The sequence below is a fragment of the Halichoerus grypus genome, chromosome X, assembly GCF_964656455.1.
Source record: "Halichoerus grypus chromosome X, mHalGry1.hap1.1, whole genome shotgun sequence".
Lineage (NCBI taxonomy): Eukaryota > Metazoa > Chordata > Mammalia > Carnivora > Phocidae > Halichoerus > Halichoerus grypus.
In genome coordinates this window covers 21,738,788-21,882,966 of record NC_135727.1, presented here as the reverse complement: position 1 = coordinate 21,882,966, position 144,179 = coordinate 21,738,788, and the positions used below count along the sequence as shown (strand labels likewise).

The window sequence follows — 144,179 nt, the reverse complement described above, 5'->3', positions numbered from 1 at the left end:
GAGCATGAACGTGGGAAAGGCAAAGGGAGAGGGACAAGCAGACTCCCCGCTGAGCACAGAGACTGACCAGGGTTCAATTCCAGGGCCCTGAGATCACGACCTGAGCTGAAGTCAGACACTTAACTGACTGAGCCACCCAGGCACCCCTAAAGATTTTACTTCTTAAGTAATCTCTACACCCAATGTGAGTCTTGCACTTACACAACCCCAAGATCAAGAGTCACATGCTCTACCAACTGAGTCAACCAGGCACCCCTAATTTTTCCTTTTGTGGCTTGTACTTTTGATGTCATATCCAAAAAATCATTGACAAGACCAGTGTCAAGGAGCTTTTCACCTATGTTTTCTTCTAGTCGTTTTATAGTTTCAGATCTTACATTTAAGTTTTTAATCAGTTTCAAGTTAAGTTTTGTGAGTGGTATAAGATAGGGACCCAATTTCATTCTTTTGCATGTGAATATCCAGTTATCCCAATACCATTTATTGAAGAGACTATTCTTTCTTTGTTGAGTATTCTTGGCTCTCTTGTCAAATACTAGTTGCCAATACATTTATAGCTTTATTTCTGGGCTCTCAATTCTGTTCCATTTGTCTATGTGTCTGTTTTAATGTCAGTATCATATTGTTTTAATTACTATAGCTTTGTAACAAAGTGTAAAATCAAGAACTGTGATGCCTCCAGCTCTATCTTCTCAGGATGGTTTTGATTATTCAGGGTCTTTTAAATAAATTGAATTAGTTATCATAAGAACTTCCTACAGAGAAAAACCCAGGTCCAGATAGCTTCACTGGCGAATTCTACCAAACATTTTAAAAAGAATTATTACCAATGTTTTAAATTTTTTCCATGATGGGTATTAAGGAGGGCACGTATTGCATGGAGCACTGGGTGTTATATACAAACAATGAATCATGGAACACTACATCAAAAACTAATGATGTACCATATGGTGACTAACATAACATAATAAAAAAAAATTTTTAATTAAAAAAAAGTATATGTAAAAAAATTTTTTTTCCAAAAAAAGGGATGAAAGCAATTCTCAACTCATTGTATGAGGTCAGTATTACCCACATATCAAAACCCAGATAAATACATCACAAGAAAAGAAAATTACAACTAATATCCCTATAAATACACATGTAAAAGTCCTCAAAAAAATACTAGCAAATTAAGGCCAGAAACATATAAAAATGATTATACACCATGACCAAGAGTGATTTATCTCAGAAATGTGAGGTTGATTCAAAATATTAAAAGAAATCAATATAATACATGATATTAATAGAATGAAGGACAAAAAAACCATAATCATCTCAGTAGATGCAAGAAAAACATTTGATAAATTCCAATAGCTTTTCACACATAACAAAATACTCAACAAACTAGATACAGAAACTTTCTTAAGATGATAAATAGCATCCCTGATAAACACATAACTAATGTCATACTTAATGGTAAAAGACTGAAGGCATTATCCCTAAGATCAGGAAGAAAATAAGGATATCTGCTCTTGCCTCTTCTACTCAACATTGTACTGGAGGTACAATGGTAAACAAGGGAAAAAAGGGCATCCAGATTGGGAAAGAAGAACTAAACTAACCTTTATTTTACAAATGACATGCTCTTGTATAGAGAAAATACTAAGGAATTCACTAAAAAGACAATTAGAACTAATAAACAATTCCATTGAGGTTTTAAGATACAAGATCAATATAAAAATCAATATATAGAAATGAATATTGTTATATACTACCAATACAAAATAAAATTAAGAAAATAATTTCATTTACACTGGCATCAAAAAATGCTTAGGGATAGCTAACAAAATAACTGTAAGTCTTATATGCTAAAAACTACAAAGCATTATTGAAAGAAGTTAAAGAAGACCTAAATAAATGGAAATATATCCCATCTTCATGGGATATTGCTAAGATGACAATACTCCCCAAACTGATCAATAGATTCAACATGATCCCTAGCAAATCCCAGCTAATTTCTTTGCAGGAATTGACAAGATGTTTATAAAATTCATTTGGCAATGTAATGGATTTTGTGTAGCCAGAACAATCTTTAAAAAGAACAAAGTTAGGGCCCCTAGGAGGCTCAGTCTGTTAAGGGGCCAACTCTTGATTTTGGCTCAGGTCATGATCTCAGGGTCCTGGGATTGAGCTCCGCATTGAGCTCCGTGCTCAGCATGGAGTCCGCTTGAGGTTTCTCTCTCTCCCTCCCACTCTCCCCCTGCTCATGTTCTCCCTTTCTCTGACATAAATAAATAAATCTTTTAAAAAAAGAACAAAGTTAGGGGTGCCTGGGTGGCTCAGTTGGTTAAGCCTCCAACTCTTGATTTTGGCTCAGGGCATGATCTCAGTGTCATGAGATGGAGCCCTGCATCACACTCCCTTCTGGGTGTGAAGCCTGCTTAAGATTCTCTCTCTCCCTCCCCTTCTGCTCCTTCCCCACCATGCTCTCTCTCTTAAAAAAAAAAGGTTTAAATAAAAAATTTTTTAAAAAAAACAGAAAAAGTTAGATTCATACTTCCTGGTTTCAAAATATATTACCAAGCTACAGAAATCCAGGTAGTATGGTACTGATATAAGGATAGACATATAAATCAATGCAATAGAGTAGAAAGTCTAGAAAAATAACATACATTATAATCAATTCATTTTCAACAATTGTACCAAGACAATTCAATAAGTTAAGGACAGTCTTGAACAAATGGTCTCTGGACAACTGGATATCCACTTACAAAAATATAAAATTATTCCCCTTTGAAACACTGTATACAAATAGTTACTCAAAATGTAACAAATACATAAATACAAGATCTAAAACTATAAAATTCTTATGAGAAACATAGGACAAAATCATCATGACCTTGGACTAGGCAATTACTTCTTAGATATGACACTAAAAGCACATATAGTCAAATAAAAACACATAAATTTGATTTCATCAAAATGTAAAACTTTTGTTTTAAAGTGCATTGTCAAGAAAATGAAAAGACAACCCACAAAATGGGAAAAAATATTTGCAAATCATATATCTGAGAATATATTTGCAAATGATATGTGTTAGAGTGAGCCATTAGTTACATTCTAACAGGATGCCTGGGAGCCAGCAAAGAGGAAGTCATGGCCAACTAGGAGGAAGTCAGAGGCCTGTCTTGGCAGCACTCTAAAACAAAATCCACAAGAAACTGGATCAAACCAGACAGGCTCAAGATGGCTGACAAAGTAGGTCAAAGTTCACATTATTCCTTCATTATACAACATTACCATACTTAATCTCCTCCCTAAGGGTGTCATGACAGGAAACCCCTAACCAAATAAGGAGGAAAAAGCACATAACCCACATTCCTGGAAGAGACCATCCTGCTTCTAAGAACTCCCCACCTCAAGTAATAAATATTCCACCCCCTTTTTTTAAACAATTGTCAATAAAAGATAGAAACCCAAACCCCAGTCACTGCAGCTCTCCCTTGAACTCGCCCACTCTCATATCTCAAGTGTGTACTCTCACTTTAATAAACTTTCCTACTTGTACTGCTCATTCACTGTGTTGTGTCTGTCCTTCAATTCTTGTGGCAAGACCAAGAGCCTCTGGTGACATCTTTTGGATGGCTGGGTTGAGGCCTCAGGGCTCAAGTACTCCCCAGTCCACCCAGCAACAATATGTATCTAGAATATATAAGGTCTCTTTAAACTTAATACAAAAAGGCAAAAAAATTTTAATGTTTCAATGATCTGAGGGAATTTCTCCAAAGAAGTTATACAAATGGACATTAAGCACATAAAAAGGATGCTCAGCAGCATTGGCTGTTAAAGAAATGCAAATCAAAGCCACAATGGCTAATATAAAAAAGACAGTAACAAGTGTTAGCAAGAATGTGAAGTAATCGGGACCCTTATAAATTGCTCTTTGGAATGTAAAATGATACTACTACTTTGGAAAACAGTTTGACATTTCCTCAAAATGTTAAATATAGACTTACTATATGACCTAGCTATTCTACTCCTGGGTATATACTCAAGAGAATTGAAAACATATGAATGTTTGTAGCATCAGTGTTCATAATGGTCAAGAAATGGAAACAACCAAAATGACCATCAACTGATGATTGCATAAACAAAATGTGGTATATCCTTACAATGCACTAATATTTGGCAGTACAAAGGAATGAAATACTATTAAGTGCTACAACATGGATGAACCTTGAAAATATGCTAAGTTAAAAAAGCTAGTCATGAAAAGAAACATATTGTATGATTCCATTCATAAGAAACTTCTAGAGTAAGCAATTCCATAGAGACCGAAAGTAGGTAAGTGTTTGCCTGGAGCTGAAAAGGCAAATGGGAGTGACTGATGATGATATAGTATTTCTTATTCAGTGACTAAAGGGTTCTGGGTTTAGACAGTGGTGGTAGTTATACAACTCTATTAATATATTAAAAGTTACTGAATCATACACCTTACAAGGATGAATTTTATGGTTGTGAAGTATGTGTCATAAAACTGTTATTTAACAAACTATGAGTTTTCTCAATTGCCAAAAAAAAAGCATTCAATAAAAGTCTGCACCATTCCATGACACAAAAACAAACCTCTAGACAATCTAGAAATAGAAGGGAACTTCCTTAATTCAAAGATTATTTGTCAAAAACCAACAGTAAATATCATACTAAATGTTAAAACACTATAGGAATGCCCATCAAAGATCAGGATGTCCATTAAAGTCCTTATTGTTCTAATTGTTCTGAAAGTCTAATTTAACACAATAAGACAAGGAAAAATATGAGGTTGAAATGTTGAAAATGAAATTTAATTTATCATTATTTGCAGATGATATAGCCATGCAATACAAGATATATACCCACGTAATACAAGAGACAACTATAAAACTATAAGAACTAAGTAGGAACTTCATTGTGATGGTCAGATACAAATGAAATATGCAAAATTCAAAACATTCCTATTTCAAAAATGAATATACAATAAAAATAAATGAGAAAATGTGATGGCAAAAAGACACCATTCACATACATATACACACACTTTAAATACAGAGTAATAAATTTAACTATAATTATGCAAGATCCATATGTAGAAAGCTTGAAACTTTACCAAAGGACACAAAAGAATACCTAAATAATTGGAGAGATATACCTTGTTTCTGGATGGGATGTAAAACAAGAGAACTTTCATGCCCTACTAGTGGGAATCTAAATTACTATAACTTCTTTGGAAAACTGACAGTATATGCTAAATTTTAACATATGCATATTCTTATCACTCAGAAATTCCACTCTTAGGTGTATATACAACAGAAACAAAATATATGTACAAGAATGCTCCTAGAACCATGAAATGTTAATGCCCCCAAACTGGAAACAATCCAAATGTCCCTCAGCAAAACTACAGATAAACTGTGAAATACTATACAGTGATGAAGATGAACAAATGCCTGCTCCATGAAAAACCATGGCTGAATCTCACAAACATGACATTGAATGAGAAAAGCCAGACCCAAAAGAGTACATACAGTAGGATTCCAGTGAAAAAGCAAGGCAAATTAATTAATAATTCTAGAAGCCAGAATAATATTTACTCTGGGGAGGTAGGAAAGAGTAGTGGTAGAGAGGAATACATGAGGGGGCTTTTGGTGTGCTGTGATGTTCTATTTCTTGAACAAGTGGGTGGTGGTATCATGATGTTTTTACTTTGTTATAACTCACTGAACTATATGCCTATGACTTGTTCTATTTTCTGTATGTATATTATACTATTTTACATATTAATTTTACTTTTTTAAGATTTTACTTATTTACTTGAGAGAAGAGAGCACAAGTGGGGGGAAGTGGGAAAATGATCATTCCTCAGACTCCCCACTGAGCAGGGAGCCCCACATGGGGCTCGATGCCAGGACTCTGAGATCATGACCTGAACTGAAGGTAGACATTTAACCGCTTAACCAACCGAGCCACCCAGAGGCCCCAAATGTCTATTTTTTTAAAGTTACTTTTGAAATGGTTATCCATGGGGAAGAGAGAGAACACAGTGGAAGGAATAGGGAAGAAGTTAGACTTTTTAAAAAATACACCTTGTTGGGGCGCCTGGGTGGCTCAGTCGTTAAGCGTCTGCCTTCGGCTCAGGTCATGGTCCCAGGGTCCTGGGATCAAGCCCCGCATCGGGCTCCCTGCTCTGCGGGAAGCCTGCTTCTCCCTCTCCCACTCCCCCTGCTTGTGTTCCCTCTCTCTCTGTGTCTCACTCTGTCAAATAAATAAAATCTTTAAAAAAAAAAATACACCTTGTTTTTTAGATTTGTAACTCTGGATCTTTGTAATATCATACATAATTATAAAATTAAATTAAAATTTAAGAAGTGATCACTACAAAATGAAATAAAATTGAAATAACCCTGCATATAGAGTTGATGCCATAACAATCCATAAAAGAACTATTTCTAGTGATTTTAAAACAGTAATTTGATTCTCCATTCCTAGACAGATATATCTTAAGGACTGAGTTAATTTTTAAAAACCTTAAAATGTGTTTTGTAATCTTACTATACACCAAAGTATCATTAAGAGATAACTGAAATAAGTGTTTTATTAGTGTTGTTAAGAAGCAGGATTTCTGGCATAGACAAAAGGAGATATAGACCTAAGATTGATGATGCCAAGTAAAAACCTTGCAGTCCTGACTCTGATCTAGAAATATCCTGCAAGCCCATGATGTATTTTACATTTTTAAAAAATTATTTTCTAGTTCTGTTCACTGAAAAAGCCTAGACACAGTGACCAACCCAATAGCAATGAGCAGCCTTAGCACTCAGCTTGTCATGTCTAAATACCATTTTCCACTAAAAAGAACCAAGGCTCACAAACTCCCAGTTACAAAATAAATAAGTCATAGGGATAAAAAGTATAGCTTATGGAATATAATTAATAATATTGTAATAACTTTGTATAGTGACAGATGATAACTATATTTATTATACTGAGGACTTAATATATTTAGTTGTCAAGTCACTATATTGTACACCTGAAACTAATATAATATGTATGTCAATTATACTTCAATTAATTAATTAATTACTAACCATATTCTAGAAGAAAGGGGAAAAAAAGGAATGAAGGCTCCTTGGAGAAATTACAGATTCCAGGTCTGGGACAGGAAATGTTCAAATTGAGACTGGATCATCTTGTCATACCAGATAGCAAGGAAACTACCAAAAATAAATAGGTCATGTCAAAGGACTCAGGAGTCAATGTGAAGAGTTTGAACAATTTCATAATCAATATAATTGATAACTGCAAAAAAAGATCACTGCAATGGATTGAAATGCAAAGTTTAATAAAAATATGAGTTCATAATGATAATAAAACAACTCATTGCTGGTGAATGTTAGTGAACCAACTCATTATTTTGAAAACTGGTAAATAAAAAGAAAGAATGAAGAATTTACCTTACCCTTCTTATAGATGTATACCTCATTGAAACTGAATAGTTGGTGAGGGGAAGTTTGTCTTTATGGAGGTATTCAAACTAATAAATGAGGAAGGAATATTAATAGTAACAGGATATCACCATTTCATAACCCCTACAGATGTAGGCAATGAGTGTCAGTGGTTACTGACATCACAAAAAGAGACAAACATTATATGCTTCCTGATGGAAGTATATAAGCCCACCAATAGGATATTCTTATGAAAAGATCAAACCTGAATTTGATCAAATATTTAACTTTAACTACAATTTATAGGAAATAGAGGACAGAGAAATATTTTAAGAGACACTAGGATGTAATGAGCAAGATCCAGACTAAGAAACTCTACAGAACAAGCGATCTGGTTTATTAAATAAAGGAATTATAAGTGAAAGAGAGGGAGAGAAAGAGACCTAAAGATTAAATGAGATTTAAGAAACATATCAAATAACTGCAATGTATGGGTCTTACTTGGATCTTTATTCAAACAAACTGTTGAAAGAAAATTTTATAAGAAAATCAAGAAAACTGATGCACTGGCTATATTATTTGATGACAACTGTTAAATTTTTAGATATGATAATGGTACTGAGAATATGATTTTTATAAAGAGCTTATATCTTTTAGAAATATACACTGAAATATTTAAGATGGAATGAGATGATGTCTTGGACTTGTTTCAAAATAATCCTGGGTAGGAGAGTGGAATTATACAGATGAAACAAGATTGACCATGAACTGATATTTGTTGAACCTGGGTGATGAGTTCATGGGAGTTCATTTGTTTTCTATCTTGGTAAATGTTTGAAGTTTTTCATAATGAAAGACATTTTTAATGGTACAAGAAAAATAAAGCTTATTAAAATTGCCCCATCTCCCCAATTAATCTATAAACCTCAGAATGCCTAGATACTTAAAGATATAATTAATTACAGTTATAATAAGTGTTTTTTGGAAAAGGGAGTTTAATGAGAGCTTATGCCAAGGGGGCTCTGCACTTAGTTATTCATAATATGATTGTTAGTGGATCCATATTTTTCATCTGTTCCATTTCAGTTGGTAATTTTACTAACATCAATTTATTCATTATGGAAAAAATGAATCAACTTTCTCAATAAAGGTAGACAAACAACAAAGAGAAATAAGTAAAATATATAGTTCATTAATTTTACCTGTAGGGAATTGAATAATAGTTTGAAAGCATCATTTTAAAAAGAGTTCTAAGTGAAGTTCAATTTCTTTAGAGCTCATCGAGAGATCTGTGTTTTGTCTTGAATGTTACATTTTAAGAAAGATATCAACAACTGTGGTACAGCTAGAGGAGAATGACCACAATTGTAAGGTGATCTAGAAATCCCATCAAATGAAAAGGAATTGAAGGTACTAGGAAAATTTAACCTGGACAAAAAAAATCTTAGATGTCCATTCAAACAGCATTCAAATATATAAAAGGACTGACAAGCAGTTGGTGGATAGATTTACAATGTGTCACTCAAGAAAGCCAAAATGGATTAAAGTTGCAGAATAGTAGGTTTTGTCTCCAATGTAGAGAACCTTCCATGACAGCTCTCTAGCAGTAGACTCTGTGCCCTAGATGATATAAAGCTGTCCCCACAAGTCGGCAAACAGACAGGACAACACAACATCCCAGATCTCTCCCAACCCTAAGGTTCTGAGTCTAAGCTGTTCAAAAAAGTCTACTTGAAACCAAGTGGGAAGCTTCCTTAGCTTAAAAAAGTTTTCTTTAACCATACAGGTATGTATTTATTCAATAAACACAAATACAGAGGAGATATGGGGGGGAATCAATACTTTTAAAGATAAAACCCATCAATGTTACTTGTGTCAAATGCCTAGAGTAAATTAAGTTTACAACTTCAGCAGACTGTCATGTGAAAGTGTGGCAGCGACTAACAAATTGAATTACCATAGTACTACATCACTCACAAAAGTATTATTGATAGTGACAGAGGGATATTGAATTTAAATTATTCATTTTTATTGATTGGACAGCACATCTTAACTAGGAAACAAGAAGAAAACAGCTGAGATGTTAGACTTGAATTTTGCCTTCCACTGAGAATGACCCCCAAAAAGAATATGTGTATATGGAGTTGAGCCCTGTAAAAATTAACTGAGGTTTCCTCAGGATACCCTTGTACAGCCGACTTCTCTGTCCATGCCCACAGAGCTAAATACCCAGAGCTCTGTGCTTCAATGTCCCCTCCTTCTTGTGTTCCCACCTTACCCTGTTCCCCTGGTACCCCAGTGGCCTGGTTTCATTCCTTATTTCAAAACCACATATTGAATACTTTTTCTGTGCTAAACGCCATGCTGGGCATCAGGGATGCATGGATGAGTATGGCTTTCCCTCCCAAAGGAAGACACAGTCTAATGAAGGAAAAGAGATACATAAAACAAAACAAAATAAAATAAGCTGCAATAAAGTGTTGCACATTTCTCCCTTACCATTCAAAATCCACCGTCCTAAGTTCTGTCATCTTCATATCTAAGGAGATTCTTACCCTTTGGGGAATTGTGGGATCCATCTGAGAATTCTATATAAGCTATGGACTCTCTCTCTAGAAAAAAATTCACAAATAATATATAATATATACATATATACATATAATATATACTATATATATATATATATATATATATATTCTACATAAGAATTCTATGAGCTGGGTGCCTGGGTGGCTCAGTTGGTTAAGCGACTGCCTTCGGCTCAGGTCATGATCCTGGAGTCCTGGGATCAAGTCCCACATCAGGCTCCCTGCTTGGCGGGGAGTCTTCTTCTCCCTCTGACCCTCCCCCCCTCATGCTCTCTCTCTCTCATTCTCTCTCTCTCTCAAATAAATAAATAAAATCTTAAAAAAAAAAAAAAGAATTCTATGAGCTATGGACTCTCTCTCTAGAAAAAGATTCACAAACAATATACTATACATATATACATATAATATATACAATATATACATAAAGTATACGTATGTGTACCTACATAAATATTTGATTAAATTTGGAGGAGTTCAGAGATCCTCAGAAGCCTAAATAAGAAACCCTAGAGTTAAAAGCCCTTGCCCTAAGATGTTCAGGATCATTAAGTACTGTTTTCCTAATTGTGGAGCACTTCAATTATCATGGGGAATTTCTGGAATCTAAATGCATCAAGGCAAAAGGATTAAATGACAACAGGAACTTTAGGATTCCTAAAAGGTCAGGAAAGGTGAGGAAACCAATATTCTCCTGACCAAATTGTTCCATGCAGGTGGACTAAATTCAGAGATGTACTGGGCCTAAGTCTTGTTCGCTGTTATGAACTGAATGTTTGTGTTCCCTCCAAATTCATATGTTGAAGCCCTTAATCCCCAGTATGACTATATTTGGATATGAGGCCTTTAAGAAAGTAAGGCTAAATGAGGTCTTAAAGATGGGGCCCTGATCAGACAGGATTAGTGTCCTTATAAAAAGAAATACCAGAGGCTGATATTGTAGGAAAGATGGCAGAGGAGTAGGGGACCCTATTTCAACTGGTCCCCGGAATTGAGCTGGATATCTACCAGATCACTCTGAGCACCCATGAAACCAGCATGAGATGTAAGAAGATCTGGATCTCTACAAACAGAATATCGCAGGCAGTTGGTTTTGAGGTACGAAGCGGGGAGCCGTGATTCCGCGGGCAGATATCGGAGGATAAACAGCAGCGGGAGGGTGCCTGGACGTGGGGATCCTACACCGCCGGTGAGCGACAGCCTTGCGTGCTGCCTACGGGGCACAGACTCGCAGACCGGTAGCGGCGGGGAAAGGACTTTTGGGCGGCCCCCAGGACGGAAACATGGAGCAGCGGTGTGGCCTGTGCGAACTGCAGCCCCCGGGGCGGAAACCCGGAGCGGCGGGGTCATGCGTGTGGAAACCAGGAGCAGCTGGCAGTTTTAGAAGCACAAAGGGCAGAGACGTGCCCCGAACTGGAGGCAGGACTGGGAGCGCTGCGGAGGGGCACACAACCCAGACCGCTGCAGTTTATAGAAGCACGGACAGAAACGGAGACGGTGTGGCCTGGAGACCTCACTGAAGAACAGACTGCGATCTCTCTACTCTGAGGCAGAGGGTTGGAAATGGTCTCTTCTGCTCTGACTCTCGGAAGAGACGCGGAAAGCCTCCAGGGAAAGCCGCCAGAGAACAAAAGCCCCAAAGACTGATTCCTGCTGAGCCCATCCCCCGCCACAGTGCTGCAGGGCAACTCCGCCCGAACAGGGTTGCCTGAGTAACAGAGCGGCAGGCCCCTCCCCCAGAAGACAGGCTGGGAAAACAAGAGGCCAGCAACCCTAAGGTCCCAAGAAAACAGGTGCATCTTGCTTGGGTTCTGGTCAATAATTTGGACTCTATACATTCCCTCAAACACCCATCAACAGAATGACTAGGAGGAGGAGCCCCCAAAATAGAAGACTCAGAGATTATGACTTCTGCTGCAGATTTACAAATGGATGCAGATATAACCAAGATGTCGGAGATGGAATTCAGGCTAGCAATTGTGAAGACAATGGCTAGAATGGAGAAATCAATTAATGGCAACATAGAGTCTCTAAGGGCAGAAATGAAAGCTGAATTGGCAGAACTTAAAAATGCTATCAATGAGATCCAATCCAATCTAGATAATCTAACAGCTAGGGTAAATGAAGCCAAAGAGCAAATAAGTGACCTGGAAGACAATATAATAGATAAAAAGGGAAAAGAGGAGGCCAGGGAAAAACAACTCAGAATCCATGAAAATAGAATCAGAGAAGTAAGTGACACCATGAAGTGTTCCAATGTCAGAATCATTGGAATCCCGGAGGGAGTGGAGAGAGAGAGAGGACTAGAAGATGTATTTGAGCAAATTGTAGCTGAGAACTTCCCTAATCTGGGGAATGAAACAAACATTCGAGTCCTAGAGGCAGAGAGGACCCCTCCTAAGATCAAGGAAAACAGGCCAACACCCCGGCATGTAATAGTAAAACTTGCAAATCTTAGAACCAAGGAAACCATCTTAAGGGCAGTTAGGGGGAAGAGATTCCTTACGTACAGAGGGAGGAACATCAGAATAATGTCAGACCTATCCACAGAGACCTGGCAAACCAGAAAGGCCTGGCAAGACATATTCAGGGTACTAAATGAGAAGAACATGCAGCCAAGAATACTTTATCTGGCAAGGCTTTCATTTAGAATGGATGGAGAGATGCAGAGCTTCCAAGACCGGCAGAAACTGAAAGAATATGTGACCACTAAGCCGGCCCTGCAAGAAATATGAAGGGGGGTTCTATAAAAGGAGAAAGACCCCAAGAGTGACATACAACAGAAATTTACAGGGACAATCTATAAGAACAACGTCTTCACAGGCAACATGATGACAATTAATTCATATCTTTCAATAATCATTCTCAACGTGAATGGCCTAAACGCTCCCAAAAAATGGCACAGGGTTGCAGATTGGATAAAAAGACAGGACCCATCCATCTGCTGTCTACAAGAGACTCATTTTGAACCTAAAGATACATCCAGACTGAAAGTGAAGGGATGGAGATCCATCTTCCATGCCAGCGGACCTCAAAAGAAAGCTGGGGTAGCAATTCTTATATCAGACAAATTAGATTTTAAACTAAAGTCTGTAATTAGAGACACAGAAGGACACTATATCATTCTTAAAGGGTCTATCCAACAAGAAGATCTAACAATTGTAAATATCCTTGCCCTTAACATGGGAGCAGCCATCTACATAAGCCATTGTTAACCAAAATAAAATCATATTGATAACAATACGTTAATTGTAGGAGACCTCAATACTCCACTCTCAGCAATGCACAGATCATCTAAGCAGAAAATCAACAAGGAAACAAGAGCTTTGAATGATACATTGGACCAGATGGATCTTATAGATATTTACAGAACATTCCACCCTAAAACAACAGAATACTCATTCTTCTTCAGCGCACATGGAACTTTCTCCAGAATAGACCACATACTGGGTCACAAATCAGGTCTCAACCGATACCAAAAGATTGAGATTATTCCCTGCATATTCTCAGACCACAGTGCTCTAAAACTGGAACTCAATCACAAGAAAAAATTTGGCAGAAATTCAAACACTTGGAAGCTAAAGACCACTCTGCTCAAGAATGTTTGGGTCAACCAGGAAATCAAAGAAGAACTTAAACAATTCATGGAAATCAATGAGAACGAAAACACATCAATCTAAAACCTATGGGATACTGCAAAGGCGGTCCTAAGGGGGAAATACATAGCCATCCAAGCCTCACTCAAAAAAATAGAAAAATCCTGAATTCACCAACTAACTCTACACCTTAAAGAACTAGAGAAAAAGCAACAAACGATGCCTATGCCATGCATTAGAAGAGAAATAATTAAAATTAGAGCAGAAATCAATGAATTAGAAACCAGAAACACAGTAGATCAGATCAATGAAACTAGATGTTGGTTCTTTGAAAGAATTATAAAACTCGATTAACCACTGGCCAGACTTATCCAAAAGAAAAGAGAAAGGACCCAAATTAATAAAATTATGAATGAAAGGGGAGAGATCACGATTAACACCAAGGAAATAGAAACAATTATTAGAAATTATTATCAACAACTATATGCCAATAAACTGAGCAATCTGGATGAAATGGAGACCTCCCTGGAAACCTATAAGCTGCCAAGACTGAAACAGGAAGAAATTGACAACCTGAATAGACCAAAAACCAGTAACGAGATTGACGCAGTGATCAAAAACCAAGAATCCAGGGCCTGATGGATTCCCTGGGGAATTCTACCAAACATTCAAAGAAGAAATAATACCTATTCTACTGAAGCTGTTTCAAAAAATAGAAACAGAAGGAAAACTTCCAAACTCATTCTATGAGGCCAGCATTACCTTAATTCCCAAACCAGGCAAAGACCCCATCAAAAAGGAGAATTTCAGACTGATATCCCTGATGAATATGGATTCCAAAATCCTCAACAAAATCCTAGCTAATAGGATCCAACAATACATTAAAAGGATCATCCACCACGACCAAGTGGGATTTATCCCCGGGATGCAAGGGTGGTTCAACATTTGCAAATCAATCAGTGTGATAAAACACATCAATAAGAGGAGGGAGAAGAACCATATGGTCCTCTCAATTGATGCAGAAAAAGCATTTGACAAAATACAACATCCTTTCCTGATTAAAACTCTTCAGAGTATAGGGATAAAGGGAACATTCCTCAAGTTCATAAAACCCATCTATGAAAAACCCACAGCTAATATCATCCTCAATGGGGAAAAGCTGAGAGCCTTTCCCTTAAGATCAGGAACACGTCAAGGATGCCCAGTCTCGCCACTATCGTTCAACATAGTACTAGAAGTCCTAGCAACAGCAATTAGACAAGAAAAAGAAATAAAAGGTATTCAAATTGGCAAAGAAGAATTCAAATTCTCTCTTTTCGCAGACGACATGATACTTTATGTGGAAAACCCGAAAGACTCCACCCCCAAATTCCTAGAACTCATACAGGAATTCAGTAATGTGGCAGGATACAAAATCAATGCACAGAAATCAGTTGCTTTCTCATACACTAACAACGCAACTGTAGAAAGAGAAATTAGAGAAACGATTCCATTTACAATAGCACCAAAAACCATAAGATACCTCGGAATAAACCTAACCAAACAGATAAAGGATCTATACTCTAGGAACTACAAAACACTCATGAAAGAAATTGAAGAAGACACAAAAAGATGGAAAAATATTCCATGCTCATGGATCGGAAGAATAAACATTGTGAAAATGTCTATGTTACCCAGAGCAATCTATACCTTCAATGCCATCCCGATCAAAATTCCAATGACATTTTTCAAAGTGCTGGAACAAACAATCCTAAAATTTGTATGGAATCAGAAAAGACCCCAAATCACCAAGGAAATGTTGAAAAAGAAAAACAAAGCTGGGGGCATCACGTTGCCCAATTTCAAGCTCTATTACAAAGCTGTGATCACCGAGACAGCATGGTACTGGCACAAAAACAGACATATAGACCAATGGAACAGAATAGAGAACCCAGATATGGACCCTCAACTCTATGGTCAAATAATCTTCGACAAAGCAGGAAAAAACATGCAATGGAAAAAAGACAGGCTCTTCAATAAATGGTGCTGGGAAAATTGGACAGCCACATGCAGAAGAATGAAACTCGACCATTCTCTAACACCATTCACAAAGATAAACTCAAAGTGGATGAAAGACCTCAATGTGAGACAGGAATCCATCAAAATCCTAGAGGAGAACATAGGCAGTAACCTCTTTGACATCGCCCACAGTAACTTCTTTCAAGATACATCTCCAAAAGCTAGTGAAACAAAAGCAAAAATGAACTTTTGGGACTTCATCAAGATAAAAAGCTTCTGCACAGAAAGGAAACAGTCAACAAAACAAAGAGGCAACCCACAGAATGGAAGAAGATATTTGCAAATGACACTACAGATAAACGGCTGGTATCCAAGATCTATAAAGAACTTCTCAAACTCAACACCCAAAAAACAAATAATCAAGTCAAAAAGTGAGCAGAAGATATGAAAAGACACTTCTCTGAAGAGGACATACAAATGGCTAACAGACACATGAAAAAATGTTCATCATCATTAGCCATCAGGGAAATCCAAATCAAAACCACATTGAGATACCACCTTACACCAGTTGGAATGGCAAAAATGGACAGGGAAAGAAACAAATGTTGGAGAGGTTGTGGAGAAAGGGGAACCCTCTTACACTGTTGGTGGGAATGCAAGTTGGTACAGCCACTTTGGAAAACAGTGTGGAGGTTCCTCAAAAATTTAAAAATAGATCTACCCTATGACCCAGCAATTGCACTACTGGGTATTTACCCCAAAGACACAGATGTAGTGAAAAGAAGGGCCATATGCACCCCAATGTTCATAGCAGCAATGTCCACAATAGCCAAACTGTGGAAAGAGCCGAGATGCCCTTCAACAGATGAATGGATAAAGAAGATGTGATCTATATATACAATGGAATATTACTCAGCCATCATAAAGGAGGAATACCCAACTTTTACATCAACATGGATGGGACTGGAGGAGATTATGCTAAATGAAATAAGTCAAGCAGAGAAAGTCAATTATCATATGGTTTCACTTATTTGTGGAACATAAGGAATAGCATGTAGGACATTAGGAGAAGGAAGGGGAAAATGGGGGGTGGGAATTGGAGGGAGAGCTGAACCATGAGAGACTATGGACTCTGAGAAACAAACAGGGTTTTAGAGGGGAGGGGGAAGGGGGGGTTGGTTAGTCTGGTGATGGGTATTAAGGAGGGCACGTACTGCATGGAGCACTGGGTGTTATACAAAAACAATGGATCGTAGATCACCGTATCAAAAACCAATGATGTATTGTATGGTGACTAACATAACATAATAAAATTTAAAAAAATAAAAAATAAAAACAAACAAAAAAGAAATACCAGAGGCTTTGGGCATTCTCTCTTCCTGCCCCCTCCCAAACTCACACAAGGAAGAGGTCATGTGAGCACAAAGCAAGAAGGCTAGCCTACAAGCCAAGAGAAGAGACCTCAGAATGAAACCTACCTTGCTGACACCTTGATCTTGGACTTCCCAGAATCCGGAACTGTGAGAAATAAATGTCTGTTGATTAAACCACCCAGTCTGTGGTAGACTAGGAGACTAATACATTTACCAAAGAAAAATTCTTTCATCTAAGTTCTTTGTATCACTTTCAAGCATCTCTCTGTCACCTCCAAAATCTCCCTTGTTTCATTTTTTAATTAAACAAAGACAGGAACATTATTCCATCCCCTCAGAAAACAACAACACAGTTTACAGACATGATTTTTATAGTTGCAGAGATGTCTATCTTAATTGATTTGGGGTCTTTTTAAATTAAAACATGTATGGTTTTTGGTAGAGCTTGAAAATTAAGCAGCTACCATTGGGGCCTCAGGGAAGGAAATTTCTCTACAACAGCAGGACAAGTAGCCCCAAGTAAACAGCAATCACCTGGCTAGCTATACCCACTACCCTTTTTTAGCTTAAAGCCTTGCTACTCAAAGTGAGGTTGATGGACTAGGAGTACCAGCATCACCTGAGAGTTTATAAGAAATATGGAATCCCTGGCCCATCCCAAACCCACTAAATCAGAATTTGCATTTTAACAAGATACCCAGGTGATTCGTGACCATTAAAGTTTGAGAAGCACTGTCTTAAATAACAGCTTAGCCCTTATTGTAATAGCAGAGTGGACTCTCAGGCCTAAGGGATTTGGACTGTTGGGCAAATGGGTTTAAGGACTGAGATGCTTCCACTGAGGTAGTCTCAGCATCTAGCAGAGTGCCTCAAGCCTAAGAAACTGCAATAAATATTTGTTCATTGATCCATCAAAAAAGTATTTTTTGAGCTCTACTATGTGTGAGGCACTATGCAAGGCATGGTAGATACATCACTGAGAAAGTCCTCATGGAGCTTAGAGTCTAGTGCAGTGTTTCTCAAAGAGGTGTCATCTTACTATCCATATCAAAATTACAGGGGTCGGTATATGTTTAAAATAAGCAAATTCCTGGAACCCACCCCAGATCAGCTGAATCACGAGCTGAATGGACATTGCCCCAGGAGTCAGCATTTAACAGGCGCTTCAGGTGACTCTTATGCACACTGAAGTCTGAGAACAATTGACTTAGTAAATTGTGGAGGATTAATGAATAAGCTCATTCATTCAACAACTTATTGAGTCCCTACTATGTGCAAGGCACTGTTTTATGCACTAGAGATATAGCAGTGAATGAAATCCCCTGTTCTTTGGGTGCCTGGGTGGCTCAGTCAGTTGAGAGGCCAACTCTTTTTTTTTTTTTTATGTTAGTCACCATACAGTACATCATCAGTTTTTGATGTAGTGTTCCATGATTCATTGTTTGCATATAACACCCAGTGCTCCATGCAATATGTGCCCTCCTTAATACCCATCACCGGGCTAACCCATCCCCCCACCCCCCTCCCCTCTGAAACCCTCAGTTTGTTTCCTGTAGCCCATAGTCTTTCATGGTTTGTCTCCCCCTCTGATTACCCCCCTTCATTTTTCCCTTCCTTCTCCTAATGTCCTCCATGCTATTCCTTATGTTCCACATATAAGTGAAACCATATGATAATTGTCTTTCTCTGCTTGACATATTTCACTTAGCATAATCCCCTCCAGTTCCATTCATGTCAATGTAAATGGTGGGTATTCATCCTTTCTGATGGCTGAGTAATATTCCATTATATATATGGACCACATCTTCTTTATCCATTCATCTGTTGAAGGACATCTCAGCTCCTTCCACAGTTTGGCTATTGTGGACATTGCTGCTATGAACATTGGGGTGCATGTGGCCCTTCTTTTCACCCTCATCTGTATCTTTGGGGTAAATACCCAGTAGCGCAATTGCTGGGTCATAGGGTAGCTCTATTTTTAACTTTCGACATCGGCCACAGCAACTTCTTTCAAGACACATCTCCAAAGGCAAGGGAAACAAAAGCGAAAATGAACTTTTGGGACTTCATCAAGATAAAAAGTTTCTTTACAGCAAAGGAAACAGTCAACAAAACAAAGAGGCATAGAATGGGAGAAGATACTTGCAAATGACTCTACAGATAAAGGGCTGGTATCCAAGATCTATAAAGAAATTCTCAAACTCAACACCCAAAAAACAAATAATCAAGTCAAAAAGTGGGCAGAAAACATGAACAGACACTTCTCCAAAGAAGACATAGAAATGGCTAACAGACACATGAAAAAATGTTCAACATCATTAGCCATCAGGGAAATTCAAACCAAAACCACATTGAGATACCATCTTACACCAGTTAGAATGGCAAAAATTGACAAGGCAAGAAACAACAAATGTTGGTGAGGATGTGGAGAAAGGGGAACCCTCTTACACTGTTGGTGGGAATGCAAGTTGGTACAGCCACTTTGGAAAACAGTGTGGAGGTTCCTCAAAAAGTTAAAAGTTAAAAATTGAGCGTCCAACTCTTGATTTCAGCTTAGGTCATGATCTCAGGGTCATGAGACCGAGCCCTGGGTCAGGCTTCCCACTCAGTGGGAGTCTGCTTCTCTTCCTTTCCCTCTCTCTCTCTCTCTGCCCCTCCCCTCACCTGTACTCTCTTTCTCTCTCTCTCTCTCAAATAAATCTTTTTTAAAAAAGAAATCCCTTGTTCTCATGGAGTGCACACTCTAAATGGAGGAGGCAGATAATAAACAAGCACATGTGTCAACTAGTGATAAGTGCTATGAAGAAAACTAAAGCTAGGACTAGTTAGTGATGGGGGTGCTATTTCATATAGGATGGTCCAGGAAATTCTCTTTGTAAAGGCAATACTTGAGCCAAGACCTTAATGAAGTGAGCAAATGAGCCATGCAGGTATCTGGGAAAGAATTTTCTGGGTAGAAGGAAAAATATGGGTAAAGACCCTGTGGTAGGAGTGTGCCTGACATGTTCAAAAATAGAAGATAGCACGGAGAAGAGTATGTTCTCTCACCACAGTGCAGAAACTAAATGAGCATGCTGTATGGAGTTGTTGGACTATTAGAAATATTTCTCTTAGACCCCGGCTTGTAAGTATCAGCCATAGTTTCTCCCTATCTCTGGTATACAGGATGCTGACATCTTCCATCTACTAGTGTCAGAGAGTAATATAAATGATCTTCATTCAAACCATATGTTGCTGCAGTTTCATTAACCAGTCATAATGCCTGCACCTTTTGAAGGAACAAAGCATCCAATGGAAGCTAAACTCAAGCCAGTCTACATGAGTGTCTGCATTTGACAGGATAAAGAGACTTGCATAAACCAGACAGAAAAAGGAGAGCTGTAAGCGCCACTATTCTCCTCGTCCTCCCTGGTCCTCAGGGTCAGTCATTGAATTTAAGAAAGAAAATATATTTCTGATCAAGAAATGAGATTTCTATTATGACACATCTGTTATAATCTGTATATCTATGTATCATCCTACACAGTTTGCAAAACTCACACACATTGATAATTTCAACAATTCTACAAGTTATTAACTCCCTTTTACAGATGAAAAAACTAAGAGTTAAGACATAAATAACTTGCCCCCATCCACACAGCTAGCAAGCAATTTAATTCATTTATTATAAGGTAGGGAGCTGCTACAGCTTGGATTTAAGATCTTTACAGTGAAATTCTAAATTTGCATCATCATACTTGTGTTTTCCCACAATCAACAAGGTTTCCTAGTATAAGTGCCCAACCCAAACTAGAATCTGTGAATCCTGAGCGTCCCCTCCTCATCTTAGTGAGACTTAACAGCATTTGAGTTCGTTAGCTTATTCAGGTTTTTTCCACACATAACTAGAAGCTGGGCTATACCTGAGCAAAATGTTTCAGAAGGCAATGTTTGTTCCATACCCACTGACCAGATTGTTTCCCATGGTTGTACTTGCCTTCTACTTGATTTGAATTAGAACCCTGAGTTCACTTCTTCTATCTGAGAAACACTGTGCAAATTACTCTTTTCTCCTGAGGCTCAGTTTCCTCAACTGCAAAATTGAGATAATAGTGGTATCCACTTCACAGGACTACTGTAGGAAATGAAGTAATGTCTGTAAAATACCAGGTACATACTAGTCATCCAATAAATGATAATGGTGTGACGGGGGTAGTAGTGATTGCTATGGTAGTACTAATTATAATTATGGTTTCCAGATCATTCCCTTGCCACTTCCCATGAAAACATTTATCCCAGTTCTCCTCAAAGCCCTATGTGCTTGCCTAACCTGTTGAATCACCTCCTAACCTGCTGATAATTTAATGTGTTACTTCCACTAGATAATATATATGCATTTTAACAAGATGCTTAAAAAATACTTGTCCCAAAAAATAACCAAACCAAAACTGCTGTACCCCAAAGAAAGAGTTGGGAGCTAGTTTTAGTTTGGCTATACCAACCTTCTGCAGGCAGACCCTTATTCCATCTGGTATAGATCCAGGCCTGACTGGTTGTGTTTGGCTCCACAAGTAAAAGAAAAATAAAGGAAGAATAGGTTTTGCCAGGTATTCCAGAAACTGACTTCCAAGCCAAGCTATTTGAAAATGTTATTTTGAAAAAAACAAACAAACAGAATAAAACCAAATAAGCCCTTGTCATTCCAACCTCCCTAGTTCCCTGCCTCCCTGCATCCTAGCCCTCTACCCCCCAACAGAAACATGCACACACATAAAACAAATATATATGGACCCACGTAAGCTGTGTAAAAGATCATAATGTTCTGTCACAGTGGGGCCAAGGGTAAATGTTCTGCTGTGCTGTAGTCAAATGCATTTAATAAGAAACAGTGCATGAAAAGGGGAACACAGGTGTTGTCAGAAATGTGCAAAAATACCTCTATGCTTCTCAGAATTGATAAACATAAAAAGGCTGAACACAGAACAAAATCAGTCAGAAACCTTCTTTTTCTGAGAATATTTGATTTTCCATAGTTATTTCTGAACACCCTTATGGTACACAAAGAGTGATAAAATCTTTTAGATGTAAGTTGATCTTTTCCAGAGGAGCAGAATATCCTGGCTAGGGTATCTAGCTGCTGTGGACTTTTACATTTTAATCAGACACTGGTAAAGCTTTTTTGTATAAGACAAAAGGGCTGTGTCATATATTCATCCAAGTGAAATTAACAATACAGAATGCCACCCTATTCCTCAATTTATAATCTCTTTCGGGAGGGCTGTCATCCTTGGTAACTTTCCAATGAACCCAAATCTGAAGCCTCTTGGCTATGGGACTGTAAGCTTTCTAAACAAGAAATGGTTTTATCCAAGAAAATGGAATTTTCCATGGATCCTGGCTGAAGTCCGCTTTTGAAATCAAAGGTACTACATCAGGCAATAGGACAATTAATTCAGAAAATTTTAAGTACAAACCAGGGCCAGCCTCACTAGGAGTGGCTGCCTATGTTTATAATTCCCCATCAACTTGTCATATAGTATTAAAATTCATTCCTTTGGAATAAAACACAGAAGTGCTGGTTAACAGGTATTGCCCCAAAAGAGGAGTATACATATATTGGTTTATCAGGAAAGGGTCTGATCTTGATAGAGCCAGAGCATTTGAATATTACCAATGGATATAGGTCTGACAGAGGTCCTGACTTCTGGAGTTTAGGGGTTGGGGAGGTGGAACAGGTGCTGAAAAGATTTGAGGTAGGACATAAAATTACATCATCAATTAAACAATTTTGCCATGAATCAGACCTTTTGGCCTTCCCCATCTCTAAGCATCTTCTTATTTTACACTAGCCCCTGGAGGACCCTGAATGATAACCACACATTATCACCTTCGTAGGATTTTAATCAGCCTTATCTGATAACTATGAAAAGCAGAGAACACATTTCTTCACTTCTGGTGTTGCTTTCCATGACTCCCCCCTCACTTCTTCCCAGGAAGATGGAACTCAGGTACCTAAGTGGTCGGGAAAATCCTGTTGCATTTGTCCCAGCCCCTTTGTCTACTCTTGGTCTTGGGAGTGAAGCTGTATACACAGAATGTGTATTCTGTTCTGCCCTTCCATGCAGAAAGTGTTATAGGAACATAAATATCCATGGGGAGGGGAAGGGATATGTGATGGTCTAGTGCTACCTCTGGGAAAATAAGTCTGGGATGCAGTATTAAGAAGCTCACTTATCCACAGATATAATACATTTTTAAATAACAGCTTAATTGGGAATAAAGGGGTTATTTTCATTTCCCATCCTCCTTTCTCTTTTTTCTTAAATATCTATTGGTTCAGAATTCAAAGTGTTATTCATTGGACTTCCTTCAGTCCAAACACCTGAAGCATTGGACCAAGAACATGGAGAAATAGACTAGGACTAGAATTAGCAGACTAAAATAACATGAGGAGGATTTCTGGGTGGAGCCAGGTCACATGGTTATAGGCCTTGGACTCCAGTATATAGACAAGATATTTTAAACTTGACAGTCTGTAGAGGCTTACATTAGGCCAAGAGACTAGTTTTTATAATTATGCAGTTGGATTTTAAATACACAAGGCCAAAATTAACTACTTAGTGAGAAATTTCTCCAAATTGGATTGAAGTTTACAGATCATGGACTCCAGATATTTGAGCAGACTGGCATCCCTATCAAGGCTAAAACCAAGGTATCTTCCATCTATTATTTTTTCTTCAGGTAATATTGAGTTTCCACCACAATCTTTAGCATTTCTGAGTACTAGGCATAGTATAATTTTGTCCAGAACAACTTCTTTGGCTATAGGTCAGTGTATTAGTTGTCTGTCACTGCATAACAAATTATCCCAAAATTTAGTGGCTTAAAACAAAAACATTTATTATGTCACAATTTCTGTAGGTCAGGAATCGGGTGCAGCTTAGCTGGACCTTCTATGTCAGGGTCGTTCACAAGCCACAGTCAAATATTTTCCAAGGTTGCAATCACCTCAAGCCTCAACTGGAGGAGGATCCACTTCCAAGTTCACTCACATGGCTGTTGTCAGAATTCAGTTCTTCAGACTGTTGGACTGAGGGCCTCATTATTTGCCACATGGGCCTTCGTAGGGCAGCTCATAACATGGCAGCTGACATCAATTCATACAAGTGAAAAGAGCCAGAGAGGAAGAAAGTACTAAGATGATGTCAGTCTTTTGTAACCTAATTATTAAAGTGACACCCCATCATTATGACATATTCTATTTGTTAGAAGCAAGATGCTAAGTCCAACCCACACACAAGGGAAAAGGATTCCAAAAGGGGTGAATTGTAGGAAGCAGAGATCAATATGAGCCACAAGGTGACTATAATAGCTTGTTAGTTTGTTAACTAAAAATTATGAGGCCAGTGATATGATTATCTTGTAGGTTCTATTAATTCTTTGAACTCTATGTAACATCAGAGACTTGGCATTGAACCAATATAAACTCTGGGGCCCTGAAATGACCATACCCATTCCAATAAGTAATATCACAGGCTAAACCTGCTAAAGAACCCCATTTGGACACAGGCCTTGAGAACCTTTCTAGTTAAGATTGAGCAGAATGAGAAGAGAGGGAGGATATATTTTGGTCCTTAATTTCTTTGAACTTTTACTCACAAGGGCAAGAAAGCTTTGTTTTGAACTTTAAGTTCCTCAGATTTTAAGAAATTTGGACTTTTCTCTGGACTTACAGTGAAAAGTGCAAAGGAATTTAATATTTGGGTTTTAATGTCCCCTAGAATTATGATAAGGACAGACTGTACTCAAATGAGTGGCATCTTCTGTATATCCTCTGATAGATGACTTAAGACAATGTAGCTGGACATCATTTGAAAAGGTTAATGGAATAGAGAATGAGGGGCACCTGAGTGGCTCAGTCAATTAAGCGTCTGCCTTTGGCTCAGGTCATGATCTCAAGGTCCTGTGATCGAGCCCGGTGTCAGGGTCCCTGCTCAGCAGGGAGCCTGCTTCTCCCTCTCCTCCCCATTCATGCCCTCTCAGGCTACCTCTGTCTCTCTCTCTCAAATAAATAAAATCTTTAAAAAAAAAAAGAACAGAAAATGAATTTTCATAGTTGGGTGTGGCATGATCCTGATGTTTAATTAATATAGTCTTCAGACACATTTCAGAGCCTTCTGGGTGCACTACCACCTACATTGTCCATCAGCAGTCCCAGTGATTGCTATTGGGGAAGTAGCTTCATCAAGGAGAGAGCAGGACTGTCATAAACTGCTGATCTTCCGGCTCTATGGAGATTGTTAACAGGTAAACTCAGTGAGTTAAGAGAAAAATAAACAGGAGAATATTAGGGGAGACTCTTCTTCCCACTCCAGATGTTTCTTTCCATGTGTTGTGATATACCTGTAGGGAGTAGAGGACTGAGAAATAATTTAGCTAGTTGTCAAACTTGGGACAAGGAAATGTGCTTGCATAGTTCCGTCCATACATCTTCTTAGGACATGGCAGACTACAGAGGACCTGTGTTCTGCTCTGATTTCTGCCAAACAGTGAGAGGGGCCTGACCTTGTAAGAGGGTCCTGCAATGGTATGGCACAGGCTGTGACTGAGGGGGTAAGTCTCTCTAACACAGGGGCACAGTATTGGAAAGCCCACTTGCTTATAGATCTATATAGGGTGTCCTTCACCCTAGACTTTATCCATATTAAAGGTGATATTTTAGATTATCTTTAGATTCCTTTGAATTTCTCAATTGTTCAGAACTCCAGGTAAGTAAAATACTATGCTACTGATTGGCTTCCCACTTGCTCACAAAATTATGTGATCTGTTTATGAAGGGCAATTTGCTTCTCAAGATGACATGAAATAGAGAATTCCTATGGAGAATGGGTGGGGGGACCCTCCATAGACAACATGAAAATCTTGGGAGGTTGTCACCCAAAGCAAGGAGTAGGACTCTCAAAAGGGAAATGAGTTTTAACCACTTGGCTAAGGGCCAGCTGAGAATAACAGAACTATTCTCAGAACTTTACTTTTGAACTCAAAAATCCCTTTAAGCCACACAAATGCTCATTTTTAAAAATTCTCCTGATTCAACAAGGTCTGAAGGCTGAAGCAGAATTGAGCAACTGTGATAAATAGCAATACGATCAGTGGCTTATTTGCTCTTACAAATACCTATTGCCTCTGGGGATTTTCCTGATACTGGGGGACATGAATTTGCAAATAACATCTTTCTCTAGATCTAGAAGAGTTTCTGTCATTTTCTTCATTTTTGTTGACATTTCCCCAATAATTTATGAGCTTCCCTTGATATGTGGAAAGATCAATAGCTATGTGTGTCTTTGGGAACTAAGTGACAAAATAACACTAACATGCTCCAGTAAAAAGCACCACATTTCTCTTGTCATTGGTCAATATTTGAAGTTGGTAAAACATAGAGGTGACTCTTCGTGCATATCTATGTCTCCTCAGATATTCTGAAGCATGGATTCTTTTCTAAACGCCAAGGGGGCAGTAGTTTTTCAAAAGAGCTAAGAAACAGATTTAGGGGTGTCAAGGAGCCCTCTCAGGGGCTGCCATGGAAATGAAGAGTGAAAAGGTAGGCTCCATCTCTTTCCCAACTATAGCTGAGGCATCTTTGTTTTAATCTGTTTTATACATTGAGCTTTCCTGAAATATTTCACTTGAACACAGAGTCCTAAAATTTTTAAAAGTTTGAAAATCCGGGGTGCCCGGGTGGCTCAGTCGTTAAGCATCTGCCTTCGGCTCAGGTCATGATCCCAGAATCCTGGGATCGAGCCCCGCATCCAGCTCCCTGCTCTGCGGGGAGCCACTTCTCCCTTTCTCAGTTCCCCTGCTTGTGTTCTCTCTCTCACTGTGTCTCTCTCTGTCAAATAAATAAATAAAATCTTTAAAAAAAAAAAAAAAAGGTTTGAAAATCCAACAGCAAAAATATAAACCACCCAATTAAAAAATGGGAAAAGGACTTGAATAGACTTTTCTCCAAAGAAGGCATATAGATGGCCAATAAGTACATGAAAAGATGCTGATCTTCACTAATTATTAGGGAAATGCAAGTCAAAACCATAGTGAGATACTACAACACACCCATGGGAACACTTGTGTATTACTGGAGGGAATATAAATGTTGCTCCTGAAAACTTAAACATAGAATTACCATATGATTCAGCAATTCCACTCCTGGATATATACCCACAAAAATTGGAAGTAGGGGCTCAAACAGATATTTGTACAACCATATTCATAGCAACATTCTTAATAATAGCCAATGATAAATGGATAGACAAATGTAATATATCCATACAATTGACTATTATCCAGCCTTTAAAAGGATGGAAATTCTGACACAAGCTACAACATGGATGAAACTTGAAGACATTATGCTAAATAAAATAAGTCAGACACAAAAGGGAAAATACTGTATAATTTTACTTATATGAGATAACAATAATAGTCAAATTCATAAAGACAGAAAGTAGAGTAGTAGTTTCCAGAGGCTGGTGGGAGAGTGGAATGGGGAAATACGGTTTAATGGGTACAGAATTTTAGTTTGGGAAGATGAAAACATTCTGGAAATGGATAGTTGGTGATGGTTGCACATCAGTGTGAATATACTTCATGAAACCAAATGGTACACTTAAATTAGTTCAAATAGAAATTTTTATCACAATTTTTAAAAGTTTAAAAATCAATGTTCGGGGCGCCTGGGTGGCTCAGTTGGTTAAGCGACTGCCTTCGGCTCAGGTCATGATCCTGGAGTCCCTGGATCGAGTCCCGCATCGGGCTCCCTGCTCGGCGAGGAGCCTGCTTCTCCCTCTAACCCTCCCCCCTCTCATGTACTCTCTCTCTCTCTCATTCTCACTCTCTCAAATAAATAAATAAATCTTTAAAAAAATAAAAAAAATAAAAAAATAAAAATCAATGTTCTATGACACTTTATCACTTTGTTGATAATGAGAAGAAATCTTTTGAAGTGTATGAGGTAGCCTACCTTTCATCAAATGGTACCAATGTGTCCTTTAGGATGAAAAAATTCATGGATATTCTATTTTCTAAATGTAAACACTGCCTGGCATGAACTAAATACAAACACATTGGGATCTCAGCAAAGATTCAAGGATGAAATCCACCCTAGAGAAGAGCTCAGGAAATGGGACACAAAATATGTATGCGTGTAGAGAAAGGCCTAGAGCTTCAAGGGTTGGTTGATGCCTAGCCCCACCCACTGGGGTCAAAATTATGGACCTGTGTTATCAGTAGCTTCCATAATGGTTTACTAAAGGTATACATCAACAGACAAGGTTCTAAGACCAAGTTAGTAGAGAAGAAAAGTTGAAATTTAGGGAGTAAAGTGGATTCAGTTGGATGCAGTTAAACCCAGATGCCTTTTCTTTGGACTGAAAAGACCCAAAAACTAGAGCACACAAAGAAGATAGTCAACACAGAGAGCAAAGAAGGATTGAAATGTAGGTCTAAGTGTAGTGTGACAAAGTTGGGCTGGTAGGAACAGTAGTCCTGAACCATCATTGACTCTCAGGACACAGCACTCCAAACACTATACCACTTGTGAAGCTAACCTAACCTCTCCCAAAAATTCTGAACCAGGTAAGGTGAGACAGTGACAGGAGAAACTATTTTGAATTCCTTAAAAATACTACCCCCCAATGTTGGAGAGAAATACTTGAGGCCTAGAAGACCACTGGAGAAGAGGGGGAGGTACCATTTTCAAAACAGTCAATTCACATATGGATGATTAAGCATGAAACACAACACTAAGCTGAATCACCCGTGGGATTTCCACTGTCATCAAGAACTAAGTAGTTCTTGCCCCCATGGTGTCCACTTTAAAGAAAGTAAGTGGGGTCCCTGGGTGACTCAATCAGGCATCTACCTTCGGCTCAGGTCATGATCCCAGGGTCCTGGGATCAAGCCCCTCATGGGGTTCCCTTCTTCGCCCCTCTCTCTGTACCCCACCCCCACTTGTGCTCTCTCTCAAATAAATAAATAAAACCTTAAAATAAAAGAAAGTGCTTCCAGACACACCAGGAGATTTCTATGTCAACAATAACTAAATCTTTTTAAAAGTCATTTATATAGGGGCGCCTGGGTGGCTTAGTCGTTAAGCGTCTGCCTTCGGCTCAGGTCATGATCCCAGGTCCTGGGATCGAGCCCCACATCAGGCTCCCTGCTCCGCGGGAAGCCTGCTTCTCCCCCTCACACTCCCCTTGCTTGTGTTCCCTCTCTCGCTGTGTCTTTCTCTGTCAAATAAATAAATAAATCTTAAAAGTCATTTATATATTATCTTCAAATCTTAGTATCATCCTTGACTTTTCTCTTTCTCTCATACCCCACATCCAGTCTGTCAGCAAACTACCTTCAGAATAAATGCAGAATCTGTCTCCTTTTCATCTCCTCTACCAAACCACCATTATTTCTTGCCATGTCTACTCCAACAGCTTCCTAACTGGTCTCCCTGCCTCTACTTCTGCCATCCTGTGGTCTGCTCTAAACAAAGCAGCCAAAGGGAGCCATTTAAAATATAAATCAGATCATTTACATGACGTACAAAAAGGCAGTATAATGCAGACTAGGAGTGCAAGTCTGGAGGTAGACTGCCATAGTTCAAATTCTAGATCCATCACTTCCTAGCTGTATGAACTTAGCCAAGAAACTTAATCTCTGTGTAACTTTCTCTCATCCTTACAACAAAGATATTAGTAGCTATATTATAGATATGCTTGAAGATTACATGAGTTGATACACCCAGCACACCTAGAATAGTTCCTGGAACCATAAATATTAGCTATTGTTATGTCATATAACTGCTCAAAACCCTCCAAAGGATTCTCATGATGCTTAGAATAAAAATCCCAAGTCTGTACCACAGCTTAAAAGATCCTACATGAACTGGCCTTTACATTCTTCCCTGATTTCACTTTCTTTCATTCTTTTCCTTGTTAAACTAATTGTATTTACGTTGGCCTCCTTGCTGTTAATAAAACGTTTGTAATTTCACTTGTTCATTCAACAAATATTTGTTGAGTAACTACTATGTAACAGGAACAGCTCTAGTTATCTAAAATACATGAATGAACAAAGCAGATAAAAACTCATACCCTTTATAAACAAATCTATTCCCACCCCCTCCCATCTTTGTCTCCTAAATCCTATTTCCCTAGACAAATCAAAGATAAGTGAAAGTTGACCAGGAGGAATGTGGGGCCAGGTAAGGGCAAAGGAGACAAGTGAGAGGGAAATGGGAGTCCTAGCTTCTCACATGAGTGTCAAGTTTCCAAAAGTTGGGTGGTTTATTAAGGAGTCCTGAGACCTCAGGGCTACTTACCTAATGATATCTCTCAGTCCCAAGCCATACCAATTTGCCCAATCAGCCAGTCCCATCCTCACTGGGCAAGGCCCATGCACGTAAAATTAATTGCACTCATGTCCCCAGCTGAAACATTAAAGGACTTCAAGCCTACATTGTGAGAAAATGACTTATTTTGCTAACACAATAAATGTGACATGATCTAATAGGTCACTGCTGAGGGAGCTCTTTAGGAGATTATTTTAAAACTTATGACTAAATTGGAGTGCCTGGGTGGCTCAGTCGGTTAAGCGTCTGCCTTGGGCTCAGGTCATGATTCCAGGGTCCTGGGATTGAGCCCCACATTGGGCTCCCTGCTCAATGGGGAGCCTGCTTCTCCCTCTCCTACCCCCCTGCTTGTGCTCTCTCTCTCTGTCAAATAAATCTTTAAAAAAAAACATGACTAAATTATTGAGACATGGATAGTGAATTCTTTTAATTCATACTGAGGGGAAGAAAATCCACAATATTTTTAGTTCATTACTAAACTAACTTCTGAGTTTCAAGACTTTTTTGTTTCCTATAAGGCAAGCAAGAACACAAATCACTAAGCCAGTCCAACAGGAGCCTAGGACACTACTGGCCCAGGCCCCAGGATGGCCCCTCCTGCACAAGGCCCAGGCTTCTCATTCAAGCTCCTTTGCACAGAGCTTAACCAAGGAGCAGAGGGATAAGGCAAAGTAAGGACACCTCCTGAAGACCCCAGGTTTCCAGGGTCTCTACATGCTACAGGATACAGACTGCAGGAACTAACTATTTGAGGGCTCTGGGGCTAAAATAAAAGGTTGGAGAGCCAACCCAACAATAACAAACCTGGTTAAAAAAAAACCCTAAGGGGGCGCCTGGGTGGCTCAGTCGTTAAGCGTCTGCCTTCGGCTCAGGTCATGATCCCAGGGTCCTGGGATCGAGCCCCGCATCGGGCTCCCTGCTCCATGGGAAGCCTGCTTCTCCCCTCTCCCACTCCCCCTGCTTGTGTTCCTGCTCTCACTATCTCTCTCTGTCAAATAAATAAATAAAATCTTAAAAAAAAAAAAAACCCTAAGGGTCATATACCTAATCACTCCTCTATCCTTATTTAGCATTGGGCCTAGCTGGCTGCAACAAATGTTTGTGAGTCAAGGTTGCTATTTACAGCAATCTGGTAGTAAATCTTTCTTTGAAGCAAAAATGACCCCAAAATTCTTCTGCATATCTGCACTATGTCTATGGATTTTCTGTTTTCCCACTGTGTATATTTTTAATTATACAAGTACTACATGGATACATTCTTGTAAAAACACAATCGGTACACATAAAGTAAAAGGGCCTCTTAACCACTGACTCCCTATTGTATTCCCCTACCTAGAATCACTATGATCAACTTGCTCTATATCCCTCAAAGCCTTTTCCTATTCATCTTCGTTCTTGTATATATCTGAATTTACAAAGTTGTTTTGAGGGATTTTTCTTTTAAAGAAATAGTGTCAAACTGTTATAGTGTATTTTCTGCTTGCTTTTTCTCCTTGACAATATGCCTTAGAGATTTTAGTAGATACAGAGTTATTCTTTTTAACTGTTACATAATATTCCATAATAAGGTTGTACCTATGTTTATTTAATCAGTTACCTTTGAGGGGGCTCCCATGTTCTCTTCACTTGGGCTACTCTTAAAATTTCTAAGAGATGCCTGCTACAGACCAAATGTTCATTTCCCCCCTACAATCCATATGTTGAAATCCTAACCCCCAATGTGATGGTATTAGCAGGTGGGGCCTTTGCAAGATGATTAGGTCATGAGGGTGGAGCCCACATGAATGGGATTAGTATCTTTATAAAAGAGACCCCAGAGAGCTCCCTTGCGTCTTCCACCATGTGAGGACACAGTGAGAAGACAGCTGTCTACGAACAGGAAGTGGGCCCTAACCAGACATTGAATCTGCCAGCACCTTGATCTTGGACTTCCCAGCCTTCAGAACTGTGAGAAATATATTGCTGTTGTTTATAAGCCACCCAGTCTATGGTATTCTTTTATAGCAGCCTGGACGGACTAAGACAATGTCTCATTACAGAAAATAACCTATTTTTCTTTGTCCTGTAACTACTTTGTTTTATTCTACTTTTCACTTTTCCCCCACTAATTCTCTATTTGGGGAACTGTTGCCTTGACTTAGACTGAGGGACTATGGAATAGATAGCTCTGATTTTCCCTCTTTCACCAGAATGGTAAACTTTTTCTATCCCTACCAGAATAGTATGATTTATTCACAGCCACTCCCTGTTCCATCTCCTGTTTACTCCCCAAAGCCAAAGTCAGTCTATTCCCCCTTCCTGTGGTTTCTAAGACAACTTATTTCCAGAAGCAATTACCTATAATTTCTAAAAAAATACCACCTTCCAGGGATGTTATTCAAAATATTTAGCAATCATATGAACCAGGCACAGACCAATCTTACTAGATGCCTGAACAGGGCAAACACTGTCATGCTGATACCAATTGGCTAAGTGCCAGGCTTTCTCACAACTCCTTTATAAGATTGTCTGCCAAACATGTGTCTGCCACAAAATCACATTTTTGTTCCCCAAACTTCATTCATCCATTCAATACACATTTATCAAGAGGCTACCATGTTCCTTGTATTTAGGCATTGCATTAGAGCAGGGTTTCTCAACCCCAGAACTATTGACATTTCAGGCAAGATAAATGTTTGTTGTGGGGGACTGTTTAACAGCATTCCTGGCCTCTACCCACTAGATTCCAGTAGCAACTGCCTCCTCCCCAGTGATGAGAACCAAAAATGACTCCAGACATTGCCAAATGTCCCCTGGGGGGACAAAATCTCCCATGGATGAGAACCACTATATTAGATGTTGATGAGATATAAGACAAAAAGACAAAATTTCTGCCCTTGGTTAGATTACAGTCTCATTTAACATTTCATTTAATTTTGGGCCAACCTAAAATATGTTTCTGTTGTTACAGTTATATAACCTCAATATTCAATCTTTACCCAAAGTTATATAGAAGCATCTTCACATTGGCAGCCTTGGCCCTAAGGGTAAGAGCAGTAGTTAATGAAGGAAATGGGTCAATGCTTATAACCTTCATAAATGGAAACTGTAATCACAACTCTACCTTTTTTATGCAATAGCTGAGTCCTGAAGAATTATGGATAAATGCAACTACATTTTCCCACAGACAGAATTTAATAGCTCAGCATCACTTTTTTATCTCCACTTGATCCTAAATGGATATAGTCTCCTTAACTTGAGGTATTGATTAAGAACATGTGTGTAAATCAACTAGCCCAGTTCTAAGTGCTTGTCATGGATTATCTCATTCATCACAACAAGCCTATAAGGTAGGTGCTGTTATAATCTCAATTTTAAAGATGAGGAATGGAAGTGCAGAGAAGTTAAGTAAGTGGCCTAAGGTCATACAACCATTACATGGTGCCCAAATCTTCAACTACTACATGGCACTGCCTCAATAAACATGAAGAAGAGAAAGAATAATGAGCAAAAGGAAGAAAAAGAGTGAAGAATTAAACTTAGCCCTGTCTCCTCCCATGGATTTGAATGTGGCCCAAGTAGCAAGAGAAGGAGGTTCTTTTACTTTTTTAAGATTTATTTATTTATTTATTTATTTATTTATTTGACACAGAGAGAGAGAGTACAAGCACAAGCAGGGGGAGCAGCAGGCAGAGGGAGAGGGAGAAGCAGGCTCCCCGCTGAACAAGGAGCCCAGCGTGGGGCTTGATCCCAGGACCCTAGGATCATGACCAAGCCGAAGGCAGACACTTAACCAATTGAGCCACCCAGGCACCCTGAGAAGGAGGTTCTGTATTCCAAATACCCCAGACCACTTTGGAACTTGATTACAACCATCTCAGCATCAGGTGTCACAGATCCAAAGTCAAGAGTCCCTGGCAGGACTTAAAGATGTGTCTCAGAGAGGATATGAAATTGGCAGGAACTACTAGCCTTGCTCAAGGTCAGAGAAGCAAGAGCACAAAGTCCAAATTCTTTGACAATGTCTCACTAACCTATTCAAAGCACTACACTCCAAAGAAACAGAACTGCTTACTGTGGAAGAGAATGCTCAAGGTCAGAAGAACAGGAGACCCAGAAGCCAGAATACCAAATAACTGTTAGTGAGGAAATCCACCAAAGGAGTCTTTAGATAGAGGCTCTGAATGGTCCACCACCAAAGATAAGCATCGCCACTGTACTTGAATGTTTCTCTTCTTTTTCTTTTTGCCTCTGCAACACAGAATCTTCACTGACTTGATTTTCCTTGTTTGCTAAGTCCACCCAAATACACTGTCCTAGGTAAGTTAAAAAGTATATATATAGTCATTTCTGTTATAACATGACATATGTATTCTTTAAAAATTACTGCACTATGCAAAATTGCACAATGAAAACCACAGAGCTTATGGGGAAAATGGGGTTAGAAGAACAATAATAAAAAATATCAGCAGCATGTTAAAAACCAGATAGGAAAGGCAGCACAGTTTTACACATGTCAGTGGTTAAGAAATACATAAATACTACAATAAATATGGCACTTTATCTTGAAAAGACCTAGTTTGTAGATGTAGGCATACCAGGTTATGAGCTATTGTGAAGTAGTGGAAGGAGTGTTATCTGAAATCGGATGGAAAGTTGTAACAGTAAATGTGAATGGTTGTGGCTAGTAGATGTTTGAGGTATGTGTTTTGTGTATTACCACATTGTTCAGTTCAGCAGCGTGTTTCTTGCTGATGGAATCATGCTCAAGCAAACACGAAATTCATGACATGCTCAAATTGTTCCCTAATATATCAATCACATTGGAACAAACTCGAGTTTTCAAAACAGACATCATACCAGAACTGACTTACAATGATTTAGCTAGTAAGAAGATGGAAGACAGTGGCAGAATGGAGTATTATCAAGGACAATAAGCCTCCAATTAAAGTTCCAGGCTACCTTCCCACGCTACTGTAAAGACATACACCTATAACTAAAAGAAAGTATCTTTTTATATTTTCCCTTTTATTCCAAGATCCTAAAACAAAATACTACAGGGGCTGCAGGTCCTATTTATCTCCTAGTGTGAAAGCACTGACCTGGACCTGCTGCCTTCCCCAAACAGGACAGGTAAGTAGAAGTCTTTGGAGGATTATCTGACATTCAGAGAACCTTCACATCAACCAATACTTAATAAGTCCAACTTAACTAGAGACAGAAACAGCCCCCAGTGTCCATTTTTAATTCTTTCCCTCAATTTTTTGATTTTGCATATCTGATTCCCTCCTCCTAGAATAATCTTTGCCCTTGTGGTGGTTTTAAAAATATGTCCACAAATTTTTTGATACTTCCCCATTTCAAGATGTGAAGTTTAATCCCTCTCCCCTTAAGTATGGCCTGGACTTAATGACTCACTTCCAACAAATAGAAGTGATAGTATATCACTTCTGAGATTAGGTTATAAAAAAGACTGTGGCTTCCATCTTGGCTTTCTGTCTCTCCCATTGGGATCATTTGCCATGACAGAAGCCAGCTGCCATGCTTTAAGTTTCCATAGAGAGAGGACCATATGGCAAGGAAAAGAGGCCTTCAGTCCAACAGCCCACAAGAAACTGAGGACTGCCAACAATCATGTGAGTAAACTTGGAAGCAGATTCTCCAATTCCAGCTGGGACTTGATATGACTACACCCCTGCTGACAGTTTAATTGCAGCCTCCTGACAGACTGAGCCAGACCCAATCACTTAAGTCACTCTCAGATTCTTGACTCTGAAATACTGTGTGAGATAATAATATTTGTTGTTTTGAACTGCTATGTTTGGGGGTAACTAGTTAATGATAGTTATGTATCTACTAGCAACAGATAACTAATACAACTCTTCCCCACTTGGTTTATTTCCATTTGTTCTTCAAGCAGCAACTGAAGTGTAACCTAGTTCATGAAATCATGCTGACCACATTCTGCTACAAGGCCCACTAAGTAATCTTCTTCTAGTCTTAGTTATATATTTTCAGTCCTTAAACATTCATTTGGTGATTGTTTATATTTTTTGTTTCTTTGCTGAGGCTATTTTTCCATTTCTTTCAAGGATTTTGCCCTTACTTGCTGGTGTATTTTTATAATAGCTGCTTTAAAATTTTTTCATATAATTCCAACATCTGTCATCTAGGATGGCATCTGTTGATTGTCTTTTCTAATGTGAGTTAAGATTCTTCTAATTCTTTATATGCCTAATAACTTTGAATTATACCCTGGATAATTTAGATGTATCCTGGATAATTTTTTTTGTTTTAATTTTTTTTGTTTGTTTTATTTATTTATTCATGAGAGTCAGAGAGAGAGATAGAGAGAGGCAGCGGCAGAGGGAGAAGCAGGCTCCCTGCCTAGCAGGGAGCCCGATGCGGGACTCGATCCCAGGATCCTGGGATCGTGACCTGAGCCAAAGGCAGACGCTTAACCATCTGAGCCACCCAGGTGTCCCTATCCTGGATAATTTAGATGCTGCCTTATCAGATCTTGGAAATCGCTTAAATCCTATGAAGAATGTTGATACTGATGGTTTTGTTTTAGCAAGCAGTCAACCTGGTTTTGTTTAAGTGAAAGTTCTGATCCAGCTTCTGTGGATTGTGGTTCCAAAGTCCATTCCATTTTCAAAGCCTTTACAGCACTATCCAGGTATTAATGTGTCCACCATTCAGTGAATAGTCTGGGATCTGGGTGGTGGTCTATCTGTTTAGTTCTTGAAGACTTCTGTCTATTAAATAGGGTCTAATCCACACATACTCACACAGTGTTGAGCTCCAGAGTTCATAAACAACTTTATAAGGTCAGTTTCCCAAGCTTCTCCCTTTCTGTGATCTCCTCAGCACTTTCTGGTTCCCTGAGGCTATTTTTGTTCAGTCCTCTGGCCTGAAAGCTGAGGCTTCAGTTACCCTACTCCGCTATGCACTTTTTTTATTTTACATTTTTTTAATTTTGTTATGTTAATCACCATACATTACATCATTAGTTTTTGATGTAGTGTTCCATGATTCATTGTTTGCATATAACACCCAGTGCTCCATTCAGTACGTGCCTTCTTTAATACCCATCACCAAGCTAAACTATCCCCCCACCCCCCTCCCCTCTAGAACCCTCAGTTTGTTTCTCAGAGTCCATAGTCTCTCATGGTTTGTCTCCCCCTCCGATTTCTCCCACTTCATTTTTCCCTTCCTGCTATCTTCTTTTTTTTTTTTAACATATACTGCATTATTTGTTTCAGAGGTACAGGTCTGTGATTCAACAGTCTTACACAATTCACAGCGCTCACCATAGCACATACCCTCCCCGATGTTTATCACCCAGCCACCCCATCCCTCCCACCCCCCACCACTCCAGCAACCCTCAGTTTGTTTCCTGAGATTCAGAATTCCTCATATCAGTGAGATCATATGATACATGTCTTTCTCTGATTGACTTATTTCACTCAGCATAATACCCTCCAGTTCCATCCACGTCGTTGCAAATGGCAAGATCTCATTCCTTTTGATGGCTGCATAATATTCCATTGTATATATATACCACTTCTTCTTTATCCATTCATCTGTCGATGGACATCTTGGCTCTTTCCATAGTTTGGTTATTGTGGACATTGCTGCTATAAACATCAGGGTGCACGTACCCCTTCAGATCACTACATTTGTATCTTTGGGGTAAACACCCAGTAGTGCAATTGCTGGATCATATGGTAGCTCTATTTTCAACTTTTTGAGGAACCTCCATACTGTTTTCCAGAGTGGCTGCACCAGCTTGCATTCCCACCCAACAGTGTAGGAGGGTTCCCCTTTCTCTGCATCCCCGCCAATCTGTCCTTTCCTGACTTGCTAATTTTAGCCATTCTGACTGGTGTGAGGTGGTATCTCATTGAGGTTTTGATTTGGATTTCCCTGATGCCGAGCAATGTTGAGCACTTTTTCATGTGTCTGTTGGCCATTTGGATGTTTCTTTGGAAAAATGTCTGTTCATGTCTTTTGCTTATTTCTTGATTGGATCATTTGTTCTTTGGGTGTTGAGTTTGATAAGTTCTTTATAGATTTTGGATACTAGCCCTTTATCTGATATGTCATTTGCAAATATCTTCTCCCATTCTGTGGGTTGTCTTTTGGTTTTGTTGACTGTTTCTTTTGCTGTGCAAAAGCTTTTTATCTTGTTGAAGTCCCAATAGTTCATTTTTGCCCTTGCTTCCCTTGCTTTTGGCGATGTTTCTAGGAAGAAGTTGCTGTGGCTGAGGTCGAAGAGGTTGCTGCCTGTGTTCTCCTTTAGGATGTTGATGGACTCCTGTCTCACATTTAGGTCTTTCAACCATTTGGAGTCTATTTTTGTGTGTGGTGTAAGGAAATGGTCCAGTTTCATTCTTCTGCATGTGGCTGTCCAATTTTCCCAACACCATTTGTTGAAGAGACTGCCTTTTTTCCATTGGACATTCTTTCCTGCTTTGTCAAAGATTAGTTGACCATAGAGTTGAGGGTCTATTTAGGGGCTCTTTAGTCTGTTCCATTGATCTATGTGTCTGTTTTTGTGCCAGTACCATACTGTCTTGATGATGACAGCTTTGTAATAGAGCTGGAAGTCCGGAATTGTGATGCCACCGGCTTTGCTTTTCTTTTTCAACATTCCTCTGGCTATTCGGGGGTCTTTTCTGGTTCCATACAAATTTTAGGATTATTTGTTCCATTTCTTTAAAAAAAGTTGATGGTATTTTGATGGGGATTGCATTGAATGTGTAGATTGCTCTAGGTAGGATTGACATCTTCACAATATTTGTTCTTCCAATCCATGAGCATGGAAGGTTTTCCATTTCTTTGTGTCTTCCTCAATTTCTTTCATGAGTATTCTATAGTTTTCTGAGTACAGATTCTTTGCCTCTTTGGTTAGATTTATTCCTAGGTATCTTATGGTTTTGGGTGCAATTGTAAATGGGATCAACTCCTTAATTTCTCTTTCTTCTGTCTTGTTGCTGGTGTATAGGAATGCCACTGATTTCTGTGCATTGATTTTATATCCTGCCACTTTACTGAATTCCTGTATCAGTTCTAGCAGTTTGGGGTGGAGTCTGCTATGCACTTTTGCAATGTGTCCTTGTTTATGTCCAAGTGATAGGGGATGGAGAGAGAAAAAAAAAAGCAATGGAAATTGGCTCAACCCTCTCTGAACCACAGATCCACCAAAAAGAAAGGAGAATTCCCTGTCCTCAAAGTTTTAGCCCCCGCAGTCTCCAATTGTCAACTGCTGCCACTATTGCCACAGAATTTCTTGGGAGCCAGAGCACAAGAAAACAGAAAGGAGTAGAAAAAGTGGAAGATTTCCACACTAAGTGTTAGTAGTTCCCTTTTTCATTCTTGAGACAGAATTAGATTGCTTCTCCTAGAGCTCTGTCTGCTCACTGATGGCCACTTAAGAGGATTCTGGTGTGCTGAATTCAGGCCAGGATATAGCAAAATTTTTAAGTAGCATACTCACCATCAGTTCAGTGATCTGTGATTTCTGGGGCTTTTTCCCCCAATCTGCTACTATTTACTTTTCAGACTGCTCAATGTTCCATTCATTATGTTCAGGTTTTATAGCTATATACAACAGTGGAGAAAGGGTAGAGTATGATTATATTATCTAATCCAGAACTGGAACCCTGTGATGTTATAATTATCTAATTTTGTTTTTGTTTCTCCCTGCAGACTCCTTAGAACTGAGATTTTGTGTATCACCCATAACTAGAACAGAGCTTAGAATAACATTGGTGACTAATAAATTATTCTGTAATGAGTGAGTGATTAAAGGTCCTAACCAGGAAACCTACCCATTCCTAGAGTCCAAAAGCAAGGAAACCAGCTTGGCAACATGAGCATGGAGCAGAGCCTGTACCAGTATGAAAGAGTGGCAGTGCCCTCTTCAGTAGTGTCAGTTATTTCCACTGAGGCCCTCTGATGGCAATGCTCCCATCTTTGCCATCTAATCCATTATTACTTGCAGGACGGAGATTTCACACATAGTAGTAAAGGGATGGATATATTAAAAAATGACCATCAATCAGTAAATTTCAATGAACAAGCCCATATAATATTCTCAACTCTATGCTAGGCACAGGAAGAATAAAAAGGGAAGAGGCATTGCCCCTACTTCTCAAGGAATTTACAGTTACAATTTATAATCCTAACTCATTGAAAAACAGAAAAATTCAAGACATGACATCAGGAAATATGTAATTGTGAAGAGTACTGTAGTAGTTCAAGGGAGGTTCAGATCAGTGTGGGCTGGTGCAGCTACAACAGAGTAAGAGGCAGGACTGAGATGAGTCTTGAACTATGGGTTAAAGTGTAGTAAGTGGAGGTCTTTTTAGAAAGATTAAGCAATACAAGCAAAGATGTGAATATGGGGAAGGATGTGAAAAACAGATGGGCCTGACTAGAGAAAAGATTATATTTGATGAGGGTCTATATTTATTGCTGCACTCTGGCCTTGGTGTCAATATTAAAATCTCAGGACTGAGAGGGATCTTCACTTATTCACCTATCCAGTGCCAAGACTCTTACTGTTTTGTGTATCCAGTTCCCCTGCCCTCCTCCCAATACACACACACACACACACACACACACACACACACACACACACACACACCACCCGCTTTCTGACTACATTTGTCCATTTAGAATCAGTGTTTCTCTTTTGAGAAGTATCAGAAAATATTTTCTCTCTACTGGGGTTGCCAGGACACCACATGGAGGGAGCCTGAATGCAGAATAAAAGGAAGCAAAGACAAACAGGGCCCAAAATAAATGGCAAGAAAGAGCCTGATATCAATTGATCCCTTGAATCAGCCCTCCCTGAAGTCACTTCCCTGTTATATGATACAATTGACTCTATTTTTAAGCTTTTTGAATTGGGCTTCTGTTATGTGCCACAAAAAGAGTCCTGAATAACACAAGCTTTCTCCACACTCTCCTCACCAACTGGTTAAGCAGTCAAAGGGTTTGGAGTCCCCAAATTATAGGGCAATCATTTCTTCCCGAGGGAGCCTATTCCATCTTTAGACAGCCCTCCTAGAATATTATTCCTTTCATTGAATTAAAATTTGCCTCCATTTTACTTCATCTTCTTGGTTCTAGTTCTCATCTCTGGAGCTAAATAGAATAAGGGTAATTCCTCTGGCACACTTATTTGAGGACATCTTTTATGTCTTCCCTGAGATTGCTCACAGTTCCTTCAACAGTTCCTCATGGCATAGTTTGTATGACTGCAGGACCCCTTACCATCTTGGTCACACATTGTCCAAGACTAAGTGAAACATTCTAGTTAGAGCAATACACATTACAATCATATTATCAATTCTCTCACATTCTATTATCACACTGGCTCTCAACTTTGGTTTCCCATTGGAATAACATACTTATTTCTAGGCCCTACCCCAACAGATTTCTATGCAGTTGATCTGGGTTGCAGCCTGGGAATTCAAGTGTGTGAACCACCATATCAGTGTCACAAAAAATGCACAGACACAGGCAAAAATATGTGAAGGGGGTCAAAAGGTACAAACTTCTAGTTATAAAATAAATTAGTCACAGGGATAAAAAGTACAACATAGGGAATATAGTAAAAAATATTATAATAACTTTGTATGGTGACAGATGATAACTATGCTTATTGTGGTGAACATTGAGTAATTTATAGAATTCTAATTCTACATATAATAGTTATAGAATGTACTATCATTTATATATTAATATTAGTATAATATTCTATATATAGAATTGTTGAATCACTATGTTGTACACTTGAAACTAATATAACACTGTATATCAACTATGCTTTAATAAAAAAAGAATAAGACATTTAAAACAAACAAACACACAGACACATCTCATAACTAATGTACATTTGAGTTCATTGAACATTAAAGCCCCTAAATCTTCTTTATATGAACTCTGCTAAGCCACACTCCATATTTGGGTAATCAGTTTCTTGGACTTTCCCCACAGTCTTTTATGCTACATTTATTAAATTTTATCTTGCAGATTCAGCCCATCTACCAAATCTGTCAAAATTTGCAGAATCATAATTCTGGCTTCCATTGTATATACTATCCCTTTATAAATTTAATGAGCCTGTTTTTTATAACTTCAACCAAGTCATGAATAAAAATGTTTAACAGAACAAGGTTGAGGACAGAACCCTATAGCTTGTTACTAGAAATCATCATATTAACAGTGTCCAAATATGTTCCCATACATTCTCGTTCTATCACTTCAACAAACTACTAATTGACGTAATTGTATGAGTGAGGCCACAGATCTTCATACTTTCCACAAATATAGCATGGAAAATCTTGCTAAAGGCCTAGATGATAGCCACATATATATTGTATGCTACATTCCCCAGAACCATCACTCAACTAGTTAAATAAGCAAATGAAATTTGTATTACATGACTTCTCAGCAAACCCATGTTGATTCCTACTAATCAGAGCCAACTCTTCTTAGGATTATAAACTATCTTTTAATAGCATTTCTAGAGTCGTTGTCTAGGATTAACATCAAATTTGCCAGTCTATGTTTTATACAATCAATCCATCATTACTTCCTTTCTAAAAACTAGAAATTCATTTGGCCATTTCATGTCTTCCTGAAAATGGGTAGAACCCAGGGTCCAACTTTTCTTCAATTTTTATTATTTGCAGAAGAACCTAGAAATTAATGTCTATGATTATATATGTGTGACTTTCACATCTAAGATAGCTGTGTCCTATTGAGAACTGAGGCACTGAGGTAACTAGCCTCTCCTTCCACTCCAACTTTCTGCTGCAAAATTGAGCACTATAGACATTAGCAATCATCAAAACACCCCATTAGGAAACCAAAGAAAGGCTCCCTACCCCATCTTAGCTCAAAAGTCTTTTCCTTCTTTGTTCATTATATTCACTATCATTGTGCTTCTCCAGTAGGGGTTGCCAACGTGTGTGTGTGTTGGGGGGTGGGGCTCATTTCCATGTCATCAACTTTTATCTGTGGCTGTACTGTACTTTTGAGTGTTTTGCTGCTTTATCATTCTCTTTGAGCTGGGAGCAAAGAGAGAGCCCACATTATTATTTAGTAGAAGCTGCAACTGAAGAGTCTGGGCAGCAAGCAGAATAAGGAGTAGCAGAGTATTCCTTTGTTCTCACACAGCTGCTTGCTTTTTACCTCTATATTTTATATGTTTAGATCTTAGCTGTCAAAAGCTTTCATGTCTCTCTCCCTCCCTCTCTCATGTTCCCTCTTTCCTTTCCTCCACCTTCTGTTTCTCAAATACATTGCTATATTATGTCCTCATGGCAAAGCTGGGCCTTTCAAGTTGATCTGAATTCATTATTTTTGTCAGTTTTATTACAATTAGATGGAATTTCTTGAACATACATGGAAAGGCAGCTGAGATGAAAAGAGGCACTCTCATGAGCATGGCTGGTCCTAACAGAACTGGTCAACAAGCAAAATCTTAGATGCCACTGTCCACAGCTCATACTACCAGGCGTGTGCTGCTTGCATACAACAGCTCCCCTTTTTCCCTGAATCTGGTCTTGTAGGTCTAGTGCTGACCTAGGATTTATGCCTCCTTTGATATCTTTTCTGCAGTTCTTGAGAAGGAGGCTCTGATATAGAAGTATGAGCACTGGCCTTGGTCAGCTCAGGTCCCTCACTGATTTACATGTGTCTTGGTCCACCCATTCAACTTTCCTAAACCTATTATTTTATCTGTGTTTTGGGATAATAATAATAACAACAACAACAATAATAATAACAATGTTGATCCCTGTGAGATTGTTATGTGGATTTGAGGGACATTAAAGAATTCTATAAACTTTGATCAGTGAACTAAGAGTGGGCTACTGAGTCTCAAGGCCCTCATATGCACTATGTGTATATAAAATATTATCAATTATAATAATGATAGTTATTATGATGATAGTTAAGATATAATAGTTATTATATATAATAATGATAGTTAAAATGCATGAGGGTATCTGACAGCCCCTCTTCTAAGCACTACACACACACATACACACACATCGTGTGTGTACATATGTAACCACATACATAAAAACCAGGGATCTTCTAGACACCATGCCACCTACATGTGCTGTCTTAGCTCACAGAACAGAGACACTGTGGTATACAAGAAAAAGCAGAAAGTAGGACATCAGGAGCTTTGAGTTATAGCCCTCACTAAGCCAGGAATTTGATCTGCAGCCTTAGGCAAGTCAGCCCACCCAGTGATAAACTAGACAATGCCTACAAACCGTTCCTCTTATACGCAGAGACTAATAGTAAAAGGGGACACAGCACTTTGGCAATGCAGGAAGAGTCCCTGTTTTAGTGCCTCACTGTGAATACTGATGGGGAAGGATTAGCTCTCATGCCAATTACCAGGGCTGGTCCAACCTTTATGTTCAGCCAGTACAGTATGCTTGTGTCTCTCCTGATGAGGATGAACAGGATGATGAAGATGAGTATCAGTTATTTTGTAATGTCTGGAGTCCTACTGCCTTCAAAGGAATGGCAGAAGATGCCTCTGGCCTTGATTCTAACAGGATCCCTCTTGCTGGTTTTATCCAGATTCAAACCCATCTCAATCCTTATCCCATTAAATACTCTATAAAAGGTCTCAAATGCCAACCTCCAACCCCAGAACCCAAGCAGTCCAGGCCCCATCACTAAGAACTATAGCAACTTCTACTTCAGCGCCCCCCCCCCACTGCTGCAAAAGGCTAACAAGCAAAGGCCATACCTCATTGTAATCCTAAGAAGATTCCCTATCTTTCTCTTAGAAGGCTCCAAAGGATAGATATTTTCCAAGTGGCCATCCAGGTAGTGTGAGAAAGCTACCTACTCAAATTTCTCTCTTCCATAACCTAATGCCTTCATGCATAAAATTCCACTGCATATCATTTCTTTGAGGGAAGCATCCTGCTAATATGCAGATGATATATGGGAAAGGTAATACATTAGAGCATTAACACATTAACCTATAGTCTACATTACCAGGTAAATTTGACATACAACATGTCCCAAAAGAAATGGGACACAAGACAAGGAATTTTTTACAATAATGATTATGAAGAAGGTAAAGAGCTATCCAGAGATAGAGGACACTCCTTGAATTGCAAGTTTGGCCTGGGAACTGTGAGAATATGTGGAGTATGGGAAAGAGGGGCATACTAGAAGAAATACACACTTTTCTAATCACAAATAAAATCTCATTTTCTACTTATAAATCTTAGGCCTGGTAAATAGAAGGGTAGAGATCCTTGCCAGTTTCAAACAGATAAAGCAAGACCAAGAAACATGAAATTGACCACGGTAACTGACTTTATCCGGAGGTGCAACTGAAGCAGTAGAGGATAACACAAATTCAAGTCCCTCTCCTCTTCTCTGAACCTCAGTTTCACCATATACAAAGTGAGGAGTTTGGATGAACCAAGCCTAAGATCTCATCTAGCTTTAACATCCTACAACTAAATTCTCAAGAACTTGCTGATGTCCTATTAAAGCAAACAGAAGAGATCTGGGCTCCAATGATACTTTTACTTTGAGACAGATTATTTTTTCAGTTAATATTTATTGAATGTTTAATCTATATCAGGACTATGCTAGACACTACACAAGGCCCTTCACATGTATCCTCTCATTTAATCTCCCCAATGCCCTATGAGAGAAACGCTATATTAGTCCCATAAGAAAACGGGGACTCAGGGCGCCTGGGTGGCTCAGTCGTTAAGTGTCTGCCTTCAGCTCAGGTCATGATCTCAGGGTCCTGGGATCGAGCCCCACATCGGGCTCCCTGCTCCGCGGGAAGCCTGCTTCTCCCTCTCCCCTCCCCCTGCTTGTGTCTCTCTCTGTCAAATAAATAAATAAAATCTTTAAAAAAAAAAAAAGAAAAAAAGAAAACGGGGACTCAGAGAGATTAAATGAATTTTCTAAGATCATACAGTTGATAAATTATAGAATTCAAACCTAGGGTTGTCTCATTCCATATCCTGGCTCTAGCCACTGTTGATCAAAATGACGGTAGAACACATATTACCATACCCTTAGAATGACCAAGCACAAGCAAAATGTAAACAACGGCTGTGTGATGTCATGGGAAACATAAGCTCTGGATTCAGACAGATGTGGGTGTAACTTCTGACTCTGTTAATTTACTTACCCTAAGCCTAGGTTTCCTGATCTGTAAAATGAGAATAAAAGGGCTGATGTCAGAACTAAATCTGAATGAATGATATAAAGAATGTAAAGCACTTGACACATAGTAATAATAATAGAATTCTCTCCCAATGTAAAGTCCTACCAATTACTCTTATGAACCAAAGGATAGATGCAATCATAAGTATTACTCTTTTCTAGGCTCCACAGGTTGTATGGTTCTAAAAGACCACTAAGAATGAAATAGAAAAGCTGCCTTATTTTTGCAAAACATCTTTAAGGCCCATGCATCTGATAGAAAGCAGCTAGGCTAGACATCTTTTCTTTAATCTCTAGGCCATATACTCTGCATTTGATAAGCTACTGGGGACAACTCTAAGAAGCCTAGAGCAATGAGAGCAGCCTTCCACTGCTTCGGCTCCTCAAAGCTAACACACTTGGATACCTAAATTTCTGTTGTCAAGGAAATAGGATTCTCTAAGTCCTAGGCAGATGGTGAGTGTGGTTAGGATGTTCCTACCCGGGTGGTGGAAAAAAAGGTACAGAGGAGAAAGTGAGATTGCTGAGCCCAGGCTGTGTCAGGAGCCAGAGGTAGTGAAATGGACTTGCCATGCCACAGCTTCCTGAAAACTCCCTCTCCTAAGGCATATAAAGGAAAGAACCCTGGTGGTGACTACTACTAGCTCCTAGCTTGCTGAACATATTCATGGTAAATAACAAGAATCATAAGATCTCTTTAACCTTTACTGAGCTCCTGAAGTTCAGAACAATGCCATGAGGGAGGCTGGGCAGAGATTATAAACCCACTTCACATATGAGGAATCTGAAGCTCAGAGACAGTATGTAGCTTACCCACAGTCCTGCAGACATTAAAGGATAGAAGTATTATTCAAGCCCAAGTCTGTTTAGATCCCATTCTAGAGTTTACCACATGGGAAGAAACAGTCATGAGGAATGCACCAGCATACAACCCTATGATCTGTGGCTTTTTGTCAGCAGGACCCATGCAGGAAGACCTATAGGGATGCTGACGCTGCATTTACAAAGGGGACCAAGAATAACAAATCCAGTTTAAGGAAGTAGGAACTTTGATGCTTCACACCACAAGTCTCCACCATGCTCTGAAGCCCCCCAAAAAAATGAGCAGAATTTGGCAGAACTAGCAGAGCTGGCAATAAAAAGAAAATCCCATTCCTTAGTAAGAACTCTTCTAGGAGGAAAACAGGCCTGGAAATAGTAAGCAGTGAAGAAAGCAGAGATTACAATATCCCTAGGCTTTATAATTTAAATAAAAATCACGTGTTCATTTAAATTTCATGTGGAAACATAAGATGTCCTCAACCAAATATTTATATGGTCATAATTAGTCTGTCATTTGCCACAATAATGCTGCGTAGTAACCACCCCCAAACTCAGAAACCTGAAACAATCATTTATTTTTACTCGCATGTCATTTACCTAGGTTAGGCCTATGTGGGCTTGGCACCAAGCTGTGGGATGGGTCCAGGTACGTTCCATATGTCTCTCATTTTTCTTGGAACAGCAGGATCTCTGGGACATGTTCCTTTCATGGCAGTAGAAGAAAGGCAAAGGATAAGCCTAACCACAAAACACATTCCACGCCTCTGCTCTTGTCATGTCTCTTTAGTCAGATGGCTAAGCCCAAAGTCAAGGGGTTGGGGTCATACTCCAACCACCACTAGACCAAAGCAAATCATATGACCAAGCTCAATATTAAAAGGGTAGGGAAGTATACTCCTCCTATAGGGATTGAGGAGGAAAGTCAAGGGAGTGAACAACAAATGTAACACATTCAGTAAAAATTCTAGATGTGGGGCAGCATTTATTTAACTTTAAAAGGCAGCATAGTATAATGGTGAAAAGCTTAGGCTATGATATTAGACATACTTGAGTTGAAATCCCACTTTGCCACTTAGTATAGTAGCTTTTTACACCTGATCACCATCTTTTACGTGCCAATCTGGGGCACAGAGGAAGAGGAGGTAATGAAAATGAGCAGTATGTTTGTTGCACTTAAGATATCACCCCAATAAAATCTTAAAATTGCTGTATCAAGAAGAAACAACATGTTTATGTACTCAAGAGTTCCAGTTAATTAAGGGGTGCCTGGCTGGCTCAGTCAGTGGAGCGTGTGACTCTTGATCTCAAGGTTGTACACACACATTTGGTGTAGAGATTACTTAAAAATAAAATTTAAAAAAACCTGTATTTTTAAAAAGAGTTCCAGTTAATTAAGTCTTAACTGTTTTTTTTAATTTGCTTTGATTTCAAAAAGAAAATGAATCATTTCCCGCAACAAACCAAAATTACTCTAAAGAATGGAATTGAGATTTGGCCCCAGATAAGTTGGAATAAGTGACTTTTCTCTCACTGAAATTAATCACAAAACTCAGGCAGAATACATGGAGCATCTGTTTGAAAGGTAAATATCAGGGATAGAAAGAACACCAGAATTTGAGGCATCACCAACCTAGCAGTGAGTTTACTGTATTCCCTCCGCCCAAATCACCTGGCCAGTAATCAAAGCGTCAGAAACCCAAAAGTGAGCACTATGGTACAGATAGAGAAAGCCCCCTAAAAAATCTCTCTACTTCTGGCTGGAGGAGCAGGAAAAGGAACTAGTAATGCTCATAAAGTAGAAGAAAACCCTGGTTTCTTTTCCTTCTTTCTCACTTTCATAGTACCTCAGTCTCTAGGTGATCCTACAGCTATAGCAATGGCAGCAGCAGACACTGGAAAAAAACCCTGAAGGAGAGAACTTTTCTCTCCCTCTGGTTGAGGTATAGCTCCAAGAAAAAGCCCATTACTTTTTTATTTTCTCTCTGTCTTCTTGATGCTTGGCCCTGGCACTGGGCCAATCATGAAAGTAGGTGGTTTCTAGTCAAAAGATAAAAAAATAGAGCCCCCAGGGAACCAGAAAATATTGGGGAGATTGAAGAGAGGGAGGAGCTCATGAATGCAACTCCATAAAGTTGCTTATGAACTCCTACTCTCATTCCCCAAGCATGCATGTGTAGATCTGGTTTGAAACAGAATACCAAGTTCAGTTTCAAGAACTGAACTAAAAAACAGACCACTACCTAGATCCCAGTCTGGCCACTGGGTAGCACATAGGCAGGACAGATTCAAATAACACTGCAAAAGTTTTAAAAACTAAACTGACATAGGAACTTCAGCCCACAAAAGAAGTGTTGGAACTTGTGGTCTGAACTAAACCAGATGGATTACCTGATCAAAAACAAAATATCAACATGCTCAACAGGATTTAAACAAGTCCTAGGTCTCAAAATGTAATATTCAGGGGTGCCTGGGTGGCTCAGTTGCTTAAGCGTCCAACTCTTGGTTTCCGCTCAGGTCACGATCTCAGGGTCATGAGATTGAACCCCGCATTGGGCTCCACACTCAGTGGGGAGTCTGCTTGAGATTCTCTCTCTCTCTCCCTCTCTCTCCTCCTTTACCCCTCCCCTCGCTTGCACATGTGCATGCTCTGTCTCTCTAAAATAAAAAAATGTAATATTCAAAATGTCCATGATACAATCCAAAATTACTAGACATATGAACGACCGCAAAAATCTCAGCTGACATAAGATACTCAAGAGGTCAGTCATGAAATGACACAGATGTTGGGATTATCTGATACTTTAATGCAGCTATTATAAAAATGCTCAAATGAACAATAATGAACACTCTTGAAGCAAACAGTAAAATACAAAATTATCTATAAAGAAAAAAGATATATAAAAGAATCAAGTGAAAATGTTAGAATTAAAAATGTAACTGAAATTAAAAACTCATTAGATAGAATCATTAGCAAAGTGGACAGGACAGAGGAAAATGTGAATCTGAAATAGAATCAAAAGACATTACTTACTCTGAAATGTAGAAACAAAAATGGTTTTAAAATAATGAACAGACTATGGACTCCAAGAAACAAGCTGAGGGTTTTAGAGGGGAAGTGGGTGGGGGGATGGGTTAGCCCAGTGATGGGTATTAAGGAGGGCACATACTGCATGGAGCACTGGGTGTTATATGAAAACAATGAATCATGGATCACTACATCAAAAACGAATGATGTATTGTATGGTGACTAACATAACATAATAAAATAAAATTTTTTAAATAAAATAAAATTTAAAAAAAATAATGAACAGAGCCTCAGAGAACTTTGGAGTAGTAACAAAAGGTTTAACAACAGTGTCCTCAGAGTCTTAGAAGGAGAAGAAAAATAATGGAGTGCTGAAAAAAAAATTTGAAGAAATAATAGCTGAAAACATCTCAAGCTTAGCAAAAGAAAAAAAAAACCCTACAATTCAAGAAGTTGAGGGAATCTCAAACTGGATAAACCCAATGAAACACATGTCAAGATAATACATCATGGTTGAACTTCTGAAAAATAAAGACAAAGAAAAAAATCCTGAAAGCAACCAGAGGGAAATGGGGTATGGGGTATGTTACAAAGGACTGTAGATTTCTCATTAGAGATCATGGAGAACAAGGAAGTTACATGATACTTTAAAAGTGCTGAAAGAAAAGAATTGTCACCCCAGAATTCTGTGTCCAGTGAAAACATCCTTCAGGAGTGAAGGTAAAATAAAAACATTCTCAAACAAAGGAAACTAAATTCATAAACAGTTTACCCGTTCTTAATTGCTAAAGGAATTTCTTTGGATAAAAGGGAAATAATACCAGAAGAAAACTTGGAACTTCAGGAATACAGGAAGAGGAAAAAATGTAAATATCTCAATAAGTATAATAGAAAGGAACATAAGAAATATTTGAAGTAATGGGCTGACATTTTCCCAAAATGAATGCTTGACCCTAAACCATAGATACAAGAAGCTCAGAAATTACCAAGTATAAAAAAATTCCATAAAATCTACAACTCTGTATATCATATTCAAACTGAAGAAAACCTAAGACTAGAGGAAATTCTTGAAGAAAATCAGAGGGGGAAACCCACCTTACCTACAGAAGAACAAGGATAAGAATTACAATGGACTTCTCAGAAACCATGCAAACAAGAAGAGAGTGGACTAAAATATTTAGAGTGTTGAAAGAAAGAAAAACATCACCTAGAGTTCTATATTCAACAAAATTATCCTTCAAAAGACCCTCAGACAAAAACTGAAGGTATGTGTTGCCAGTAGACCTGCCTTGCAAGAAATGTTAAACAAGCTCTTCAGAGAGGGGGAAAATTATATATGTCAGAAACTCAGATCTACATAAAAAGAGGAAGAGCATCAGAGAAGGAATAAATGAAAGTAAAACAAAATCTTGTATGTTTTATTAGGCTTAACTGATCTAACAGATAACTCTTTGAAGTAATGATAGCAACAGTGTATTAGGAGACTGTAGCATATGGACAAGTGAAATAATGACAGCAATATTATAAGGGATAGGAAAGAGGATTTGGGAATACTCTGTTATAAGGTTGTTATGAGGTACCTGCACTACCCATGAAATGGCATAGTGTTATTAGTGGAAGTGGACTTAGATTCTTTGTAAATGCATATTGGAGACTCTAGTAGAATTCTCAAAGAAGTATAATTGATATGCTAAGAGAAAAGACAAAATTGAGTTATATAAAATGCTCAATTAAAACCAAAGAAGGCAGAAAAATAGGAAAAGATTAAAAAAAAGAGCACATACAATGAATAGAAAACAGTTGCAAATATGGTAGATATTAATCTATCATATGATATAAATAATCATTTTAAAGGTGAACAACCTAAAATATACCAATTAAAACACAGAGACTGTCAGAGTAAATAAAACAATAAGGACCAACTACATGTTGTCTATAAGAAACTCACTTTAAATATAAAGAGACAGATATATTAAAGGATGGAGAAAGATATACCATGCTAACACTAATAAAAAGAAAGTTGAAATAGCTGTGTTAATTTCAGACAAAGCAGACTTCAGAAAAAAATAGAAATTATCAGAGATGAGATAGATGAAACATAATGATAAAGGGATCAATTCTCTAAGAAATTATACTGATTCTTGACATGTATGCACCTAACGAGAGAACATCAAAATATGTAAGGCAAAAACTGATAAAACTGTGAGGAGAAATGAACAAATCCTCTCCTCTATCAGTAATTGACAGATCCAGTGAACAGTAAATCAATAAGGATATAGTTGACCTGAAAGGCATCATCAATCATGTCCAATTGACATTATAGAATAATTCACCCAACAACAACAGAATACACATACTTCTCAAGCTGACATGAACATTCACTAACATAGACCACATCATATCCCATAAAATATACTAACACATTTAAAAGATTAAAAATCATTAAGGGTATGCTCTCAGAACACAATGGAATTGATCTAGAAATCAACGACAGAAAGATAGCTGGAAAAATGCCAAAATATTTGGAGATTAAACAATAGACTTCTATGGGGAGCCTGGGTGGCTCAGTCGGTTAAGCATCTGCCTTCAACCCAGATCATGATCCCAGGGTCCCAGGATTGAGCCCCGCATTGGGCTCCCTGCTCAGCAGGCAGTCTGCTTCTCCCTCTGCCCCTCACCCTGCTCATGCTCTTTCTCTCACTCTCTCTCAAACAAATAAATAAAACCTTTAAAAAAAGACTTCTAAATAATATATAGATCAAAGAAGTCTCAAGAGAAATTTAAAAATGTTGTGAACTAAATTAATATGAATATACAACTTAGAAAATTTTGTGAAGTGCAGCAAGAGCAATGCTTAGAGGAAAATTTATACCATCAAATGCATATGTTAGAAAAGAAGAAAGATGTAAAATCAATAATCTAAACTTACGTATTAGGAAACTATAGAAAGAAGAGCAATATAAGCCTAAAGCAAGCAGAAGAAAATAAATAATTAAAAAATAGAGAGGATATCAATGAACTTAAAAACAGAAAACCAGTAGAGAATATCAATGAATCAAAAGCTGATTCTTTGAAAAGAACAATAAAATTGATAATCATCTGTCAGTCTAACCAAGAAAGAGCTAAGAGAGAAGACACAAATTACTCATCAGAAATGAAAAAGAGGACACCACTACTTTTCCCATGGTCATTAAAAGGAAAATAAAGGGTATTATGAACAACTCTATGCTTACAAATTTGATAACTTAGATGAAACAGACCCATTCCTTGAAAGACACAACTACCAAAAGTCACATAAGAAGAAAAAGACTATCTGAATAGGTCTATATCTATTAAAAGTATTAAGTCAAAATTAATAATCTTCCAAAAAAGAAAGCACAAGGCCCAGATGTTTTCACTGCTGAATCCTATCAAACATTTAAAGAAGGAATAATGTCAATTTTCTACCAGAAAATAGAAGCAGAGTACACTTCCTAATTCTTTCTATGAGACCAGCATTACCCCAATATCAAAACCAGAAAAAGGTATTACATGAAAGGAAAACTATAGACCAATATCTCTCATGAACTTACATGCAAAAATACTCAAAAAATATTAGTAAATTGAATCCAATAATTTTATAATTTATAAATTTATAAAATAAATTATGCACCATCAACAACTGGAATTTATTCCAGTTATGTTCTAATTCAAAAATCAATTAATGTGATCAATCACATAACAGGCTAAAGGAGAAAAATCATACAATCATAATCAATAGATTCAATAAGAAATTGACAAAATCCAAATTTCACTTGTGATTTTAAAAAAAACTCAGCAAGGGGCACCTGGATGGCTCGGTTGTTAAGCGTCTGCCTTCGGCTCAGGTCATGATCCCAGAGTCCTGGGATCGAGCCCCGCATTGGGCTCCCTGCTCAGCGGAAAGCCTGCTTCTCCCTCTCCCACTCCCCCTGCTTGTGTTCCCTCTCTCACTGTGTCTCTCTCTGTCAAATAAATAAATAAAATCTTTAAATAAAAAAAAACCTCAGCAAACTAGGAATACAGGAAAATTCCTTAACTTATTAAAGAACATCTATCAAAAAAAATATCTATGGGACAAATGCGTGGCTCCATCAGTTAAGCATCCCAATCTTGATTTCAGCTCAGGTCATGATCTCAGGGTTGTGAGATCAAGCCCCCCACCAGGCTCTGCCCTGAGCATGGAGCCTGCTTAAGATTCCCTCTCCTTTTGTCCCTCCCTCCCACCTCTCAAAAAAAAATCTATGGCTAACATCATACTTAATGGTGAGAAACTAGGTGTTTTCCCACTAAGACTGAGAACAAGACAAGATTGACCCTTTTTACCACTCCGATTCAACATTATACTGAAATATACTGGAAGTCCTAACTAATGCAGTAAGAGAAGAAAGGAAACAAAAGGTATACAGATTGGGAAGGAAGAAATAAAACTATCTTCATTCACAGATGACATGATTTCCGATATAGAAAATCCCAGAGAATGGACAAAATAACTCCTGGAACTAACAAGCGATTATAGCGAGGTTGCTGGCTATGTAATTAATATACAAAAGTCAAGTGCTTTCCTATATACCAGCACTGACAGTTTGGAATATGAAATAAAAAAACACAATGCTATTTACATTACCATCCAAAAAAATTAAATCTTCAGTTACAGTTCTAACAAAATGGGTCTATATGAGGAAAACTACAAATCTCAGGGAAGAATTCAGTTATTTAAATAAATGAAGAGATATTCCATGTTATGGATAGGAAGACAATATTTTTAAGATGGTCATTCTTCCTAACTGGATCTATAGATTCAAGACAATCCCAATCAAAATCCCATCAAGTTATTTTGTGGATATCAACAAATTGATTCTAGAGTAAATATGGAAAGGCAGAAGATCCAGAATAGCCAACACAATACTGAAGAAAGAGAACAAAGTTGGATGACTGACAGTGTCTGATTTCATGACTTACTATAAAGCTACAGTAATCAAGACAGTGTGGTATTGGTGAAAAAAACAGACAAATAGATCAATAGAACCAAATGAATAACCTAGAAATAGACCCACACAAATATAGTTAACTGATCTTTGACTAAAGAGCAAATACAATTCAAAGGAGAAAAGACAGTCTTTGCAACAAATGGTGATGTAACAATTGGACATTCAAATGCAAAAAAAAAAAAGTGAATCTAGACATAGACCTTACATTTTTCACAAAAATTAACTCAAAATGGATCTATTGTAAAATGAAAAATTATAACAATTCTAAAAGATAACAGAGGAAAATCTAGGTGACCTTGAGTTTGGTTATGACTTTTTAGATACAAGAACCAAAAACACAATGTATGAAAAAAATTGAAAAGTTGAGCTTTGTTAAAATTAAAAATGTGTTCTCTGCAAAAGGCACTGTTAAGATAATGAAAAGACAAGCCACAGACTGGGATAAAACATTCACAAAACACATATCTGGTAAAGATATTCATATCCAAAATATAAAAAAAACTTTTAAAACTCAACAATAAGAAAACAAACCAGTTTTCAAAATGGACAAAAGATCTAAAGAGCTACCTCATCAAAAAAGATATACAGGTGGCAAACAAGCATATGAAAAGATGCTCAACATGATATGTCATAAGGGAATTACAAATTACAACAACAATGAGATACCACTACACACTTATTAGAATATCTAAAATCCAAAAACCCAATATTACATCCTGGCAAGGATTCAGAACATGGGAAACTCTCACTTATTGTTAATGGCAATGAAAAATGGTACTTCCACTTTGGAGGACAGTTTAACGGTTTCTTACACAGTTAAACATACTTTTACCATATGATCCAGCAATTGTGTTATGTCCAGAAAAAAAAAACAAACAGCACACAAATATCTATAGCAGCTTTATTCTTGATCACCAAAGGTGGAAGGAACCAAGATGTCCTTCAATAGGCGAATGGATAAACAAACATCTTTGGTACATCCATACAATGGAATGTTACTTAAGCAATGAAAACAAATGAGCTATCAAGCCACAAAAAGACATGGAAGAACTTTAAATACATATTGCTAAGTGAAAGAATCCAGTCTGAAAGGCCATATATTGTAAGATTCCAACTATATGATATTATGGAAAAGGCAAAACTATAGAGATAGTAAAAAGATCAGTGGTTGCCAGGGGTTTGTGTGGGGGTATGGAGGGATGACTGGATGGATCATAAGAAATTTTTAGGGTGGTGAAACTATTCTGTATGATACTGTAATGGTGAATACATGACATTATGCATTTGTCAAAACCCACAGGACTATGCAACACAAAGAATAAACCTTAATGTAAACTATGGACTTTAGTTAATAATAATGTATCAATATTGGCTTGTTAATTGTAACAAATGTACCATACTAAAAGAAGATGTTAATAATAGGGGTAACTGTGTGGGAGTAGAGGGTGGTAATATGAGAACACTCTATACTGTTTGATTTTTCTGTAAATCTAAGACTGTTCTTTAAAAAGTTTATTAATTATCAGAAATGTTACTGTTTGATTTTCCTGTAAACCTAAGACTGTTCTTTAAAAAGTTTATTATCAGAAATGTTAAAATTTAAAGATGGATTTTGTAACACAGAGAAATCACTAAAAAATATTGTACACAATAATAGATGAAAACAGAATAGTAAAAATGTTTATCCCAAAATAAGGCAGGATGAGAGAAATAAAGGAATGAAACATAGAAGAAAAAAACAAACAAACATGGCAGACCTAAATCCAAACACATCAACAATTACGTTAAATATAAATCGTCTAAACATACCAGTTAAAAAACAGAACAACAGATACTAGGGAAAAAACAGACAGCCTGGCCCCTGCATCCTAGTCCTCAATATTCACAGTCTAATTGAGAAATATAACCCAGAACCAGAGAAACTGATAAGTGAACCTCATACTCATGGTGCTCCAACCGTCCTGAAAACATCTTTCAGTTTTTCGAGCACACTAAAATCATTTCTGCCTCAGGGACTCTGTACTTGCTGTTTTCTCCTCCTGGAACATTATTTGCATGACTGATTCCTCATCTTTTAGGGCTGAGTTAAAATGTCACCTCCTCAGAGAAGCCTTCTCAGGCCACCCTATGTAGTTAGCTTGTCTCTCCTTCAATCTCTATCTCCTTGTCTTGCTTTTCTTTGTATCCTTTATCACTATCTGAAATTATCTTGCTTGCTTGATTGTTTATTTCTTTGTTATCTCTCTCACTAGGATGTCAGGTTCATGAAGGCAGAGAATCATGTCTGTTTTGTCCACTGCAATATCCCCAGCATGTAGTAAGTGTTCATAAATATCTACTGAGTGAGGGAGCAAGGAACTTTTAAAATGTATTGAAAATATATATCAACATAAAATTGGAGCATGGAATGTGGAGCATAGAAAGTTTTTTTTAATCAGTTGTGGTTAACTGGGGAAGTCTTCTTAGAAAAGGTAAACTTTGTTAAAGGTTTTGAAAATGGTCAGATAGGAATTGCAGAGAGGGGGACAAGACATTCCAGGTCATGACAATTTCACAAGCATGCAGCTTAGAGATGTAAACATAGTTTAACAGCATGGTCCCAATTGGGCCATATCTAGGATTCAATTACATCTGGCAGGTGGAGTTAGGTTATGCTTTCTTTACCACTCTCCACCCATAAACCAATAACAATGATTAATTTGTACTGGTACAAAATCTTCTGATAAAGGACATCAGCCATATCTCCTCTTGGATTTCTGATGAATGTATGGAGAACCCAGCTGAAGATATGTTTCTGAACAGATTGTAGGGCCCCTGGGAAAGAATCCACCAATGAGCAAAAAGAAGTCAGGCATGATGAGTCAGATTTAGCGAGAGGGGCTGAGAACGAGGGGCAGGCAGAGTTTACATTTATAGCATAGTTGTTGTTGCCTAAATCCATCTCAACCCAATAACTCTGACTGGGCAAATATGTGCTCTGGTGTATTAAGACTGTGAGTAAAAGGCAAGTGAGTTAAACTTTGTAACATCTCAGGACCCAAATAACCATGCTATGAGATTCTCCTAAGGGAACATAATGCAGGAAGGAGAAAGCTTTGCCCCTTCTGACTTTGCAGTTGATTGACAAGGTCTCATTGTTCTATGAGGATTGAGAGCATCGATAGCCAGAATAATCAACAGGATACAACAGGCTGGCAAGGCAGCACAGTATCAGCAGCAGTGATGGTGGTCTGGCTAATTCAGAACTCATGTAAGATAACCCCTGGAGACTCCCATAAATACTTTGGCAGTGTCTTTTTGAGAGGGACAGGTTTAAAATTACTGTGTGAGCAGATAGGGGCCAGAGCCAGGGTCGGTTGGTTACAGCCATAAATCAGACAGGCTAGCACAATGAAACATGATACAAAAATAACCTTCACACTAGAATGACTATACATTATTTACTCTCTGACAAGAGCAGTTGTTTTCTTAGTGCCGTTAACTGATTTGATGGTATTAAAAACCTAATAATTAAAATGACAAACTCACATGGACAAGTCAATTAAAATCTGCTTTGGTTAATCAATTTCTTTCTCAAAGCATGTTACTGCACTTCTAGAAAACCTGTTTATACTTGGGCATATTTAGTGAATGTGTTCATCATCAGTTCCAGGACAGAAATGACACATTTTAAAATAGGAATCCTAGAACCACATACAAACCCACAGAAAGGAACATTAAAAATGGGATAAATACAAGTCCTAGCTACAGCAATCAGACAACAAAAAGAAATAAAAGGCATCCAAATAGGTAAGGAAGAAGTAAAACTATTTGCAGATGACATGATACTATATATAGAAAACCTGAAAGACTCCACCAAAAAACTGCTACAACTGATAAATGAATTCAGTACAGTTGCAGGATACAAAATCAGTGTATAGAAATACAACATATTTCTATAATGAAGCAGCAGAAAGAGAAATTAAGAAAAAAATCCCATTTACCATTGCACCAAAAACCGTAAGATACCTAAGATTAAACCTAACCAAAGAGGTAAGACCTGTACTCTGAAAACTATAAAATACTGATGAAACAATTGAAGATGACACAAAGAAATGGAAAGACATTCCATGCTCATGGATTGGAAGAATATTGTTAAAATGTCTATACTATCCAAAGCAATCTACACAGTTAATGCAATCCCTAACAAAATACCAACAGCATTTTTTACAGAGCTAGAACAAACAATCCTAATATTTGTATGGAGCCACAAAAGACACCGAATAACTAAAGCAATCTTGGGGGAAAAAAAGCTGGAGGCATCACAATTCCAGACATTAAGTTATATTACAAAGCTGGAGTAATCATAACAGCATGGTACTGGCACAAAAATAGACTCATACATCAATGGAACAGAATAGAAAACCCAGAAATAAGCTCACAACTATATGGTCAATTAATCTTCAACAAAGCAGGAAAGAATATCCAGTGGGAAAAAGTCTCTGTAACAAATGGTGCTGGGAAAACTGGACAGCCACATGCAAAAGAAAGAAACTGGACCACTTTCTTATACCATATACAAAAATAAATTCAAAGTGGATTAAAGACCTAAATGTGAGATCTGAAACCATTAAAATCCTAGAAGAGAACACAGGCAGTAACTTCTTTGACATCAGCCATAGCAACTCTTTTCTCGATATGTCTCCTGAGGCAAGGGAAACAAAAGCAAAAATAAACTATTGGGACTACATCAAAGTAAAAACTTTTTACACAGCAAAGAAAACAATCAATAAAACTAAAAGGCAACCTATGGAATGGGAGAAGATATTTGCAAATGACATAGCCAATAAAAAGTTCATATCCAAAATCTATAAAGAACTGATACAACTCAACACCAAAAAACGAATAATCCAATTTAAAAGTGTGCAGAAGACATGAACAGATATTTCTCCAAAGAAGACATACAAATGGCTAACAGACACATGAAAAGATGCTCAACATCTCTCATCATCAGGAAATGCAAATCAAAACTGCAATGAGATATCACCTCACACCTGTCAGAATGGCTAAGATCAACTCCAGAAACAACAGGTGCTGGTGAGGATGTGGAGAAAAAGAAACCCTCATGCACTCTTGGCAGGAATGCAGCCACTCTGAAAAACAGTGTGGAGGTTCCTCAAAAAGTTAAAAATAGAACTACCCTATGATCTAGCTATTGCACTACTGGATATTTACCCAAAGAATACAAAAACCCTAATTCAAAGGAATACATGCACCTGTATGTTTATGGCAGTATTATTTAAAATGGCCATGATATGGAAGCAGCCAAGTGTCCATCGATAAAGTCATGTATAAAGAAGATGTGGTATATATATACAGTGGAATATTATTTGGTCATAAAAAGAATGAAATCTTGTCATTTGCAATGGCATGGATGGAGCTAGAGGGTATAACACTAAGTGAAATAAGCCAGTCAGAGAAAGACAAATACCATATGATTTCATACATATGTGGAATTTAAGAAACAAAACAAGCAAGCAAAGGTGGGGGGGAAGAGACTAATCAAGAAACAGACTCTTAATTATAGAGAACAAACAGATGGTTACCAGCGGGGAGGAGGGTAAAGGGATGGTCTAAATAGGTGAGGGGGACTAAGGAGTGCACATGTGATTAACACCAGGTGATGTATGGAATTGTTGAATCACTACATTAAAAAAAAAGAAGGGATGTTTGTCTTTAAAAAATGTATTTTAAATGGGATAAATATAACTCAATTGGAATGTCACGGGAAATGTCATCTCATTGGTTGTGTTCTTGGAGATAGGCAAACACTTCCCAGAATGCTTTTCTACAGAACCATATATTCCACTTTGGGCCAGCTCTTGAAATATTAGGAATAGGGGCACCTGGGAGGCTCATTCGGTTAAGTGTCTGCCTTTGGCTCAGGTCATGATCTCGGGGTCCTGGGATGGAGTCCCGCATCAGGCTCCCGCTCAATGGGGAGTCTGCTTCTCCCTCTCCCTCTGATCCTCCCCCCTGCTCACTCTCTCTCTCTCAAATAAATAAATAAAATCTTTTAAAAAAAAGAAATAATAGGAATAATAGCCAACACTTACTTGTTGGTCTTACTATGAGCCAGATATAACTCTAAGTATTTACATGTAAAAACATACCCAATCCTCCCAAAATTCCTATTAGTGAAGCACGTATTATCTCTACTTTTCAGTTGAGCAAAACAAGGCTCAGGAAGTTTACATAGTGAGTGGCAGAGAGAGTATTCTAACAGTCTGGTATCAGAAATAAAGCTCTTATCTTTGAGTGCTTTCTGTGCATTACATCCCACCTCCATCACAGCCTACCCTTCTGAGCAGTCCTCATACAACATGGAAAATAGGCTAAACAAAAATGTGCCTGCTCATGAACTTGTCTGTTCAGCCCACTCTCTCCATGGGCAAGTAAGCATGCTCTTTAATTAGAAACCTATGCTCTTTCACTCTAAGCAAACGGGTTGGTAGCAAAATAATTCTCCCAGCACTAGTTAAAGCTACTTAGTTTACCTCCTAAGACAAAACTGTTCTATTCCACATCTGGATATGATCCCCATGACTAGCTATTAGTAGGACATTCGTTTTAAGTTGGTTCTCCAGCATTGAGATGACTCTTATCCAGTCATCTGTTTTCTCTACTCTGGTTCAAGGTTCAGTTTCACAAGGAAATAGGCCATAAGGGTAAATAAATCTTGCACATAAATTTTAACCAATTTTTCAAAACTGTTTCTTCTATCTCCCCTGCTTTGTATTATTTTATATCACACGCCTGATGACCTAACCATTTTCCATTTTCTGTTTTGGTACAGATAAACCTAATTTACAATCCCAGCTCTGCCACTTCCTAGCTCCATGTTTAATCTAGGGCAAGCTACTTAACCTTCCTTTGATTTAATTTTCTCAGCTCTAAAATGGGCACACAGATCTCTCCTCACAAGGGATTTAGTGAGGAGAAAGTGAGCATATGTGTGAAAACATTTGGCAAAAAAGATACAAAATAATATATTATCATTTTGCTTTAAATTGCATAAATTCTCGGGGTGCACGTGGAAAGAGCCAAGATGTCCATCAACAGATGAATGGATAAAGAAGATGTGGTATATATATACAATGGAACATTATGCAGCCATCAAAAGGAATGAGATCCTGCCATTTGCAACGACGTGGATGGAACTGGAGGGTATTATGCTGAGCGAAATAAGTCAAACAGAGAAAGACATGTATCATATGACCTCATTGATATGAGGAATTCTTAATCTCAGGAAACAAACTGAGGGTTGCTGGAGTGGGGGGTGGGGTGGGAGGGATGGGGTGACTGGGTGATGGACACTGGGGAGGGTATGTGCTCTGGTAAGCGCTGTGAATTGTGCAAGACTGTTGAATCTCAGATCTGTACCTCTGAAACAAATAATGCAATATATATTAAGAAAGAAAAAAAGAAGAAGAAGAATGTAGCAGGAGGGGAAGAATGAAGGGGGGGAAATCGGAGGGGGAGAAGAACCATGAGAGACGATGGACTCTGAAAAACAAACTGAGGGTTCTGGAGGGGAGGGGGGTGGGAGGATGGGTTAGCCTGGTGATGGGTATTGAGGAGGGCACGTTCTGCATGGAGCACTGGGTGTTATGCACAAACAATGAATCATGGAATACTATATCTAAAACTAATGATGTAATGTATGGGGATTAACATAACAATTAAAAAATTTTTTTTAAAAATTGCATAAATTCTCAGGACAAATAGTTGAAATCAAAAGTGACAATAAAATAATCTTATAAATCCAATGAGACAGGATTTTGATGGATTACCGTTTCCAGTTGTCTATCTATGAACCTCCACTGCTCAGTATTAATGATCTTTATAGATTGTCATTTTCTTGGCATTCAAAAATGGCCAGAGCTCAACCAATGCAAGCACAGTCTCTAGTAAATACACAATTTCAGTCCTCATAAATTCAGTTCCTAGTATCCATCATTTTAACCAATACCTAAACTAAATGCTCAAGTTCTTCAAGAACAATGTCTAAAGCTAAGTTATCAGCCCAAATTTCCAGAGAGTGGGTTCAATTTTTAATTAAAATAGACCATGAGGAATCGTTAGCTACTCCAGAACACCTCCAAACTATTAGTCTTTCTCTAACCCTCAGGCATTCTGGAATACCAGAGTCCAGACCAGCATAAAGAAGTATGTTTTCAAAAAAAGGGAAATTCAAAATGAGAAATTACAGAAGGAAACTGAATCCACCAGACAAATTTTCAGCAAGAAATTAACATATGCCACATTTGCAAAAAGGATAAAACAACCCACTCTCCCAAATATCCATATTTTAAATTAAACCTTTATTAAATATTGAGATCAGTTGAGTTCCCATCAATATTACACATGTCCTGCAATATTGTAATCATACATATTTCATTAACTACATATCCACAGCTTTCTAATAAGATTTCCATTTGGGCTTCCTGTCACTGGAGCTTATATTAGCATATAGGCACTTGGAGTCCATGAGGAAGGGAAGGAAAAACATAACAACCAAAATGTGCTTTCATTCTCACTGTCAGCAGGAACTGTAGCCTGAGACACATAACTGAAAAGCAATACTGGCTTGAAATACTGCATTAGACAAGGAAAAAATACAGCGGCAGATTCAGAACAGAGAAAAGAAAGTGTAACATTGTTTATCACAGGTAATTGCAGGCTTTCAATATTTTTTAATTTATTAGATATCATTTCACCAAATTTCCTGTCTTCATTTGCATGAAAGAAAGAACTCTGACATTTGCCTCTGCAAAATACTCATTATCAGGTAGAATTTTGAAATCTAGAGCACACAGTAAGAGGCACAGACAGGCAGCCCTCAAGTTACAAGCCAATGACTCACAGTGTTCTGTTATTACTTGCTTAATTTCTGACACTTGCCTTTCAAGCCATCTCTTCAATTTGAATGAATGCTGCATGCACTTAACCTTCACCTTTATTTTTTCTCTACCATTTTTCAGGTCATGCTTGTCTTAACTTGACCAAGTAGAGCAGGACAGGGTCACCATGAAATGTCAGTGCCAAAATAGATTTGCAAAAGCAAAATCAGGGATAGCCTGGGATTTGTTTGCCTGGAGAACAGGGGCAGGCTGCCACAATCTGGCCTTTGAGCCAAAGAGAATTGGGAGCAGAGTTAGGATCAAATATAGGGTCATCCCAGCAGGGAATGACAGATCCAAGCAGATGAAGGTGAGAGTTTACATCCATGGGCAAAACTGAGGCCAAAGCTATAAAAGGCCTGACAACTAGGGTGGATACAGAAAAATCCTCTGTATAGCATTTCCTTGTTTTCAGGTACTTTTTGAAGGCATAGGACCCCAATCCCTTAGATATGCCTCTATCAGTATGAAGAGCACAAATCTCTTCACATTAAACTCCTATGATACCTAGCATGCAGTAAATGTTTAGAAATTATCTAAATAGTGTGCTATAAAATACAAGTCCTTGATCCTTTATATGCAATTCTAAAATACAAAGCTCTCTGAAATGGAAAGATATTTATAACTCATTTGGCATCAAAATCTGACATGAACAATTGTGAGGTTATTTATAGTCTACATTTATCTTTCTTAGAGTGAATATACATTTTGCTGCAGAAATATTACTGTTTGATTATGAAGCACTGCCCCACACTCCACTATGGACATCATAAAATGTTTGGTACACACATTGGATTACCTTACTAAAATCTGAAAAATTCTTCACAAACTAATGATGTAATGTGTGGTGATTAACATAACAATAAAAAATTTAAAAAAAATAAAATCTGAAAAATTCTGAATTTCAAATCACAGTTGGTCCTAAGAATCAGATAAGGGATGTGGACCTGTATTAAAAGCAGTTGTCAGGGTGCCTGGGTGGCTCAGTCTGTTAAGCAGCCAACTCTTGGTTTCAGCTCAGGTCATGATCTCAGTTTCCTGGGATCGAGTACCACATTGGGCTCTGCTTGAGATTCTCTCTCTCCCTCTCCCTCTGCCCCTCCCCTGCTCACATTTCTCTAAATAAATAAAGAAGTCTTTAAAAAATAAATAAAAGCAGTTGTCTCTAAATACTGGAATTGTATACTTTGTTTTTTAAACTTTTCTGTATTTTTAATATTTTCTATAGTACACATATTCTTTTTATAATTATAAAGATATCTTAATAAAACACCTATTCATCACAGATATTGCAGGACATCTCTCTACTCATATCCTTTTAATAGTTAATTCATTACATACACTTAAAACAGTTCTCTAAACATTATACTATAAATCAGGCTTTTTATCAATAGAAACTTTCACTTCATTCCAAATGAGGATGAGAGGTATTGCACCTTAACTTTTCTTCCCCAACCATTCATTTTTTAAAATGAATAACCTCAGACCTACATGCATGTTTTAGAGGGAATTTATGTATTGAGTGACATTGTTTTTCAAACTCTTCTGCCAAGGCAGAAGAGAATGAACAGTTACTCCTGGGGGCCTGAGGGCATATAAAGTCTGTCTGCTTGGTTCTCCATTGTAACCTAGGTGCCCAACTCAGGTCCAGGTGTGAGTGAAATGAGTAAAAAAAAAATAAATAAGCTAATAAAGGGTCTGGGAACCTGTCAGGGAGGGTAGGAGTGTAAGAAAGGGAGGAAATGCAGGCCCATCAAGGGAAAAAAAAAGAATTAATGCAGCAGCTAAGGGCAAAAAAACACCAAGAACAAACTGCTAGCTTTAACAGTTTTGCTAAAGATTGACTTTTCAATAGATACCAGAGCCAGGATATGGATTGGGGAAGTGGGGCACCTCAGCAAAGGAGCAGAGGAGACAGACAAGTATGTGGAGGAAACTGTAAGCCAGATGCATCTGCTCAGGATTCACACAGTTGTTCCTACTTTTCTTTATGGTAAATGTAATTCAGACCACTGAGAGATCTAAGTCTTTCCTCCCTGTCCCACTCCCCTATACTCCTGGACAGGTTCCCAGACTCACCAAGATCTTGTTTCTAGTCTGAAGACTGCTTGAGTATGTGATTATAAAACAGGAAGTCACACAGGGCCCTTTAATGAAATCAAGGCCACAAATACTGTCTATGAAAGGCTTCCTGCACAAAATTAGGGTAAGACATAAAGTGTCACTTGTCATAAATCTGTGCAATTATAGAAGAGATAAATCCACATTTGGAGCATGATGTTGATGGATCAAATTCCCAATCTCTTGATCTCTCTCTCTCTCTCTCTCTCTCTCTCTCACACACACACCTCTCATACATTCTCCATTGTCATTCTCATAAATACATACCTAAAAACACCAATATATCAACTACATCTTTGAGAATCTTGCATTCTGAAGCATCTAAAATGTCCTTTGACAAATAATTAGAAAATATTTCCACCAAAGGCCAATTATTTTTAAATTTAAAAAAATCTCTAGATTCCAGCTTTAGTCTGCACCCTGACTCTGGACACAAACTCGACATCTAATTTTAATTATCCATCTTACAAATGTGTAATGAAACAGGTAAGGGGATATCAATGTGAAAGTATGGGTGACAGAACAAACACATCCCCAATGATGGAAAAACTCCAGAAAGCTCCTCTTCTTCCCAGAAGATCATCTTCATATTACAGAGGATAATGCATTTTGCTTTCTTCAGTGAAAGGAACACACCTGACAGGCCAGTTTTAGAGTATGCCAGTGACTTCAATGAAGGCCTCCTCCTTAGAAGACACTTGTCATCAAGTTTTCCATGCCACTCAGCCACAATGAAAAAGCTTAAGGCAAAATCCAACAAGTTCAATCAGTTTCAACTTCACAAAGGCAGAAAAATACCCAGCTAGATTTGCCTTCATGAGAAAGTACCTTTAAATATGCTTAGAGTGTCTTTTTTTTTTTACAAGATCCCTCTGTTTGCATATGATCTGCTCACTGCAATATAACACACGCATAAAACAGTGCAACTGTGTTTGTTTTAATAATCCCATTTTGAGCAGCTGTTTAATGATCCATGGTGTTAAATGAAAACTACAGGTGTTCCAAATGCAAACCTTATGGCCCAGGGCCCCCCTTATTACTGCTTCACAATTAGCAGCCAACTGCTCTTAGGCTGCGCAAAGAATTGCCACCATCATCATTACATTATTTCTTAATTTCATTCTCTACCTAAGTGTCTTCCCCCAAAGGAAAAACCTGCTTGGCATGGGAAAGCATAACAGTGACAAAACTAAAAGGGAAGGCAAACACAAACCATTCCCTGCCCAACCACAGGCAGGCCTCAGTTAAGGGGGAAAAGCTGGCTGAAAGGCTCAGACACTTGAGGAATACTCGAGTGGCTTGATGGTCAAACTGAGCAAAGCCTTCTTGAAACTATCAGTGTTCATGAAGATTCCATTGACTCTTTCCTCCCCATGATTTTCCAAGCTTTATTACTCTCCTAAACCAAATTACCAGAAGCCACATAACTGGACCCTATCACTCTGGCTTCTGCTTTTACACAACTATCATTTTAACCTCACAACTTCAGCTTTCACTGAGGGTATATATAATAAGCAGTAAAGGAGAAAAGCTTCCTTATCATGTGAAATTGCTAATCTATAGCATCATTCATTACATAGCTCAATACCCCTTACATAAACATGCCTGAGACAAAATTAATCAGAGCTCAGCAACAAGTTTATCTTTCCATATCAATGGGTATTCTTTCTTCTATAAAAGTAGTAGTTCTCAATTCTGGCTGCACATTAGAATCATCTAATAGTCAGCATATTCACATGCCATCTCCATCCTAGACCAGTTAAATTTGGATTTCTAGAAGTGGGTGCTGGACAGGGCTGTTGAGTTGTGCAGCATCAGGGGTCGCCATTTACAATGTGCTTGGCTAAGCTCCAGGATTATACTCTGCAGCCAAGATTGAGAACCACTGCCCCAGAAAATGAGAGTTTTATAACTCACTGCCTTTGCCTCCTCATTTTGGTTACTAAGAAGCTCAAAACTAATTGTGTTGAATTGCAGTAGTTTTCCTCTGCCAGACTTTTTCAATATAATTTTCCCTCTGAATCCCCTTGCATTAAGGGTTTTACCAGTACTTTAATGTAAGCTACCAAATATTCTTTTTGTAGATAAAGCAAAATAAAACAAGCAAATAAATAAAGTAAGAATTTGTTGGGAGGCAAAGGTAGATCAATATATATCTTTAATAATCACTTCAAACATAAGATGGCCAAAAATGAACCCCTGGTTCCCCTCATACTAGCTCTTCCCTAATTCTTCCCCATTGCAGTAAAGGATGCCCCATTTGCTCAGTTGCTCAAAAGCGATCCTTGACTCTTTTTCTCTTTCATCCCACATCTTGGAAACATCAGCAAGTCTTTTTAGTTATACCTTCAAAACATGTAAACTTAACCACTTCTCGCCATTTCCACTGTTACCAGTTTTTTTGAGGGGAGTTCGTTTTGTTCATTTTTGGGTTTGGGTTTGTGGTTTTGTTTTTGTTATTGCTTTTGGTAGCTTCCAACAATCCCAGAATCTCTGGGGCTTCTGGAAATATTTATTTCTTGCTCAAGTTACATGAGGGCTGCAACTCAACTGAATTCTGCTGGGTTCCACTGGGATGAACTTAGTTTCATGTGTCCACAAAGGACCCTGAAGGCCATGATATTCTCATAGTGGAGAACAGAAGTTCATGGGCAGCAGAGCCAAACCATAAGTGCATTTGCAGCTCTGCTCTGATAGGATATAGGTTACATCTTCTCAAATTTAATTGAGAAGTTAAAGCCCAAAGTTAAGAGGGAGGGAAAATATATTTAGCCTACAGGAAATCATGGCAAGAAAGGAACAAATACTTTCGAACAAATATACAATTACCACAGTCTCCTAATGGCTATCCCAGTTTCCACCTTTGATGCCTTTGTTTTTTTTCTCAACATAGCAGCCAGAAGATTCTTATTAAAATTCAAAACTGATAACGTAACGCCCTTGCTTAAAACCCTCCAATGGCTTCCCATCACATTTAGATTCAAATATAAATAATTTGTTTGTTTGTTTGTTTGTTTAAAATTCCCTTCATGATCTGGCCCCTGCCTACCTCTATGGTCTTCTCTAAGTACTCCCCTCTTTACAAAATCTGTTCTGGCTATATTGATCCTCAAATATATCTTCCCCCACTCAGGGCCTTTTCATTGGCTATATCCTCTACCTGGAATGTTCTTCCACTTGGTCTTTGTAGTCTGGCTCCTTCTTTCATTAAAAACTAAGTATTTCCTCCTCAGAGAACCCTTCCCTGACAACATAATCTAAGGTTGCTCCCCCCACTCACTCTATCACATACGCCTATTTTAATTACCTGCACGCCATGTATCATTATCAGAAATCATTTATATTATTTTATTTACATGTTATATAAGCCCTCCTTACTCAAGTTTAAACTTTTTTTAAGATTTTATTTATTTATTTGAGAGAGAGCATAGGAGCAGGGAGAGGGGCAGAGGGAGAAGCAGACTCCCCGCTGAGCAGGGAGCCCGACACAGGGCTCGATCCCAGGACCCCAGGACCATGACCTGAGCTGCAACTGAGCTACCCAGGCACCCCAAGTTTAAGCTCTTTGGGGGCAGAGGCTTCATCTGTTTTATTAACTGTTTTATCTTATAGCACTTAGAACAGCATCTGAAAAATAATAGGTGCTCAATAAATATTCATTGAATGACTCAATCACTCCCCAAGTAATGCTTATACTTGTAAATATTTAAGTAAATATAGTGCTATAGTTTCTTCAAGCATAGGACAGGGAATTGGACAGATTACATTTTAAGTCTCATCAAATCTTAAGATTCTATGGTTTTCTAGCCAAGTCCCTACATTTGTACAGCAATTTTCCACCTGCAAAGACATTCACAATCATTACCACTTTTGATTCTCACAAGAACCCTGTGGGATTTCCAGGGTAAGGTATTAATACAAGTGAAGAAACTGCTTTATACATTGGGTCAGGATAAGGGAGAGGCAACAACTCAGAAGAACACTGTTACTGACTGACCCTTTAGTACATGGACAGATGTAAGCAGTAGGATCTAAGCTCTTCAGGTTTTACACTTTCCCCCTCTGATCCCCTTAAGACATTCAGACACTGATACTAGTGTTGTACACTAGCCCCAACCATCTCTTTTTCCTTCAGAATCCAGACTTCCCTACCCTATACTCCTCCACTCAATTGGATCTCGTCAGAGAAATCCATAACTAGATTGTGATCTTTTCCCAAAGCAGTTTGTTCTCCTCCAGGAGAAAGAAACAATCTCCAGAAGTAAATGAGGTGAGATTCTCTGGCTGGTGTAATGCTTTGAAAAGAGTCCGGACCATGGTGAGGAGTACGTCTCATATTCCCCTGTTTACAAGTAAGCAGAAAGAGAAACAGATGGGCCAATTTTACCATCTTACAAAAAACAGTGTTTTCAATATGGTTTCCAATATGGAATTTTGTTGGGGGACTGGATAGCCAAAGAAATTATTTCAGGAAGACAACAATAAACCTAGTTATGGGCAAGCAGCATGTTTTTTGATTGATAGCATTAATTAAAGTGTGGACCAACAAATAAGCCAGACTTCTGCAGTATGTAACTGTCCTTAGAACAAAGTTCAGGTACAGACTGAGCCTGTTGAAGCATGCCCAAATCCTCTACCTCCCACCTGCCAGTGCTTGGAAGTCTTCACAGAGAGCCTTGCCTCTGTTGGTTCTGCTAACAGAGTTGGTGCCTGCCTCTGGCTTCTGAAGAACCCTGCTTTACTCTAGGTAAGATCACCCACACTGGCTTTATCTATTCTCACTGAGAAGCAGGTTAAATCAGAGCAGAGGAAAATAATCCTGCCCAGTGAGACAGCAATACATCAGTGGGGTTCAGAAAACACTTTACTTTTTTTCCTGCAAATTTATTTAAATTCTAGTTAGTTAACATACAGTGTAATATTGGAGAAACTGCTTTTAATCTTAACTTTGGGGAACACTACGCTTAATGAAAGGTAAAGAGGAATGCAGATGATCACCATATGGCCATGTTTAGAAAATAGGAAATGCATAATGATGGTGGAGTTTAACGATGCTTAACTTAATTCCTGATTTCTGATCCCCAACTACCACCACCCCTTAGGTAGATCCTAGTATAATTCCCTCATTTCCAAATGAGAACTCCCATTTAAGGTTATTTTAGCAAGCATAATTTGTTAGGTCAAAGGTATAAGACAAGCAAAAAAAAAAAAAAAAAAAGCACAAGGCAAGCATAACTGGAACATAAAATTGTATATGGATGCAGGGGAGTCAAAGTTTGGAAAAATAAAGAAGAATCTGATCATGCCAGATGTTGCATGGAAGGCTGAAGAGTTTAGACATTCATTTAATTGTAACTCCTGACTTGGCTGGGGAAAGTTGGTGGGCAATAGTGAATACAACAAAGAAGGAACTACTTGTGAAGCCTAGCTCTGACATTACTCACAGATAAAAATAAGCTGTTTAACTACAGGAATTTGAGCAGCACCAACAAGTCCCCATGCTTTGTCCATACCCTCTTCCCACTGACCCAGCCACTACCACCACACCCAAAATCCCAATAATAATGTAATAACAATAACAACAACATTAGTCACTAACCTTTACTAAGTACTTACTATATTCCAGAATCTATTCTAAGCACAACACATAGATTATTACTCATTCCTCTAGTTCAAGACATTAAAACTTCCTGACAAAATGCATAAGTTTCTGGAAATAATACATTAACCCATTATCAATGACTAACATCTAAATATTCACTAGATCATATTAATGAAGGGTGGTATGCAGAGAAATAACATGATGAAAAAAGTTTCTGGAAGATTCATTTGACAGCTGTATAGAGAATCAATTAGGACTAGAAAGAACATAAAACCCTGCAAATGAGTTAAAGGCTGTTCTATAGGAAATCCTGTTGTCAATCCTGTCAATTAAGTTTTAATTGATACATAAGTTTTATAAATTTAGATATATATGTGTGTATATGTATGCATGTATACACACACGTACATACACACACACTCATTTATGTATATACTAGAAAACAAACCCAATCAGATGGGCCCTTTTAAGCAGTAAATGTACAACTGAGAGTATGCAAAGGGAGGCCCAGAATTAAGTATTGGAGTTAGCACTAGAGAGCCTAATTGCTTTGCATAAGAAAATTTGTAATACCTTTAGATTCCTCCTGAGAGGACAGGTGCAAAAAGTAAAGAAAAGGGAAGAGGCCATGAGGAAAGATCAAGGAGGCTAAGCAACATGGTGGGAGGCTGGAGATTGGGTTAAGAGACTTTGAAGGACAAGAATAGCTACTACTCCATTTAAAGTTGTTTGCATGCCTGTGGTAAAAATCCCCCCATATCCCCCAAGCTTCATTAAAATCGGCCACATCCACTTTCCTTGTGTGAGTGGGTTTTTGGAAAATTAAGGCTAAGTTCTGAGTTTGCGACAACATACTATAGAACAGAAACTGCACATACAGCAGAGTGAGAAGACCCTGACATGGCAAGTGCTCAGAGCTACGAGTGACTGCAATGGCTCATGGAGGGCTTTGGACTTTCCACAATCACTGGGATAGAGGTTCCAGCCAATCTTATTTAGATTCTAAGGATGATGAGGGTGACTCTAGCTGACATTATATTGCATGTGTATAGGATTTTCTTAAAATGAAATGCAAAAGCAACAGGAACTAGGAAGTTTTCCAACACAATTTGGTTGCCATAGGCCCCTAAGCTGAGCTATTTTTTTCTTTTTCTTCTCATTTACTTGTGTGTGTGTGTGTGTGTGTGTGTTTTCCCCTTTCAAAGCTGGAAATGGTAAATTACAAAAAAAGGTCCAGTAATTCCAATCGCAGGTATATCATGCCTGCATTCTGCAATCTGTAAGTGAACTTTATGAAGAAAGAAAATTGATCAAGGTAGAAGAAGATTGCAAGCCATATGCCAGTGTCAGGCAGGAAAGCTGCAGCTGCGCTATCAATTAGAACATTCTAATACCCGGTTATGAAGACTGACACTTTGAAAGTAATTAAGTATTAGATATTTTTAGGTAATTGCTGCTGCAGGAACATACAACCTGTGCATTTGGGAGATCGAAGACTTGATAGTGGCATCTTCCTTGGAGGCTGCACTATCTTAATTGTCTCTAATCATTTTCAACACCTATGGTGTTTTGTGATTGCCTCAAGCATAGCAATTGGTCAGATGTGAACCAAGGGAGAACCGCCGCCTCTTCTTTTTTGCTAAGTATCACGGAAATCAGCAGGGGCATATTGGAATATCAAACTAAACCACAATGACAGAAATAGCCCATTGACATGCTAGATTCCCATTAAAAGCATACACTGCTACAGCTAATTTCCTATGGCTAGTAGGGGATTCTAGGAGGCAATAATCATTCTGTCAAGATGCTGAGATCGTCAGAGATGTCTCTTTCTCACTGGGGTAAAAAGAGAGGAAAATCTTAGCCAATCATTATTTTAGTTAACATATTGGCATTGTGCGTCCCTACCATGTGATCAAGCCCTAGGCCACACATTGTGGGAGAGACAGAAGGGCCCTCAATAACAACAAAGAATTCACAGCAGCACCTTTGCATAAAATCATAGAATTGTAAAGAGCTTCCAAGAACTACCATACCTGAGACTCACCCTTTACCAATCAAATCAGAATTTTGGGGTGGGGGTAGGGGAGAGGGGGTGGGCATTGGACATTGATATATTTTATATGTATTTTAGAGCTCCCAGATGATTCTAATGTCAGCCTGGGTGGAGAACCACTTGTTCATCCAACCCCCTTATTTTACAGGGGAGAGAACTGAAATCCACAAGGTCACACATTTGTGACAAATCTACACCTAGACTCAAGCCTCTGAACTCCCAGTGAGAGCTCTTTTCTCTGTCACATAATGCTGCTTCCTGTCAAAGGAAGGTAATAGAAGGTAAGGAACTTACTCAAGGTCACACATCTCGTAAGTGGCAGAACAGATATTTGAACCCAGACAGTCTGATTTCACAGTCTGTGCATTTAGCCACTATGCTGTTTACATCCCAAAACAAAGCCAATCAACAGGATCAGGCCAGATGATAATGACACTAACAGTGCTGTAGGAATGTAGAGAAAGGAGCAGTGCATAGAGGAAGGTCATGTTTGAACTGGACCTGGAAATCTGGTAAGATTTGGAGAAGCTGACTTGCCAGGTTAAGGAGAATTGTTGTGGGAATGGTATCAGTGAGGGAATGGAGATGGGAATCCACAAGGTATACTCATAAGGGAAACAGTTGCCATCATTCTTTGAAAATGATTTCAAACTTAAAAGTTACAAGAATAGTACAGAGAATGCCTGTTTACTTTTTACCCAGGTTTATCTCATTCTCTTCCTGCCACACACACACACGTTGATCAGCTTTGTTTTCGGATGCAGATAGCAGAGTAGCCAAATGCATAGACTATATATATACACATACATACATGTGTGTATGTATAATTTATTAAATAGGACTAATTTCTATATCTTATATAGAATTTTATATATATTTAATGTATGTATATATATAATTTGTTTTCAGAACCATTTGAAGGTAGATGACATACATCAATCCCCCTTGCCCCCTAATACTCCAGTTTGTACTTCTCCTAAGGACAAAGATATTCTCTTAGCTAACCACAGTATAGTTACCAAATTCAGGAAATTTAACATTGTTACAATACTTTTACCTACTGCCCATATTCTTATTTCATCAATTGTCCCAATAATGTCCTTTATGGCATTTTGGTTCGTCCAGCATAGGAAGCAACCCAGCATCATGACTGCATTTAGTTGTCATATCCCTTTAGCTTCTCTTAATCTCAAACAGTTCCTCAGCCTTTCTTTGTCTTTTATGACACTGACATTTTTGAAGAGTAGAGGCCCAGTATTTTATAGACCGTTCCTCAGTTTTGGTTTGTCTGATGTTTCCATATGATTAGATTCAGGTTATGCATTCCCAGCCAGAAAACTACATAAGCAATGTGTCCTACTCAGAGCACCACATTTTGAGGACAAAATGTCTGCCTATGATATTGGTTTTGATCATCTGGTCAAGGCATTGTCCAGTTCTTCCACTGTATAGTTATTCTTTTTCACTTCATAACTAAAAGCCATCTATGATGAGACACTTTGGGACTATGCATATATCTAGCTCTTCATCAAAATCCCCCCGCCAAAGTTAGCACCAGTTAATGATTCTTGCCTGAACCCTACTATATTATGATGGCAGCAAAATGATGATTTCCCAGCTCTACCACTCCCTCCACATAAATCAGTTGGCGTTCTACTATAAGGAATCCTTTCTCCCCAATTTATTTGTTTATTTATTACTGGTGCACAATTTAATGGTTCCTACACCTGGCTCTGCTATTCACAATAGGGGGTGGCTAAAATATTATGGTAGAATGGGGTGCCTGGGTGGCTCAGTTGGTTAAGCATTGGACTCTTGGTTTTGGCTCAGGTTATGATCTCAGGGTCACTAGATCAAGCCCCACATAGGGCTCCACGCTCAGCACAGAGTCTGCTTGAGATTCTCACCACCCCCCCGCTCCTCCTTTGCTCTCTGTCAAATAAATAAATAAAATTTTTAAAATATTATGATAGAAGCCAGTGGAGGTTCCAAATATATGCAAAAGGGTTTTGACACTTTACGAGAGAAACAAGGCATGCACATCTGGAGATAAAAGGAAAAAACTAGTAAACCTATAGGAAGTCCTGGTGGTGGGTTAAATCAGATATAATGCCCATTAAAAATGCAGCCAACTATTCATAGTAATAAACCTGAAATCCAAACAAAAATACTTTGCTGTTTGCTTGAAAGCACTGTACCTATTTACATGTAGCATCTCAATTTTCAACCACCAGCCCAGCAAGGATTATTTCAAGAACCTAGTTTTGTCCAAAAAAAAAAAAAAAAAAAATGCATTCAGCTAAATGCATCTTGACAGTTAGATTATTCACAGCTCCAGAAATAGATAGGCTTTCTTGAGGTGGGTTTGCAGAGAATGAGGGATTGGACTACAGGAGGTGGTAATTAATCTGATAAAAATTGCTCAAACTGTGAAAAAATTAATCCTGCTGAGATTTCAGGGTATGTTAGCAGTTCAGTTAGGGTTTGTGCAAACCATACCAGCAACACTGAAATACTTTAACAATCAAGAGCTGCTGAGGCCCAGGGGAGACTTTATTATCAATAAATTTAAAAATCAGGACTGCAAATCCAAAGAGTGCTTTACACATCAGCGGATTTAGATTCGGGTTGAAATAAGTCATGTGAGGAATATGCATCAAATTTCTTCATTAAAGCACACAGAGAAGGCCATCTCTTTTCCCAAGTGCTTTTTTTTCCCTCCTATTTTACCCCCTCCCCAAAAGCATATTCAAATGTGAGTCTGCTTTGGTCACAGCTAGGTCTGGACAGACCAAGTAAGTTTGGGGTTACCTTCTCTCTGCTGCCCCCTCACATAAAGAGGCTCCAAAAAATGATTTCCTTATATTTTCTGAAACTGAAAATCCCGATTATGGTAAACAAGGCTGATACCAGCTTTGCCTCATGCTGTCTTACAAAGATTTTTGTGCTGCCTCAGAATGTAAAAAGTTATAAGGGAGATACGCTTTGCATGAGAAAATGTTGGAGTATTTTGGGAGTGTCAATAGTTAAGGGGTCTAAGAGGACAGTTTTTAAAAAGATCTCATTCCAGAAAATTCAGAACACAGGGCTGATGTACAAATATAAAACAACAGGGATTTCTTGGCACTCATTTTATTAAAGTTTGATTAAGTTTTTAAGCCTTTTTGGAAAAAGGACAGATGCTTTTAAGGTAATAACTGTAACTGGTTTACATAAAGGATTCAGGTTCTAAAAGATACAAGTGAATTCCCTAATTTCAAACCATATGATGGGTCCATTGTTCCATCAAAATGACTCTTTTGCACCAACAAAGCCTGACTTCCCGAGTTCATCCACCATGAGAACCTCAAACAATTTGTCGGTAACCAACTAGTTAATCAAGTCCCTTCTTGGGAGAATTTAAGTTTCAGTTCCTGGAAGGTCCAAAGCAGAGGAATACTGGCTGTTGTGCACAAACCACCCACAGGATGCTTTAAAGGACTCTTGACATGTTGGAGACATTAGATTCAAATTTGCTATTAAGCTGCTGTAATATTGTTCAATTTCTGAAATGATTTTGTGATCTTTAGAACGATGGGATTTCTCATAGAGCTCTTTGGCCTTGAAACATACTTATTCACAACATTTGTCATATGCAGCGACATTCAGCTACAGCAGAGTAAATAGGTTTAAAACAGTGCGTTCTGCCTGCTGGAATGCTTTATCATTATACTTTGGCATCCTCAAATGCAATAAATGTGGAAATTTGGAATTGAAGGGCTTGATTTCCAGTCTCATTGGCCTCTCTCCCTTTGAATTAATGTGGTGCCATTGGGTTCAGCAATAAAGCATCTCATGCTAACAGAGAGAAAATATCAACTTTCTTCCTGTGCATATGTGAATTTGGCAAAATATCAGTAAGAAGGCAATATAAAAGTAAAAATTATTTAGCCATCATGAATATTAGAAGGTGAATTTGATGCATAACTAACACCCTGCAGAATTTGTGGTTCTGGCATATTGGGGGAGGTAAGACATTAATTGAGTTAAGCTTTGGAAGAAAACCCTTTTTCTAGTGATAAAAGCAAAGTAGTATTCTGGATGTTTTTCTCTAAGTAATATTACATTTAAATCACCTTATCATCATCATCATCATCAACAAAGAATTGCTGCTTAAAATTTCCTGTTTCTAGGCATGCATAGTATAGAGAAGGGATTATACATATTCTCCCATTCTTAGCTCTAGTGTCTTGCCTGGTTCCTCTCCTCTCTCGTTGTGCCACTCCCTTGGCTAAAGCCATTTGCAAAATGAGCCACAAGCTTGGGACCAACATGTTCCTTATCCCTGCTCCAACCATGCAGGGCAAAAAATGCTAATTATCCCCAACTTTCATTTCCCCTTCTTCCAGTTTTAAAGCCACCCGATCCAGATGCCACCAGGCTTCCACCTCACCAAATATCTTGTGTTTGTGCATTCTTTCTGCTTCTAAACTCTGCAGTGCTCTTCTCCTCTGTTTCAGGAAAATTATGCCCTTAACAGATCTCCTGATGCTGGCCATCTACCTGAACTGCTTCCTGTTGCCTGTACTAGATTTTTCTGCACATGAAGCTGAATCCATTACTGAGTTGGGATCTCCCAGACATGTTGGTTTAGTTTCCAGTTCCAGATCTTTCTTGCCCTGGCCCATCTTGCTGCCTTCTAAAACATCTAACACTGTTTCACACATTTACCACTTAACCATACCCTGACTTGTTCATGACCAACTATTTACTTCATGTATTCTGGAATAAAGTCAGTTCCTTACTTTTCCTCTAACACCACCTTCTGATGGGCAGAAAGAACCATTTATATACAAAAGGTCATGAGAGACTATAGACTCTGAGAAACAAACTGAGGGTTCTAGAGGGGAGGGGGGTGGGGGGATGGGTTAGCCTGGTGATGGGTATTAAAGAGGGCATGTACTGAATGGAGCACTGGGTGTTAAATGCAAACAATGCATCATGGAACACTACATCAAAAACTAATGATGTAATGTATGGTGATTAACATAACATAATAAAATTTAAAAATATATACAAAAGGTCAGACTGGGTAGCTCAAGAAAGCCTGTATTTCAGGAAAATTATACTTGTATAAAGTACATTAAAATGTATTTCTAAAATCCCTGAAGGTTATCAAAGCCCAGGACAAGTGAGGCACTGCCCTTGGATGCAAAATGTAAGGAGGTAGCAAAAGACTCAGAATCAAGATAAATAATATTTTAATGCAACCTTTTTTTAAATAAAAAATAAGACAAAATACATGATGAACAAAATATCAAAATTTTAAATAAAGACAGGATCAGTAAATGGCAGTATCTAGCCATATTGGAGCCTGAAGGTAAAAGAAAAAAATCAGCAATATTGATTGTCATAAGTAATGTTTCCTGCCTTCTAAAGATGAAGATCCCAAACAAAATGGAAGCCTGAGTTGTTACACGAGGATGTAAACTGAAGAAGCTCAGAGAAAAGTTAATTGCTCTCTGTAAGAAAGGAGACAGGTGCCTGGCTGGCTCAGTCGGTAGAGCATGTGACTCTTAATCTCAGGGTCATGAGTTCAAGTCCCACATTGGGCATGGAGCCTACTTAAAATAATAATAAACAAAATTAAATAAAAATAAAAATTTAGGGGTGCCTGGGTGGTTCAGTTGGTTAAGCGAACGCCTTTGGCTCAGGTCATGATCTCAGGTTCCTGGGATCGAGCCCCACATCAGGCTCCCTGCTTGGCGGGAGTCCTGCTTCTCCCTCTCCCACTCCCCCTGCTTGTGTTCCCTCTCTCTCTGTCTCTCTCTCTGGCAAATAAATAAATAAATAAAATCTTTAAAAAATAATAATAAAATAAAAATTAAAAAAAAACAACAAGGAGGGCGGAGCAAGATGGCGGAGGAGTAGGAGACCTGGATTTCGTCTGGTCTCAGGAATTCAGCTGGATAGGGATCAAACCATTCTGAACACCTACAAACTCAACAGGAGATCAAAGAAAAGAATAGCAACAACTCTGAACAGAAAAGCGACCACTTTCTGGAAGGTAGGACGTGCGGAGGAGTGAATCCGAGCCGATATTCCAGAGGATAGATGGCGGGGGAGGGGCCCCCGTCGGCCGCTTCTGGCAAGTGATAGAGCGGCGGAGCACAAAATCGGAACTTTTAGAAGTTGGCTCCGCTGAGGGACATCACTCCAGTGGCTAAGCAGAGGGTGGAACCCTCGCGGGACAGTGTGGTCTCAGGACCCTCGGGGTCACAGAAAGACCGGGGGTGCCTGAGTGCGGCAGAGCTCCCAGGTATCGGAGCAGGGAAGCCAGCTGCAGAGACGGAGCCGAGGAGCAGGCTCTCAGCTCGGGGTTGCCATAAACCGTGATCCGCGGCACAGTCGGGCCACTGCTCCTCCAGCAGGGACCCAACAAGCGGCAGATCCGGGGAGACTCCCCTTCCTTCCCCGGGAGGAGCAGTGCGGGAGCGCACCGCAGGGATCTGCTGGGTTTGGAGACTCCACACGGGGTCGGGTGCCAGAGATAGAAACACGCGGTCACAGGCCGGGTGAGCATGGAGTGCGGCCGGAGACCGGGGAGACGGGAGTGACTGACTGCTTTTCTCTGGGGGCTCACTGAGGAGCGGGGCCCCGAGTTCTTGGCTCCTCCAGGGCAGAGATTGGGAGGCCGCCATTTTCACTCTCTGCCTCCAAGGCTGTACGGAAAGCTTGCAGGGAACAAAAGCTCCGGAGAGCAAACCCGAGCAGATGACTTAGCCCGGACCGGGCAAGGGCGGGGCAATTCCACCTCCGGCAAAGACATTTGGGAACCACGGCAACAGGCCCCTCCCCCAGAAGATCAGCGAGAACAGCCAGACAAGACCAAGTTTACCGATCAATGAGAACGGCAGAACTCCAGCGCTAGGGGAATACTGCACATAGAATCCATGGCTTTTTTACCATGATTCTGTAGTCTTTCAAAGTTAATTTTTTTTTAACTGTCTTTTTTTTTTTGAATTTTTCTTTTTCCCTTTTTCAACCAACATCTTATCAATCCCTTTTTTAAAAAACATTTTTATTTTTCATTTTTAGAGTCATATTCTATCCCTTCGTAGTAGTTACCCTTATTTTTGGCATATATATATAACTTGTTCTCTCTTTAAAATTTTGAGATAGTTTCTTCTAACAGATCAAAATATTCCCTAAATCTCTAGTGTATGGTTTTTTCCTACTCCCCTGCCTGATCACATTCTCTCCCTTTTTTTCTTTTTTTTTAAATCCTCTTCTTTCTTTTTTCAAACAACTTCTTATCAATTCCTCTTATAAAATTTTTTATAATTTCCGTCTTTACAGTCATATTCCATCCCTTCATCATATCAACCCTTATTTTTGTACATATATAAGTTTTTCTTTCTTTAAAATTTTGGGAGGCACTTTCTTCTAACAGACCAAAATACACCCAAAATCTAGTGTGTGGCACTGATCTATATACCAGCCTGATCATATTTGATCATATTCTGTTTTTTTTGTTTTGTTCTGTTTTTGTTTGTTTCTATCTTTATCTTTTTCTTTTCTTTTTTTTTTTGTTTTCTTTTTTCTCTCTTTCCCTTTCTGTTCCCACTGCTTCAGGTCTTTTCTGATTTGTTTAGAGTATATTTTCTGGGGACATTGTTACCCTGTTAGCATTTTGTTCTCTCATTAATCTATTATCCTCTGGACAAAATGACAAGACAGAAAAAATCACCTCAACAAAAAGAACAAGAGGTAGTAACAACTGCCAGGGACCTACTCAATACGGACATTAGTACGATGTCAAATCTAGAGTTCAGAATCATCACTTTAAAGATACTAGCTAGGCTTGAAAAAAGCATGGAAGTTATTAGAGAAACCCTTTCTGGAGAAGTAAAAGAACTAAAATCTAACCAAGTTGAAATCAAAAAGGCTATTAATGAGGTGCAATTAAATATGGAGGCGCTAACTGCTAGGATAAATGAGGCAGAAGAGTGAATCCGTGATATAGAAGACCAAATGATGGAAAATAAAGAAGCTGAGAAAAAGAGAGATAAACAACTACTGGATCACGAGGGCAGAACTCGAGAGATAAGCGATACCATAAGACGAAACAACATTAGAATAATTGGGATCCCAGAAGAAGAAGAAAGAGAGAAAGGGGCAGAAGGTATATTGGAGCAAATTATAGAAGAGAACTTCCCTAATTTGGGGAAGGAAACAGGCATCAAAATCCAGGAGGCACAGAGAACCCCTCTCAAAATCAATAAAACTAGGTCAACACCCCAACATCTAATAGTAAAACTTACGAGTCTCAGAGACAAAGAGAAAATCCTGAAAGCAGCTCGGGAGAAGAGATCTGTAACCTACCATGGTAGAAACATTAGATTGGCAACAGACCTATCCACAGAGACCTGGCAGGCCAGAAAGGACTGACAGGATATATTCAGAGCACTAAATGAGAAAAATATGCAGCCAAGAATACTATATCCAGCTAGGCTGTCATTGAAAATAGAAGGAGAGATAAAAAGCTTCCAGGACAAACAAAAACTAAAGGAATTTGCAAACACGAAACCAGCCCTACAAGAAATCTTGAAAGGGGTCCTCTAAGCAAAGAGAGAGCCTAAAAGCAACATAGACCATAAAGGAACACAGACAATATACAGTAACAGTCACCTTATAGGCAATACAATGGCACTAAACTCATATCTTTCGATAGTTACCCTGAATGTAAATGGGCTAAATGCCCCAATCAAAAGACACAGGCTATCAGATTGGATTAAAAAACAAGACCCATCGATATGCTGTCTGCAAGAGACTCATTTTAGAACCAAAGACACCCACAGATTTAAAGTGAGGGGGTGGAAAACCATTTACCATGCTAATGAACACCAAAAGAAAGCTGGTGTGGCAATCCTTATATCAGACAAATTAGATTTTAAACCAAAGACTATAATAAGAGATGAGGAAGGACACTATATCCTACTTAAAGGGTCTATCCAACAAGAAGATCTAACAATTGTAAATATCTATGCCCCTAACATGGGAGCAGCCAATTATATAAGGCAATTAATAACAAAAGCAAAGAAACACATCGACAACAATACAATAATAGTGGGGGACTTTAACACCCCCCTCACTGAAATGGACAGATCGTCTAAGCAAAAGATCAACAAGGAAATAAAGACTTTAAATGACACACTGGACCAAATGAACTTCACAGACATATTCAGAACATTCCATCCCAAAGCAACGGAATACACATTCTTCTCTAGTGCCCATGGAACATTCTCCAGAATCGATCACATCCTAGGTCATAAATCAGGTCTCAACCGGTACCAAAAGATTGGGATCATTCCCTGCCTATTTTCAGACCACAATGCTTTGAAACTAGAACTCAATCACAAGAGGAAAGTCGGAAAGAACTCAAATACATGGAGGCTAAAGAGCATCCTACTAAAGAATGAATGGGTCAACCAGGAAATTAAGAAGAATTTAAAAAATTCATGGAAATCAATGAAAATGAAAACACAACTATTCAAAATCTTTGGGATGCAGCAAAGGCAGTCCTAAGAGGAAAGTATATAGCAATACAAGCCTTTCTCAAGAAACAAGAAAGTCTTAAGTACACAACCTAACCCTACACCTAAAGGAGCTGGAGAAAGAACAGCAAATAAAGCCTAAACCCAGCAGGAGAAGAGAAATAGTAAAGATCAGAGCAGAAATCAATGAAATAGAAACCAAAAGAACAGTAGAACAGATCAACGAAACTAGAAGCTGGTTCTTTGAAAGAATTAACAAGATTGATACACCCCTGGCCAGACTTATCAAAAAGAAAAGAGAAATGACCCAAATCAACAAAATCATGAATGAAAGAGGAGAGATCACAACCAACGCCAAAGAAATACAATTATAAGAACATATTATGAGCAACTCTATGCCAGCAAATTAGATAACCTGGAAGAAATGGATGCATTCCTAGAGATGTATCAACTACCAAAACTGAACCAGGAAGAAACAGAAAACCTGAACAGACCTATAACGACTACGGAAATTGAAGCAGTCATCAAAAATCTCCCAAAAAACAAAAGCCCAGGGCCAGATGGCTTCCCAGGGCAATTCTACCAAACATTTCAAGAAGAATTAATACCTATTCTTCCGAAACTGTTCCAAAAAATAGAAATGGAAGGAAAACCTCCAAACTCATTTTATGAGGCCATCATTACCTTGATCCCAAAACCAGACAAAGACCCCATTAAAAGGAGAATTACAGACCAATATCCCTGATGAACATGGATGCAAAAATTCTCACCAAAATACTAGCCAATAGGATCCAACAGTACATTAAAAGGATTATTCACCACGACCAAGTGGGATTTATCCCTGGGCTGCAAGGTTGTTTCAACATCCGCAAATCAATCAACATGATACAATACATTAATAAAAGAAAGAACAAGAATCATATGACCCTCTCAATAGATGCAGAAAAAGCATTTGACAAAGTACAGCATCCTTTCTTGATCAAAACTCTTCAGAGTATAGGCATAGAGGGTACATACCTCAATATCATAAAACCCATCTATGAAAAACCCACAGCGAATATCATTCTCATGGGGAAAAAGTGAGAGCTTTCCCCCTAAGGTCAGGAACGCAGCAGGGATGTCCACTATCACCACTGCTATTCAACATAGTATTAGAAGTCCTAGCCACAGCAATCAGACAACAAAAAGAAATCAAAGGCATCCAAATTGGCAAAGAAGAAGTCAAACTCTCACTCTTTGCAGATGATATGATACTTTATGTGGAAAACCCAAAAGACTCCACCCCAAAACTGCTAGAACTCATACAGGAATTCAGTAAAGTGGCAGGATATAAACTCAATGCACAGAAGTCAGTGGCATTCCTATACACCAACAAGACAGAAGAAAGAGAAATTAAGGAGTCGATCCCATTTACAACTGCACTGCAAACCATAAGATACCTAGGAATAAATCTAACCAAAGAGGCAAAGGATCTGTACTCAGAAAACTATGAAATACTCATTAAAGAAACTGAGGAAGACACAAAGAAATGGAAAAACGTTCCATGCTCATGGATTGGAAGAACAAATATTGTGAAGATGTCAATGCTACCTAGAGCAATCTACACATTCAATGCAATCCCCATCAAAATACCATCCACTTTTTTCAAAGAAATGGAACAAATAATCCTAAAATTTGTATGGAACCAGAAAAGACCCCGAATAGCCAGAGGAATGTTGAAAAAGAAAAGCAAAGCTGGCGCCATCACAATTCCGGACTTCCAGCTCTATTACAAAGCTGTCATCATCAAGACAGTAGGGTACTGGCACAGAAACAGACACATAGATCAATGGAACAGAATAGAGAGCCCAGAAATGGACCCTCAACTCTATGGTCAACTAATCTTTGACAAAGCAGGACAGAATGTCCAATGGAAAAAAGGCAGTCTCTTCAACAGATGGTGTTGGGAAAATTGGACAGCCACATGCAGAAGAATGAAACTGGACCATTTCCTTACACCACACACAAAAATAGACTCCAAATGGTTGAAAGACCTAAATGTGAGACAGGAGTCCATCAAAATCCTAAAGGAGAACACAGGCAGCAACCTCTTCGACCTCAGCCACAGCAACTTCTTCCTAGAAACATTGCCAAAGGCAAGGGAAGCAAGGGCAAAAATGAACTATTGGGACTTCATCAAGATAAAAAGCTTTTGCACAGCAAAAGAAACAGTCAACAAAACCAAAAGACAACTGACAGAATGGGAGAAGATATTTGCAAATGACATATCAGATAAAGGGCTAGTATCCAAAATCTATAAAGAACTTATCAAACTCAACACCCAAAGAACAAAGAATCCAATCAAGAAATGGGCAGAAGACATGAACAGACATTTTTCCAAAGAAGACATCCAAATGGCCAACAGACACATGAAAAAGTGCTCAACATCGCTCAGCATCAGGGAAATCCAAATCAAAACCTCAATGAGATACCACCTCACACCAGTCAGAATGGCTAAAATTAACAAGTCAGGAACTGACAGATGTTGGCAGGGATGCGGAGAAAGGGGAACCCTCCTACACTGTTGGTGGGAATGCAAGCTGGTGCAGCCACTCTGGAAAACAGTATGGAGGTTCCTCAAAAAGTTGAAAATAGAGCTACCATATGATCCAGCAATTGCACTACTGGGTATTTACCCCAAAGATACGAAAGTAGGGATCCGAAAGGGTACATGCATCCTGATGTTTATAGCAGCAATGTCCACAATAGCTAAACTGTGGAAAGAGCCAAAATGTCCATCGACAGATGAATGGATAAAGAAAAAGTGGTATATATATACAATGGAATATTATGCAGCCATCAAAAGGAATGAGATCTTGCCATTTGCAACGACGTGGATGGAACTGGAGAGTATTATGCTGAGCGAAATAAGTCAAACAGAGAAAGACATGTATCATATGACCTCACTGATATGAGGAATTCTTAATCTCAGGAAACAAACTGAGGGTCCTGGAGTGGGGGGTGGGGTGGGAGGGATGGGGTGACTGGATGATAGACACTGGGGAGGGTATGTGCTCTGGTAAGCGCTGTGAATTGTGCAAGACTGTTGAATCTCAGATCTGTACCTCTGAAACAAATAATGCAATATATGTTAAGAAAAAAAAAAAGAAGAAGATAGCAGGAGGGGAAGAATGAAGGGTGGGAAATCGGAGGGGGAGACGAACCATGAGAGACGATGGACTCTGAAAAACAAACTGAGGGTTCTAGAGGGGAGGGGGGTGGGAGGGTGGGTTAGCCTGGTGATGGGTATTAAAGAGGGCACGTTCTGCATGGAGCACTGGGTGTTATGCACAAACAATGAATCATGGAACACTACATCAAAAACTAATGATGTAATGTATGGGGATTAACATAATAATAAAAAAATTTAAAAAAACAACAACAACAACAGAAAGGGGATAGAAGTAAAATAGAATGTAGGAGGAGGTAAGAGAGCAGAGGAACTGAGGAGACAGGCAGAGTAGAGTAAGAAAGAGGGGAAAGACCTAAGGAGAGTTAGAGACTTTGGGAGAGATATGTCCAATGAAGGAATCATTAAATTTTACTCTGTAATGTGAAATGTAACCAGGTCTTCCATTCCCCCATGAAATGTCAGCAAATTGCACATTGCCCATCAGTGGAAGTGGATTTATTTGTGGGATAAATGACAGAGTGATGAGTCTTATCTCAGGAAAAGCATAGGGCAAAAGAAGAGGCTACCCACAGGGAGTACAGTCTAATCCTTCTTCATCTAATCACTCACAAAGTTCTAGTAATGCTACCTCTTAAATATTTCTTTAATCTGTCTACTTTTTTCCATCTATACTGCAATTATCACCTTAGATCATCATCATCATCTTTCACCTTAACCATTGCACTAACCTTCTAACTGATTAAGGTTTCACCTCCCCTGCTCTCCAGTTCATTCCCCATGCTGCAGTTCATTTCTAAAAACCTCATGTCACTCCCACTGCTCCTAGGATAAAGTTAAAATAGTTCAACGCGGCTTTCAAAGCCCTTCAGAATCTCACCCTGCTATTATCTTTTACCATACCCCATTATAATCAATGCACCAGCTACAGTAGACTTCTTCAGGTTATTTGAATGAATACACTATGATAAAGTTGGGAAAATTAAAAAAGCATAAAGGTAGTATTTGAATGAATGCACTATGATAAAATGGGGAAAATTAAAAAGCATAAAGGTAGCACATAGGAAACAAGTTGCAAATTCAAGAGCTATACCTCAAAATTATAATAATTAAAGGAACAGTAGGATAAATGGAAGCTAATCAAGTCTAAGATCTGCTTCATTACCCAAACTATACCCAAAGACATTCATTTGGTTCATGGTATATCATTTTTTCCTGTTCCATTCTGTAGTCCAAGTCACCAATAGTATGATATTGAAATAGACATTAAGTTTTTTGGCTTTGACTGAATTATAAATGTCCCATATAAAGATGGAACTCTGGTTATTATATCAACAGCACAGAAGAAACATTAATAAATTCTTTAATCAAAATCTTATTTACATTTCTTTTGTGAAATATTCATTTCTCTGCTTCAAACAAGATGCATTACTTTCATTAAATTCATCAATACCCATTAGTAATGGATAATATGTTTGAACTTTCCATATCCTTAGACTGACCACAGAGACAGATGCTCCACAAATACTGGCATGCTCTCATCTAAAATCAAGGTGAAGGGTCTATCTAAAGCTGACAAAAGCCTATTCTTCTCAACAGAGGTATAAACTGAGCTTAGACATATGGATTTTCTGGTTGTTCTCTTTTCCTTACAGTTTTGTTGCTCTTGGATCTGGAAACTGACCTAAATTCTATGCTATGCTGTCCAATATGGTAGCCACTAGCTCACAAGGCAATTTAATTTTAAATTAATTACAATTAAATAAAATTTAAAGTTAAGTTCCTCAGTCACACTACCCACGTTTCAAGTGCTCAATAGCCATAGGTTGTCAGTGGCTACTGTATTGGACAATGCAGATACAGAACATTTCCGTCATTACAGAAAATTCTATTGGACAGAGCTGCTCCCATACATTCCAAAGCCTCCACATCCCCTGCCCCAGTACAGGGATCAAAGGGAGCTCTAATTTCTCGGTTCCCCCTCTCTCCACATTCTGAAAGATTTAGATTTTTTTTTTAAATCCCCTATTACAACCCAGCCTAAGTCAAAGTGGAGACTCTGACAGTTTTATTACTACCTTATCAAGTCACTTCATGATTTTTAAGAAATTATTATTCTAAAAACCCATTTATCCAGACCAGAATTGGTAGCTGTATGAAGTCTATTAATTTAATAGAAACTGACTTCCAGCACATGGTTCCTGGCTTCCTTGCCCCCTAATGTGCTCTGTACCCAGCAGCACTCACAATATACGTCCTTTCCAAGAAAGTTTCCTTCCATCAGCCACATTCACAGACCCATTTAAAATCATGTTAAGGCATTTGCTTTATGTTTTCACAGTCACAGGAAATTACCTCTTTCACTTGAGTTTCATTTTTTCCCTTCCATTTTTTTTTTAAAAAGACTGTCTCCCATGGCAATAAAGCATTTGTGCTCTCTGCAGTTGGATAATTGGAGAAGAAACACTGACAGGCATATTGCTATATCAGTAATGCACTGCCCTTCACAGACAAAAGGCACAGCTACTGACCCACCTCTAGTAAAGCACAAGCCTTGAACTGGGTCTCCAGTGGTGAGAATGGGTTTGCCTTAACCCATCTGATAATGATCATTTGTGTAATAGCTATCTAGAGTTTAGGTGCCAACTGTGGCCAGAATAGGGCTCAATCTGTGGTAAGGGCCAGGACTCAGCTTTAACTACAGTCAGGAAATGATATTGTGGCTAGAATCAAGGCTCAACTTATATCTGATGCTGATGGTCAGAAAATACATGAGAATTAGGGATTAGTAGTCATGGGTTTTAATTCTCTGACCTAGCAAGGTACAGATAATAATAGTTTTTGGCAGAAATCTACAACTTTCTCCTCTACTCCAAGGATAGTACATTTTTGAGGTGTGTGTGCTGTCAATCTCCCATCACATACCCACAGAGCAGACATCACTAATGGGTCATGGCCTTCTTTCCTGCTGTGTTCAGATGAGGCCTCAAACAACTTCACCTTGCAGTGCCCTATGCAGCCATTACTATCCAATCAGAATTGGCCCCAAATATAAAACCTATTTATCATCTTTGCTCCAGAGAAGTCCATGAACCAAGCAGCAAATTACTCCTGCAAAGAAGACCATTATGATTCTGACCATTTTTTAAGGTGAGAAGAAGGTATGGAACAACTTAAGGGTAAGACCTGAGGCAAATCAAAGTATCAGGCACTCCCCTGATTCAAAGGTGAAGAGTTGGCACAGTCTGAGGAGGGATGGGTAAAAGGCAGGAAAGTGTTATTCCCAGACCAACTGCCCTAGTCCTAACTTTACGTACTGTCGGAAGTAACATGGTTTTGTACCAATTGGATATATTTGCACCATTTTCTACCTTTTGCTGTATGAGTCACTGAATAGTTTCAGCTCCTTGTTTCTATGAGCAGCCACTGAGGCACCCCCAAAAATAAGATCCAAAAGATTCAACTCATTTTGCCTCTAGAAATGACTTTGACCAACTCAGAGACTGAATCTAGAGTAGCACCATTCTTTTCTGGGCATGCCTTTCAGTCACTGGAAAGCATCTTCCTGAGTTACCTCTTTTCAATTTCAGGACTACACATATGTAATAGATTTACTGTCTTTCCAGAGACTTGGTCCACGATTCCACTGGAAGCTTTAGTTCATCATGCTTGAGAACAAATGGCTGCTATAGTTTTAAGTTCTCAAACTTTCTCCAACCACAATTCCAAAGAATCTCAGTGATGGAAGAACCCTTAAAATTCATCTTGTCTAGCCACCTGTCTATTATTTGAATCTCCTTTCCAGCATCCTCAACAAGCTGTCATTAGGTGATTCTTGGACCATTCCAGAGCCAGAGCCAAACTAACAACCTTTCCCAAGGCATTCATTCCACCAACATCTTTCACTGTACCTTTCCCTATCAGCAGAGTTCCCACTTCTGTATATTTCTTCCTTATATTGTGCCCAAAATCTCTCTCCTGATTTCTTCTACCAATTGGCCCTGCTTCTGCCTCATGATACCTTACAAAAAATGGAATCTGTTTTTTACTTCTGTATGACAGTCTTTCAGATGTCTGAGGACAGTTATCATGACCATCACTGTGCCTTCTCTTCTCCAAGCTAATCAGGCCCTATTCCTATGACTGGTAGCCATCAAGTCCTTTCACCATCCTAGTCATCCTTTTTTTTTATTATTTTTATTTTTACTAATAAGCCAAGAGCTTTATGATGTAGCAGGCACTTTACAATGAATCCAAGAGAGCCCGTCTTCTCTGGGAAGACAGGATGTCTGTACAAACCCTCGAAGTTTTACTTCAAAAAAAACAAGCTCTCCCTTTTACCACAGCCTTTGGATCTGTACCTGCCCAAATTGCCCTCCCCCATTTGAAATAGGCAGAGCACACAGGTATACCGACAGAGCTGGCCAGCCACTCCAATAAACAGTTACCACATCAGTTCTGTGTTACTCGTGGACAAAGGCATAGACTACCAGATCCTGCAAAGGATTTAGGAAACAGATGAGTTCTCCCTCCACCTTGAAAATAAAATACACTTTAGCAGATGCATGTCCTGAAATAGTTTAGTTGGGAGTTCCTAGGAAGACAGTCCATTGTCAAGCCCTTCTTTATCAGCCTGTACGTCCAAAACTCTTCTCAAGGTAACATGAATCCTTTTACTTTTTTAAAACAGTCTTTCTTCCTGTAAGAACTCTTATAATGGAGCCTAGCCCTCCTACTGCTAATGCCTTTTCATGCCACTGGATTAACACTGCGCTACTGTTTTCTGTGGGCTTCTCAAACCCTTTATAAATGTACTTCATTAGCAAGTAAATGTCATTTCTGTCCAGTGACTGCACAGCCTGCTCAACTGCACTGCTCTTAAAGTTTGTAAGCACTTTCAGCACCACGTGCTAGGCTCGTTCCTTCATGGCTTGATTCTTGGTGTTGACAGGAGAGTTCCATAAGGCTGCATGGAATGCCTGAAGCATGTCCCCTTGCTACAGAAAGCCATCCACCTCGCTAGGGTCCGGGCCTGGCTTGGCTGCTGCCGCTGCCACCTCCTCCTGCTCGTCCACGAATTTGTTCTCATCAAACTCGTTGATGTCCACCAGATGGAAGCACAAGGACAGCGTGCTCTGGGCCACGGTGGGGACTCGGCGCCCACTCAGCCGGCTCTGCTCCAGGTCCGACCTCTACTCTACCCCACTCGACACTGGCTCAGGCTTGGGCCTAGTCATCCTTTTTTAAGCATGCTTCAGCTTATCAATCTCCTCAAGTCTCAGAACTGGATGCCTTTAAGTTTGGCTTGATCATAGCTGTTAAGTCAAAGCTGTTATTTTTCTTTCTCTAGCTATTATACTTCTATCGATGTAGTTTTTAAACTTGTACTCCTTTCCTTTGGAAATCATCTCACACTCTTGACTCAGAGAGCTTCCTAATCACTTTTTTCCTCCTTCCCAACAGTTCATCCAATCTATCAAGTCTTCTTTTAAAATACTTCTTGGGTCTCTCCCTTTCTTCCATTCCAATAACTCCCAACTATAATTTGGGCCTAATCACCTCTTCCCTGAATTACTACAGTGGTCTCCTAACTGGTCCTCCTCTCTCTATTCTTTCTCCTATTCCTATTCATCCTCTGGCCTATTGCCACTTCCTAATGCATAATTTTGATGGTAGTTTAGTATAATCATTCAGGGCTTAGACTTTGGAGCTAGACTATTGGGTTCAAATCTCAGCTCTACTGTTTATGAGCTCTGTGAGCTCGGGGAATTCACTTAACCTAAAAGAGCATTATTGCATTCATCTTTCAAATATGGCTAATAATGGTATCTATCTCCCAGAGTGGAGTAAATGAGATATCACATACAAGTTAGCCTCAGGCTTGGCACATAGTAAACATGCAATATGTGTGAACTATTATTATATCTGCTGTTATCACCCTGCTGATAAAAAATCCCCAGTGTTTTCCACTGCCTATCAAAAAAAATTAAATATCTTTTACAGAACATCTGAAGCTATAATGCCAAACTACTATAAACCAGCTTGATTACTTTGAACAAGTTACCTGTTTCTCCATCTGTAAAATGAGGGGGACAGATTAAATTATCTCAAATGACCCTCCAAGACCAGACACTCTATAATTCAACCTTTCTAGTCATTTTTCCTTTCCTATCCAATTGTACTAATCATAGTTCTCAAAAAAAAAAAAAAAAACCTGTCCTTTCCAGCATCCACGTCTTTGCTTATGCCATTTCCTCCATTGGAAATGCCACCCCCCACTTGTCCTTCAAGATGTTGTTCAAATGGTATGCCCTCCATGAATCCTTCAATCAGAAGAGATCAGTTTCTTCTCTGAAGTCCAAGAACTATGAGTTTCCTTGGCTCTGTGATACTGTTCACATTCTACCTATGGACATATGTCTTATACCCCCCACCAGACTATAATACAGGTACTGTATCTTTTTCAGCTATGTATTCAGCTCATTGTGTTCAGTACTATGCCTCTTACATTGTAGGATATTACAATGCTTATTGAATACTTGAAGAATGAAGCTTTGCTTATATGTGACACAGAATTTTCATCACTTGATAGTGTATGTATCTTCAACCAATTCATGTTTCTTTGACATATATTTTAAAGAATATTCAGGAACACAAAAAACAAATAATCCAATTTAAAATGGGCAGAGGACCTGAATAGACATTTTTCCAAAGAAGACATACAAATGACTGACAGACACATGAAAAGATACTCAACATCACTCATCATCAGGGAAATGCAAATCAAAACCATAATAAGATATTGTCTGACACATATCAGAATGGCTAAAATAAAAAAGACAAGAAATAACAAGTGTTGGCAAGGATATGGAGAAAGGAACCCTTGTACCCTGTTGGTGAGAATGTAAATTGGTATGGCCACTGTGGAAAACAGTATGGGAGTTCTTCAAAAAATTAAAAATAGAAATACCATATATCAAAAACTAATGATGTAATGTATGGTGATTAACATAATAAAAAAATAGAAATACCATATGATCCAATAATTCCACTACTGGGTATTTACTCAAAGAAAACAAAAACACTAATTCAAAGAGATATATGCATCCCTGTGTTTACTGCATCATTATTTACAGTAGCCAAGATATGGAAGTGACCCAAATGTCCATCAGTAGTTGAATGGATAAAGAAGATGTGCTATGTATATACAATGGAATATACTCAGCCATTAAAAAAGGATCAGATTTCTGCCATATGTGACAACACAGATGGATGTAGAGGGTATTAAGCTAAGTGAAATAAGTCAGACATATACCATATGATTTCAGTTATATGTGTAATCTAAAAAACAAAACAAACAAAAAGCAGAAACAGACTCATAAATACAGAGAATAAACTGATGGTTGCTAGAAGGGAGGGGAGTAGGGGATGGGAAAATGGGTGAAGGGGAGTAGGAGGTACAGGCTTCCGGTATGGAATGAATAAGCCACAAGGATGAAAGGCAGAGCATAGGGAATATAGTCAATGGCATTGTAATAGTGTTATATGGTGACAGATGGTAGCTATACTTGTGAGCATAGCATACCATATAGACTTGTTGAATCACTACGTTGTACTCCTGAAACTAATGTAACATTCTGTGTCAACCATCTTTCAATAAGAAAAATATTCAGGGGGCGCCTGGGTGGCTCAGTTGGTTAAGCGACTGCCTTCGGCTCAGGTCATGATCCTGGAGTCCCGGGATCGAGTCCCACATCAGGCTCCCTGCTCGGCGGGCGGGGAGTCTGCTTCTCCCTCTGACCCTCCCCCCCTCATGCTCTCTCTCTCTCTCTCTCAAATAAATAAATAAAATCTTTAAAAAAAAAAAAAGAAAAGAAAAATATTCAGGAAATCAGCAAATGCCCACCATACCCATGCTGAGCACTGGTTGTACATTCCTTACTCCTTTGGAAACTTCTAATTAGATGTTTAGACAAAAGCACTATTTTTAATAAAATAATTTGTTCCCTAAAAATGAATGTGTCAGAACAGTTAAAGTCTAAGAACTGTAACTGTAAAGTCTGGAAACAGTTAAATTCTAGGAAAATGAATAAGGAGAGAACTTAACCAAATCAAGAATGCTGAAAAAACAAGGAAGACCCATCCTCTCACCTAAGGGAAATAGGTGCTGGAGCCTGCTCAGGAAGATGGGCTGAATGCTCCATGAAGATCTCCTGTGACAAACCTCTTTAGCTATAACATCTTCAAATATCAAAATAGTTGAAGTTGTGTCTCCCTCATACACAGGGGAAGTGTGATGAGGGGCAGTGCTCAGAGGTTTCCTTACATAAAGCTCTATCCCACCTGTCAGCTTATCTGACACAAACTCTCAGAAATCCCCACCATTACTCATTTTGTCCTACGATGATACTGCAATCCTTGGTTTCTGATTAGACACTGTAAAAAGGGAAGGAGTATGAAAGACAGCACAGAAGAAACTACTTAAGCTACAATTTTGTCTAAGGCATGAGATGTTATAGTGCTGAGAGTTTTGAGAAACATCTGTAAGTTCCTGTGGGCAGAAATAACCTTGCCTCTACTCCCTTACTATGAGGGGAAATCCTCCCAACTTTATGTAGCATTCCTTGGAGATGGAATATTTCAGAGTTGGGAGACATTCCTCCATACTCAATATTATCAGTACAAAGCCATAATACATTTTGATATTTGTCAATATGTGACCTCTCAGTCACTTTCCACCCTTCAAAGCACTTTCATATACATTTTTATTTGTTCCAAATACTGGAAATAATGACCAGTCACTCTTCTGAGCACTTAACATGAATTACTCATTTAATCCTTACAAAAAACCCTATGGGGTAGGTGGCTATTATTACCCCCATTTCTAAAATGTGCAGATCAAGACATGGGGAAGTAAATAATTTACCCAAAGTCAGACAGCTAGTAAATGATGAAGCCAATATTTACACTCAAATCTGCCTAACTAGAGTCACCACTGTTTAACAAATATAGCATACATATCATGGTATATTTACACTTTGTAACCTGCCTTTTCACTCAATAAATATTATAGAATCTTTCAATGTCAGTAAATATAACTCTACATTGTCATTTCAAATGCATGTTTAGTATTTCATATAAGGCTGTACCAAAATTTACTTAGTCTCTTATTGATAAAAATTTTGGTTATACCTAGTTTTTCACAATTTTAATATTATAATGCTAAAAACCTTCTATGTACATAACATCTTCATGCACATGTATTACTATTTCCTCAGAATAAATTCTCATAACTTTTATGTCACTTTCAGGATGTGACAGGAATGATCTACATAATATTCCAAGGAAAGACTCCAAGGTAAGAGCCAAGCCAATGGCCTTACAAAGTTAAGCACAAATTCCAAAATGAAGATGTGTTTAATGGAGAGTACAGAAAGAAAAAACAAAAGCAAAATAGCAAATATCAAAGAATAAGAAGAATTTATATACAGAGTCAAGGAGATAAGTGAAGAAGAGAAATCTAAAACAAAACTAAAGACAGGACCTATGAACATTTGAGAATGAGTGAGTAAGAGAGAAGAATATTGTCTGGTGGTGGCCTTAATGGACAAAATGGACAGATTGACATTGTAAAATGAGAAATTTGGATCATGAGGTTCTTTTCAGAATTATTTTTGGAGCAGAGAGAAGGGAGGGACCATGGTCTTATGTTGAGGCACCACTCAAAGGAGAAAGAGACAGCTAATAGAAGAGCTGACATGATGGCTCCAGAAGTGAGCAGCAGGATCCAGTTGTTGAAAAAGAGAAATACTCTCAGCCCTGCCAGTCTTCACTGCTGAGTTCAACACAACATTGGAGGACAGAAGTTTCAGCAAAGCTTTGAAGGCTGCTGTTTTCAGTGGCACCTAGGAGGAAGGGGAAATGGCCTTCAAGGTGACACAAGGAATCCAGCTGCAGAAGGTGCTGAAACTGGCAGAATTCATACTTCTCAAAGGGCTAGAAACAGCAATAAAGGGATAGGCAATATTTGACTGACAAGTATTAGAATTTCTCTGAAATTCTTTAAATGTCAAAGGCTGTGAAATATGTCTGGATCAAAAAAAAAAAGGTTTGGTATATGATTTTCTTCTCAAATTCTTGCGGAGAAATGAAATGCCAGATGTATTGATGAAATCAAAGAATATAGCACATAGCAATGGGTAGGTAAGGGAAGAAAATGAAGTAATAGTGAAGCAAGAAAAGGCTACCTATTATATGTAGAGGCCATACCTCTCTTATGGAAACTGATGCTATGTTTGAAAGAAGCAAAAGTCTAAAGACAAAAAGGGGATGGTTTATATATAACCAGTTAAATATTTTTCAGATGAAATCATTCTGGTAAGATGCACAGAAGGCCAGAGAAGCTAAAATCAGACAAAGTGAAAAGTTATAAATATATAAGTCAAAGGCAGATATGCTAGTACCAAATTCTATAAGTGGTGAAAATTCTTGGCATCTACTTTGTAGGGAAAAAAGACACAGGACTAACTTGGGAAATCAAAATAAAGATCAGAAGAAAATAAAATAAATGTGGAGAATTTGTAAGTTATAATATAGGCTAAGACTGAGCAAGCAGATTGGGTGATATAAAGTCAACCTAATGGGAATCTCTGAGGTAGCTGTCTAGAACAATAAATCCAAACTTCAGGAAGGTCACATTCTAGCACCTGGAAGAAGACAAGGTGGGTGTGATCAAGGTGGAGATGTTAGAAGAATTAATATAGTGAAGAAAAAAAATACTTGAATTTAGGCATCAGACATACCTCAGCTTGCATTTTAGTTCTGAAATTTACTAGTTATATGGCCTTAGACAAGTTATCTCTCTAAGCTTTGGTTTCTTCATTGTAAAATGAGCATAATAATGGTATGGACCACAGAGGGCTATTGTTAAGAAATTGATAAGATAATATTCATAAAGTTCTTAGAGGAGTTCTTGGCATATAAGAAGTGCTCGATAAATATGGGGATATGAGGAAAAATGTTCCCCAAAATTTTAATAGTAATATCTCTTAGTGGTGAGATTTGTAGAATTCTTTACTTTACTTCCTCCTTTAATTGTTTTATCTCTTGAATGGACTTTTTTTTAATTTCAGTTGTTAACATGAAGTGTTATATTAGTTTCAGTACAACATACTGATTCAACAATTCCATACATCACCCAGTGCTCATCACAAGTGCACTCCTTAATCCACATCACCTATTTTACCCAACCCCCTCCTTAATCCCCATTGCCTACTTTACCCTACTTTACCCACCCACTTCCCCTCTGGTAACCATCAGTTTGTTCCCTACAGCTAAGAGTCTGTTTCTTGGTTTGCCTCTCTCTCTATTTTTCCCTTTGCTTGTTTTTTTGTTTTGTTTCTTAAATTCCACATATGAGTGAAACCATATGGTATTGGACTTTCTCTGGCTGACTTATTTTGCTTAGCATTATACTCTCTAGCTCCATCCATGTTGTTGCAAATGACAAGATTAGATTATTTTTAATGGCTGAATAATATTCCATTGTGTATATATAGCACACCTTCTTTATCCATTCATCTATCAATGGACATTTGGTCTCCTTCCATATCTTGGCTATTATAAATAATGCTGCTATAAATATAATGGTGCATGTATCCCTTTAAATTAGTGTTTTTGCATTTGGGGGGTAAATATCCAGTAGTGATTACTAGATTGGGGGGGTAGTTCTATTTTTAACTTTTTGAGGGACCTCCACACTGTTTTCCACAGTGGCTGTACCAGTTTGCATTCCCACTAACAGTGCAACAGGGTTCCTTTTTTTCCACATCCTCACCAACACTTGTTGTTTCTTGAGTTGGTGATTTTAGCCATTCTGATAAGTATGAGGTGATATCTCACTGTAGTTTTGATTTGCATTTCCCTGATGATGAGTGATGTTGAGCATCTTTTCATTGGAATGGACTTTTTAAATAACATCTTATTTTGAACTAGTTTAAGACTCACAAGAAATTGCAAAAATTATTATAGAGTTCCTGTACACCTTTCACCCAGTCTCTACCAATGTTAATATCTTACATAACCATAATACACATCAAAACCAGAATGTTAGCATTGTTACAATACTATTAACTAAGGTACAGACTTTATTTGAAGTTCACCAGTTTTTATATGTACTTTTTTGGCATACAGTTCTATAAAATTTTATCACATGTATAGATTTGGGTAACCATCATCACAATCAGGACACAGAACTGTTCATTGGGCTTTTTAAAATGACACTGTAGCATGTTTTCCTTCTTTAAAAATACAGTATTATAACTGTAAAATTATAATACTTTTCTTCTCTTTTAAAATATTCCTACCAAAACTTATAAGATGAAGGAAAAACAAAAACAGAAGTTTATAGCTATAAATACCTACATTAGGAAAAAAGAAAGATCTTAAATAAACCACCTAACATTACACTTCAAGGAACTAGAAAAAGAAAAACAAACTAAGCCCAAAGTTAGCAGAAGGAAAAAAATAATAAAGATTAAAGCAGAAAGATATGAAATAGAGAATAGAAAGCAATAGAAAAGATTACAAAACTAAGAGTTGGTTTATTGAAAAGATAAAGAAAATTAACAGACTTTTAGCTAGACTAACCAAGAAAATAAGAGAAATCAAATAAATAAAATCAGAAATGAAACACATTACAACTGATACTATACAAGTACAAAGGATCATAAGAGACTACTATGAACACTTATAAACCAACAAATTGGACAACCTAAGAGAAATAAGTAAATTCTTAGAAATATGCAACCTAGAAAAATTGACTCATAAAGAAATAGAAATTCTGAACATACCATTTATGACTAAGAAAATTGAAACAGTAATCCAAAACCTCCCAACAAAGAAAAGCTCAGAACCAGATGGCTTCACAGGTGAATTCTAACAAATATCTAAAGAAGAAATAACATAAATCTTTCTCAAACTCTTTCAAAAAATTGAAGAGGAGGGAATACTCTCAAACATATTGTATGAGACCAGCAGGACCCTGATTCCAAAGCCAAATAAGGACAGTATGAGAAAAAAAACTACCAACAAACATCCCTGATGAATACATGTAAAAAATTCTCAACGAAATATTAGCAAACCAAATTCAACAGCATATTAAAAGGACATATGCCAGAAAATAAAAATTAAAATAACAAAATAACAAAAGGATCATATGCCATGATCCAGTGGGATTTATCTCTTGGATACAAGGATGATTCAACATATACAAATCAATAGATGAGATACATTACATTAAAAGAATGAAAGATAAAAATCATATGATTCAGTTGATGCAGAAAAAGCATATGACAAAATTCATCATCCTTTCATGATAAAAAAGTGGGTACTGAAGGAACATACCTCAATATAATAAAAACTATATATGACAAACCCACAACTAACACCATGTGCAGTGGTGAAAGGATGAAAGCTTTCCTCTAAGATCAGGAACAAGACAAGGGTATCTATCCACTTTCACCATTTCTATTCACCATAACACTAAAAGTCCTAGTCAGAGTGATTGGGCAAGAAAAAGAAATAAAAGGCATCCAAGTTGAAAGGAAAAAGTAAAATTGTCTCTATTTGCATATGACATGCTATTATATATAGAAAACCCTAAAGACTACACCAAAAAACTTAGAACTAATACATGAATTCCATAAAGTTGCAGGATATAAAATCAACAAACAAAAATCAATTGTGTATTTATACACTAATAACAAAGTATCAAAAAAGATTTAAAAAAAAATCCAGGGGCACCTGGCTGGTTCAGTCAGAGGAGCATGAGACTCTTTATCTCAGGGTTGTGAGTTCAAGCCCCCATGTTGGGTGTAGAGAATGCTTAAAAATAAAATCTTTTAAAAAAAGAAAATAATCCAATTTACAATAGCATCAAAAACAATAAAGTACTTAGGAATAAATTGAACCAAGGAGGTAAAAGATCTCACTGAAAACTACAAGACTTTGATAAAAGAAATTGAAGAAGACTCAGATTAATGGGAATATATCCTGTGTTCATGGATCAGAAGAACTAATATTGTTAAAATGTCCATATTATCCAAAGTCATCTATAGATTCAATGCAATCCCTATCAAAATCACAATATTTTTCACAGAAAAAAAACACAATCTCAAAGTTTTATGGAAATAAACAAAAATAGCCAAAGCAATCCTAAGAAAGAAAAAGAAAGCTGGAGGCATCATACTTCCTGATTTCAAACGATATTACAAAGCTACAGTAATCAAAACAGTATGGTACTAGCATAAAAACAAACACATAGACCAATGGAACAAAATTGAGAGCCCAGAAATAAACCCATATAGATATGGTCAACTAATATTTGACAAGGGAGCCAAAAATACTCAATGGGGAAAAGACAGTCTCTTCAACAAATGATGTGGAGAAAACTGGATATTTACCTGCACAAGAATGAAATTAGACCCTTATCTTACACCACTCATAAAAATTAACTTGAAATGGATTAAAGACTTAAACATAAGATTTGGAATCATAAAACTCCTACAAAAAAACAGGGGGAAAGCTTCTTGGCATAAGTCTTGGCAAAGATTTTTTTTGATATGACAACAAAAGCACAAGCAACTAAATGAAAAATCAACAAGTGGGACTACATTAAACTCAGAAGCTTCTGCACAGCAAAAGAAACAGGCAACATAATTGAAAAGGCAACCTATGGAAGGGAACAAAATATTTGCAAACCATATACATGATAAGACATTAATGTCCAAAACATATAAGGAATTCCTACAACTCAACTGCAAACAAAATAAAACTAAAACAAAAAATAATACAATTTTAAAAATGGGCAAAGGACCTGGATAGACATTTTTCCAGGGAAAATATACAAATAACCAACAGGTACAAGAAAAGATACCCAACATCACTAATTCATCAAGGAAATGCAAATCAAAACTACAAAATATCATCTCATAAATGTTAGAGTGGCAATAAACAAAAAGAGGCAAAAAATGTTGACAAGGATGTGGAGAAAAGGGAACCCTCATGCACTGTTGGTGGGAATGTAAATTGGTACAGCCACTAGGAAAACACTATGGAGGTTCCTCAAAAAATTAAAAAAAGAACTACCCTATGATCCAGCAATCCCATTTCTGTGTATATATCCAAAGAAAATAAGATCATTATCTCGAAAACTTATCAACACCCCCATGTCTATTGCAGAATTATTTACAATAGCCAAAACACGGAAATAAACTAAGCGACCATCAATGGATGAATGGATTAAGAATATGTAACATATATATACAGTGCAGTATTATTATCCATAAAAAAGAAATCCTGCCATTTGTAATAATATTGATGGACCTTGAGGGCATCATGGTAAGCAAAATAAGTCAGAGAAAGACATATATTATATGATCTCACTTAAATGTGGAATCTTTAAAAAAAAAAAAAAAAGAACTCAGAAACAGGTGATTACCGGTGCTGGGGAGGAGACAACATGTGATGGTGGTCAAAAAATACAAACTCCCAGTTAGAAGATGAGTAAATTCTGGGGATGTAATGTACAGCATTGTGACTATACTTAACAATACAGTATTGTATACTTGAAAGTTGCTAAGAGAGTAGATCTTAAATGTTCTCACCATATACAAAAAAATGGTAACTATATGAGGTAATGGATGTGTTAACTAACCTTATTGTGGTAATCATTTTATAATATATATGTATATCAAATTATCACATTGTATTCCTTAAGCATACACAATGTAATATGAACATTATATCTCACTAAAGCTGGAGAAATTCTTCCATAGGTATCTAGTATATTCAAAAGTTAAAAAGGTGGTCTGATTGCTGTTGCTAGGACTTCTATTACTATGTTGAACAATAATGGTGAGAGTGGGCATCCTTGTCGTGTTCCTGATCTTAAGGGAAAAGCTCTCAGCTTTTCCCCATTGAGGATGATATTAGCTGTGGGTTTTTCATAGATGCATTTTATGAACTTGAGGAATAGTCCCTCTATCCCTATATTCTGAAGAGTTTTAATCAAGAAAGGATGCTGTATTTGGTCAAATGCTTTCTCTGCATCAATTGAGAGGACAATATGGTTCTTCTCTCTCCTCTTATTAATGTGCTCTCACATTGATTGATTTGCGAATGTTGAACCACCCTTGCATCCCGGGGATAAATCCCACTTGGTCATGGTGGATGATCCTTTTAATGTATTGTTGGATCCTATTAGCTAGGATTTTGTTGAGGATTTTGGAATCCATATTCATCAGGGATATCAGTCTGAAATTCTCCTTTTTGATGGGGTCTTTGCCTGCTTTGGGGATTAAGGTAATGCTGGCCTCATAAAATGAGTCTGGAAGCTTTCCTTCTGTTTCTATTTTTTTGAAACAGCTTCAGGAGAATGGGTATTATTTCTTCTTTGAATGTTCGGTAGAATCCCCCAGGGAATCCATCAGGCCCTGGATTCTTGTTTTTTGGGAGGTTTTTGATCACTGCTTCAATCTCGTTACTGGTTATTGGCCTATTCAGGTTGTCAATTTCTTCCTGTTTCAGTCTTGGCAGCTTACAGGTTTCCAAGAAGACCTCCATTTCATCCAGATTGCTCAATTTATTGGCATATAGTTGTTGATAATAATTTCTAATAATTGTTTCTATTTCCTTGGTGTTAATTGTGATCTCTCCCCTTTCATTCATAATTTTATTAATTTGGGTCCTTTCTCTTTTCTTTTGGATAAGTCTGGCCAGTGGTTTATCGATCTTATTAATTCTTTCAAAGAACAAGCTTCTAGTTTCGTTGATCTGCTCTACTGTGTTTCTGGTTTCTAATTCATTGATCTCTGCTCTAATCTTAATTATTTTTCTTCTAATGTGTGGCTTAGGCATCGTTTGTTGTTTTTCTCTAGTTCTTTAAGGTGTCAAGTTAGTTGGTGAATTCAGGATTTTTCTTTTTTTTTTGAGTGAGGCTTGGATGGCTATGTATTTCCCCCTTAGGACTGCCTTTGCAGTATCCAATAGGTTTTGGACTGATGTGTTTTCATTCTCATTGATTTCCATGAATTGTTTAAGTTCTTCTTTGATTTCCTGGTTGACCCAAACATTCTTGAGCAGAGTGGTCTTTAGCTTCCAAGTGTTTGAATTTCTGCCAAATTTTTTCTTGTGATTGAGTTCCAGCTTTAAAGCATTATGGTCTGAGAATATGCAGGGAATAATCTCAATCTTTTGGTATCAGTTGAGACCTGATTTGTGACCCAGAATGTGGTCTATTCTGGAGAAAGTTCCATGTGCACTAGAGAAGAGTGTGTATTCTGTTGTTTAAGGGTGGAATGTTTTGTATATATCTATGAGGTCCATCTGGTCCAGTGTGTCATTCAAAGCTCTTGTTTCTTTGTTGATTTTCTGCTTAGATGATCTATCTGTCTGTTGCTGAGAGTGGAGTATTGAGGTCTCCTACAATTAACGTATTGTTATCAATATGACTCTTTATTTTGGTTAACAGTTGGCTTATGTAGATGGCTGCTCCCACGTTGGGGGCATAAATGTTTACAATTGTTAGATCATCTTGTTGAATAGACCCTGTAAGAATGATATAGTGTCCTTCTGTGTCTCTAACTACAGACTTTAGCTTAAAATCTAATTTGTACGATAGAAGAATTGCTACCCCAGCTTTCTTTTGAGGTCCGCTGGCATGGAAGATGGATCTCCATCCCTTCACTTTCAGTCTGGATGTATCTTTAGGCTCAAAATGAGTCTTTTGTAGACAGCATATGGATGGGTCCTGTCTTTTTATCCAATCTGCAACCCTGGGCCATTTTATGGGAGCGTTTAGGCCATTCACGTTGAGAGTGATTATTGAAAGATATGAATTTATTGTCATCATGTTGCCTGTGAAGACCTTGCTTTTATAGATTGTCCCTGTAAATTTCTTTTCTATATCACTCTTGTGGTCTTTCTCCTTTTATAGAACCCCCCTTAATATTTCTTGCAGGGCTGGCTTAGTGGTCACATATTCTTTCCATTTCTGCTGGTCTTGGAAGCTCTGCAACTCTCCATCCATTCTAAATGACAAGCCTTGTCAATATGGGAATATTTCAGGGTGTTGGAAACTATAGATAAAAGGGGGAAAAAAGTACCTTTGGTTAAAAGGCTGTTTTTTATGGCCTTTCAAATTCAGTTTCTCACGTGCACATCTCACAGCAGCCAGCCAACTTTAACCTGCCTCCTAAACCTGACAGAAAGAAAAATCAAAGAATGGAGGCAGATAAGATGCTTTAGACTACTGTTAGTCAATGTATAACCTGGGAGCTTCACCTTGGAGCTTGTTGGAAATGAAGAATCTCAGGCCCCACCCAGAACAACTGAATCAGAATATTTACTTTAACAACATCTGCTGGTGATCATTATGCACATTATAGTCTGAAATGTGCTATTCTAGGGATATGGCAAAATTAGAAATAGGAATATATTTTTAAGCATATTTATTTCTTCATCAGAATGAAAGACCAATAAGACAATGAAAACAAGAGAGGAAACATCAGCTGATAAAAGATTTGAAGAAATAGTTTAGAAGACAGAAAGTAGATGAAAGAGTGGTCACTGATTTGACAAAGTAGAGAAGCTCATGACCTAAAACATGCAGAGAGGGGATTTTAAATGAAAAGATGCCTGAAAAGATTCACAGAATCCAGGAGACACTCAAATCTTAGAGGTATCATTTCTGGCAGTGTGTAGGAATGGAGTTCTGGGGTAAAAATAGGGATAGATCGAAAATGTATATATGGAATAATCAAAATTTGCCCCCTACAACACACACACACACACACACACACACACACACACACACACACTACTCCTCCTCCTCACACTCACAGAACATCCTCAGCCAGAACGTACTCTGTAAGCCAGAAGCCAATGGAAATTTATTAACTGGTAAAGCTGAACTTAAAAATCTTAGGAATCAGGGACAGCAAGAAAGATGATGGGTGAGGGTAAATACAAAGTTGAATGTAAGTTGAAATGCTGCATATGAAATGGTCAGACACCCATGCATACCCCTTCCTCTATACTGTGGTCAGAAAGTCTTAGAACCAAATTAATAACCTCAGGCAAGTAATTGAAAGAGTGATCTCTGGGGAAAAATGGCTTAAAAGAAAAGACCTCTACATAGTAACAGTTTGGGTCCCCAGTGAACTATCTGAACAATCAGGAGTAAACTTCTCCAGACTGTACACCCTGCCCATATACACAAAACCCCCATTCAGCTTTTATGTATCAAACCTACATATGAGCAGGTAACCAATCATCATCATATCACTGAGAAAAGCCCTCAACATATGAGAAAAGCAAAAATAAACAGAAAGAAAGAGACTCAAGAAAATAATTCAGAGAATAGGAAAAAGGCTACAAAATATGAGAAAGCATGCCTTCCATGAAATAGACATAAAATGTTTGAAAAAAATCAGGAAAAAAGTTAAAAACTTAAAAAATTAAACCTTAATAAGAATTAATATAATTCATTTTTTACATAAAATCAATACATATAACTTAATAAAATAAAAATTCAATAGAAAATTAGAAATAAAATCACAGAAAATTCCCTAAAAGTAGGACAAAAATGAATGGGAGTCAGAAAATAGAAAAAAATTAGTGTCCTCCAGAATCAATCCAAGAGAACTAATATCCAACTAATCAATGTTAGGTCCTGAAAAAAAAGAGTAGAGAAAGTAAAGAAGAAATTTTCAAAGAAATGCCATAAGAGAATTTCCCAGACCTGAAAAACATGAGTATCCAGATTAAAAGTGTTCACAAAAGTTCAAACAAAATGAATGTTAAAAGCTTTGCCTATACCAAGGCACAGCACTGAAACTTCAGAAAAGTCCCAGGATGATACCTGTAGAGTAGGCTAAGGGACTAACCAGTCCAGACAGGAAAAAGAAAGCAAAGGACCTCAAGGAAAAGAAATTTTTAGGGAAAAAAAGCCTTATGGTAAATGAGTTAATATGATGGAATATTTGAGAGAAGAGAAAAGGACAGGTGGGAGGCATATTTGATGGAACAACTTGGAAAAAATTAAAGAATACTATTTATTATAATAATATAAACACTGATACCAGTTTAATGAAAAAAAATGATGACATGACTATATTGAAAAGATGATGAAAATGAGGTAAAATATATGAGAAAGCTAAATCCTTATCTACCACCACAAAAAAATCAATAGATATATTAAATTTTTTAAGTCAATAAGTAGTGGAGTGAGCATATTGTCTAGAAACATGGAAGGAAATAATAGAAGAAACAGCTAAAAATATTGAAAGTGGTTGCTTCCAAAGAGTCAGACCCAGGCATATGTAAGGAAGGGGTAGGGGACTGCAGATTTTTATCATAAATGCCTTAACTTTTTGAACTATGTAAATAAGTTACTTTGATTTTTTAAAAAATAACATACTTCTGCTTCTTGGAATTTGGAGTAGAAATATTTTTCCTTATTCTCTCCACTAAGAACAACTAAAAACCCTGGAAATTATATATAAAACAAGCATAGGAAGACTCTTGAAGGTGGAGAAAAAAAGACAGACCAGCTAGGGACTTCAGTTGCTGAGGAACAACACGGTTGTAAATTCCTCCAGTTTTCTTTTTGCTTAATATATCTCAGACTTAGAGATGAAGAATCTAGCAACCGAGAAACACCAGTGGGTGCAGACAAAAAGAAAGCACAAGTTAAAGACTGCTTTCACTAGTCCAAGGACCTGGAAAGCCTAGCAACGGTAAACTTTTAGACAATTAGCATTATACTCTAGTCGAACACCACAGAAAACAGTAGCCCCACATTTACCCATGCCAGCAAAGGCTGAATGGGAAACAGGCATCCACTCTTGCTGCCCAAAACCTCCATTGGGTCGTGCCAGAGAAGACCATGTAAGGAGTAGGAACTTCATCACTCCTGGGCAATAATGAGGCCCCCAATAGTAGAAATCACCTGAGCAGCCTAGACTTCCACACACCCCCAGAAGTAACAAGGTGACCTCCACACTGATGGAGGTGATGTTAGAGAAAGCTGAGAGTCAGATTTTTCACCACTGTCCGACATAAATGAAACCTTCCCAAAACTTGTAGTATTAGGGAAAGTCAGATGTGGAGCAGTAACAAGACATATCTACCCTTCCCAGCCAGGGAGTCATCAATGGAGGCCTAGTGAGGAGATGGAAATCTTACCCTTGACCAGCAGTAATGAAGATTCCCCCATTCTTGGCTGTCAATTGAGGGTGAATAGGGAATATAGACTTCTACCCCAACCTGGAAATAATGAGGTGAAATCACTTTTATCCTGCTAAATCAGTATCCAAAAAGGCCAGCTAAAATAGAAGGTTTAAATAAGATCCAGAGCCTAATATAATAGCCAAAATGTCCAAACTTCAATTGAAAATTACTTAGCATACAAGGAATCAAGAAGATCTCAAACTGAATGAAAAAAAGACAAAATAAATGGTAACACCAAGATGACATAGACATTAGAATTATCTGTCAAATATTATAAACCATCATCATAATCATGCTTCAATAGGCAATTATAAAGACACTTGAAGCAAATGAAAAAATAGAGAAACTCAGGAAAAAATAGAAAGTCTCAATAAAGGAATAGAAGATATAAAGAACAAAATGTAAATTTTAGAACTAAAAAATAAAATCACCAAAATATAAAGCTCTGTTGATGGTCCCAACAGCAGAATGGAGGGGATAGAAGAAAGAATCAGTGACCTAGAAGACAGAACAACAGAAATTACCCAATCTGAACAACAGTGAGAAAATATAGTGAAAAATAATACACAAAGATGCACTGACTTGTGGGACTATAACAAGACATCTAGTATTTGTGTCATTGGAGTCCTGGAAGGAGAGAAGAGAGGGGGTGGGTCTGAAAAAAATGCTTAAAGAAATAATGGCTGAAAAGTTCCCAAATGTCATAAAAGATATAAATGTACAAGTTCAAGAAGTTAAGCGAATTCCAAAAATTGTAAATGCAAAAAAGTCCACACCAACACACATCATAGTCAAACTTCTTAAACTAAATTCAAAGAAAATAAATATTGAAAGCAGTGAAAGGTAATGATTCCTTATCTATAGGGGGACAACAATTTGAATAATAGCAGACTTCTCATCAGAAACCATGAATGCCAAAATAAAGTAGCACAATATCTTTCAAGTGCTGAAACAAAAACTATCACTCCAGAATTCTATATCCAGCAAAAATATCCTCAGGAATGAAGGGGAAATCAAGACATTCTCAGATGCAGAAAAACTAAGAAAATTTATCATGAGCAGAACTACCCATAAGAATGGCTAAAGGAAGTTCTCTAAACACATAGAAAATGGTAAAAGAAGGAACCTTGGACATCAAGAAGAGAAAGAACATGGTAACCAAAAATATGGGTATATACAATAGGTTTTCCTTCTCTTGAATCTTCTAAATTATGTTTTATGGTTGATGCAAAAATTATAACATTGTCTGATGTGGTTCTAAACATATGTAGGGAAAATATTTAAAACAATCATACTTTAAATGGGGAGGGTAAAGGGACATAAAGGGAGCTAAGGTTTCTATACTTCATTCAAACTAGTAAAATGATGACACATGTGATAAGTTATATATATGTATATAAATGTAATACCAAAAGCAAACATAAAAATCCTATACGAAAAGATAAACTCAAAACCACTATAGATAAATCAAAATGGAATTCTAAAAAATGTTCAAGTAATCCACAGGAAAATGAAATAAATAAAACATATAAATCAAAAATAGGTAACAAATAGAAAACAAAATATAAAATGGCAGATTTAAATCCTAACATATCAATAATTTACAATGGTCTAAATACAACAATTAAAAGATTAGCAGAGTGAATTTAAAAACATGATCCGACTTCTGGGGGGGAGGAGTTAAGATAGCAGGAGAGTACAGGACCCTAAGTTTGTCTGGTTCCTTGAATTCAGCTAGATAGTTATCAAATCATTCTGAACACCTGAGAAATCAATTGAAGTTCTGAGAAAAGAAATGCTGTAATTCTTAAAGTAGAAAAGTGACCACTTTTTGGAAGGTAGGAGGTGCAGAGACTTGAATCCTAGGTGATATATCTGAGGATATGGCAGCGGGGAGAGAGTCTGCTTAAGGAGACTACTGCAAAATATTATAAGCAGCAGAGCACCAAACTGGAACTTTAAGAAGTCTGCTACAGTGGGGTACATACTTGGCTTAAAGTTGCTGAGATGGTGAAGTGGGGTAGAATCCCAGGTGTGACAGCATGGTCTTAGGATCCCTGGGGTCTCAAGAAGGATAGGTGTTGCCTTAGAGCAGCAGAGTTCCCAGGCATTAGAGTGGGAAGCCAGCAATTTTAGGTGCCAGCTTTCTACTCTATGTTGCCATAAACTGTGAACCACTACACAGTTGTGCAACTGCTTTCTGGGAAGGGGCCCGGCAAAAGGCAGAAGTGTGGTGAGACCCCTCTTGCTCCCCTGGGAGGAACAGCATGGGTCCATGCTTCAGGAGTTCCTAAAATTTGGAGTTTTGAAACTCAGTCACATGCCTGAGATAAAAAACACTCGGTCCCAGGCTGGGTGAACACAGAGTTCTGACGGAAACCAGGGAGACAAGAGTGACTGACTGCTTTTCTATGAGGGCTTACTAAAGAGTGGGGGGGACATAAACTTTCAGCTCCAGGGATAGAGAGTGGGGCACTACCATATTCATCCTGCCTATCAGTGCTGAAAGCCCATCAGGGAGCAAAACAGCACCACATAGTGGAATCCAGAGCCACTTACACTGAGCCTGGCCCCCTGGAAAGGGAGGCATGTTTCCACAAGGACAAGGGCACCTGAGAATCAGAGCAATAGGCCCCTCCCCCAGAAGACAAGCACATACAACTGGCTTGCACCAAGTTTACTGACCATAGAGGGCTGCAAAGCTTCAGCTCTTGGGGAAAACAGTATATAGCATTCTTTGTATTTTTGTTCTTTAGTCTTTCACTATTATTTGTTCAGTTATTTTCTTATTGTTAATTCTTAATTTATTCTTTTTAATTTGTATTTTTATGTATATATTATATAGATATACATATATATATGTTTACTTTCATTGTATTTTATTTTATTATATATATGCATATATTATATATATATATAAAGTTTTTCTTTCATTCTTATTTTGGGATCTAGTTTCTTTCAACAAGTAGACCAAAACACACCCAGGATCTAGTTTTTTGTTTTGTTTTGTTTTGTTTTGTGTTTTTGTTTTGTTTTTCTGTTGTCATTGTTGTTTTTACCTTTTCTTTCTTCCTTTCTTTTCTGGACAAAATGATAAGATGGAGAAATTCACCCCAAAAGAAAGAACAGGAGGTAGTACTCACTGTCAGGGATTTAATCAATAGGGATATAAGTAAGACGTCTGCACTAAAATTTAAAACAACGATTATAAAGATACTATCTGGGCTTGAAAAAAGCATAGAAGACACTAGAGAATCCCTTACTGTAAAAATAAAAGAACTAAAATCTAGCCAGGCTGAAATTAAAAAATGCTATTAATGAGATGCATTCCCAAGTGGAGGAAATAAAAATGAGGATGAATGAAGCAGAAGAGAAGATCAGTGATATAGACGATAAAGTGATAGAAAATAAAGAAGCTGAAGAGACAAAGAAAATTATTAGATCAAATTATTAGATAGAAGGGAGACTTAGAGAACTCAGCAATTCCATAAAGCAAAATAATATCCATATGATAGGGGTCCCAGAAGATGAGGAGTGGGAGAAAGGGGCAGAAGGTTTATTTGACCAAATTATAGCTGAGAAATTCCCTAATCTGGGAAAGGAAATAGGCATTCAAGTCCAGGAGGCACAGAGAACCCACCTCAATATCAATAAAAATAGGTTAACACCTACACATAATAGCGAAGCTTGCAAATTTCAAAGATAAAAAGAAAATGCTGAAAGTAGCTCAAGACAAGAGATCCTTAACTTGCAAGGGTAGACACCTAAGGCTGGCAGCAGACCCATCCACAGAGATCTGGCAGGCCAGAAAGGACTGGCATGATATATTCAACATGCTAAATGGAAAAAACATGCAGCCAAGACTACTTTATCCAGCAAGGCTGTCATTCAGAATAGGAGAGATAAAGAGTTTCCAGGATAAACAAAAACTAAAGGAATTTGTGAACACTAAACCAGCCCAGCAAGAAATATTAAAGGGGATCCTTTGAGTGGAGAGAGAGCCCAAAAGTAACAAAAACCAGAAAGAAACAATCTACAGGAACAGTGACTTTACAGGTAATACAATGGCACTAAATTCATATCTTTCAATAATTACTCTGAATGTAAATGGACTAAATGCTCCAATCCAAAGACATAGGGTATCAGAATGGATAAAAAAACAAAACAAAAACAAAAACAAGACCCATTGATACGCTCCTTACAAGAGACTCATTTTAGATCCAAGGACTCCTCCAGATTGAAAGTGAGGGGGTGGAGAACCATCTATCATGCTAATGGACATCAAAAGAAAGGTGGAGTAGCCATCCTTACATCAGGCAAAATATATTTCAAGCCAAAGACTGTAATAAGAGATGAAGAAGGACACTATATCATAATAAAAGGACCTATCCAACAAGAAGATCTAAATATTGTAAATATTTAGGCCCCTAACTTGGGAGCAGCTAAATATATAAACCAATTAATAACAAAATTTTAAAAAAACTCATTGTTAATAATACAATAATAGTAGGGGACTTTAACACCCCACTCACAGCAATGGACAGATCTAAGCAGAAGATCAACAAGGAAACAATGGCTTTGAATGACACACTGGACCAGATGGACTTCACAGATATATTCAGAGCACTTCATCCTAAAGCAGCAGAATATGCATTCTCCTTGAGTGCACTTGGAACATTCTCCAGAATAGATCACACACTGGTCACAAATCAGTCTCAACTGGTACAAAAAGAATGAGATCATACCATGCATATTTTCAGACCACAACACTATGAAACTTGAAGTCAACCACAAAAAAAAATTTGGAAGGACCACAAATACATGGAGTTTAAAGAACATCCTCTAAAGAATGAATGAGTCAACCAGGAAATTAAAGAAGAATTTTAAAAAATACATGGAAACAAATGAAAATGAAAATATGACAGTTCAAAACCTTTGGGATGCAACAAAGGCGGTCCTAAGAGGGAAGTATACAGCAATACAGGCCTTCCTCAAGAAACAAGAAAAGTCTCAAATATACAACTTAACCTTATACTTAAAGGAGCTGGAAAAAGAACAGCAAATAAAGCCTAAATCCAGCAAGAGAAAAATAATAATAAAGATTAGTGCAAAAATCAATGATATAGAAATAAAAAAAACAGAACAAATCAATGAAACTAGAAGCAGGTTCCTTGAAATAATTAATAAAATTGATAAACCCCTAGCCAGACTTATCAAAAAGAGAAGAGAAAGGACCCAAATAGATAAAATCACAAATGAGAGAGGAGAGATCACAACCAACACCAAAGAAATACAAACAATTATAAGAGAATATTATGATCAATTATATGCCAAAAAATTAGGCAATCTGGAAGAAATGGATGCATTCCTAGAAATATATAAACTACCAAAATTGAAACAGGAATAAATAGAAAACCTGAACAGACCCATAACCAACAAAGAAGTTAAATCAGTAATCAAAAATCTCCCAACAAGAGTCTAGGGCTAGATGGCTTCCCAGAGGAATTCTACCAAGTATTTAAAGAAGAATTAATACCTATTCTTCTGAAACTGTTCCAAATAATAGAAATGGAAGGAAAACTTCCAAACTCGTTCTATGAGGCCAGTATTACCTTGATCCCAAAACCAGAGAGTGACCCTACTAAAAAGGAGAACTAGACCAATATCCCTGAAGAACATGAATGCAAAAATTCTCACCAAGATATTAGCTAACAGGATCCAACAGTACATTAGAAGGATTATTCACCATGACCAAGTGGGACTTATTCCGGGGTGCAGGGTGGTTCAACATCCACAAATCAATAAATGTGGTACACCACATTAATAAAAGAAAGGATAAGAGGGTGCCTGGGTGACTCAGTTGGTTAAGCGACTGCCTTCGGCTCAGGACATGATCCTGGAGTCCCAGGATCAAGTCCCACATAGGGCTCCCTGCTCAGCAGGGAGTCTGCTTCTCCCTCTGACCCTCCCCCATCTCATGTGCACTCTCTCTCTCTCTCAAATAAATGAATAAATAAAATCCTTAAAAAAAAAAGGATAAGAACCATATGAACTTCTCAATAGATGCAGAAAAAGCATTTGACAAAATACAGCATTGTTTCTTGATAAAAACTCTTTGCAGTGTAGGGATAGAGAGAACATAACTCACTATCATAAAATCCATATATGAAAGACCCACAGTGAATATCATTCTCAGTGGGGAAAAACTAAGCTTTTCCCCTAAGGTCAGGAATACAGCAGGGATGTCCACTCTCACCACTGTTGTTCAACAGAGTACTAGAAATCCTAGCTTCAGCAATCAGACAACAAAAAGAAATAAAAGGTATCCAAATCAGCAATGAAGAACTCAAACTTTCACTCTTTGCAGATGACATGATACTCTATGTAGAAAACTCAAAAGACTCCATCAAAATATTGCTAGAACTGATAGAGGAATTCATCAAAGTCATAGGATATAAAATCAGTGCACATACTGGGTATTTACCCCAAAGATACAAATGTAGGGATCCGAAGGGGTACGTGCACCCTGATGTTTATAGCAGCAATGTCCACAATAGCCAAACTGTGGAAAGAGCCAAGATGTCCATCAACAGATGAATGGATAAAGAAGATGTGGTATATATATACAATGGAATATTATGCAGCCATCAAAAGGAATGAAATCTTGCCATTTGCAACGACATGGATGGAACTGGAGGGTATTACACTGAGCGAAATAAGTCAATCAGAGAAAGACATGTATCATATTACCTGAATTCTGAATCTCAGGAAACAAACTGAGGGTTGCTGGAGTGGTGGGGGGTGGGAGGGATGGGGTGGCTGGGTGATAGACATTGGGGAGGGTATGTGCTATGGTGAGTGCTGTGAAGTGTGCAAGACTGTTGAATCATAGACCTGTACCTCTGAAGCAAATAATACATTATATGTTAAAAAAAGAAGAAGAAGAAGAAGATAGCAGGAGGGGAAGAATGAAGGTGGGGGAATCGGAGGGGGAGATGAACCATGAGAGACTATGGACTCTGAGAAACAAATTGAGGGTTCTAGAAGGGAGGGGGGTGGGGGGATGGGTTAGCCTGGTGATGGGTATTAAAGAGGGCACGTTCTGCATGGAGCACTGGGTGTTACACACAAACAATGAATCATGGAACACTACATCAAAACCTAATGATGTAATGTATGGTGATTAACATAACATAATAAAAAAAAAAGAGGCTTGGGGAAAGATGGCGGAGGAGTAGGGGACCCTATTTCAACTGGTCCCCGGAATTGAGCTGGATATCTACCAGACCACTCTGAGCACCCACAAAACCAGCCTGAGATGTAAGAAGATCTGGATCTCTACAAACAGAATATCGCAGGCGGTTGGTTTTGAGGTACGAAGTGGAGAGCCATGATTTCGCGGGCAGATATCGGAGGATAACCAGCAGCAGGAGGGTGTCTGGCCCTGGGGATCCTACACCGCCGGTGAGCGACAGCCTCGCGTGCTGGGGACCAGGCACAGACTCGCAGACCATTAGCAGCGGGGAAAGGACTTTAGGGCAGCCCCCAGGGGCGGAAACCCGGAGCAGCAGTGTCGCCCGCGCACGCGCGCGCAATCTGGGAGCGGCTGGCAGTTTTAGAAGCACAAAGGGCAGAGACGTGCCCCTACCTGGAGACAGGACTGGGAGCGCTGCGGAGGGGCACACAACCCAGGACGCTGCAGTTTATAGCAGCACGGACAGAAACGGAGACGGTGTGGCCTGGAGAGCTCACTGAAGAACAGACTGCGATCTCTCTGCTCTGAGGCAGAGGGTTGGAAACGGTCTCTTCTGCTCTGACTCGCGGAAGAGACGCAGAAAGCCTCCAGGGAAAGCCGCCAGAGAACAAAAGCCCCAAAGACTGATTCCTGCTGAGCCCATCCCCCACCACAGGGGGCAGGGCAACTCCGCCCAAACAGGGATGCCTGAGTAATAGCGTGGCAGGCCCCTCCCCCAGAAGACAGGCTGGAAAAACAAGAGGCCAGCAACCCTAAGGTCCCAAGAAAACAGGTGCATCTTGCTTGGGTTCAGGTCAATAATTTGGACTCTATACATTCCCTCAAACACCCATCAACAGATGACTAGGAGGAGGAGCCCCCAAAATAGAAAAGACTCAGAGATTATGACTTCTGCTGCAGATTTACAAATGGATGCAGATATAACCAAGATGTCGGAGATGGAATTCAGGCTAGCAATTGTGAAGACAATGGCTAGAATGGAGAAATCAATTAATGGCAACATAGAGTCTCTAAGGGCAGAAATGAAAGCTGAATTGGCAGAACTTAAAAATGCTATCAATGAGATCCAATCCAATCTAGATAATCTAACAGCTAGGGTAAATGAAGCCAAAGAGCAAATAAGTGACCTGGAAGACAATATAATAGATAAAAAGGGAAAAGAGGAGGCCAGGGAAAAACAACTCAGAATCCATGAAAATAGAATCAGAGAAGTAAGTGACACCATGAAGTGTTCCAATGTCAGAATCATTGGAATCCCGGAGGGAGTGGAGAGAGAGAGAGGACTAGAAGATGTATTTGAGCAAATCGTAGCTGAGAACTTCCCTAATCTGGGGAATGAAACAAACATTCGAGTCCTAGAGGCAGAGAGGACCCCTCCTAAGATCAAGGAAAACAGGCCAACACCCCGGCATGTAATAGTAAAACTTGCAAATCTTAGAACCAAGGAAACCATCTTAAGGGCAGTTAGGGGGAAGAGACTCCTTATGTACAGAGGGAGGAACATCAGAATAACCTATCCACAGAGACCTGGCAAGCCAGAAAGGCCTGGCAAGACATACTCAGGGTACTAAATGAGAAGAACATGCAGCCAAGAATACTTTATCTGGCAAGGCTTTCATGTAGAATGGATGGAGAGATGCAGAGCTTCCAAGACTGGCAGAAACTGAAAGAATATGTGACCACTAAGCCGGCCCTGCAAGAAATATGAAGGGGGGTTCTATAAAAGGAGAAAGACCCCAAGAGTGATATACAACAGAAATTTACAGGGACAATCTATAAGAAAAACGTCTTCACAGGCAACATGATGACAATTAATTCATATCTTTCAATAATCATTCTCAACGTGAATGGCCTAAACGCTCCCATAAAACGGCACAGGGTTGCAGATTGGATAAAAAGACAGGACCCATCCATATGCTGTCTACAAGAGACTCATTTTGAACCTAAAGATACATCAAGACTGAAAGTGAAGGGATGGAGATCCATCTTCCATGCCAGCGGACCTCAAAAGAAAGCTGGGGTAGCAATTCTTATATCAGACAAATTAGATTTTAAACTAAAGTCTGTAATTAGAGACACAGAAGGATACTATATCATTCTTAAAGGGTCTATCCAACAAGAAGATCTAACAATTGTAAATATCTATGCCCCCAACATGGGAGCAGCCATCTACATAAGCCAACTGTTAACCAAAATAAAGAGTCATATTGATAACAATACGTTAATTGTAGGAGACCTCAATATCCCACTCTCAGCAATGGACAGATCATCTAAGCAGAAAATCAACAAGAGCTTTGAATGATACATTGGACCAGATGGACCTCATAGATATTTACAGAACATTCCACCCTAAAACAACAGAATACTCATTCTTCTTGAGCGCACATGGAACTTTCTCCAGAATAGACCACATACTGGGTCACAAATCAGGTCTCAACCAATACCAAAAGACTGAGATTTTTCCCTGCATATTCTCAGACCACAATGCTCTAAAACTGGAACTCAATCACAAGAAAAAATTTGGCAGAAATTCAAACACTTGGAAGCTAAAGACCACTCTGCTCAAGAATGTTTGGGTCAACCAGGAAATCAAAGAAGAACTTAAACAATTCATGGAAATCAATGAGAATGAAAACACATCAGTCCAAAACCTATGGGATACTGAAAAGGCAGTCCTAAGGGGGAAATACATAGCCATCCAAGCCTCACTCAAAAAAATAGAAAAATCTCGAATTCACCAACTAACTCTACACCTTAAAGAACTAGAGAAAAAGCAACAAACGATGCCTAAGCCACACATTAGAAGAAAAATAATTAAGATTAGAGCAGAGATCAATGAATTAGAAACACAGTAGAGCAGATCAATGAAACTAGATGTTGGTTCTTTGAAAGAATTAATAAGATCGATAAACCACTGGCCAGACTTATCCAAAAGAAAAGAGAAAGGACCCAAATTAATAAAATTATAAATGAAAGGGGAGAGATCACGATTAACACCAAGGAAATAGAAACAATTATTAGAAATTATTATCAACAACTATATGCCAATAAATTGAGCAATCTGGATGAAATGGAGGTCTTCCTGGAAACCTATAAGCTGCCAAGACTGAAACAGGAAGAAATTGACAACCTGAATAGGCCAATAACCAGTAACGAGATTGAAGCAGTGATCAAAAACCTCCCAAAAAACAAGAATCCAGGGTCTGATGGATTCCCTGGGGAATTCTACCTAACATTCAAAGAAGAAATAATACCTATTCTACTGAAGCTGTGTCAAAAAATAGAAACAGAAGGAAAACTTCCAAACTCATTCTATGAGGCCAGCATTACCTTAATCCCCAAAGCAGGCAAAGACCCCATTAAAAGGAGAATTTCAGACTGATACCTCTGATGAATATGGATTCCAAAATCATCAACAAAATCCTACCTAATAGGATCCAACAATACATTAAAAGGATCATCCACCACGACCAAGTGGGATTTATCCCCAGGATGCAAGGGTGGGTCAACATTCGCAAATCAATCAATGTGATAGAACACATCAATAAGAGGAGGGAGAAGAACCATATTGTCCTCTCAATTGATGCAGAAAAAGCATTTGACAAAATACAACATCCTTTCCTGATTAAAACTCTTCAGAGTATAGGGATAGAGGGAACATTCCTCAAGTTCATAAAATCCATCTATGAAAAACCCACAGCGAATATCATCCTCAATGGGGAAAAGCTGAGAGCCTTTCCCTTAAGATCAGGAACACGTCAAGGATGCCCACTCTCGCCACTATTGTTCAACATAGTAATAGAAGTCCTAGCAACAGCAATCAGACAACAAAAAGAAATAAAAGGTATTCAAATTGACAAAGAAGAATTCAAATTCTCTCTTTTCGCAGACGACATGATCCTTTATGTGGAAAACCCAAAAGACTCCACCCCCAAATTCCTAGAACTCATACAGGAATTCAGTAATGTGGCAGGATACAAAATCAATGCACAGAAATCAGTTGCTTTCTTATACACTAACTACATCCCATTTACAAGATTCCATTTACAATAGCACCAAAAACCATAAGATACCTCGGAATAAACCTAACCAAACAGGTAAAGGATCTATACTCTAGGAACTACAAAACACTCATGAAAGAAATTGAAGAAGACACAAAAAGATGGAAAAATATTCCATGCTCATGGATCAGAAGAATAAACATTGTGAAAATGTCTATGTTACCCAGAGCAATCTATACCTTCAATGCCATCCCGATCAAAATTCCAATGACATTTTTCAAAGTGCTGGAACAAACAATCCTAAAATTTCTGTGGAATCAGAAAAGACCCTGAATCGCCAAGGAAATGTTGAAAAAGAGAAACAAAGCTGGGGGCATCACGTTGCCCGATTTCAAGCTCTATTACAAAGCTGTGATCACCGAGACAGCATGGTACTGGCACAAAAATAGACATATAGACCAATGGAACAGAATAGAGAACCCAGATATGGACCCTCAACTCTATGGTCAAATAATCTTTGACAAAGCAGGAAAAAACATGCAATGGAAAAAAGACAGGCTCTTTAATAAATGGTGCTGGGAAAATTGGACAGCCACATGCAGAAGAATGAAACTCGACCATTCTCTAACACCATTCACAAAGATAAACTCAAAGTGGATGAAAGACCTCAATGTGAGACAGGAATCCATCAAAATCCTAGAGGAGAACATAGGCAGTAACCTCTTTGACATCACCCACAGCAACTTCTTTCAAGATACATCTCCAAAAGCTAGTGAAACAAAAGCAAAAATGAACTTTTGGGACTTCATCAAGATAAAAAGCTTCTGCACAGAAAGGAAACAGTCAACAAAACAAAGAGGCAACCCACAGAATGGGAGAAGATATTTGCAAATGACACTATAGATAAACGGCTGGTATCCAAGATCTATAAAGAACTTCTCAAACTCAACACCCAAAAAACAAATAATCAAGTCAAAAAGTGGGCAGAAGATATGAAAAGACACTTCTCTGAAGAAGACATACAAATGGCTAACAGACACATGAAAAAGTGTTCATCATCATTAGCCATCAGGGAAATCCTAATCAAAACCACATTGAGATACCACCTTACACCAGTTAGAACGGCAAAAATGGACAGGGAAAGAAACAACAAATGTTGGAGAGGTTGTGGAGAAAGGGGAACCCTCTTACACTGTTGGTGGGAATGCAAGTTGGTACAGCCACTTTGGAAAACAGTGTGGAGGTGCCTCAAAAATTTAAAAATAGAGCTACCCTATGACCCAGCAATTGCACTCCTGGGTGTTTACCCCAAAGACACAGATGTAGTGAAAAGAAGGGCCATATGCACCCCAATGTTCATAGCAGCAATGTCCACAATAGCCAAACTGTGGAAAGAGCCGAGATGCCCTTCAACAGATGAATGGATAAAGAAGATGTGGGCCATATATACAATGGAATATTACTCAGCCATCAGAAAGGATGAATACCCAACTTTTACATCAACATGGATGGGACTGGAGGAGATTATGCTAAGTGAAATAAGTCAAGCAGAGAAAGTCAATTATCATATGGTTTCACTTATTTGTGGAACAGAAGGAATAGCATGGAGGACATTAGGAGAAGGAAGGGAAAAATGGGGAGGGAATTGGAGGGAGAGATGAACTATGAGAGACTATGGACTCTGAGAAATAAACAAGGTTTTAGAGGGGAGGGGGAAGGGGGGATTGGTTAGCCCGGTGATGGGTATTAAGGAGGGCACGTACTGCATGGAGCACTCGGTGTTATACGAAAACAATGGATCGTGGATCACCACATCAAAAACCAATGATGTATTGTATGGTGACTAACATAACATAATAAAATAAATAAATAAATAAATAAATAAAATAAAATCAGTGCACACAAGTCAGTTGCATTTCTATACACTGACAATGAGGAAGAAGAATGAGAAATCAAGGAATCGATCCCATTTACAATTGCACCAAAAACCATTAGATACCTAGGAATAAACCTAACCAAAGAGGTAAAAGATCTGTACTCTGAAAACTAAAGAACTTAAGAAAGAAACTGAAGAAGACACAAAGGAATGGAAAAACATTCCATGCTCATGGATTGGAAGAACAAGTACTTTTAAAACGTCTATGTTACCCTAAGCAATCTACACATTCAATGCAATCACTATCAAAATACCATCAGCATTTTTCACAGAGCTGGAACAAACAATCCTAAAATTTGTATGGAAACAGAAAAGACCCTGAATAGCCAAAGGAATTTTAAAAAAGAAAACCAAAGCTGGAGGCATCACAATTCCAGAGTTCAAGCTGTAATCATCAAGACAGTATGATTCTGGCAGAAAAACAGACACATAGAACAATGGAACAGAATAGCTGGACCCTCAACCCTATGGTCAACTAATCTTTGACAAAGCAGGAAAGAATATCCAATGGAAAAAAGACAGTCTCTTCAACAAATGGTGTTGGAAAAACTGGACAGCCACATGCAGAAGAATGAAACTGGACCACTTTCTTACACCATACACAAAAATAAACTAAAAATCGTTGAAAGACCTAAATATGAGACAGGAATCCATCAAAATACTAGAGGGGAACACAGGCAGCAACCTCTTTGACCTCAGCCACAGCAACTTCTTACTGGACATGTCTCCAAAGGCAAGGGAAACAAAAGCAAAATGAACTATTGGGACTTCATCAGGATAAAAAGCTTTTGCACAGCAATGGAAACAGTCAACAAAACTAAAAGGCAACCTACAGAATGGAAGAAGATATTTGCAAATGACTTATCAGATAAAGGGCTGGTATCCAGAATCTATAAAGAACTCATCAAATTCAACACCCAAAAAACAAATAATCCAGTCAAGAAATGGACAGAAGGCATGAACAGACATTTCTCCAAAGAAGACATCCAAATGGCTACAGACACATGAAAAAATGCTCAACATCACTTATCATCAGAGAAATACAAATCAAAACCACAATGAGATACCACCTCACACCAGTCAGAATGGCTAAAATTAACAAGTCAGGAAACAACAGATGCTGGTGAGGATACATAGAAAGGGGATTCCTCTTATACTGTTGGTGGGAATGCAAGCTGGTGCAGACACTCTGGAAAACAGTACTGAGATTTCACAAAAAGTTAAAAATAGAAATACTTACAACCCAGCAATTGCTCTACTAGCAATTTGTCCAAAGAATACAAACATAGTGATTTGAAGGGGCACATGCCCCACAATGTTTATAGCAGCAATGTCCACAATAGCCAAAATATGGAAAGAGCCCAGGTGTCCATCGACAGATGAATGGATACAGAAGATGTGGTGTATATATATATGATGGAATATTACTCAGCCATAAAAAAAGAATGAAATCTTGCCATTTGCAATGATGTGGATGGAACTAGAGTGTATTGTGCTAAGCGAAATAAGTCAGTCAGTGAAAGACAAATGCCATATTATTTCATTCATATGTGGAACTTAAGAAACAAAACGGATGGACATAGGGAAAGGAAAGAAAAATAAAATAAGATGAAAACAGAAAGGGAGGCAAACCGTATGAGACTCTTAACTGTAGGAAACAAACTAAGGGTTGCTGCAGGGGAGGCTGGTGGGGGGATGGGGCAAATGGGTGATGGGCATTAAGGAGGGCAATTGATGTAATGAGCACTGAGTGTTATATGCAACTGATGAATCACTAAATTCTACCCCTGAATCTATTAATACACTATATGTTACTTAAATTGAATTTAAATTAAAAATTCTAAAAAATAAATAAAATTTTTTAAAAATAAAATAAAAACATGATTCAACTTTATGTTGTCTACAAGAAACTCTTTTCAAATATAATGATATTGACAAGGTTAAAGTAAAAGTAGAGAAAAACATATATAATGCAAACATCAGTCAAAGGAGACTAAAAATAGCCATATTAATATCACATAAAATAAGCTTCAAAGAAAATTACCAGAGACACATAGGGGCATAACATAATGATAAAAGGAAAAATCCACCAGGAATAGAATATATAGCAATCTGAAATGTGCATGCACCAAACAACAGGGCTGAAAGATCTATAAAGCAAAAACTGATAGAACTGTTTTTAGAGTTGTAAAAACAGAACTCTCTATTTAGAAAAATAGACAAATCCACAATTACACCAGGTGACTTCAACAGCTCACTCTTAACAATTTATAGAACAACTTGACAGAAAACCTGCAAGGATATAGACTTGAACAACACAACCAACCAACAGGATCTAATATACATATATACAGCACTACACCCAGTAACAGTAGACTACACATTATTTTCAAGTACCCATGGAACATATACCAACATAGATCATATTGTGGGCCATAAAACAAACCTCAACAAATTTAAAAGAATTTATATCATACCAAGTGTGTTCTCCAACCACAATGGAATCAAACATGAAATCAATAACAGAAAAAATAACTAAAATCTTCAAAGTCTTAGAAACTAAACACACTCCTAAATTATCCATGAGTCAAAGAAGAAATGTCAGAACATATCAAAAAGTGCTTGAAAATGAATGCAAATGAAAACACGACATATTAAAATTTGTAAGAAAGTTACAGCACTAAATGGACACATTAGAAAGGAGGAATAGGGGGTGCCTGGGTGGCTCAGTCATTAAGCGTCTGCCTTTGGCTCAGGTCATGATCCGAGGGTCCTGGGATCGAGCCCTGCATCGGGCTTCCTGCTCCGCGGGAAGCCTGCTTCTCCCTCTCCCACTCCCCCTGCTTGTGTTCCCTCTCTCGCTGTGTCTCTCTCTGTCAAATAAATAAATAAAATCTTTTAAAAAATTAAATAAAAAATTTTTTTAAAAGAAAGGAGGAATAGTCTCAAATCAATAATCTAAGCTCCCAGCTCAAAAATCTAGAAAAAGAAAAGCAAAATAAACCCAATGCAATCAGAAGGAAAAAAATAATACAGAAGTAAATGAAATTTAAAATAGAAAAATAATAGAGAAAATCAATGAAACAAATGTTCTTTATTTTTTTATTTAAATTCCAGTTAGTTAACATACAGTGTAATATTAGTTTCAGGTGTACAGTATAGTGATTCAACCCTTCCATATAATACCCAGTGCTCATCACAGTGCCTTCCTCAATCCCTATCACCTATTTAACCCACACCCTCACCCACCCCTCCTCTGGTAACCATCAGTTTGTTCTCTATAGTTAAGAGTCTGTTTCTTGGTTTGTCCCCCCATTTCTTTTTTCCCCTTTGATCATTTGTTTCTTAAATTCCACGAAAGAGTGAAATCATAAGGTATTTGTCTTTCTCTGACTATTTTACTTAGTATAATACTCTCTAGGCTCCATCCACATCACTACAAATGGCAAGATTTCATTCTTTTTTATGGCTGAGTAATATTCCATTGTGTCTTCTTTATCCATCATCAGCTGATGGACACTTGGGCTGTTTCCATAATTTGGCTATTGTAAATAATGCTGCTATAAACATAAAGGTGCATATATCCCTTTGAATTAGTATTTTTCTATTCTTTGGGTAAATACCTAGTAGTGCAATTGCTGGATCATAGGATAGTTCTATTTTTAACTCTTTTAAGAACGTCCATATTGTTTTCCACAGTGGCTGTACCAGTTTGCATTCCCACCAACAGTGCAAGAGGGTTTCCCTTTCTCCACATCCTCGCCAACACCTGTTGATTCTTGTGTTGTTGATTTTAGCCCTTCACACAGGTGTGAGATGATATCCTATTATAGTTTTGATTTGCATTTCCCTGATGAGTGAGGTTGAGCATCTTTTCATGTGTCTGTTGGCCATCTGTATGCGTTCTTTGGAAAAACGTCTATTCATGTCTTCTATTTTTTAATTGAATAATTCATTTTGGGGGTGTTGAGTTTTATAAGTTCTTTATATATTTTGGATACTAAGCCTTTATTAGATATGTCATTTGAAATATCTTCTCCCATTCTGAAGGTTGCCTTTTAGTTTTGTGGAAGCTACAAAACTGGAAAGTACAGCACATCAGTGTGTCCTGACAGCTGGGTCCCTGATGGGTCTGGATGACATTATCTCACAGCAGCTGGTAGAGAAGTGAGGTCTGCAGGAACACGGGACTGCCTGGATCCTGTCCATGGTCTCTCTGGGCTGTGGTTTTGTGGGCTCTGTAGTAGGAAGCCAGTAAAGGGTTTTGGACCAGTTCATCCCTAGCACCACCAAAGTAGATGCACTAAAGAAGATGCTATTGAATCAGGGGGGCTTTGCCCCATGTTCTCTAGGCTGGTTCCTCCCATTGGTAAGAGCACTCAATGGACGGTCAGTCCAGGACAACTGGGCCAAGCTACAGCAGGATTATCCCAATGCCCTCATCACCAACTACTATCTGGCCTGCCATGCAGTTAGCCAACTTCTACCTGGTTCCCCTTCATTACATGTTGGCCGTTGTCCAGTGTATTGTTGTTATCTGGAACTCCTACCTGTCCTGGAAGGCACACCAACTCTAGGCCTGCCTCACTCCATCGTCTCCACCTTGTGGTGATCCAGCTTGACACTGGAGTAGTCAAACTCCTCAAAGTGGGCACATCCGTTTTCATGGGGTTCAATTGCCAGTCAGAACTTAATGGGTTTAGTATCTGACTCCTTTTGAAATCATTAAAACCTTTAGAATGGTCCTCTACTCAAAACAAACAAATGATTGTTCTTTTAAAAGACCAATAAAGTTGACAAACCTCTAGAAAGACTGACAAAGGAAAAAAGAGAAAACACAAATTACCAATGTAAGCAATGAAACAAGGTATCACCACTAACCCTGTAGATATCAAAACAGTAAGAGAATGGTATGTAAAACTGTACACACACAAATTCAACAACTCAGGTGATATGGACTGATTCTTCAAAAAATACCAACTACCACACCCTCACCCAATATAAAATAGATAATTTGACTAGCACTGTAACAAAATTAAATTTAGTAGAATTATACCAAATGTATAAAGAATAAATGCCAATTCCATACAATATCTTCCAGATAATAGAAGAGGAAGAAACAATTCACAATTCACTTCATAAAACTAGTATTAGCCTGATACCAAAACCAAACATAGTGTAAAAAACTGTACCAGACCAATGTTCCTCATGAATACATATGTAAAAGTCTCTAACAAAATAACAGAAAAAAAAATTCGGCTACACATGAAAGTAATTATACACCAAGATCAAGTACAATTTAGACCAAGAATGCAAGGCTGATACAATATTATAAAAATTGATCAATGCAATCCATATTAATAGGCTAATGAAGAAAAATTACATGACCATATCAATTGATGCAGGAAAAAAAAACATTTGACAAAGTTCAACACCATCGTGATAAAAATTTCAGAAAAATAGGAATAGAGAGGAACTTTCTCAACTTGATATAGAGCATCTACATAAATACTACAGCTAACATACTTCAATAGTGAAAGACTGAATGGTCTCCCACTAAGACCAAGAACAAGGCATGGATGTCCATTCTCACCACTCTTATTCAGCCTAGTGTTGGAAGGTCTAGCCAGTGCAATAAAGCAAGAAAAGAAAAGACATACAGATGGAAAAGAAAGAAGAAAACTGTCCCTACTTGAAAATGATATGCTTGTCTACATAGAATACCCCAATAAATCTACCCGAAAAAACCCTCCCAAACTGAGTTTTTGTGAGTTCAGCAAGGTTGCAGGATAGAAGATAATCATATGAGAATCAATTGTATTTCTTTTCTTTTAATTTTATTTATTTATCAGAGAGAGAGAGCACAAGCAGGGGGAGAGGCAGGCATAGGGAGAAGCAGGCTCCCTGCTGAGGAAGGAGCCTGATGTGGGACTCGATCCCAGGACCCTGGGATCATGACCTGAGCCAAAGGCAGATGCTTAACCGCCACCCAGGTGTCCCTGTATTTCTATATAATAGCAATGAACACATGGACACTAAAATGAAAAATACCATACCACTTAGAATTGCTTTTAAAATAAAATACCTAAGGGCAAATCTAACAAAATACATACAGAACTTACACGCTGAAAACTACATAACGCTGATGAAAGAAGTCAAATACAATCTAAATAGATAAATCTAAATAAATACAATCTAAATAAATAAATAACATGTTCATGGGTTGGAAAATTCGACATAGTAAAGATCTAAATTCTCCCCAAGTTGATATACAGATCTAATGCAATTCTTATAAAACTCCCAGCAAGACTTTTTTTGTAGATATACACAAGATTATTCTAAAATGTATATGGAAAGGCAAGGGAACTAGAGCAGCTAAAACAATTGTACAAAAAAAAACGAATAAAGGGGCGGCTGGGTGGCTCAGCCAGTTAAACAGCTGCCTTCGGCTCAGGTCATAATCCCAGGGTCCTGGGATTGAGCCCTGCATCAGGCTCCCTGTTCAATGGGCAGCCTGCTTCTCCCTCTCTACCACTTGTGCTCTCTCACTTGCTCTCTCTCTCAAATAAATAAAATCTTAGAAGAAGAAGAAGAAGAAGAAGAAGAAGAAGAAGAAGAAGAAGAAGAAGAAGAAGAAGAAGAAGAAGAAGAAGGAGAAGAAGAAGAAGGAGAAGAAGAAGAAGGAGAAGAAGAAGAAGAAGAAAGTGGGAGGAATCAGCTTACCTAAACTCAAGATTTATTATATATAATATATATGTATATAGTAATCAAGACTATGTGGTATTGACATAGAGACACATAAATCAATGGAACAAAAGAGAGAACCTATAAAAAGCCACATACAAATACGTCTGACTGATTTTAAAAGCAATTTAATAAAGGATGCCTTATAAAAAATTAACTCAAAATTGATCAAGGATTTAAATTTAAAATACAAAACCATGAACGTTTTGGAAAAAAAACATAGGAGAAACATTTGAGATTTATGGCTAGGCAAAGAATTCTTAGACTTGACAACAGAAGCACAATTCATAAGAGAAAAATTGATAAATTGGACTTTATCGAAATTAAAAATGTTTGCTCTGAAAAAGACCCTGTTAAGAGCATGAAAAGACTAACTACACAGTGGGACAAAATATTTACAAAGTACAAATCTAACAAAGGACTTTTATCTAGAACATAATAAGAACTCTTAAAACTCAAAATTTTTAAAAATCCTGTTAGAAAATAGGCAAAAGACATGAACAGACATTTAACCGAAGAGGATGTACAGATGGCAAATAAATACATGAAAAGTTGCTCAACATCATTAGCCACTAGAGAAATGCAAATTAAAACTATAAGATATGACTACACACTTGTCCGAATGGCTAAAATAAAAAATTGTGACTCTAAATGCTGGTGAGGATGCAGAGGAACTGGATCTCTCCTATATTGCTGGTGGGAATGCAAAATGATATATCCAATGTGGAAATGGTTTGACACTTTCTTATAAACGAAACATGCAATTATCATACAATCCAGAAATTACACTCCTGGGCATTTGTCCCACAGAAATGAAGACTTATGTTCACACAAAAACCTGTACACAAACATTTATAACAGCTTCATTCATAATAGACAAAACCTGGAAATAACCCAGATGTTCTTTAATGGATGAATGATTAAATTGTGATACATCCATACCATGAAATACTACTCAGCAATAAAAAGGCTTAAACTATCAATACATGGATAAATCTCCATGGAATTATTCTGAGTGAAAAGAAAAAAACAGTCCCAAAAGTCCACATACTATATTACTTTATTTATTTAAGAATCTTGAAATGACAAAATTTGAGAATGAGGAACAAATTAGTGGTTTCCAGCGGTTAAGGAGGGGGTGGGGGTAGCTATAAAAGGACAACACAAGGGATATTGTGGTGATGGAAATATTCTGTATCTTGACTGTATCAATGTCAAAATCCTGGTTTTGATAGTGTACTATAGTTCTGCAAGATGTTACCATTGTAGAAAACTGGGCAAGGGTACATGGGATCTCTCTGCATTATTTCTTACAACTTTTGTGTACATTCACTTCAAAATAAGTTTAATTAAAATAATTATTGTTTTTAATTAAGCAAAAAAAGGAAGCAGTTATTAACTTCAGGATGAACAAAAAGTTGTATACAGAAAGACATAAGCATCATAGTATGCTACTTGGCTCAGCAGTGCACCACACTTACATAGTTATCCTAAGACAAATACTGAATACTGATTTGAAAAAGATGATTTAATTATATTGTGTGGATGTAGAGAAAAGAAGATGAGCAGGGGATAAAGTGAGTGCTAAATCCTCATATTCCATAACAGAATGTCAATAGATGCTGTCTAAAATTCATATATCAGGAAATAGCAATAAAAGCATATTATTTATACAAATGGAAAACAACTACCAGAAGGATTAGTCAAAAAGACTTAAGTGGACAGGCTAGATGTGAAGGGAGGGAGAGAATGGGCAGGGCCCTGCTAACTTGAAAGCCTTTTGTTAGTATTTTATATTTTACCATTGTGCAATGTATTGATAAAATTTGGTAAACTTTTTAAGGAAGGGGAAGCACCAACCTCCTAAATAACAAATCCAATGTCCTCTTCTCTAGCCTCAGCTTCCTAGACCTTTCTGCACTATTTGAAACTATCGATTATTGATTCCTTCCCTGACCAGCATAACACTGTATCTCTCCATGTTCTCCTGTCCTTTCCATTCCCACTCCTCCAATGCTAGTTTGGAACCTTATTAAATCTCACCCGAACCAATGCACTGGCCTCCACCCTCCTACCCACCTCCTTGGTGCTGTCAAATAAAATTTTCTTATGAAGCATCTGTCATCCTATGAATGCTCTACTGCAGCAGTTGGCAACCTAAGGCCCACAGGCCAAATCCAGACTTCTACCTATTTTGGTAAATAAAGTCTTTTTGGAACACAGCCATGCCCATTCATTAATCTATTGTCTATGGCTACTTTGGTGCTACAATGACAGAGTTGAGTAGTTGTGACAGATACCTTCTGGCCTGCAATGCCTGAAATATGTACTGTCTGGTCCTTTACAGAAAAGTCTGTGGATCCCTCATCTATTACAAGACAAATATATGTCTCATTGTACTCAGAAGTACCTTTGTTTGTTCCCAGACCCCTCTTTCACATGAACCAAAGTAGTTATTTCAAAGCTTCTCCAACATTTTCTGAGCCTACTATTCTAAGATCTCTTCCATCAGTCACAGAGGAATAAAGGTCATCAAATAAGAATATTTCAACCACTCTGCTTCAAGCCCCAGCACTGCTTGTATTTGCTCTTGTACATACTTCATTCTTTCTGGAATGTAAGCTCCATACCAACAAAGTTTTTTCCTGTTTTTTTTAAACTGCTACATCTTTAACACCTACAACAGTGTCTAGTAGGGCATAGAAGCTCCATAAACCTTTGTTAAATGAAATTATCTTCAATTTCAGTAGAATAGGTGCCACTCCTCTTACCTCAAGGCTAAACTTTCCACCTGTGCTCTGGATCTCCTCCGGTTCCACCTCTCTAGGGACCTCAGCTCATTGATAGATCCTTTCCTTTCCTACATCTCCAACCTTACCCTCTCCCTTTAGTGTACAATTGTGCTCATGTCTCTCCTGGTATACATGCATATATAAATAATAAACTATCACCCAGCTGCTCACCTCTCATTCACAGCCAAATATCTTGAAAGAGTTGTCTGTATTCAGTCTCCACTTCTTTTCCTCCATTAAATTCTCAATTCACTACAATCTGGTTTCAGCCCCCACCACACCACTGAAATGGCTTCAGTTAAAGTTAGCAATCCCCTCCATGGTGCAAATTTAGTTACCCATTCCTGCCTGGTTCTGTCTCTGTCTCGGTCTCTCTCTCCCCCCAACCCCCAAGTATCTATCTATTCCTTATATTTCTCCTCTGGAATTATGTCCTTGGCTTTTTTCTGTACTCTACATACTCTGCCTAAACTCCGCATTCACTTTAATGGCTAATTGTGATCTATATCAAAGGTGGAAAACTGGCTGCTTGAAAATTCATACGGCTAAGTAGCTGACTTTTGTTTGGCTGACTTACCAGATTATTTTTAACTTTAGTGCCCTTGGGCAGGACCTATGCACATCTCCTCCTTTTGTCATTACCCTGTATCAGCCCCAGCCTGAATCATCCATTTATGTTACCTGCCTGGATCCTAAAGACATTTGATTAGCAACTCCTGGCTACTGTGACTCTCAAAACTATATCTGTAGCCCCAACTACATTCTTGCACTCCAAATAATATATCCAACTTTTTGCTATTATCTCCATTTGAATATCTGACAGGCCCCTCACATTCAACATAAGTAAAACTTAGCTATAGGTAAGACTTCCCTCTCAAATCTTCTCATACACCTGTGTCCCCCTCTAAGTGAATGGCTCTCTCTGACACCCAAGTCCAAGCCTGAAATTCATCCTTACATTCTATTACCCACCTTGTCACTTGCATTCCATTGATTAGTGAGTCCTGTCAATTCTATCCCCATCAATCTCTCTTAGATGTATGTATGACCTCTTCTTCCTCCCCACTGCTATATTTTTAATTCCAAGTTGTGTCATCTTCACCTGGATCACTACGATAGCCTCTTTAAGGCTTTTCATGATCAGCTCCCCATTGATCCCTCCAGCCTCATCTCTTTACCACTCAATTCACACCCTAGGTTCAAGCCTACCACTCTCAGGAACTCTCCAGGCTCTCTACACCTCAGTGACTTTGCATACTCTCTCTGTTTGAAATGTTCTTCCCATTTTTCTGCTTGAAAAACCCTTCCTCAGTCCTCTGTTTCAGAAAAACCCATACTCTCCTTCATATTTCAACTCAGACATTACCATTCCTAGAATGCCTCTCTTGACCCCTCACATCCTGTCTAGGATAGGTGCTCTCAGCACTTTTCACCCATATCCCCCACTGAACTAGTTTCCTGTGATCAGGGAAGGTATTCATCTCTATACACCACACAATTTTTAAAATGTCTAGCACATAACAGTCCATCAATAAGATTTCTTGGTTGAATGTTTCCTGGTATAAAATCTACCTTTATTAGATTAGTGACCAAGAGTTTTTGCAACAGCTCCATAGCTCCATTTTCATCCATATCTCTCACTATACCAGTACATGTATCTAATGCTCCAAACAATGTAAAGAGTCAAAAATATCACATTATATGTTTTGACCAGGGAGAAAGTCTGTAAAACCCAATAGTTATATTCACAAATTTAGATAAGTTGCCACTGTGACTCTTGAATAAGTAACCAAATTGGTCTACTTCATTCCCTGAAGCCCCTGTGCTGGTTTCCCACATCTATCATTGTTCATGGTCTCTTCAATATCTCTTCTTATAATAAGCCTGTTTCTCATACACCAGATTAAATACTGTCTTCTTGAAACCTGACCAGTTCTACCTAGCCAGAAATAGAAATAATTGCTTCTTCCCCTGAGCTCCTCCATACCTTGTATTCTCTGATAACTATCCAATTTTTCCTTGTTTTGTAGTTTTTTGTGTGCATAGCTTTTATCCACTTCCAGACTATAATCTTCCACAGAGGAAGGAACATGTCTTTTTTAACCTTTGAATGCCTTATAACATCCTGAACTTAGCAGGAACTCAGTGCATATTTTAAATGAATATTAAACAAAATCAGATTAGAGGAAGCATTTCACCTAATTACAAATGTATTTGGCATTTGATTATCATCCCCAAATCCAACTGCTTTGTGAATTTGAAAAAAATAAAACTTATCCATGGCAGTAATTAGTAATTATCATGGTACTTCCCATTTACAAATATTAACATAGGGAAAAGGGGTTTTCAAAGTCACTGAGAGGAGTAGACACTTTGGTTTCCATTTCTAAAACCTAAGCTACAGAATCCATTTTTATATGGTCTGCTTGGACAGTGAACTGATTGCCTCAGCCTCCTACTGAAACTATATTGGCAACTCAGAGGTATCTCTTCAAACCCTGAGTAGGTTCCCTGGAGCCTTCCTGAGATAAAGAGCTGTAATTTAATTTGCCATTGCATAACCCAGTCACGGAAATCACGAAGGAGCTCATGTTTTCATTCCCTTCATAGTAGACATTTAATTATATGATAATTACTTACAGCTTGCTGCTCAGCTTCTACTTTTATGAAATGTAAATTACACTTCACTCAAAAGTGCAAGATGAGCATTTAAAATACTTCACTAAATAGATTTAAAGAATTTCCTGACATTTTTTTCCCCAGGCCAAGAATTAGAAAGGCAATATACCATTAAAAGAAACTTTCATTTAGATATCAGGAAAGTTGAGTTCTTAATAAATAAATACCTCAAAGGGAGAAAAACTTCCAAGTAAAAAAAATGTATATTGGGTTTTGAATAAGCTCAGTGGTCTCAGTGAAGCCAAAGCTCATCTCTCAGAATAAGTAAACTACTTTATCAACTGTGCTTTACTGGTAGATTCATTAACTGAGTTTTACTGGCAACGCTGAAGAAAAGAAAGTGATGGCAATGATAAAAATGATACAATTTGAATGACTACTTTTCAAAATGAATGTCAAATCTATCTTATTATTCTTCTAGCATTATTTTCACTTGACTCTAGAATTACAGACTCCTAACAGAGGTGAAATGATTGGGGAAATCATCATTTACATTGCTACACTATGTATTTAGGTAGAAAACGTAGTCTAAGGAATGCAAAGCCACAGCTGACTCAAAGGAATCATGAACCATTCTCCTTAAACCTTGAACCCTGCATTTAGAGGCTTTGACATTGTTTATCGCCAGCTCAAAATTTAAGAGTGTTCAGGATAAGTCTCGATATTTTTCTCTGGCTTCTCATCCAGAGTCTTGACAGAAAAGTTCAAAGGAATTGGAAAATAAACAATAACCAGAAAAGCAGACAGGTCACTTAAATTTTCAAATGGTAAATAAATACATAGACATTTAAGTAAATTATTTGCCATTGTTTGATCAAGAAATCACTAAGAATTCAAGGTCAATTACCATTGATAACAGTAAAAGACCTTACACTTGTAGGGAATTTTTTAATTTCAAAACATTTTCACACAAAATCATAACATATTAGAGCTAGAGAGAATCTTAAAAATCATCCAGTGTAATCCCCCTCTTCTTTAATATACTTATTCTTGTTTTATTTATTTTTATAAACTCTTAATAACTTGTAACATATATACAATAAAGATAAATCTGAAATGTACAAATTAACTTTTATAAAGTGAGCATACCTGTATTACCACCACCTAGATCAGGACTTAGAACTAGATCAGCATTCTAAAAGCCTCCTTCTGGTCTATCACTCTTCTGATTTCTATCACCATAGACTAATTTTGCCTGTGTTTGAACTTGACATAAATAGACTCTCTATTGCATCTGACTTCTTTCTTAGACTTATATCTATGAGATTCATCCAGTTGTTTTGTGTAATATAGTTTGTTCTTTTTTTAAAAAAAGATTTTATTTATTTATTTTAGAGAGAGAGAGCACGAGGAAGAGGGGCAGAAGGAGAGAAGCCCAGGCAGGCTTACACTGATCTCAGAGCCCTACACAGGGCTTCATCTCACGACCCTGAGATCAGGACCTAAGCCAAAACCAAGAGTTAGAGGCTTAACTGACTATACCACCCAGGCACCCTTAGTTTGTTCTTTTTAATTGCTGTGTAACATTCTATTATTTAAATAGACCACAATTTATTTATCAATTCCAATGCTGAGGAACATTTAGATTGCTTTCCATTTGGTGCCATTAAAATAATGCTGCTATAAACATTTTTTACATATCTTTTGGTGCACACATATATACATTTCTGTTGGTATATACATATAGGAACAGATTTATTAGATCTTGGGTACATATAGATTCAACTTGAGTAGATACTGTCAGTTTTCCAAAGTGGTTGTACCAGTTTACATTCCAATCAGTAGTAAATTAGAGTTCCATCAGCTCCCCATCCTTGACAATACTTAGTGGTATTAATCTTTTTAATGTTAGCTATCCTGATAGGTGTATAGTGGTATCCTGTTGTTTTAATTTGCATTTCCCTGATGACTAATGATGTTTGTTAACCATTTCAACATCCTGTTTTGCGAAATATCTGTTCAAGTCCCTAAAAATTTTGAATTTGGTTTTATCTATGTTTTTTAATTGAGTTGTAAAAGTTCTTTATATATCCTGAATACAAGCCCTTTGTCAATTGTGTATATCACAAACATTTTCTCTCACACTGGTTTGCCTTTTCATTCTCTTAATGGTGTTTTTTAGATAAATAGAAATTCTTTATTTCATAAAGTCCAAAAGAGAGGGCTCAAATTAGCAATATAAGGAAAAAAGAGATATCACTGCAGATATTATATATGTTTAAAAAATAATAAAAAAATAAACAACTCTATGCCAACTTTTTTGGCACAATAAGTTAATGCATTGTCCATTTTCATCCTATAAGCTATTACCACTATATAAGTCTAAAAAAAAGAAAGATTAGAAAATGACCAAGGGATTTTACTTCACAACTGTGGAAAGAGTATCTACTTATTCCACATGGTTTTATATATTCTAAATGTTCAATATTATGAAGCAAAGCGGATATAACAATGAACAAAAAAGACTAGTCCCTATCCTTATGGAGCTTACAAACCTATAAGAGAAAGAAATATTAACGATCACCTTAATAACTCATTACCATTATGGTATGTGCTACATAGAAAAGCTACAGGGTGCTATGCATGTGTATAATGGGGGCCTAAATAGAGTACAGGGCCATGGAAAACTTATCTGAAAGAGTGACATATAAGCTGAGACTTGAAGGATGGTTAGGAGCTTGCTATGTGAAAGGAGGTGGAAGAACAGGGAAGATGATGAGAAAGGGAAATTCAGAAAGAATGAGAACCCTCTCCCACCCCTTCCCTGATGTGCTTGCAGAGAAACGCTTGTGCATGCTCACATGCACGCGCACGTGCGCGCGCACACACACACACACTAGCATGCACACATGCACATTGCCTACCCAGAGTAATATGAGCCTTGTGACCTGGAAACCCGGGGGTTCAACAGCTTCAGGTCAAAGTTAAGAGAATATGTTCTAAATCCAAAGGAGGCAAAGAGCTAAACTGATGTCCTAAAATGGAAGTGGCTCTGAGGTTTGGTACCTCAGATAAAGAGGTACCTAGAGTTTCAAGACAGTATCCTCAAAACTGGCAGGGCTACTGGAGTTTTACAGATTCTACAAGTAGAGGGTATAGGCACCCTGTTCTCTGACAGTGCCCAGGGAGGTGACAAGACCTCAGAGGAAAATGGCACTGTGGTATACAAGGAAGGCTAGACTCCAGGCCACTTTGGGGCTCCCACCCTGGATAGAAACCCACATTCCTCAGCTTGGTCCAGGGTCATCAGACCTGTCAGCCTTAAGGTGACCACACAGTATGTAGACTGAAGACTCCCTGTGATTTTTCCAAGATACCCAGTAACTTAACATGACCCTGGAGACCTCAATAATGACTGAGATTGAATTTTCTACCAAATTTGAGAAGCGGTGTGGCCTCTTAGCAGATTAAATTATGTTTAGAGAATAAAAAATATACAGTACTTCTTTCACTCCATATTTTAGAGTAAAATGCATGCCCACCACAAGATTGAATACTGGGGGGAAGTAGTGGAGTCTGGAAAGAGTCTCAAAGTGGTTTGGGCTGAGATACAGGTGTCTTTTCTAGTCTTCCCTTGGTCATGAGTGGAGAAGGAGCAGTTAAAGGTGCAGGGCCAGGGTGAACAAATACTTAGTGAATGAAAAAAGAATGGTCCTGGTCCCTTCAGGGACCCATTCCAATCTCCAGAAAGTCATTCTTTCTATCTGACCTCCATCTCTCCCACAGGAGAAATACATAGAAATTTAGGCTGCCTTGCCTTAATCTATTGCTTCCCAGCAGTGAAAGTAGGCCTCCCAAGTGGCCGCCAAGGTTACAGGGGCAAAAATGTGCTTTATGCTTAACTGGGAAAGATGCTACTCCTTGAGCTATGTGTCATTAGTGGATCCTAATGTCATTAGGTACAAGAATAAAAATTTGCATAGAAATCATTGCAGAGAATTGTTTCTTCCCCATGCCGGTATTGATTTTCCAGCACCGTTAGCTGCTTAATGCTACTGCTTTTAATTGATTACTCTAGAGGAGTTCCTCAATAGCAGGATTCTTCAATTGAGACGCTAGGACATTCATTGAATGTGATTCGACAACCTCGATTGACTCTGGAGACCTGCCTATCCATGGAGCAATAACAGCAGCCCCACACGCCTTAATAAATAATGTGGCCCTTCCAAATACTCAGGCTACAGCCCAGTTAAAAATATGAACCTGTCTGGTTCTGTTTACCTGCTAAAAATCAATGATCAAGTCATACATTTGTAACTACACATAAAGGTGGGTATCAAGGCTTATTTTAAAACTTCTTCTTGTTTCTACCTCTGTATATATGGGGAAACTGAAATGCCTGAATTCACCTTCCTGCCTTAGCAGTTGAGTAACTCTAGCTAGAATCTCCTTTGACTAATCAGGGCTATTTCAGTGTGAAATATTTGGAACACCATTGTCACTACTGAGACTAGAGAAGCTGAAAAGTGTTGGAGTGAAAGCATACTGAGGTAAGGACAGCTCAGGCGAGCACTTCAATACATACTAACTTACCCAATCCCCAGCAGGAGCTTCTTGTCTTCTGATTCAATTTTCTCCTAAATGTTGGTCCCAGGAGGAAGGCTCTGGTTCAGCAAGTCAATCCAGTTGACCAAATATAGAGTATCTTGGTAGGGTTGATATATATGTCAACTCACAAATTCAGATGCTCAAGAATTTTTTGTATAACTTTGTCTACTTTGAGCCCCCATACCTCCAGGTAGTATAAAACTTAATCACAGTCAATTCAAGCACTCCCCACAATCTCTGGGGTTGTGACTAAGACAAGCAGAAAGTATTTAGTCTTCAGCTGTCTTCTTCCATCCATCCTGGGATCCAGTCATCTGTGGCCTTGATTATCCACGTGAGGATAGTCAAATTCCACCCAGGTCTCAATCACAGTTGCACTCAGATCACTGCTGTGCTTCCTCAACCCTAAGTTTAAATTTTCTCAGGTCTCAGGGCCCTTTGTGACTATCTAGAAAACAGTTGGTTCTCCCATACCTTACCAGAATCCAGAGAATTATAAGATTGCTCAAGCCCAGTCTCCCGTGATATAATATATGCAGCCAACTCTACTGGCTTTGGTGCTAGGCTGTGTTCAGCAGGACTCTTCAAGCCTTGTTGCCTTCCCCTACGCAGGGAGAGGCAAGGCACAGTCTCTTGCTCAGATTTCTCCATCACCCCCCCCCATTTAAGTATTATATTATTTATTCAACTTGAGTCTTGGCTCACAGGGACACGTTATACCACCTCTCTTAAGGGACTTACCAAGAACACATTCCTTTGCTCTAACTCTCACTCCTCTCATATCCCATGGAATTTTCATCTAGCCCGAGGAGAGAAAAACCTGCTCTGATTGGTCCTTTATCCTTTCAAATCTATTGTGTATGTCATAAGTGTATGTTCTAAGTTCTTTAAGCTCAAAAGTCCTGGTTCCTGAAACTATAAATAGGATTTTAAAACTCAAAGGCTAAGAATTAATTTTTTTGTTTTCCATTCTACTCTAATAACCTTTCTCTTAGGAGATGTCTTTGCTAAATATGGGAAGGGCTAGGTATAAGGACACACAGAGACACACACACACACACACACACACACACTTAGGATAATTTATTAAAACATTATCCAAACATGCTACTATATACTTAAGGTTATAGCAGAAACTAGAGGAGACAAAAGATACAGTCTGTGTGCTAAAGAGAATACAGTTTCATTATGCAGACCATGATTTATATAGCTGAGACACTCAAAATATGCATTGTCTCATATAATCCAGGGATAGCTTGAATGCTACTCGAAATGCTATAAAGAAGCCAAATAAAAGAGCTATCAATATGAACCATAGGGGTCAGAGACAGTTCTGTGGAAATGACTGACCTGAAAGGAAGGAGGTAGAGAGGAGGAGGTAATAAATGAATAATTTCATCTCAAAAACTTTTCTCCAGGCAGGTGTCATGTCCCTTATATTAGGGCTTTTATGGTGTTTTCACGGTCCTCCTGTGTTTTTTATGAAAAGGCCTATATGTCTTCCTAAAATTAATGTGCCCTACAGGTCAATTCACTTATTATTCAACACTACTTATTAAACATCTACAGTATGCTGAGCCCCAAGTTAGGTACCTTTAGGGCTATGTGCATAGATGAGAACAACCTGGATCTCTTACCAAGACGGAACCATATAACAGGCAGTATGGTATAGACCAGTGATTCCCACATTTGAGCATCAAAGTCACCTGGAGAACTTATTAAAACACAGATGGCTAGGCCTCATCTCCAAAGTTTCTGATTCAGTAAGTCTATGGCAGTTGAGAATTTGCATTTCTACTGAGTTCCCAAGTGATGCTGATGCGGATGGTCTGGCAAAAACAACTAGCAAAATGGTTAAGAACCCACAAGATTTGGGCACCTGGGTGGCTCAGTTGTTAAGCGTCTGCCTTCAGCTCAGGTCATGATCCCAGGGTCCTAGGATTGAGTCCCGCATTGGGCTCCCTGCCCGGCAAGAAGCCTGCTTCTCCCTCTCCCACTCCCCCTGCTTGTGTTCCTGCTCTCGCTGTCTCTCTCTCTGTCAAATAAATAAATAAAATCTTAAAAAAAAAAAAAAAAAAGAACCCACAAGATTTATAGTCAACTAGCTCTGGGTTTGAATTCTAGCTCTGGCACTTACTAGCTATGGAAACCTGAGTACATTATTTAGCTATTTTGAGCCTCAGGGTTTTTTTTAATCTGTAACACTTCATACAATGAGATTCAGTAAACATATTTGAGATATACAGTGTGTCTAGGTACAGGGGAAATAGCAGTGAACAAAATAGCTGTAGACTCTCTGGGGGTGACAACTGTTAAACAAAACTGTAAAAGTACTGTATAATTATCGCCGTGATTAATACTATGAAGAAGGGCAAGGTGTTACGGAAAACAGGAAAACTTAAGCCAGATTGAATAGTCAGAGAAGACATTACTGAAGCAGACTGATACCTGATCTGTAAGTAAGAGGACCCTTGTTAATTAGTAGGATTAGTAGGGTAGGTCTGCTATTATTTGGAGCTGCTGGATGGGCAAGGGAAAATATGGTTGATAGTCGTATGTGGGGCTTCTGAGTGTAGCTAATAGAGAGTGGTAAGGTGAGGGGGCAAAGAGAGGCATGAGTTATAGAAAGGGTGGATGAGGCTGGCAGTAATAGGTGGGCTAGAGGGTATGGCTAATGGAGAAGGATATGGTGGTGGACATGACAGTGGGGAATTGTGTAGGGTGATGAGAATATTGGGGAAGTAAAGCCTAATGGAAGTGGTGCATAGGAACTGATGAACTTGCTGCTCGTGATAGGCAAGGTTAATGAATGTGACTTGTAAGTGATGGTGATGAGTGGAACCATTATAAAGAATAAGTAAACATTACTTTAGACAAATGAAGCAGAGAAGGCCTTCTTGATGTAGTGACATTTAAGTTGAGACTGGAAGGATAAAAAGAGGTGATGTATACTCCAAGCAGAACGAACTGCTCGTGCAACAGCTCTGAGACAGTAGGGAGCTAAGGATCCTATAGAAACCCAGTGCAGCTAGAGTGACAAGAGTAAAAAGGAAAATGGTAGAAGATGATGTTGGAGAGGTAGACAGGAGTCAAACCATTCAGAGCCTTGTAGAGATTGGTGGAGTCTGGTCTTTATCTTAAGAGCAATTAGAAGCAATAAGATCATCTTAATATATTCAAAAGCTTACTCTGGCTACATTGTAGATAACATACTAGAGGGGGACACCAGTTAGGAGTTTGGAGAAGACTGAAATAACCCAGCAATTCAGCACCAAGTCACATTTTTCCACTGACAAAATATAAGTACCTCCATAATCGGAGCCCTTCTATGTCTTTCCTCCCTTGTGATTCCTTGCCCAATATCCCAGTAGTGGGACTAGATTTTCTACACAAAAATCTGTTTCCCAATCTGAATCTAGATCTGAATCCCTCATAATCATACCATACTATATCATACCATAATCCCTTGATAATCGACAATCAACTAATCTGGACTCTGCCAATTTTCAAATGCTTGGGTGACCATTGTCAAGTGCCTCACTTCTGCTTGGCCAACAGCCTGGTTCTTCGTTTAGTTTGTCATTAAGGATATTTACTGCTTTTAGCCCTCTGTAGTCTGATTTGATTCTGAACCTACCCTGATGGAACTCCAAATATCATGTATTCAAGCCTATGATAACCAACATTAAACCAGAGAATTACATCTTTGTCCTATCCCAGCCCTCCCCTGACCCACTAAGCCCTCCTGAATTCCTAAGTCTTGCTTACTCCTATCTGGCCTGTGCCACCCCTACCAAGCCCTGGTTCTACCATCAGGTATTACTGAAGTGCTAGAACACCATTCAATAATAAGCATAGCCTGGGATTCAGACCACATCAGGTCTTGCTGTCTGAGAATTGGATGTGGGCTATTTGATACTCTTGGGCCCTTGTGATTTTACAACTCAGGCCTGGTAAACAAGTCAGAAATGCTCCTTTACAATACCTGAATCCCTTGTACAGTTTCTGGGAAGTCAGCACTCACATTTGAATGGATTTGGATTTGGCTGAGGCCTCCTAATAATTTAATAAGTGAATCTGTTATATATCCTAGACTACAGTCATCACTTGGGTGACATCATTCTACTCACTCTGAGGCAGTAACCCTGAAAAACAAAAAATATCTCCTTCCTGGGTTGCTAAAAGACCTTAGTAGCTATGTAGATCAGATATGTCTCTCTGATTGTTAGGTTAAGGCCCAACTGATCAGGTCCACGATCCCCATGTTGAAGTCATTAAATTGCAAATGGAGATGGTGGGAGAAGATGAGGGAGAGGTGAAGCTACTAATGGGTTCAAAGTTCATCAGTTTTCTAGACCTTTGTTAGAGTTCTCTGGGAGCCAGATTAGAGGTAGCAGAGGCAAGTGACCAAGTGTGATGATTGCAGACACAGATGGAAGGTTTTTTGGATTCAAGATCCTTCATGTATAAATCAGCTATTTCTCACTATAAAGACCAAAATACTTGGTGGGGGGAGTCAAGTGGTGAAAACAATTCTCTCTCAGAAAGAGTCATCTCACAAGTAATCTGGAAGATCTCTTGATCAAGACCAGCCAGGGGCTGGTGGCAAGAGTTTATAGGTTACAACAAAGAATTCCTAGGAGTAGGAAACTCAAGTCTCTGGGAAAGAATAGAAAAGTGTCTGGCAAGCCTAGCCTAAAGAGCCTAAAGAGCTGAGCTGGAGTCTACAAAAGGCAGTAGAGGTGGCAAAATGTCAGAGTACCAGAAAGAGACCAAAACCAACAGGGGTAAACCAAAGAGTAGTCAGTCCCAAAGTCAGAGATTTTGTAGATTTGTATAGGCAAGCACAAGAAGTTCTTTCTTAAAGTTCACCAGGAGCTCTTTGGAATAGGCTTGAAACTGGATTAGTCACAAAGATGATGCTTACCAAGGTGAGTTTTTTTACTGGTTGGCCCCTGTACAAAGTGTAATAAATGAAATTTAGTTTTCAGGTTCTCTCTTCCCTTTTTGGCAGCCTCTTACCCCAAGCATCACTTGCTACATCCAGCCACAAAGATCCCACCCATCAAGTCTATCCTCTCACAATGCCCCAAGGCCCAGAAATCCCTACAATCTGGGTCCCCTTCCATGCTCTCTGCCAGCCCATCAGATCAAGGCATAGCAGACTGAGTGTTACCTAACACATTTTTCCTTTGCATTTTAGTGGAAGCTTTTAACAATTGTCTTTCAGTGAGATCACCCAAAGCAATAATTCTAATATTGGGAACTTCCAGCTCTCCAGCATATCTAGAATTTGGAGGACTGGTTTGAAACAACACAAATTTATTCTCTTATGGTTCTGGAGTTCAGAAGTCTAAAATGTGTTTCAGGGTCTTAAAGTCACAGTGTAGACAGGGCTGGTTCCTTCTGGAGGCCCTTAAGGGAAAATCCATTTGCCATGGTCAGCTTCTAGTAGCTGCTTATATTCCTTGACTTTTGGTCCATTCCTCCATCTTCAAAGTGCATCATTCTAATCTCTGCTTCTGTCATCACATTGCCTTCTCCTCCGCCTCTGTCTTCTCCTGAGTCCCTCTTATTAGGACCCTTGTGATTACATTGGGCCCATCCAGATAATACAAAATAATCTTCCCATATAAAGATCCTTAATTTAATCATATTTGCAAGGGTTCCTTTTGCATATAAAATAACATTCCAGGGATTCCAGGGATTAGGACGTGGAAATATTTGGGGTATCATTATTCACCCTACCACAGGGAACATTTCAAACTGTACCATGGTTTAGACATTTTCCATGTCTACACATAGCTTATGGGTTAGAGATTTTAAAGAAATGTCAAATAACTCGGTGTTACCTTTACCCAGTGATCACCATCTTCCAAAGGCCTTCTGTGGATGGAAGGAGGTGACTGGAGGGTGGGGGTGGGGGAATGCATATTACAAAAGTTCTGCAACGGGAAATTTGGAATTGGCCTCTTACCTGAGTAACTCCACTGCCAACTGGGATCAGGCTCTGCCTTGTACTTTCATTTGAAGC

The 144,179-nt window shown here is 38.2% G+C and overlaps 2 pseudogenes; one reads left to right on the top strand and one right to left on the bottom strand.

The window, feature by feature from the left end:
• Positions 1-91,572: 91,572 nt before the first annotated feature.
• LOC118527532 (actin-related protein 2/3 complex subunit 5-like protein pseudogene) lies at positions 91,573-92,975 on the bottom strand (annotated as a pseudogene).
• A 448-nt stretch (positions 92,976-93,423) lies between these two features.
• On the top strand, positions 93,424-125,959 carry LOC118527533 (mitochondrial inner membrane protein Mpv17 pseudogene; annotated as a pseudogene).
• Positions 125,960-144,179: the final 18,220 nt, after the last annotated feature.